The 136413-nt window shown below is 32.8% G+C and overlaps 1 protein-coding gene across 1 annotated transcript; it reads right to left on the reverse strand.

The window, feature by feature from the left end:
* Positions 1–1322: 1322 nt before the first annotated feature.
* LOC134714634 (protein mono-ADP-ribosyltransferase PARP14-like) lies at positions 1323–111788 on the reverse strand. The gene is made up of 8 exons (XM_063576035.1): positions 111449–111788; positions 94074–94162; positions 84201–84274; positions 71869–72075; positions 70646–70865; positions 22499–22686; positions 5095–5275; positions 1323–4501 (listed from the first exon to the last, which is right to left on the reverse strand). Exons 1-8 carry the CDS (start codon positions 111772–111774, stop codon positions 4209–4211), a joined length of 1578 nt encoding a protein of 525 aa, XP_063432105.1. The 5' UTR covers positions 111775–111788; the 3' UTR covers positions 1323–4208.
* Between the last annotated feature and the right edge of the window lie 24625 nt (positions 111789–136413).

Raw genomic sequence — 136413 nt, forward strand, 5'->3', positions numbered from 1 at the left:
TATTGTAACGTGTACACAGGGTAAGCGTGTATGTTTCTATTTAGAATGAGTCCGTTACCAGTTTGATACTGGATCCAAAATTGCTCTATTTACAAAACATATACCAAATATTATCTTACTTCCTATACATTTCTAGGAATATGATTGGTTAAAAGCGTCCGCGTGGAAACCGTGTCTATTCAATATTAGGTTAGTTAGGAGGCGGGGCTTATTCCATGCACGGTTAGTAGTGGAGTTACGTCCCTTTATATTCAATATAAGGTAATAAGGAGGCTGGGCTTATTTTATACACGGTTAGTAGCGGTGTTACGTCCCTTTAGAAAAACAAAACAGTACTGAAAAAAATCTTAAAGGTTTCAACAGACGAAAAAAGTGATGATAAAGTGAAATAAATTCAGAAAACACATTTAAATATAACAAGTTGTCATTGTTGGCATCCTGTTAATGCTTACAGTATTGAAAACTTTCTCACTAGTCTAAATTTTACACGTTCAGATAGTCGGTAAGATAAATTCGTTACATAGTGTGCTAGTGACGTAATACGGTATATATGTGGTCAGTATACCGTATTAGGTCACTAGCACACTATGTAACTAAAAATCTTTATTGAAATATTAACGTCAATGAACCAAAATATGTACAACTGCTCTTTGCAATCTTTAATAAACTATCTATAAACTATTCTACTCAAAATATATACACTGGTACAAATTTGTACTGTTACAAATTTGTTCTGGGTCAGCAACAAACTTGTCCTACAATAATACCCTACAAGTTTACACACTTGTCCTTGTTCTCTTGGTACAATTATTTACTTTACAAGGTGGTCACACAGACTCACACTTGTCCTGTACGGTACAATACGGTTCAACTTGTAAACGTACAAGTCCGTATTTCTAACAGACACCAACCTGTTCTTTATTACACTTAGTAATAATAATTCTCAATTACAATCAACATTCATTAACAGAAATTATTAATAAAACAATTGTAACAATATAGCTATCCAATGTTCATTAACAAGCCATTCAATTTAAACATAGAATTATTTCAATCTTGAATAATTTTGAATTCTGAAACCCAACCAAATAGGGTTGACCATGCATCACTGATTTACTTTAATTTGACTTTCATGCTTTCATTAATATTTCAAATGAACTTACAAACACCCATCATCCATCCTCCTCCTCAATAAGGTTATTATTCATCATACATTTCTAATCAATTTTCTAGAAATCAAAATTATTCCAGATTAAAATAATCCTTGTTCAAAAATATTTCCAGGCTTTTTTCATGAATAACAAGAAATATATATTTTCTTAAAATAAATTTTAGGATAGATTTATTTAACCTAAATATCATTAATATAGATACATTTATTGCTACAAAAAAAGGGTGACAAAAACAGGGCAAACATACCCAGGGGAACATGTAAATTGGGGAATCAGACTTCTGCTAACTCAGTTCAGCAACTTTGGTTGCAGATGAGGCAAAATATTCCCAACAAGATGAACATGTTTAAAAAGTTCCCAGTAGATGAGACCACAATTAGTTTCAACAACTTTAGCTACAAATTAGAGAAAAAAATAGAAAAACACTAATTTCAAACATTCATAAAACCGTAATATTGAAATTATGGTTTGCTATTAGAAGTCAGTTTGGTTCAAGTTTGTTAAATTAAGCATTGCTGATGTATTAGTGGCTTGCAAATCAATCATTCAACTAACGGGGAATCTGTATTCATACAACAGTTACACATGTATGATTGATTATGTAAATCAAGAATTTGTATAGTAACAGTATTTATCAAATTAAAAATGTAAGAAAATGGGTCATTAAATTTTATTCTCGATATGATCATGTATATTTAATGTATTCCAAAGTATCTTTTACTTGTATCATATACCGATTATTCACATCATTTACTTGTATTTGTTTTTACTATGTCTTATTCGTAAAATATCAATAGTATGACTATGCCATATGTCAATCACTTATATATTGTAAAAATGTATGTATGTATTTATGCACTGTAGCTTGAACACCAAAAAGATCAATAAAAAAAAAAAAGAAAATGGGTCAAAGTGGTGAACATGATTTAAACACCTTAAATGACCCTTGTTTTTACAAAATTAAATCAGACAGGGACAAATACACAAACCCCAAAACATAATCCCTCCTCCTATATATTGTAGGGGTACCAATCCAATTAATTTTTTGGCTTTATTGGACCTTTTTATTATCTTTTTTATCAATCTCCAAAATAAGTACATATATGAGTTCTTTTTTTTAGGATTTTTGTAGGAATGGTTACATGAAACAATGGTTTCAGCACAGAAATAGTTTGGTCAGAAATTAATGACAATGGCTTATACATGTACAAAGCTTGGAGGCAGAAGTTTGTGTGGTACAAAAATACCTTTTAAGGACTTTTAACCATTTCTAATATAAATAAAGTTAATATAAAATGAAATAATATGCTCCCTCTCTCTATCAAACAATTACATACATATATTAACAGAAGTTATCACAGATATATGAAATCATTAAAATTATCAATTCTATAACTATAATTTAAAGGATTTATTTTTATGAAAATCAGAAATACTTTTTCTACTAAGCAACTACTCAAACAACACAAAGATAGATATGATTCTAATGCAATTTGGATGTAACAATTTTTTTCATTGGCTAACAGTTGCCGTCAAATCCATAGTTGACCAGGCGTAACTAAGGAGAGACCAGCCATTTTGAATTGATGAATCAACAAATGTTCGATTACTACTATATAATCAAAAATAAAACAACACCTACCTCGAATTTGCCGTTTTAATGTAATTTTATCCAAATTTGAAGCGTACAGGTAACGAAACAACCTCCAGTTTGTATGTTTTCGTTTGTATGACGTCACGTTTAGCCATGACGTCTTTGTGTCAAAATTATTCATAACGTTTCGCGGATTTTTTTTTATTTGACAAATTTAGACATTTTTTCAAGTTTTATCGTATTTTTTTCTTTTTTGTTTTTTAATGCATTAGAATCGGAATAACAGTACTGTAGTTGAAGAGTTGCCAACGTCAATTATCGCCAGTAAAACTGCATTTGCGACCGTCAAATCTACAATTGACGGTGGCAACTCTTCAACTACAGTACTGTTATTCCTTAATTATAAATCTTTAATAAAACATAAAGTTCACCTTCATCATTTGTGTCATCAAGGCTGTTAATCCATAGATTGTAAAATAGGGGCGGACAATGAATTATATGTATATACACTGCAAGGTTGACTTTAAGAATACAAATATAAATAATAGATAGACAAAGTATCTTTGGTTAGGGTCAAACATTATTTTATGTGTTTTTGGTTTCTGAACTGTTTGTTTTGATCACTTTTATATTTCTAATTTTCAAAACTGCAATGATTTTAAAAGATTGACATCCTGAATGTATTGAATTAACCTTCTAAATAGTAAATTTCAATTATGTGTGTAATCTCCCCAAAAACTACACAGGCAAGGACCATGTTTCAAAAAATAAAATAAAAGGTGCAAAAAGACATAATAAAGGTAAGATTCTGAGAAAAGTTAGTTAAATTCTTTTAAGTTGTAATGGGGGAGCTGTGGATATACATTTGTATATAAAATAGATGGCTTCCAGATAAAAAAAATCACTTACTAAGGGAGCCACAAAAAAATTTGTAGCAAAACAAATAATGTGCACAATAACACTATTTAATGAAGATTCTGAAGATGATTCATCAAACTAAGTTTTAAGAAGGAAACAAGTGAAAACAAATGTGTACTGAAGTGTGCAGATATAACAAAGCATAAGTCATGTGGTTTTACGATGAAGTAAACCCAACAATCATTGGGATGAAGAAAGGAAAACAGAATTGGAGAACATATTACGAAGTTCTGTCAAGACAAGTGCAGATACCAAATTGGTATTGAGGACTAATGAACTGAGACAAACTAACAGCTGAATTGACTCCTCATCACAACCACCAGGAAGTAGGGGTAATAAAAAAGGAATACTTTGAAAGATATATCAATGTAAAATTATGAATATTGTACTTACAAAATATATTTTTTTTATAAATCAGCAATTGGTTAATAATTAATGTAAGCAAATACTAAAGGAAAATACACATACATGTACATTGATTGTTATTAGCATTATATCTGTATTCATGTCAATTATATTGTAAACTAATACTTAAATTTAATCCAATACTGTGGATAGGCTTGTGTGTCATTAAATATGACATATTCTACAACTGGGGTATATTTAGCATCTGTTGCAGAGTCATAGTTTAACATAGTTCCATCTGGTCGTACAGGTAGTACACTCATTCCTTTTTTGCCTTTACAAGACACACCTGTTAACACGTTACAAAGGTAAATATTATGGTCACCAGTGCCAGAAACTTTAGCCAGCCAGTTTCTAGCTGAATATGAGGCATCTGCTGAGAAATATACTCCATCGCCCCAATATGCATCCCCTGGAAGAAAATAATGTTCTTTTGAGACAAAATGTATTTTTTTATTTTAATTATATTTGCATCTCAACATTTGTTGAACTACATCAGGTTGTTGAAAAATATGAAATGTCATCTATGTTGTATGAGGCAGACTTTATACAGGAGCTAATAAAAAAGGAATGAAATTTCTTGTTCTGTTATATAGATGATGGTATCACACTTACATGTCAAAGTTTTGATGCTGCGCAGATTGCATTTATATATATATATATATATATCTTAATTATTAAATACCACAAATACAGTTAGTTTTGCTTCATTTTTTAATAAACACATAGAAATTTAAAATATCTATAATTTAGGACAAAAGAGTTGACTCCAATGAAACAATGTAAAACATTGAATTGCTCCTGCATATGGAGTATATTTTTTCCATTTGATACCTAATTCCAATAATTGCCTTTTCTATGAAAGTTTCCTTAATAGATGACTGCTGTTAACAAGGAAACAAGGGTTAAAAGTTTTAATTTTCTCGGTAATTATGATGCATTATTGTAACTGTAAAAAGTATGGATATTCTATGTTACAGACAACAATGGATTTATCGTACTTACTGCTATTGTCTGAGCAATAACTCCTGTTAAATCCATACATGTTGATACTAAGTATAGCACTATCTGATGTACCATGCCATAATTCTTGTTCATTTTTTGTTCCTTGTGGGTTGTGTTTTTCTATCAAAGCCTTCTTAGCTGCATACATGTGGTACAAACTTAAATTCTGAATTCTATTAATCTGTAATGTTTCAAATGATTAATGTTTAGAACAATGCATGATGTTTATAATAAATACAAAAGCAAAACATAAACTGGAGAATAATCTTCACACATATTTAATTCTTTTTAAAGGATTCAAAGTTTTAAAACTGTCATCGTTGTGAATACAATTTCTGAATACTGTGGATACATTATTTTTTTTGTATACCAATGTTGTGGATTTCATGGGTACAGGTAAACCACATATTAAAATGTTCTAATAATTAACAAATTTTCTTTATGCTTTGTATGTAGACATTGGCAAAACATATCCACAAAAATCCAAGTTTTCCTCAATACACCAAAATATATATCCGCGGACATAAATCAATCCGCAGTAATTTACTTATGTGATTATTTTATCATACATGCAAGAAACCTCTTGAAGACTATTTGACATTTTAGGCTTAAGATAAACATAAAGTCTTGAATGTTTTTAAGAATTACCAATTAAAGTAATTGACAATTTGTAGCTGGTGACAAGTTTTATTCTAGACATGAATTAATGAGTATTTTAATGAAGGGTATCCACTATCTTATTATTGACATTTTTATGCATGATAACAGAGCAATTTAAAACACCAAGTTTGCAGAAGAGATAAAAAAGGAATAGCGCTTAAAATCTTGTTCAGAATTTTGATCTAGGTACCAAAAAGTAAAAACATATAAATAATCTAAAATCAAGGGATACAATTTAAGAAAGTATATAAGATAATAATTTTTTTGGATCCATTTAGAGAGATACCCAGATCGATTTACGTGGAGATCAAAATCCATTTTAACAATCACGTTTATATATTTTTTTTCTCTCTGAAAGCCTTATAGAAAACATATATGATATAAACATTGGCAATAGCTACAGATCAGACCATTCACAAATTAATTTAAAAAAAAATATATTAGCACAGTTGAGCAATAAGCAGTGCTTGTTTATGGCAGGGAAACCTTACACAATATTATTGATGATTTTGATATTGAATTAAGGAATGACAGTACTGTAGTTAAAGAGTTGCCACCGTCAATTGTAGATTTGACGGTCGCAAATGCAGTTTTACTGGCGACGCGGAGCGGAGACAGTAAAACGGAGATTTGCGACCGTCAAATCGAAATTGACGGTGGCAACCCTTCAACTACAGTACTGTTATTTCGATTATTATGCATTACAAAAAGAAAAAAAAATACGATAAAACTTGAAAAAATGTCTAAATTTGTCAAAAAAAAAAAAATCCGCGAAACTTCATGAATAATTTTGGCACAAAGACGTCATGGCTAAACGTGACGTCATACAAACGAAAACTTACAAACTGGAGGTTATTTCGTTACCTGTACGCTTCAAATTCGGATAAAATTAAATTAAAACGGCAAATTCGAGGTAGGTGTTGTTTTATTTTCGATTATATAGTAGTAATCGAACATTTGTTGATACAACAATTCAAAATGGCGGGTCCATCCTTAGTTACGCCTGGTCAACTGTGGATTTGACGGCAACTGTTAGCCAATGAAAAAAATTGTTACATACAAATAACATTAGAATTTACAATCAGTGACCAATTACCTGTTGAAAACTTCCTCAATGAGGTCAGAGGTAAGACAATTTTAAAGTGGACATACATTAAAAGGGAAAGGGTAAAACAGGAAAACAAACTTACAGAAGAAAAACAAAAACTGGAACAAAATACAAAAACTGAGGACAATTTAAATGTAATAGAGATTCAAAAATGTCATCATAGAATTTTTGCGTGAAAACAAGCCAGTTAACGGTCAATATATTTTGTCTAGAACCAAGCGGACTGAAGGAGAAAAGAGAGACCAACTTATTATATTTGAAAACTAGAAACAATAGAAATAAAACTATTAAAAAATACTATGAGAAGTTTTACAGAAGACAAGGGTGTATTTTGTCATTTTACAAATTATAACCTCTATACAAATTTGGTACATGTTATAACCTTTACATAATCACAACTTGTACACGACATATATATCTCGTAGCTAGTGCTCCTTTAACAAAATTAGGCTTGTTTTTTCTTTTCATCATTAAACTAAGAAATTGTAATATATAAAAACAAAGGGTGGTGTTTTCAAATTGCCACTTAGACAACTATCCAAGACAAAAGGGAACAGACATGAACAAAATTATCACCGCATGGACTTAATACATACTTTAGTCAATCATTTTTCGAACATAAAATCTTAATATAAAAATCAACGACAATTAGGTACGTATATCAAAACTGGAATATATTTTTAACGTTAATGTTTTGCCGCAGACAAATATAAGTCCACCATTTTGTAATACATTGTTGTTTATTGTCTTCATACCAGGTAAATATATATAATTCTAACATGACGTCCTTCAAACGCTTTGAGAAGACACCCGTAGAAAAAAATGAATATATTGCATTGGCTGTTCCGATCGTACTCCCACGTCGTATGTTTTTTTTTATGAATGAAGTACACGACGTCATAGAATGATGACGTAATGATTTAAGCATTTTACGGGAAAATACACCCTTCTTCATCACAACAAGGAAACGTTAACAAAGGATGATAAAATGTGGTATAAGCTTATTTTTTATACATAGAAGACATATAAGTAATTTATAATTAAAATTCATCAAAATCTAACTAAATACGTTATTGTAAATGGTTTGAGCATGTCGCGTATTCGGTTTGCTCTGTTCTTTTACGCCAATCTATAAGTGCGTTTAATTTATGGGAACGGCAAATATTTGCCTCAACCTAAAGCGCTTCGATTCAAACGAATTGCCGTATTTATCCTATTAGAATCGAAATAATTCATGGGGGCTTGAATATATCTAGATTTTACCATGGGTTATCGCTCAGGGTAAAATATTTGTCATAAAGGGCCAACCCGTGGTAAAATCACGATATATTCAAGCCCCTGAATTATTTCTTAAATATTTATCAACAAACAATCTAATTTTTTTATCTTGGAAAAGAGTTTTATATTAGGTAGATAGTTATCAAAGGTACCAGGATTATAATTTAGTACGCCATACGCGCGTTTCGTCTACATAAGACTCATCAGTGACGCTCATTTCAAAATATTTATTAAGCCAAACAAGTGTGTTGAAGAGCATTTGGGATCCAAAGCGTTCCATTACCTTAGAGTCAAGATGCCTGTCGTTAATAACAAGTATGTTTTCTGTCCTCTCGAATGATGTTCACGTCAGTAGCAAGATCGCATTTTTATAGTCAATACAGTTGGTGTTTTTTAACATACCCAGCATGAATTTTCTTTGTAATTATATGTGAATGAGTTTTTTTATTTTCACGAAATATGAGATATTTACAAGAAGGATCAAGAAAAAAAACAAGTCAGGAATATGACAGTTCTTGTACATTCGTTTTGATGCGTTTTGTAATATGATTTTACCATGTGATTAGGTAGCAATATACAGTTAGTAAAAAAACTTAAAATTGACACTCATAATTTTTTAACACCCTCTCTCCCCTCCTGTCTAACAAAGAAGGCTGTATATGTGTGTTATGCATGTATATACTTATAGAAAGAGAATCTTCCATAGATTTGATTTCTTATGGTCATCAGGGTAAAATATAATTCCTTTTGGGTGTAACCATGGTAACAATTTGCATTTCTTAGATACAAAATATAGCAAAAAAGGGGAGTGAACATGTCACAAAAGTCTCCAAAATTTGGTCTCAAGGAAAATTTCAATCAATTACAGTGATACCTTTCCCGAATCCATAGGTTTATATCTATCATGTGGTCCCAAAAAAATTCATATGCATTTCTGCTCGTTTTTTCATAAATTTGAATTGAAAAGATCGAGCGGAAAATCTTTGTTGATAAACACTACCATAATTTATGGACCTATACGGATAGGAAAATACGGACTATCAATCATATAAATGGCATGTAAAACAGGTTAAAAACAATCTAAGTGTTCATATAAACCCACTAAGAAGGCTATATTATTCTTCAATTGTCCCAAAATCAATTTAATTGAACAAAAACTTTCACATTTAAAAAATTCACAGGTGCCATAATGCGAAACTAAACATCTAACTGTGTATTGCTACCTTATGGACTTTCCGAATTGATTTTCCTTTAAGTTCAATATTTTTGTGTCTTTACTTTTTACCCGTACTTTCTGTAAAATAAAACAATAAGAAAGTTTAAGTGTCCTCATACCCAGTAAGTATAATTTATGAAAGTATATATGCAATGGATCCAACAATTATGGTGTTCTGATTGGTTTAACGCCGTCATGTGGTGATCCCCTATGTATCCGTGTGGGGTAAGTAAATACCATAAGGGTTCATGACGTCACGTATTTTGTAAATAGTGACGTCATCTATTGAAATTGTTGTTATACGTTGTTTGTTATCCTACAAAACACGACAAGAAAAGTCCTACATTCGTTTAATTCCTTATACGTTTCACTAATGACCCCCTACGGATCATAGAGAGTGAGAAAAATACATAAGGCCTCATCCGCAATGGAGTTTGCTATTAAACCCCTATTCAGTTTGCTATTAAACATTTATTGATCCAGCGATCATAGTATCGAACCATAATAATGTACTTATAATAGTATGTTTACACAGTTTTGCATAGATTAGTGCAAAAGTTGTCTGTATCGATGAATCGTTTAATGAAAAGAATTTATACATCATTATAAAGTCAAAATGCAGAAATCGATGGAAAAATAAAGGTTGGCAGGTAGGTGAAACTTACATAAATGAAAAGATAAATGAAAAATGAACAGATTGACGCCCGATTTATATCATTCCAAGGCCGTCAGTTGGCACCAGAAGCGATGAAGCAGCGCGTCTTTTTTGGGTGGGCAAATATCCACTTTGTGATATGGGACGAGCTCTGACGTCCCACGGCTCCAGCTTGTCTGTAAAAACAGCCGTTGAACGTCACAGTAATCTCGGACTACTAAGACAATCAAGTTAAGGATATCACACAAGAATTTTTATGGTCGCCATCATGAGCTGATCGGCCAGTATGATAAAAGTGTGTCAGAAAGCATATCTGATATTCTTCCTCAGTCATAATTACCTTCCATCATTACCGAACTGAACAATGAAATAACACGACCGGTGCCGTATACGGTGCAGAAAAAGCTTAACCTTCCGGAGAACCTGATGTCACTCCCAGTTTAAGTGGAGTTTGTGTTGTTTATTAATTATGATTGATAACTGTTGACGAAATGTCCTTTGGTTTTGTGCGTCTTTGTTTACTGCTTGGTTTTGATTGTGATTGTCTTTCTATCCTGGAACAAATTAGTTATTACGTCCCTGTAACAAATAAGATGGTTTTTTCCTAGTTTAAGACAGTTCTATCCATACAAGTGTTTTGACAGTTTCGGAGAGATGTTTCCAGATCAGTTATGACAGTTCCTTCAAAATCAGTTCTTAGGAGGTCTAATCAGATCAGTTTTGGGCAGCTTTAATCAGATCAGTTCTGGAAAGTTCTTTCCAGATCAGTTCTGTCGTATCAGTTCTATCGAGAACAGTTTTAGACAATTTTATACACATCAGTTTTGGACAGTTCTAATCAGATCATATTTGGACAATTTTATTAAGATCAGTTTTGGACAGTTCTAATCAGATCAATTTTTGCCAGTTCATTCCAGATCAGTTCTGAACAGTTATAATGAGATTATTGTTAGCCAGTTCTAATCAGATCAGTTTAAAACAGTTGTATCCAGATCAGTTTTGGACAGTTCTTTCCGGATTAGTTCGGTACAGTTCGATTCAGATCAGTTTTGGACAGTTTTATCAAGATCAGTTTTGGACAGTTCTTTACATTGGTTCTGTACAGTTCGATTCAGATCAGTTCTGGACAGTTTTATCAAGATCAGTTATGGACAGTTCTTTGAAGATTAGTTCTGGACAGTTTTATCCAGATCAGTTTTGGACAGTTCTTTCAAGATCATTTTTGGACAGTTTATCCAAATTTTGTGTGGACAGTTATAATCAGATCCGATTGGGACAAGTTTATCCAGATCAGTTTTGGACAGTTAAATCCAGATCAGTTTTGGACAATTTAATCCAGACCATTTTTGAACATTTCTTTCCGCATAATTTTTGAGAGTGCTATCTATATCAATTTTGGACAGTTCTCTCCAGATCAGTTTTGCACAATTCTTATCATTTTAGTTCTGAACAAATGTAATCAAATCAGTTTTTGACAGTTGTATCCAGATAAGTGCTGGACAGTTCTAATCAGATCAATGTTTTGATAGTTCTACAACAAAATAAATTCAGATAGCTATTTCATAACTGGTGTCATGGCATTATATCAGGATTTGTTAAAGATTTTAGGACTACTATGTTTATTTAACTATTTATTTCTACATATGTATTACTGAAAAATTATCACACCAGAGTTTTCGTTATCACAAACTTATCAAAACATTTACTAAATTTTATCATCGGTACAATTAAGGACATCATTCGTTAAAAGAACTCAACATGTAGACATCTTATACGTCCAGATATTTCATATCCAATCTTTTGTGGTAATATTCTTTACAAGCTAGAAAAATGTCAGTATGCACTTCAAAAGGTAGCAAAACCTTTAAACAGACTTATCAAGAAGAGATATAGTTACGATACTATTATCAGGCGATAAAAGGTTGCATATTTTGACTTCGATATTGATTCATTTATAGGGTCTTTGCATCGGAATTAAACATATCTAATCTAAAACCAGTTGCTGGTATGACACGGGTTATTCTCTTCACATAAATTGTATGATGGTATCATACTAAATCCCTAACGGGAGGGATTGTGCTTAATATTTATATGACGAAAACATAATATTTTAATCAGTTTAATTGAGGTCTGCAGCTGGCATGTCAGTTACTGCTAGTAGTACTTTGTTAATTTATGTATAATTGTCATTTTATTTAGTATCTTTTGTAACCTGTTCTGGCATAGGGCTCGGACTTCTCTTAAACTGAGTTTTACTATGCGTATTGTTGTGCGTTCTGTTTTTTTTATATTGGCTAGAGGTATAAGGGGGGGATTGAGATAAACCCCGCCGAACTTTCACGGTTGTCCCATGTCAAGAGCCTCTGGCCATTGATGATGGTTTTCTTTAGAAAACAATCCAAACTTTTCTGATCAGTTTAATTAATCAATTTCCCACCCTCAGTAGCAATATAAAAACTTCATTCACCTGAATATATGATATATTTTCCTATCTTATCCGAAATACAATAGATTGCAGCTGCTACCCCATTATTCAACGAACGTCAATAGTGTCTCAACAAAATGCTCTTGAACCAGGGTAACGTCAAAGAACGTCTCGTTCTTTAAAAAAAAAAGATTATTGGAAGATACGAAGACCTTGTCTATAAATATACCGTATCAACTTCACAAATGATAAATGATAATCCTGAAGTATAGATTCTAGATACTCTTTATCATCTTCATTACGTGTTAAAGGGTTCCTTTATTTGTCTTTGTAAATTATTACTTTTACTGTTTAGTCTATTTTTGGTTATATTCGTTTGACGTTTATCATGTCTTAAGCAACTCTTCATTGTGTTTTTGTGCTTTGGCAATTTGTGTATTCTTGGCTTTCGATTTTGGTTATGTGCTTTGATTACATGTTTTGATAGATTTCTTTGTTTAAATAGTTGTTTTTTATAGTTATCAAGATTATGACACAATGTGAGAATTAAGAATGCAAATTTGGAATATGTTAAACAGACAAAACCCCGACCTGATAATAACCTATGGCTACTAATGGGTCTTCAACACAGCGGTAAAATCCCGCAACCAAAGATAGGCCTCACAAAGGACCACTAGCATTTACTTACATGCCAGCTCCAGACCTCAATCAGCTGATTGAAAGATAATTTCTTCATCATTGGAAAATCAGGCACAATCTCTCCCTTTAGGGGTGTAGTATCATATAACTCAGAGTAGCATGGTAGATATGTTTAATGACTTCACATAAGAGTACAACATGCTATTACAGATACATCTAATAAAAAGTCTTACAATGTCTTAAGTCTTTGTTTTTGGAATCATAAATTGTCTCCTTTAAACAATTTTAAAACTGTTCATCAATCATTATAATTCACTATTAATGTTATTGTATTTTTTCTTAACCATGTCTATTTTTTTTAAAGATAAAACAACTATTCTACTGAGTTTTGAATATAATAAATGACTAGATCTACTGATAAGAATGTATTAATAATATGACAACAATATTTCAGAATTTCACTAATTTGACATTTGATATCTTAGATTTTTCACTTGTTCCTAGAATTCACTTGATCTTATAAATTTTTCACTTGATATCTTAGATTTCACTTTCTTCACAACCTTATTGACATTTCTATATATTTAATCATATTTTATATGCACATATTTTTTGCTATTTTGCTTTCACTTATATTTCACACATTTTCTACACATAAATTTCCTTTCCTTCCAAATTTACACTAATTGAATTACTTACATAGTCATTATATTTGATCGACACTTTAACGTAACGGATCTTCCTGATCGTGTGCTTACAGATGGTCCAACGGATTTCCTTTCCATCCTTATTTTGAACGGGTTTGTTTATTTCTGTTGCTGGTTTGAAATTTTCAATGATAGGATCATGTCGGATCTCTTGTTGAGGTGTATTTACATACAAATGTTGTTCAACTTCAATTTCTGGTTGAAATGTTGCTTTTGTTGTGTTAAGATGTTTATGGTTTTATAAATATTTTGATATGAGCGTCACTGACGAGTCTTATGTAGACGAAACGCGCGTCTGGCGTACGAAATTATAATCCTGGTACCTTTGATAACTATTTTTCTTAGGCGAGTATCTCCAAGATTTTCAAATATATAGGATCTAGGTGTTTCATGTTTACGGCCAACCTTTCCTGGTGTTATCTGATTGTTGTGTTGAACCATAAATAAAGGCAACAGTAGTATACCGCTGTTCAAACTCATAAATCCATGGACAAAAAACAAAATCGTTATAACAAACTGAAACCGAAGGAAACGCATTAAATACAAGAGGAGAACAACGACACAACACTAAAATGTAACACACACAGAAACGGACCAAGCATCAGATAAATTCCCACGAGAATAACAAATATAACATCAAAACCAAATACATGAATTTGGGATAGACAAGTACCGTGACACGTCTTATCGCAATGTGAATTTACACTCAAAAGTAAGGAAAACGAACGACGCAACGTTAAAATGTAACACACACAGAAACGAACAATAATATAACAATGGCCATACAGGACATTTTTAAAAAAGGATAAAAATGGTGGGTTGAACCTGGTTTTGTGGCATGCCAAACCTCGCACTTTGATGGCGATGTTAAATATAACATGGAAATGACAACATAATATTACAGGAAAACAATAAAAATAAATAGGAGAACGTAACATTGAAATGACAATATAATATTACAGGACTTCAATACAAATAAATAGGAAAACGTAGTAGTCAAAGAAACACATGATTAATAGATAACAAAAAGCATCAGGTTTTAAATTTAATACGCCAAAAACGCGCCTTGTCCACACAAGACTCACCAGTGACGCCCAGATATAAAAGATCGAAAGTGAAAAAAGTACAAAGTTGTACAGTACTGAAGATCAAAAGTTGAAATAGGTTGTGTCAACTACGGCTATGTTTTTAATGGGATAAGGTCATCCTTATTATTTAGAACAATTAATGATATTGCAAACAGTAAATTTTATCAAACGAATATAAAAGATACTAGAACACACCCGTGATATCGCGGGTCCGTGACTGAATTAAAATACATTACTATGCGTTTGCCTTATTTTGGTATTGGTATTGTCATCTGAAAAAGTCATGCGGATTATAAGATGCACAGTTTTCTCTACTTTCAAAATCTTTCTGTTTGAACCCGTCGACCTGGAACCTATCAACTTTTGGTAATATTAATAATTTGGAAAACAAAAGTGCCTGGAATGGAGTATCTTTTACTCAACAGTATACAGCAAAATTCTAAATACACCGTTTGGTGGTGCACCTGTCAGATGCGGAACGTACAGATAAGGTAATAGGTAACAGGTGAATATACTATTGGTATCGGTGTCGGATTCGATCCGGAACTTATTAATTATTGGCAATATTAATTACGTGGAAAACAAAGGGGCCTGAAGGGATGTAATTTTTAATCAACACCATTGTACTATATTAGTTATATGTTAAGTTGAATTCTTTGATTCATCGTTTGTACGTGATGACGGCTGACAAATTGGACCTCGTAATTTTAGTTTAATAGATACATAATGAAACTAAAGTATTAACTAATTACAGAAACAATCGATTGCTAGCCATTTTGAATAATAATCAACTGTGTTTCATGGATTAATTGTAACATTTCTTTACGTAAACTTGTTGTCATTATAAGCTTTAATCCTTTGTACAATAGGTTATCGATGCAGGTAACTTCATTTCTAAACTACCAATACATTTTGAGATCTACTGGTAACTCTTCTTTTTTTCAGTGGCCATCCTTCATCGTTTATTTTCTTCATTTGTTGCCAAATTTCACCACTCTCTGTTTGTTTCTTAAACAGTTCATATTTCTCAGGTGATATTGGAAGATGAGCATTTAACTGAATTTCATGAATTTCTATATCTGGTACCAGTTTTTCTACTGTTTCCTGTAAGTAATTCTTGACAATGTATCTAAGACATACATAGATTTTCCAGGCTTATATCTTACGACTATCTCATACTTCTGAAGCTGTAGTACAAATCTTTGTAATCTTGGTGTTGCCTCATTTAGTTGGCTTTACAATTATTTTGATCTGAGCGTCACTGATGAGTCTCATGTAGACGAAACGCGCGTCTGTCGTATTAAATTATAATCCTGGTACCTTTGATAGCTATTAGTGGTTTACTAAACATGTATTCCAGTGGCTTATGGTCACTTTCTACTGCTACTTGTCTACCGTATACATAATAGTGGAAATTTTGACACCCAAAAACATAAGCCAAAGTCTCTTTCTCAATTTGAGCATATCTTTGTTGAGTAGGTGCTCTTGATGCATAGCCAATAGGTTTGTCATTTTGGAGTAACACAGCACCTTAGCATTTGGAGCTTGAAATAAAGTTCAATGTGAGTGGCTGTTTTTGGATCATGGTATGATATAATAGTAGCCATGTCTTTGAGTTTATTAAAACACGTGTCTTGTTCTTTTTCCCCAACACCATTCATTCTTTCTCCTAAAAGTACTCTTAGTGGAGCACTGACATCTGACATGATTGACAAAAGTTTATCGATTGCTAGCCATTTTGAATAATAATCAACTGTTAGTAAATCATGTTCTCCTTTGTATTGAAACAAATCAACTGCTAGTTTATATGAAGGTCTAACTGGAAGCTTTGGCGTTATCAAAGGTTCCTTGTTGTTAGTTTTCTTGCTGTTTATTGCGCATTTTTCTACAATGTCTTGTATATCGGACATCATTCCAGGCCAATACATGAACTCTCTGGCTCTGATTTTGCATTTAACGATTCCCATATGTGTGTCATGGATTAAATGTAGTTGTAACATTTTTTTACGTAAACTTGTTGGTATTATAAGCTTTAATCCTTTGTACAATATGTTATCAATGCAGGTAATTTCCTTTCTAAACTGTCAATACATTTTGAGATCTTCTAGTAACTCTTCTTTTTTTCAGTAGTCATCCTTCTTCATTTATTTTCTTCATTTGTTGCCAAATCTCACCACTCTCTGTTTGTTTCTTAAACAGTTCATATTTCTCAGGTGATATTGGAAGATGAGCATTTAACTGAATTTCATGGATTTCTATATCTGGTACCAGTTTTTCTACTGTTTCCTGTAAATAATTTTTGACAATGTATCTAACACATACATAGATTTTGCAGGCTTATATCTTACGACAATCTCATACTTCTGAAGCTGTAGTACAAATCTTTGTAAGCTTGGTGTTGCCCCATTTAGTTGGCTTTACAACTATTTTGATATGATGGTCACTGATGAGTCTCATGTAGACGAAACGCGTGTCTGTCGTATTAAATTATAAACCTGGTACCTTTGATAACTATTAGTGGTGTACTTAACATGCGTTCCAGTGGCTTATGGTCACTTTCTACTTTCTACCGTATAAATAATGGTGGAACTTTTGACATCCAAAAATAATAGCCAAAGTCTCTTTCTCAATTTGAGCATATCTTTGTTGAGTTGGAGTAGGTGCTCTCGATGCATAGCCAATAGGCTTGTCATTTTGGAGTAACACAGCACCTTAGCCTTTTGGGCTTGAAATAACGTTCAATGCCAGTGGCTGTTTTGAATCATGGTATGATAGAATAGTATCCATGTCGTCAGTTTATTAAAACTAGTGTCTTGTTCTTTTTCACAACACCATTCATTATTTTTTCTAAAAGTACTCTAAATGGAGCACTGACATCTGATATTATTGACAAAAGTTTACTGAGATAAGTAATAAAACCAAGAAATGTTTGTAGTTCTTTCTTTTATCTGTTTGTTTTCTTCATATTTTAACTGCACATACCTTTGCAGGGTCTGGTTTCAACCCATTTTTACTGATAATGTGTCCAACATATTCAACTTCATTTTTTTTTTCTCTCGGAAATAACATTTTGATTTACTTAGTTTCAAATTGCATTGTCTAGCTCGATCTAAAACTTTTTTCAGTCTTTCATAATTTTCGTGGATCCCCAAATCAGTATATCATCAACGATTGTTGACATTTGGGTCTTCCCTAATATTCATTGTTTGTAATAGTCTTTGAGAAAGCTCATAAGTTCTTGCTATATCTAAGGCTTTCTCTAATGTAAATTCTGACCCTTCATTAATTAATTTTTCTCTATTTTTAGATGATTTTTTCCAAAAATTATCCTATCTGTGACCATTCTATCGGGATTTGCATACTGACAATCTTTTACCAAACTTTTAGATATTTTACAAATTCTTCGCAAGTTACATTTGTTTTTTGAAGTCTACATTGGAATTTATAACTTGAGAAAAACTTGGTTGGATCTGAGTTTAACATAAGCTTCAAAGTTTTCATAATATTTATCAATTTTTCTGGTCTTCAGCTGACATATCCCAAGTACTGTACACATTCCTGCTCTTTTCGCCAACCCATATCATAAGATAAGCGCATCTCTCGTCTCCCGGTTTCTTTTTTAACGGATATTATAACATAAATTCGCAATGCGTTTTAAATGCTTTCCAGGTCCCTGAGAGGTCCCCACTGTCCCAGTTCATACCGTTTATACCGTCAGCCATTTCACCTCGATGCGTTCGAAATTATTTTTTTCCTCAAATGTTTTTTTTTCTATTTATTATTCGATTTATTTTTCCTTATTTGGTTTCTATTTCTTTATTCGATTTGCATTTCTTCATTCGTATTCTATTTCCTTATTCGATTTTCATTTCCTTATTCAGTTACTTCTTCCCTATTCGATTTTCATTTCCTTATTTGATTTCTATTTCCTTATTCGGTTTTCATTACCATATTCGGTATCTATTTTTGTATTCAATTTTCATTTCATTATTCAATTTTCATTTCATTATTCAATTTTCATTGCCTTATTCAATTTTCATTTCCTTATTCAATTTTCATTTCCTTTTTCGGTTTCTTTTTCAATATTCAGTGTCTATTTCCTTATTCAGTTTCTTTTCCTTATTCAGTTTTCATTTCCTAATTCGGTTTTTATTTCCTTATTCAGTTTTCATATCTTTTTCTGTTTCTTTTTCCTTATTCGGTTTACATTTTTCTTTTTCAATTTTCATTTCCTTATTCAATTCCATTTCCTTATTCAATTTTCAATTCCTTATTCAGTTTCTTTTTCCTTATTCGGTTTCTATTTCCTTATTCGATTTTAATTCCCTTATTCGGTTTCTTTTTCCTGATTCGGTTTCCTTTTCCTTCACATCCTAGACAGGTGTTTAACAATCAAGAGCTTGTATCGCTCACCTGACTCTACTTGGGTTTTGAAATCATACAAAAAAAACAACAAATTGGCTACAAATTAACAACACTTGACCAGCACCTGATTAGGAAAGGAGCATTCATGCTATATTTGGTCTTATTCAATTCAGTGGTTCTCTAGAAGAAGTCATTGTTATACATTTCCAATAGAATCCTGTGTTAAACTAAGTCCCCCGCTGGTGGCCATCTTGGATGACGGATCGGCTATAAAGTAACAAACTTCGACAGCACCTCACAAGGAGCATCCATGCTATGTTTGGTTTCATTCCATTAAGTGGTTCTTTAATATAAGTCATTTGTATGCATTTCTCGTAGGGTCCTTTGTTAAACCAATTAACCCCACTGGCGGCCATCTTGGATGTTGGATCGGTGACAAAGTAACAACACTTGGTCAGCATCTCATAAGGAACAGTAATGCTGTATTTGGTTTCATTCCATTCAGTGGTTCTCTACAGAAGACATGTGTATCCATTTCCCGTAGGGTCCTATGTTAAACTAAGTCCCCATCTTTGATGATGGATCGGCTACAAAGTAACAACTCTTGGTCAGCACCTCATAAGGAACATTCATACTATGTTTGGTTTCATTCCATTCAGTGGTTCTCTAAAATAAGTCCTTTGTATGCATTTCCCGTAGGGTCCAATGTTAAAATAAGTCCCCCGCTGGCGGCCATCTTGGACGATTGATTGGCTACAAAGTAACAACGATTGGTCAACACCTCACAAGCAACATGCATGGTCTGGTTGGTTTCATTCCATGCACTGGTTTTCTAAAAGAAGTCATGTGTATGCATTTTTCATAGGGCATTCATACTATGTTTGGTTTCATTCCATTCAGTGGTTCTCTAAAATAAGTCCTTTGTATGCATTTCCCGTAGGGTCCAATGTTAAAATAAGTCCCCCGCTGGCGGCCATCTTGGACGATTGATTGGCTACAAAGTAACAACGATTGGTCAACACCTCACAAGCAACATGCATGGTCTGGTTGGTTTCATTCCATGCACTGGTTTTCTAAAAGAAGTCATGTGTATGCATTTTTCATAGGGTTCTATGTTACACTAAGTCCCCTTCCTGCGGCCATCTTGGATGATGAATCAGCTACAAAGTAGCAACACTTGGTCAGCACCACATAAGGAACATTCATGCCATGTTTGGTTTCATTCCATTCGGTGGTTCTCTATAAGAAGTTCAAAATGTAAAAAGTTTACGCCGACGACGACGGACGACAGACGCCAATGAGAAAAACTAACTTGGCCCATGGGGCCAAGTGAGCTAAAAATAAATTAACAAATACACTGTGTTATGTATAATCTATAATTTAAAAAATCAAATTTACTTTTATAGCATTTTAATATAAACATTGATGCCTAATGAATGGGTACTTTGATTTGTAAGTTGTTGGGAAAATGTGAGAACAATTTTATACATGAATCTCATTTGATGTGACTGTCATACAAGTGAGAGGTTTAGCTAGCTATAAAACCAGGTTCAATCCACCATTTTCTACATTTGAAAATGCCTGTACCAAGTCAGGAATATGACAGTTGTTATCCATTCGTTTGATGTGTTTGGACTTTTGATTTTGCCTTTTGATTTTCCTTTTTGAATTTTCCTCGGAGTTCAGTATTTTTGTGTTTTTACTTTTCACGTATAGGAGATACATATGAAAAGGAATAAAATTGAGAAAGGGAATGGTGAATGTGTCAAAGCGACAACAACCCGACCCTAGAGCAGACAACAGCCGAAGGTTACCAATGGGTCTTCAATATAGCGAGAATTCCCGCAACCGTAGGTGTCCTTCAGCCGGCCCCTAATAAATATGTATACTTATACAGTAATAATGGACGTCATACTCCGAATTATATACAACAAACTAAAATTTAAAACATACAAGACTCACAAAGGCAAGAGGCTCCTGACTTGGGACAGGCCCAAAATTGCGGCGGGGTTAAACATGTTTATGAGATCTCAACCCTCCCCCTATAGCTCTAGCCAAATGTAGAAAAGTAAACGCATAACAATACGCACATTGAAATTCAGTTTAAGAGAAGTCCGAGTCCGATGTCAAAAGATGAAACAAAAGAAAATAAATAAAATGACTATAATACATAAATAACACCAGACTGCTAGCAGTTAACTGACATGCCAGCTCCAGACTGAATGAAACTGATTGAAAGATTATGTCTTCAGCATATGAATATCAAGCACAATCCCTCCCGTTAGGGGTTAAGTATCATACTATCATAAAATATATGAGAAGAACATAACCCGTGTCATGCCAACAACTGTTTTTTTTAGAAATAAATGTGTTTAATTCCGATGCAAAGACCCTATAAGTGAATCAATATTAAAGCCAAAATATGCAATCTTTAAAGACCTGACAACAGTGTCGTAACTATATCACTTTTTAATAAGTCTATTTAAAAGTTTTGTTAGTTTCAGAGATGAATACTGACATTTTTGTGCTTTATAAAGAATATTTCCATAACAAATAGGATGTGAAATACCTGATCGTATAAGATGTCTGCATGTTGAGTTATATTTACGAATTATCTCCTTATACCGGTGATAAAATTTAGTATGTAACTAAGACGTTGTTACATACACGAGCGAATCGTACAAGTTGAGATATATAAACAAATGATGGTGACAAGGGAACGTCACCATCTAAAAATGGATAATTAACAATAGGAAATGAAAAATCATTTCTTTTATCATAATTTTTTGTATTAAGCTGCCCGGTAATGATATAGATATCAAGATCGAGGATAGGACAATGGTCATTGTTAGTATTCGCTTTATTTTAGGTAAGTTCAACAGGATAAATTTCTTTAGTATAGTATCCATATATACAAGTCCATGAGAGAGAGATGAATGTGAAAATAAATTAAATGGAATAACATAATCACACAAAATATAACAAATTTCGGGAAGTTTTTGTTTGTACTCCAGTGTAAGTCTAATATTTGGGAATGAAATAATGGATTCAAGAAGTTAATTAAGGAATGACTTTTTGGTAAGATCTAACACCAGAGTACACAATCGGAAGTTTAAAGGTAAAAGAAGGTGGCTTTGGCTATAACAATTCACCAGAAAATGTTTTGAAATAGTTATTAATCGCAATGAATGAATTTTGATGAGTAATTAATCTGACAATTGCAATTTTATTTGGATTTAAACAACGTGTATACATATTATTACCTTAGTGACTCTGAATGTCCGTTTATTGAACTGGCTAACCCACTCTGGTCTCCCATTAAATACAGAAGTCAAAAACTTTTGTTCAACAGATTTATATTCTGGTGATGTGTTAGGAAGTGTTACCAGCTTGACATTTTCTGATCCTTGTTCATCCCATTCTGGTGGAGGCTCAAAATTGCCTCCATCTCCTGAAGAAAGGTATTATAACTACATTAATGTTATCATTGATATTAATGATTAAATTCATGTAAAAAGCAACTTGCAAAAAATACTATTTAGTACTTATCACAATTTTATCTGTATAAACATATCCCACAGGAAATGTTGAAGAATCATCACTTACAATGCAATATTCAATACTATTTCAATTGTCTAAAGATATATGTGCTCCTTGATCAAAATTGATTTTTGTATCCCGTTCGAAATGTAGCTGAAATAAATCATTGTCTTCAATTTAATAAAATCCCACAAAGAAATGTAAGATTGAGAATCTTTTCAGTTACCATGTAATTTAAATGTAATTTAAAACAAAACTTTCATAGACACATAACTCAAGCAAAAAGTATTGTTCAGCGCTCATTTTTAAACCCAACCAAGATAAATTTCATAAAAATCATTCAGGTCATTTGGAACAGTGCTTTTATTAAGACAATTTTTAGAGAAACAGTTTAACCCCGCAACCTTATTTATGTATGTGCCTGTCCCAAGTCAGGAGCCTGAAATTCAGTGGTTGTCGTTTGTTTATGTGTTGTATATTTGTTTTTCGTTAATTTTTTTTACATAAATAAGGCCGTTAGTTTTCTTGCTTGAATTGTTTTACATTTTATATCGGGACCTTTTAAAGCTGACTATATGCGGCATGGGCTTTGCTCATTGTTGAAGGCCGTACGGCGACCTACAATTGTTAATGTTTGTGTCATTTTGGTCTTTTGTGAATAGTTGGCAATCATACCACATCTTCTTTTTTATAGTTTAAACATATTGTATTTGTTACATTTCAGCGAATGGATTAGACACAAGTAAATCATACTCCATAATTCAATATAAATTACAATAATAGTAAACTATAATTGGAAATGCATATAAAGCTAACAGTTTATAGAATATAATACTTGCTATCATTGCCGTAAAAAGAAGAGAGAGAGAGAGAGAGAGAGAGAGAGAGAGAGAGAGAGAGAGAGAGAGAGAGAGAGAGAGAGTTTGAAAAGTTAAAAATATAATTATGTGATGATGATTTTAGTTATGATGATGTCCCGTACCAGTAACAATGGCGCTCTTTCGAGGCACAAGAAATCTGTTCGACCTTTTTCTGATATTTTGAACACAATTGAAAATTCAATTTCATTTTGTTTTTCCGAAAGCTCCACGTTTCCACACATTTATAGTTTGTTTCAAAACTAGTAAGTTTTCGGATAGCCAGTAAAGATAATTGAATAAGGTTTTTTTCTACAAGATGAGATATTTCTATTCCAATTAAAGGGCACACGAGAGATTTAGAGCAAAGTAATGTATTACAATGATTTTTATAATTGTTACAATAATGTTGACAGTTTTCTCAGTTCCAAACATTTATTAACATAAATTGCAACATTTTAATACCTCTAAGTTTTCATGAATAAAACGCCAATTAAATTTGGCACTTGTGCTGAACTTTTCAACATTTTTACAACCTATTAAAATATTATCATATTCTTTTCTTAACAGTTATAAAGGGGACATTGACATTTAAAATGTTTTTCGTCTTTAACTTTATCTAAGGTGCATGCATTTTTTACATAGTCTGTGTGATTTATCTATATAGGTTTTAGCATATCTATCTGTCTCTACTTCTTTTAGGGTGAGTGACCTTATTCTGATCTTGCACAGTGCTTGTCTATCTTTAAATTCTGTACCAAAAAAATGTTACAATGATTTTTACACATTTAGTTCGTTCTTATGTTGTACTGTTATGGTAGCAATACACAGTTAGAAGTTTAGTTTCGCATTATGGCCCCTGTGAATTTTTTAAATATGAAAGTTTTTGTACAATAAAATTGATTTTTAGGTAATTGAAGAATAATATAGCCTTCTTAGTGGGTTTATATGAACATTTAGATTGATTTTAACATGTTTTATAGGCCATTTCAATGATTGACAGTCCGTATTTTCCTATCCGTACCGTTCATAGGTCCATAAATTATTGTAGTGTTTATCAACAAAGATTTTGCGCTCGATCTTTTCAATTCAATTTTATGGAAAAACGAGCAGGAAGACATATGATTTTTTTTGGACCACTTGATAGATATAAACCTATGGATTCAGGAAAGGTATCACTGTAATTCATTGAAATTTTCCTTTAGACCAAATTTTGGAGACTTTTGTGACATGTTCACCCCCCTTTTTTGCTATATTTTGTATCTAAGAAATGCAGATTGTTGCCATGGTTACACCCAAAAGGGATTATATTTCACCCTTATGACCATTAGAAATCAAATCTATGGAAGATTCTCTTTCTACAAGTATATACATGCATAACACACATATAAAGCCTTCTTTGTTAGACAGGAGGGGAAAGGGGTGTTTAAAAATTATGAGTGTCAATTTTAAGTTTTTTTCCTAACTGTGTATTGCTACCTTATGGCATTTGACCAAGCAAATAATTGCCTTTTTTTCAGACAAACATACCACAAAACTATTGATATTTAGGTTATAGATACAATTCTAAGGAAGAAACAACCTTTAGTATGACAATGTATGTTAGTTTTGTTGTTTATTGTCCTTAGCAACCAATATAGACATTTTGACACATAGACTTGGTTCCGTAATTAATTGATACTTTATTGGCTACCCCTTGGAAAAGAAGATTGCGCGTTATGTAGAAACCTTAGAAGGGAACGCTTTATATTTTTTCATGTGACTTAATCAAATTTATTATTTTAGCAAGTATAAAGTCACAATTTAGCATGAATTCAGCCCAATTTTTTCCCCGCTGTTATAAATAAATTCAGTATTGACTAAATTTTAACCAAGGCCTTGGTATGGTAATACACAACAAAATTGACATTCTAGAGCTTTAAAATAGCTTTAACTTGTAAAAGTTGTCTACTGTTAAGGTTAATTTAGGTTTTTAAACAAGGAAAGCCAGGCTTAGAAGGTATAGTTTTAGAAAATTGACTAAAAAAGGAGAAAATGCACTTTGACATGGCATGTTTCATAAAATCACTTTTTTGTTGCATTTCAGTGTCAACTGCTAACCTTCATAAAATATTTATTTCTGAACCGATTTTCAAAACTAGCAGGCGAAAATGCTCGTTTTAACTAGTAGAAAACAGAAATCCATTTAAAGTGGAATTGGGAAAAAAAATGTTAATCCTTAAGGTAGCAATACACAGTTAGAAGTTTGGTTTCGCATTATGGCCCCTGTGAATTTTTTAAATATGAAAGTTTTTGTACAATAAAATTGATTTTTAGGTAATTGAAGAATAATATAGCCTTCTTAGTGGGTTTATATGAACATTTAGATTGATTTTAACATGTTTTATAGGCCATTTCAATGATTGACAGTCCGTATTTTCCTATCCGTACCGTTCATAGGTCCATAAATTATTGTAGTGTTTATCAACAAAGATTTTGCGCTCGATCTTTTCAATTCAATTTTATGGAAAAACGAGCAGGAAGACATATGATTTTTTTTGGACCACTTGATAGATATAAACCTATGGATTCAGGAAAGGTATCACTGTAATTCATTGAAATTTTCCTTTAGACCAAATTTTGGAGACTTTTGTGACATGTTCACCCCCCTTTTTTGCTATATTTTGTATCTAAGAAATGCAGATTGTTGCCATGGTTACACCCAAAAGGGATTATATTTCACCCTTATGACCATTAGAAATCAAATCTATGGAAGATTCTCTTTCTACAAGTATATACATGCATAACACACATATAAAGCCTTCTTTGTTAGACAGGAGGGGAAAGGGGTGTTTAAAAATTATGAGTGTCAATTTTAAGTTTTTTTCCTAACTGTGTATTGCTACCTTATGGCATTTGACCAAGCAAATAATTGCCTTTTTTTCAGACAAACATACCACAAAACTATTGATATTTAGGTTATAGATACAATTCTAAGGAAGAAACAACCTTTAGTATGACAATGTATGTTAGTTTTGTTGTTTATTGTCCTTAGCAACCAATATAGACATTTTGACACATAGACTTGGTTCCGTAATTAATTGATACTTTATTGGCTACCCCTTGGAAAAGAAGATTGCGCGTTATGTAGAAACCTTAGAAGGGAACGCTTTATATTTTTTCATGCGACTTAATCAAATTTATTATTTTAGCAAGTATAAAGTCACAATTTAGCATGAATTAAGCCCAATTTTTTCCCCGCTGTTATAAATAAATTCAGTATTGACTAAATTTTAACCAAGGCCTTGGTATGGTAATACACAACAAAATTGACATTCTAGAGCTTTAAAATAGCTTTAACTTGTAAAAGTTGTCTACTGTTAAGGTTAATTTAGGTTTTTAAACAAGGAAAGCCAGGCTTAGAAGGTATAGTTTTAGAAAATTGACTAAAAAAGGAGAAAATGCACTTTGACATGGCATGTTTCATAAAATCACTTTTTTGTTGCATTTCAGTGTCAACTGCTAACCTTCATAAAATATTTATTTCTGAACCGATTTTCAAAACTAGCAGGCGAAAATGCTCGTTTTAACTAGTAGAAAACAGAAATCCATTTAAAGTGGAATTGGGAAAAAAAATGTTAATCCTTAAGGCATTTGACCAAGCAAATAATTGCCTTTTTTTCAGACAAACATACCACAAAACTATTGATATTTAGGTTATAGATACAATTCTAAGGAAGAAACAACCTTTAGTATGACAATGTATGTTAGTTTTGTTGTTTATTGTCCTTAGCAACCAATATAGACATTTTGACACATAGACTTGGTTCCGTAATTAATTGATACTTTATTGGCTACCCCTTGGAAAAGAAGATTGCGCGTTATGTAGAAACCTTAGAAGGGAACGCTTTATATTTTTTCATGCGACTTAATCAAATTTATTATTTTAGCAAGTATAAAGTCACAATTTAGCATGAATTAAGCCCAATTTTTTCCCCGCTGTTATAAATAAATTCAGTATTGACTAAATTTTAACCAAGGCCTTGGTATGGTAATACACAACAAAATTGACATTCTAGAGCTTTAAAATAGCTTTAACTTGTAAAAGTTGTCTACTGTTAAGGTTAATTTAGGTTTTTAAACAAGGAAAGCCAGGCTTAGAAGGTATAGTTTTAGAAAATTGACTAAAAAAGGAGAAAATGCACTTTGACATGGCATGTTTCATAAAATCACTTTTTTGTTGCATTTCAGTGTCAACTGCTACAAAATAAAATATAAAATATTTATTTCTGAACCGATTTTCAAAACTAGCAGGCGAAAATGCTCGTTTTAACTAGTAGAAAACAGAAATCCATTTAAAGTGGAATTGGGAAAAAAAATGTTAATCCTTAAGGTAGCAATACACAGTTAGAAGTTTGGTTTCGCATTATGGCCCCTGTGAATTTTTTAAATATGAAAGTTTTTGTACAATAAAATTGATTTTTAGGTAATTGAAGAATAATATAGCCTTCTTAGTGGGTTTATATGAACATTTAGATTGATTTTAACATGTTTTATAGGCCATTTCAATGATTGACAGTCCGTATTTTCCTATCCGTACCGTTCATAGGTCCATAAATTATTGTAGTGTTTATCAACAAAGATTTTGCGCTCGATCTTTTCAATTCAATTTTATGGAAAAACGAGCAGGAAGACATATGATTTTTTTTGGACCACTTGATAGATATAAACCTATGGATTCAGGAAAGGTATCACTGTAATTCATTGAAATTTTCCTTTAGACCAAATTTTGGAGACTTTTGTGACATGTTCACCCCCCTTTTTTGCTATATTTTGTATCTAAGAAATGCAGATTGTTGCCATGGTTACACCCAAAAGGGATTATATTTCACCCTTATGACCATTAGAAATCAAATCTATGGAAGATTCTCTTTCTACAAGTATATACATGCATAACACACATATAAAGCCTTCTTTGTTAGACAGGAGGGGAAAGGGGTGTTTAAAAATTATGAGTGTCAATTTTAAGTTTTTTTCCTAACTGTGTATTGCTACCTTATGGCATTTGACCAAGCAAATAATTGCCTTTTTTTCAGACAAACATACCACAAAACTATTGATATTTAGGTTATAGATACAATTCTAAGGAAGAAACAACCTTTAGTATGACAATGTATGTTAGTTTTGTTGTTTATTGTCCTTAGCAACCAATATAGACATAGGCCATTTCAATGATTGACAGTCCGTATTTTCCTATCCGTACCGTTCATAGGTCCATAAATTATTGTAGTGTTTATCAACAAAGATTTTGCGCTCGATCTTTTCAATTCAATTTTATGGAAAAACGAGCAGGAAGACATATGATTTTTTTGGACCACTTGATAGATATAAACCTATGGATTCAGGAAAGGTATCACTGTAATTCATTGAAATTTTCCTTTAGACCAAATTTTGGAGACTTTTGTGACATGTTCACCCCCCTTTTTTGCTATATTTTGTATCTAAGAAATGCAGATTGTTGCCATGGTTACACCCAAAAGGGATTATATTTCACCCTTATGACCATTAGAAATCAAATCTATGGAAGATTCTCTTTCTACAAGTATATACATGCATAACACACATATAAAGCCTTCTTTGTTAGACAGGAGGGGAAAGGGGTGTTTAAAAATTATGAGTGTCAATTTTAAGTTTTTTTCCTAACTGTGTATTGCTACCTTATGGCATTTGACCAAGCAAATAATTGCCTTTTTTTCAGACAAACATACCACAAAACTATTGATATTTAGGTTATAGATATAATTCTAAGGAAGAAACAACCTTTAGTATGACAATGTATGTTAGTTTTGTTGTTTATTGTCCTTAGCAACCAATATAGACATTTTGACACATAGACTTGGTTCCGTAATTAATTGATACTTTATTGGCTACCCCTTGGAAAAGAAGATTGCGCGTTATGTAGAAACCTTAGAAGGGAACGCTTTATATTTTTTCATGCGACTTAATCAAATTTATTATTTTAGCAAGTATAAAGTCACAATTTAGCATGAATTAAGCCCAATTTTTTCCCCGCTGTTATAAATAAATTCAGTATTGACTAAATTTTAACCAAGGCCTTGGTATGGTAATACACAACAAAATTGACATTCTAGAGCTTTAAAATAGCTTTAACTTGTAAAAGTTGTCTACTGTTAAGGTTAATTTAGGTTTTTAAACAAGGAAAGCCAGGCTTAGAAGGTATAGTTTTAGAAAATTGACTAAAAAAGGAGAAAATGCACTTTGACATGGCATGTTTCATAAAATCACTTTTTTGTTGCATTTCAGTGTCAACTGCTACAAAATAAAATATAAAATATTTATTTCTGAACCGATTTTCAAAACTAGCAGGCGAAAATGCTCGTTTTAACTAGTAGAAAACAGAAATCCATTTAAAGTGGAATTGGGAAAAAAAATGTTAATCCTTAAGGTAGCAATACACAGTTAGAAGTTTGGTTTCGCATTATGGCCCCTGTGAATTTTTTAAATATGAAAGTTTTTGTACAATAAAATTGATTTTTAGGTAATTGAAGAATAATATAGCCTTCTTAGTGGGTTTATATGAACATTTAGATTGATTTTAACATGTTTTATAGGCCATTTCAATGATTGACAGTCCGTATTTTCCTATCCGTACCGTTCATAGGTCCATAAATTATTGTAGTGTTTATCAACAAAGATTTTGCGCTCGATCTTTTCAATTCAATTTTATGGAAAAACGAGCAGGAAGACATATGATTTTTTTTGGACCACTTGATAGATATAAACCTATGGATTCAGGAAAGGTATCACTGTAATTCATTGAAATTTTCCTTTAGACCAAATTTTGGAGACTTTTGTGACATGTTCACCCCCCTTTTTTGCTATATTTTGTATCTAAGAAATGCAGATTGTTGCCATGGTTACACCCAAAAGGGATTATATTTCACCCTTATGACCATTAGAAATCAAATCTATGGAAGATTCTCTTTCTACAAGTATATACATGCATAACACACATATAAAGCCTTCTTTGTTAGACAGGAGGGGAAAGGGGTGTTTAAAAATTATGAGTGTCAATTTTAAGTTTTTTTCCTAACTGTGTATTGCTACCTTATGGCATTTGACCAAGCAAATAATTGCCTTTTTTTCAGACAAACATACCACAAAACTATTGATATTTAGGTTATAGATACAATTCTAAGGAAGAAACAACCTTTAGTATGACAATGTATGTTAGTTTTGTTGTTTATTGTCCTTAGCAACCAATATAGACATTTTGACACATAGACTTGGTTCCGTAATTAATTGATACTTTATTGGCTACCCCTTGGAAAAGAAGATTGCGCGTTATGTAGAAACCTTAGAAGGGAACGCTTTATATTTTTTCATGCGACTTAATCAAATTTATTATTTTAGCAAGTATAAAGTCACAATTTAGCATGAATTAAGCCCAATTTTTTCCCCGCTGTTATAAATAAATTCAGTATTGACTAAATTTTAACCAAGGCCTTGGTATGGTAATACACAACAAAATTGACATTCTAGAGCTTTAAAATAGCTTTAACTTGTAAAAGTTGTCTACTGTTAAGGTTAATTTAGGTTTTTAAACAAGGAAAGCCAGGCTTAGAAGGTATAGTTTTAGAAAATTGACTAAAAAAGGAGAAAATGCACTTTGACATGGCATGTTTCATAAAATCACTTTTTTGTTGCATTTCAGTGTCAACTGCTAACCTTCATAAAATATTTATTTCTGAACCGATTTTCAAAACTAGCAGGCGAAAATGCTCGTTTTAACTAGTAGAAAACAGAAATCCATTTAAAGTGGAATTGGGAAAAAAAATGTTAATCCTTAAGGTAGCAATACACAGTTAGAAGTTTGGTTTCGCATTATGGCCCCTGTGAATTTTTTAAATATGAAAGTTTTTGTACAATAAAATTGATTTTTAGGTAATTGAAGAATAATATAGCCTTCTTAGTGGGTTTATATGAACATTTAGATTGATTTTAACATGTTTTATAGGCCATTTCAATGATTGACAGTCCGTATTTTCCTATCCGTACCGTTCATAGGTCCATAAATTATTGTAGTGTTTATCAACAAAGATTTTGCGCTCGATCTTTTCAATTCAATTTTATGGAAAAACGAGCAGGAAGACATATGATTTTTTTTGGACCACTTGATAGATATAAACCTATGGATTCAGGAAAGGTATCACTGTAATTCATTGAAATTTTCCTTTAGACCAAATTTTGGAGACTTTTGTGACATGTTCACCCCCCTTTTTTGCTATATTTTGTATCTAAGAAATGCAGATTGTTGCCATGGTTACACCCAAAAGGGATTATATTTCACCCTTATGACCATTAGAAATCAAATCTATGGAAGATTCTCTTTCTACAAGTATATACATGCATAACACACATATAAAGCCTTCTTTGTTAGACAGGAGGGGAAAGGGGTGTTTAAAAATTATGAGTGTCAATTTTAAGTTTTTTTCCTAACTGTGTATTGCTACCTTATGGCATTTGACCAAGCAAATAATTGCCTTTTTTTCAGACAAACATACCACAAAACTATTGATATTTAGGTTATAGATACAATTCTAAGGAAGAAACAACCTTTAGTATGACAATGTATGTTAGTTTTGTTGTTTATTGTCCTTAGCAACCAATATAGACATTTTGACACATAGACTTGGTTCCGTAATTAATTGATACTTTATTGGCTACCCCTTGGAAAAGAAGATTGCGCGTTATGTAGAAACCTTAGAAGGGAACGCTTTATATTTTTTCATGCGACTTAATCAAATTTATTATTTTAGCAAGTATAAAGTCACAATTTAGCATGAATTAAGCCCAATTTTTTCCCCGCTGTTATAAATAAATTCAGTATTGACTAAATTTTAACCAAGGCCTTGGTATGGTAATACACAACAAAATTGACATTCTAGAGCTTTAAAATAGCTTTAACTTGTAAAAGTTGTCTACTGTTAAGGTTAATTTAGGTTTTTAAACAAGGAAAGCCAGGCTTAGAAGGTATAGTTTTAGAAAATTGACTAAAAAAGGAGAAAATGCACTTTGACATGGCATGTTTCATAAAATCACTTTTTTGTTGCATTTCAGTGTCAACTGCTAACCTTCATAAAATATTTATTTCTGAACCGATTTTCAAAACTAGCAGGCGAAAATGCTCGTTTTAACTAGTAGAAAACAGAAATCCATTTAAAGTGGAATTGGGAAAAAAAATGTTAATCCTTAAGGTAGCAATACACAGTTAGAAGTTTGGTTTCGCATTATGGCCCCTGTGAATTTTTTAAATATGAAAGTTTTTGTACAATAAAATTGATTTTTAGGTAATTGAAGAATAATATAGCCTTCTTAGTGGGTTTATATGAACATTTAGATTGATTTTAACATGTTTTATAGGCCATTTCAATGATTGACAGTCCGTATTTTCCTATCCGTACCGTTCATAGGTCCATAAATTATTGTAGTGTTTATCAACAAAGATTTTGCGCTCGATCTTTTCAATTCAATTTTATGGAAAAACGAGCAGGAAGACATATGATTTTTTTTGGACCACTTGATAGATATAAACCTATGGATTCAGGAAAGGTATCACTGTAATTCATTGAAATTTTCCTTTAGACCAAATTTTGGAGACTTTTGTGACATGTTCACCCCCCTTTTTTGCTATATTTTGTATCTAAGAAATGCAGATTGTTGCCATGGTTACACCCAAAAGGGATTATATTTCACCCTTATGACCATTAGAAATCAAATCTATGGAAGATTCTCTTTCTACAAGTATATACATGCATAACACACATATAAAGCCTTCTTTGTTAGACAGGAGGGGAAAGGGGTGTTTAAAAATTATGAGTGTCAATTTTAAGTTTTTTTCCTAACTGTGTATTGCTACCTTATGGCATTTGACCAAGCAAATAATTGCCTTTTTTTCAGACAAACATACCACAAAACTATTGATATTTAGGTTATAGATACAATTCTAAGGAAGAAACAACCTTTAGTATGACAATGTATGTTAGTTTTGTTGTTTATTGTCCTTAGCAACCAATATAGACATTTTGACACATAGACTTGGTTCCGTAATTAATTGATACTTTATTGGCTACCCCTTGGAAAAGAAGATTGCGCGTTATGTAGAAACCTTAGAAGGGAACGCTTTATATTTTTTCATGCGACTTAATCAAATTTATTATTTTAGCAAGTATAAAGTCACAATTTAGCATGAATTAAGCCCAATTTTTTCCCCGCTGTTATAAATAAATTCAGTATTGACTAAATTTTAACCAAGGCCTTGGTATGGTAATACACAACAAAATTGACATTCTAGAGCTTTAAAATAGCTTTAACTTGTAAAAGTTGTCTACTGTTAAGGTTAATTTAGGTTTTTAAACAAGGAAAGCCAGGCTTAGAAGGTATAGTTTTAGAAAATTGACTAAAAAAGGAGAAAATGCACTTTGACATGGCATGTTTCATAAAATCACTTTTTTGTTGCATTTCAGTGTCAACTGCTAACCTTCATAAAATATTTATTTCTGAACCGATTTTCAAAACTAGCAGGCGAAAATGCTCGTTTTAACTAGTAGAAAACAGAAATCCATTTAAAGTGGAATTGGGAAAAAAAATGTTAATCCTTATGGCATTTGACCAAGCAAATAATTGCCTTTTTTTCAGACAAACATACCACAAAACTATTGATATTTAGGTTATAGATACAATTCTAAGGAAGAAACAACCTTTAGTATGACAATGTATGTTAGTTTTGTTGTTTATTGTCCTTAGCAACCAATATAGACATTTTGACACATAGACTTGGTTCCGTAATTAATTGATACTTTATTGGCTACCCCTTGGAAAAGAAGATTGCGCGTTATGTAGAAACCTTAGAAGGGAACGCTTTATAATTTTTCATGCGACTTAATCAAATTTATTATTTCAGCAAGTATAAAGTCACAATTTAGCATGAATTAAGCCCAATTTTTTCCCCGCTGTTATAAATAAATTCAGTATTGACTAAATTTTAACCAAGGCCTTGGTATGGTAATACACAACAAAATTGACATTCTAGAGCTTTAAAATAGCTTTAACTTGTAAAAGTTGTCTACTGTTAAGGTTAATTTAGGTTTTTAAACAAGGAAAGCCAGGCTTAGAAGGTATAGTTTTAGAAAATTGACTAAAAAAGGAGAAAATGCACTTTGACATGGCATGTTTCATAAAATCACTTTTTTGTTGCATTTCAGTGTCAACTGCTAACCTTCATAAAATATTTATTTCTGAACCGATTTTCAAAACTAGCAGGCGAAAATGCTCGTTTTAACTAGTAGAAAACAGAAATCCATTTAAAGTGGAATTGGGAAAAAAAATGTTAATCCTTAAGGCATTTGACCAAGCAAATAATTGCCTTTTTTTCAGACAAACATACCACAAAACTATTGATATTTAGGTTATAGATACAATTCTAAGGAAGAAACAACCTTTAGTATGACAATGTATGTTAGTTTTGTTGTTTATTGTCCTTAGCAACCAATATAGACATTTTGACACATAGACTTGGTTCCGTAATTAATTGATACTTTATTGGCTACCCCTTGGAAAAGAAGATTGCGCGTTATGTAGAAACCTTAGAAGGGAACGCTTTATATTTTTTCATGCGACTTAATCAAATTTATTATTTTAGCAAGTATAAAGTCACAATTTAGCATGAATTAAGCCCAATTTTTTCCCCGCTGTTATAAATAAATTCAGTATTGACTAAATTTTAACCAAGGCCTTGGTATGGTAATACACAACAAAATTGACATTCTAGAGCTTTAAAATAGCTTTAACTTGTAAAAGTTGTCTACTGTTAAGGTTAATTTAGGTTTTTAAACAAGGAAAGCCAGGCTTAGAAGGTATAGTTTTAGAAAATTGACTAAAAAAGGAGAAAATGCACTTTGACATGGCATGTTTCATAAAATCACTTTTTTGTTGCATTTCAGTGTCAACTGCTAACCTTCATAAAATATTTATTTCTGAACCGATTTTCAAAACTAGCAGGCGAAAATGCTCGTTTTAACTAGTAGAAAACAGAAATCCATTTAAAGTGGAATTGGGAAAAAAAATGTTAATCCTTAAGGTAGCAATACACAGTTAGAAGTTTGGTTTCGCATTATGGCCCCTGTGAATTTTTTAAATATGAAAGTTTTTGTACAATAAAATTGATTTTTAGGTAATTGAAGAATAATATAGCCTTCTTAGTGGGTTTATATGAACATTTAGATTGATTTTAACATGTTTTATAGGCCATTTCAATGATTGACAGTCCGTATTTTCCTATCCGTACCGTTCATAGGTCCATAAATTATTGTAGTGTTTATCAACAAAGATTTTGCGCTCGATCTTTTCAATTCAATTTTATGGAAAAACGAGCAGGAAGACATATGATTTTTTTTGGACCACTTGATAGATATAAACCTATGGATTCAGGAAAGGTATCACTGTAATTCATTGAAATTTTCCTTTAGACCAAATTTTGGAGACTTTTGTGACATGTTCACCCCCCTTTCTTGCTATATTTTGTATCTAAGAAATGCAGATTGTTGCCATGGTTACACCCAAAAGGGATTATATTTCACCCTTATGACCATTAGAAATCAAATCTATGGAAGATTCTCTTTCTACAAGTATATACATGCATAACACACATATAAAGCCTTCTTTGTTAGACAGGAGGGGAAAGGGGTGTTTAAAAATTATGAGTGTCAATTTTAAGTTTTTTTCCTAACTGTGTATTGCTACCTTATGGCATTTGACCAAGCAAATAATTGCCTTTTTTTCAGACAAACATACCACAAAACTATTGATATTTAGGTTATAGATACAATTCTAAGGAAGAAACAACCTTTAGTATGACAATGTATGTTAGTTTTGTTGTTTATTGTCCTTAGCAACCAATATAGACATTTTGACACATAGACTTGGTTCCGTAATTAATTGATACTTTATTGGCTACCCCTTGGAAAAGAAGATTGCGCGTTATGTAGAAACCTTAGAAGGGAACGCTTTATATTTTTTCATGCGACTTAATCAAATTTATTATTTTAGCAAGTATAAAGTCACAATTTAGCATGAATTAAGCCCAATTTTTTCCCCGCTGTTATAAATAAATTCAGTATTGACTAAATTTTAACCAAGGCCTTGGTATGGTAATACACAACAAAATTGACATTCTAGAGCTTTAAAATAGCTTTAACTTGTAAAAGTTGTCTACTGTTAAGGTTAATTTAGGTTTTTAAACAAGGAAAGCCAGGCTTAGAAGGTATAGTTTTAGAAAATTGACTAAAAAAGGAGAAAATGCACTTTGACATGGCATGTTTCATAAAATCACTTTTTTGTTGCATTTCAGTGTCAACTGCTAACCTTCATAAAATATTTATTTCTGAACCGATTTTCAAAACTAGCAGGCGAAAATGCTCGTTTTAACTAGTAGAAAACAGAAATCCATTTAAAGTGGAATTGGGAAAAAAAATGTTAATCCTTAAGGTAGCAATACACAGTTAGAAGTTTGGTTTCGCATTATGGCCCCTGTGAATTTTTTAAATATGAAAGTTTTTGTACAATAAAATTGATTTTTAGGTAATTGAAGAATAATATAGCCTTCTTAGTGGGTTTATATGAACATTTAGATTGATTTTAACATGTTTTATAGGCCATTTCAATGATTGACAGTCCGTATTTTCCTATCCGTACCGTTCATAGGTCCATAAATTATTGTAGTGTTTATCAACAAAGATTTTGCGCTCGATCTTTTCAATTCAATTTTATGGAAAAACGAGCAGGAAGACATATGATTTTTTTTGGACCACTTGATAGATATAAACCTATGGATTCAGGAAAGGTATCACTGTAATTCATTGAAATTTTCCTTTAGACCAAATTTTGGAGACTTTTGTGACATGTTCACCCCCCTTTTTTGCTATATTTTGTATCTAAGAAATGCAGATTGTTGCCATGGTTACACCCAAAAGGGATTATATTTCACCCTTATGACCATTAGAAATCAAATCTATGGAAGATTCTCTTTCTACAAGTATATACATGCATAACACACATATAAAGCCTTCTTTGTTAGACAGGAGGGGAAAGGGGTGTTTAAAAATTATGAGTGTCAATTTTAAGTTTTTTTCCTAACTGTGTATTGCTACCTTATGGCATTTGACCAAGCAAATAATTGCCTTTTTTTCAGACAAACATACCACAAAACTATTGATATTTAGGTTATAGATACAATTCTAAGGAAGAAACAACCTTTAGTATGACAATGTATGTTAGTTTTGTTGTTTATTGTCCTTAGCAACCAATATAGACATTTTGACACATAGACTTGGTTCCGTAATTAATTGATACTTTATTGGCTACCCCTTGGAAAAGAAGATTGCGCGTTATGTAGAAACCTTAGAAGGGAACGCTTTATATTTTTTCATGCGACTTAATCAAATTTATTATTTTAGCAAGTATAAAGTCACAATTTAGCATGAATTAAGCCCAATTTTTTCCCCGCTGTTATAAATAAATTCAGTATTGACTAAATTTTAACCAAGGCCTTGGTATGGTAATACACAACAAAATTGACATTCTAGAGCTTTAAAATAGCTTTAACTTGTAAAAGTTGTCTACTGTTAAGGTTAATTTAGGTTTTTAAACAAGGAAAGCCAGGCTTAGAAGGTATAGTTTTAGAAAATTGACTAAAAAAGGAGAAAATGCACTTTGACATGGCATGTTTCATAAAATCACTTTTTTGTTGCATTTCAGTGTCAACTGCTAACCTTCATAAAATATTTATTTCTGAACCGATTTTCAAAACTAGCAGGCGAAAATGCTCGTTTTAACTAGTAGAAAACAGAAATCCATTTAAAGTGGAATTGGGAAAAAAAATGTTAATCCTTAAGGTAGCAATACACAGTTAGAAGTTTGGTTTCGCATTATGGCCCCTGTGAATTTTTTAAATATGAAAGTTTTTGTACAATAAAATTGATTTTTAGGTAATTGAAGAATAATATAGCCTTCTTAGTGGGTTTATATGAACATTTAGATTGATTTTAACATGTTTTATAGGCCATTTCAATGATTGACAGTCCGTATTTTCCTATCCGTACCGTTCATAGGTCCATAAATTATTGTAGTGTTTATCAACAAAGATTTTGCGCTCGATCTTTTCAATTCAATTTTATGGAAAAACGAGCAGGAAGACATATGATTTTTTTTGGACCACTTGATAGATATAAACCTATGGATTCAGGAAAGGTATCACTGTAATTCATTGAAATTTTCCTTTAGACCAAATTTTGGAGACTTTTGTGACATGTTCACCCCCCTTTTTTGCTATATTTTGTATCTAAGAAATGCAGATTGTTGCCATGGTTACACCCAAAAGGGATTATATTTCACCCTTATGACCATTAGAAATCAAATCTATGGAAGATTCTCTTTCTACAAGTATATACATGCATAACACACATATAAAGCCTTCTTTGTTAGACAGGAGGGGAAAGGGGTGTTTAAAAATTATGAGTGTCAATTTTAAGTTTTTTTCCTAACTGTGTATTGCTACCTTATGGCATTTGACCAAGCAAATAATTGCCTTTTTTTCAGACAAACATACCACAAAACTATTGATATTTAGGTTATAGATACAATTCTAAGGAAGAAACAACCTTTAGTATGACAATGTATGTTAGTTTTGTTGTTTATTGTCCTTAGCAACCAATATAGACATTTTGACACATAGACTTGGTTCCGTAATTAATTGATACTTTATTGGCTACCCCTTGGAAAAGAAGATTGCGCGTTATGTAGAAACCTTAGAAGGGAACGCTTTATATTTTTTCATGCGACTTAATCAAATTTATTATTTTAGCAAGTATAAAGTCACAATTTAGCATGAATTAAGCCCAATTTTTTCCCCGCTGTTATAAATAAATTCAGTATTGACTAAATTTTAACCAAGGCCTTGGTATGGTAATACACAACAAAATTGACATTCTAGAGCTTTAAAATAGCTTTAACTTGTAAAAGTTGTCTACTGTTAAGGTTAATTTAGGTTTTTAAACAAGGAAAGCCAGGCTTAGAAGGTATAGTTTTAGAAAATTGACTAAAAAAGGAGAAAATGCACTTTGACATGGCATGTTTCATAAAATCACTTTTTTGTTGCATTTCAGTGTCAACTGCTAACCTTCATAAAATATTTATTTCTGAACCGATTTTCAAAACTAGCAGGCGAAAATGCTCGTTTTAACTAGTAGAAAACAGAAATCCATTTAAAGTGGAATTGGGAAAAAAAATGTTAATCCTTAAGGTAGCAATACACAGTTAGAAGTTTGGTTTCGCATTATGGCCCCTGTGAATTTTTTAAATATGAAAGTTTTTGTACAATAAAATTGATTTTTAGGTAATTGAAGAATAATATAGCCTTCTTAGTGGGTTTATATGAACATTTAGATTGATTTTAACATGTTTTATAGGCCATTTCAATGATTGACAGTCCGTATTTTCCTATCCGTACCGTTCATAGGTCCATAAATTATTGTAGTGTTTATCAACAAAGATTTTGCGCTCGATCTTTTCAATTCAATTTTATGGAAAAACGAGCAGGAAGACATATGATTTTTTTTGGACCACTTGATAGATATAAACCTATGGATTCAGGAAAGGTATCACTGTAATTCATTGAAATTTTCCTTTAGACCAAATTTTGGAGACTTTTGTGACATGTTCACCCCCCTTTTTTGCTATATTTTGTATCTAAGAAATGCAGATTGTTGCCATGGTTACACCCAAAAGGGATTATATTTCACCCTTATGACCATTAGAAATCAAATCTATGGAAGATTCTCTTTCTACAAGTATATACATGCATAACACACATATAAAGCCTTCTTTGTTAGACAGGAGGGGAAAGGGGTGTTTAAAAATTATGAGTGTCAATTTTAAGTTTTTTTCCTAACTGTGTATTGCTACCTTATGGCATTTGACCAAGCAAATAATTGCCTTTTTTTCAGACAAACATACCACAAAACTATTGATATTCAGGTTATAGATACAATTCTAAGGAAGAAACAACCTTTAGTATGACAATGTATGTTAGTTTTGTTGTTTATTGTCCTTAGCAACCAATATAGACATTTTGACACATAGACTTGGTTCCGTAATTAATTGATACTTTATTGGCTACCCCTTGGAAAAGAAGATTGCGCGTTATGTAGAAACCTTAGAAGGGAACTCTTTATATTTTTTCATGCGACTTAATCAAATTTATTATTTTAGCAAGTATAAAGTCACAATTTAGCATGAATTAAGCCCAATTTTTTCCCCGCTGTTATAAATAAATTCAGTATTGACTAAATTTTAACCAAGGCCTTGGTATGGTAATACACAACAAAATTGACATTCTAGAGCTTTAAAATAGCTTTAACTTGTAAAAGTTGTCTACTGTTAAGGTTAATTTAGGTTTTTAAACAAGGAAAGCCAGGCTTAGAAGGTATAGTTTTAGAAAATTGACTAAAAAAGGAGAAAATGCACTTTGACATGGCATGTTTCATAAAATCACTTTTTTGTTGCATTTCAGTGTCAACTGCTAACCTTCATAAAATATTTATTTCTGAACCGATTTTCAAAACTAGCAGGCGAAAATGCTCGTTTTAACTAGTAGAAAACAGAAATCCATTTAAAGTGGAATTGGGAAAAAAAATGTTAATCCTTAATTATGGCATTTGACCAAGCAAATAATTGCCTTTTTTTCAGACAAACATACCACAAAACTATTGATATTTAGGTTATAGATACAATTCTAAGGAAGAAACAACCTTTAGTATGACAATGTATGTTAGTTTTGTTGTTTATTGTCCTTAGCAACCAATATAGACATTTTGACACATAGACTTGGTTCCGTAATTAATTGATACTTTATTGGCTACCCCTTGGAAAAGAAGATTGCGCGTTATGTAGAAACCTTAGACAGTCAAAGATATAACTCTATAGGGTTATTACAGAAAATAACTTGCGCTTGTTATTACAGATACTTTCATGAGTTGTCTACTCTTTATTCCTTAAATTTTCTAAATCTGTAATAACATATGTTTGTTATTTGTAAAATTATTTCATTTATAGTGGGCTCTAGGGAACTCTTGAGACTTTGCGCAGAAACTAAATGCATAGCCTTGATAACTATTTTTTTAATTAAATTAATTCATTTTTGATTAACCATGGTAAATCAATGAGACGAGGCTATTAAAGAATAAACTTAGCTGTGATAACAAGGCTAGGTTATTAAAGGAATGTAACTTATTATATAAGACACTTGGGAATTACTGAGAAACTTGCGCAGAACCTCATTACATGCTCTGGTCATTATTTCTTACAATAAATTAAAATACATTGTAATTAAGCATGATGTATGTCTGAGCAAATGCTTTGAAGTGATATACAGAAGCTATGATAACACCCTTTAGTTATTACAGGCATATTTTTTCTGTAATAACATATAGGTGTACTATGCAAAATTGGCAAACTATGAACTGTTATATCTTTCAATAGTTAAGTATACATATAGACAAAAGTAATATCAATAGAACTTTTATACATTTTAACTAAACTAATGATGTATATTGTCCCTTTTAAACATGTAACATACATATGTTATCACTATTCTTTGAATTTTTAGTTCACAATAACAAATGTATGTTATTTTTCTGTAATAACCCTATACAGTTATATCCCTGACTGTTAGAAGGGAACGCTTTATATTTTTTCATGCGACTTAATCAAATTTATTATTTTAGCAAGTATAAAGTCACAATTTAGCATGAATTAAGCCCAATTTTTTCCCCGCTGTTATAAATAAATTCAGTATTGACTAAATTTTAACCAAGGCCTTGGTATGGTAATACACAACAAAATTGACATTCTAGAGCTTTAAAATAGCTTTAACTTGTAAAAGTTGTCTACTGTTAAGGTTAATTTAGGTTTTTAAACAAGGAAAGCCAGGCTTAGAAGGTATAGTTTTAGAAAATTGACTAAAAAAGGAGAAAATGCACTTTGACATGGCATGTTTCATAAAATCACTTTTTTGTTGCATTTCAGTGTCAACTGCTAACCTTCATAAAATATTTATTTCTGAACCGATTTTCAAAACTAGCAGGCGAAAATGCTCGTTTTAACTAGTAGAAAACAGAAATCCATTTAAAGTGGAATTGGGAAAAAAAATGTTAATCCTTAAGGCATTTGACCAAGCAAATAATTGCCTTTTTTTCAGACAAACATACCACAAAACTATTGATATTTAGGTTATAGATACAATTCTAAGGAAGAAACAACCTTTAGTATGACAATGTATGTTAGTTTTGTTGTTTATTGTCCTTAGCAACCAATATAGACATTTTGACACATAGACTTGGTTCCGTAATTAATTGATACTTTATTGGCTACCCCTTGGAAAAGAAGATTGCGCGTTATGTAGAAACCTTAGAAGGGAACGCTTTATATTTTTTCATGCGACTTAATCAAATTTATTATTTTAGCAAGTATAAAGTCACAATTTAGCATGAATTAAGCCCAATTTTTTCCCCGCTGTTATAAATAAATTCACTATTGACTAAATTTTAACCAAGGCCTTGGTATGGTAATACACAACAAAATTGACATTCTAGAGCTTTAAAATAGCTTTAACTTGTAAAAGTTGTCTACTGTTAAGGTTAATTTAGGTTTTTAAACAAGGAAAGCCAGGCTTAGAAGGTATAGTTTTAGAAAATTGACTAAAAAAGGAGAAAATGCACTTTGACATGGCATGTTTCATAAAATCACTTTTTTGTTGCATTTCAGTGTCAACTGCTAACCTTCATAAAATATTTATTTCTGAACCGATTTTCAAAACTAGCAGGCGAAAATGCTCGTTTTAACTAGTAGAAAACAGAAATCCATTTAAAGTGGAATTGGGAAAAAAAATGTTAATCCTTTTTTTTCAGACAAACATACCACAAAACTATTGATATTTAGGTTATAGATACAATTCTAAGGAAGAAACAACCTTTAGTATGACAATGTATGTTAGTTTTGTTGTTTATTGTCCTTAGCAACCAATATAGACATTTTGACACATAGACTTGGTTCCGTAATTAATTGATACTTTATTGGCTACCCCTTGGAAAAGAAGATTGCGCGTTATGTAGAAACCTTAGAAGGGAACGCTTTATATTTTTTCATGTGACTTAATCAAATTTATTATTTTAGCAAGTATAAAGTCACAATTTAGCATGAATTAAGCCCAATTTTTTCCCCGCTGTTATAAATAAATTCAGTATTGACTAAATTTTAACCAAGGCCTTGGTATGGTAATACACAACAAAATTGACATTCTAGAGCTTTAAAATAGCTTTAACTTGTAAAAGTTGTCTACTGTTAAGGTTAATTTAGGTTTTTAAACAAGGAAAGCCAGGCTTAGAAGGTATAGTTTTAGAAAATTGACTAAAAAAGGAGAAAATGCACTTTGACATGGCATGTTTCATAAAATCACTTTTTTGTTGCATTTCAGTGTCAACTGCTAACCTTCATAAAATATTTATTTCTGAACCGATTTTCAAAACTAGCAGGCGAAAATGCTCGTTTTAACTAGTAGAAAACAGAAATCCATTTAAAGTGGAATTGGGAAAAAAAATGTTAATCCTTAAGGCATTTGACCAAGCAAATAATTGCCTTTTTTTCAGACAAACATACCACAAAACTATTGATATTTAGGTTATAGATACAATTCTAAGGAAGAAACAACCTTTAGTATGACAATGTATGTTAGTTTTGTTGTTTATTGTCCTTAGCAACCAATATAGACATTTTGACACATAGACTTGGTTCCGTAATTAATTGATACTTTATTGGCTACCCCTTGGAAAAGAAGATTGCGCGTTATGTAGAAACCTTAGAAGGGAACGCTTTATATTTTTTCATGCGACTTAATCAAATTTATTATTTTAGCAAGTATAAAGTCACAATTTAGCATGAATTAAGCCCAATTTTTTCCCCGCTGTTATAAATAAATTCAGTATTGACTTAATTTTAACCAAGGCCTTGGTATGGTAATACACAACAAAATTGACATTCTAGAGCTTTAAAATAGCTTTAACTTGTAAAAGTTGTCTACTGTTAAGGTTAATTTAGGTTTTTAAACAAGGAAAGCCAGGCTTAGAAGGTATAGTTTTAGAAAATTGACTAAAAAAGGAGAAAATGCACTTTGACATGGCATGTTTCATAAAATCACTTTTTTGTTGCATTTCAGTGTCAACAACTAACCTTCATAAAATATTTGTTTCTGAACCGATTTTCAAAACTAGCAGGCGAAAATGCTCGTTTTAACTAGTAGAAAACAGAAATCCATTTAAAGTGGAATTGGGAAAAAAAATGTTAATCCTTAAGGTAGCAATACACAGTTAGAAGTTTAGTTTCGCATTATGGCCCCTGTGAATTTTTTAAATATGAAAGTTTTTGTACAATAAAATTGATTTTTAGGTAATTGAAGAATAATATAGCCTTCTTAGTGGGTTTATATGAACATTTAGATTGATTTTAACATGTTTTATAGGCCATTTCAATGATTGACAGTCCGTATTTTCCTATCCGTACCGTTCATAGGTCCATAAATTATTGTAGTGTTTATCAACAAAGATTTTGCGCTCGATCTTTTCAATTCAATTTTATGGAAAAACGAGCAGGAAGACATATGATTTTTTTTGGACCACTTGATAGATATAAACCTATGGATTCAGGAAAGGTATCACTGTAATTCATTGAAATTTTCCTTTAGACCAAATTTTGGAGACTTTTGTGACATGTTCACCCCCCTTTTTTGCTATATTTTGTATCTAAGAAATGCAGATTGTTGCCATGGTTACACCCAAAAGGGATTATATTTCACCCTTATGACCATTAGAAATCAAATCTATGGAAGATTCTCTTTCTACAAGTATATACATGCATAACACACATATAAAGCCTTCTTTGTTAGACAGGAGGGGAAAGGGGGTGTTTAAAAATTATGAGTGTCAATTTTAAGTTTTTTTCCTAACTGTGTATTGCTACCTTATGGCATTTGACCAAGCAAATAATTGCCTTTTTTTCAGACAAACATACCACAAAACTATTGATATTTAGGTTATAGATACAATTCTAAGGAAGAAACAACCTTTAGTATGACAATGTATGTTAGTTTTGTTGTTTATTGTCCTTAGCAACCAATATAGACATTTTGACACATAGACTTGGTTCCGTAATTAATTGATACTTTATTGGCTACCCCTTGGAAAAGAAGATTGCGCGTTATGTAGAAACCTTAGAAGGGAACGCTTTATATTTTTTCATGCGACTTAATCAAATTTATTATTTTAGCAAGTATAAAGTCACAATTTAGCATGAATTAAGCCCAATTTTTTCCCCGCTGTTATAAATAAATTCAGTATTGACTAAATTTTAACCAAGGCCTTGGTATGGTAATACACAACAAAATTGACATTATAGAGCTTTAAAATAGCTTTAACTTGTAAAAGTTGTCTACTGTTAAGGTTAATTTAGGTTTTTAAACAAGGAAAGCCAGGCTTAGAAGGTATAGTTTTAGAAAATTGACTAAAAAAGGAGAAAATGCACTTTGACATGGCATGTTTCATAAAATCACTTTTTTGTTGCATTTCAGTGTCAACTGCTAACCTTCATAAAATATTTATTTCTGAACCGATTTTCAAAACTAGCAGGCGAAAATGCTCGTTTTAACTAGTAGAAAACAGAAATCCATTTAAAGTGGAATTGGGAAAAAAAATGTTAATCCTTAAGGCATTTGACCAAGCAAATAATTGCCTTTTTTTCAGACAAACATACCACAAAACTATTGATATTTAGGTTATAGATACAATTCTAAGGAAGAAACAACCTTTAGTATGACAATGTATGTTAGTTTTGTTGTTTATTGTCCTTAGCAACCAATATAGACATTTGGACACATAGACTTGGTTCCGTAATTAATTGATACTTTATTGGCTACCCCTTGGAAAAGAAGATTGCGCGTTATGTAGAAACCTTAGAAGGGAACGCTTTATATTTTTTCATGCGACTTAATCAAATTTATTATTTTAGCAAGTATAAAGTCACAATTTAGCATGAATTAAGCCCAATTTTTTCCCCGCTGTTATAAATAAATTCAGTATTGACTAAATTTTAACCAAGGCCTTGGTATGGTAATACACAACAAAATTGACATTCTAGAGCTTTAAAATAGCTTTAACTTGTAAAAGTTGTCTACTGTTAAGGTTAATTTAGGTTTTTAAACAAGGAAAGCCAGGCTTAGAAGGTATAGTTTTAGAAAATTGACTAAAAAAGGAGAAAATGCACTTTGACATGGCATGTTTCATAAAATCACTTTTTTGTTGCATTTCAGTGTCAACTGCTAACCTTCATAAAATATTTATTTCTGAACCGATTTTCAAAACTAGCAGGCGAAAATGCTCGTTTTAACTAGTAGAAAACAGAAATCCATTTAAAGTGGAATTGGGAAAAAAAATGTTAATCCTTAAGGTAGCAATACACAGTTAGAAGTTTAGTTTCGCATTATGGCCCCTGTGAATTTTTTAAATATGAAAGTTTTTCTACAATAAAATTGATTTTTAGGTAATTGAAGAATAATATAGCCTTCTTAGTGGGTTTATATGAACATTTAGATTGATTTTAACATGTTTTATAGGCCATTTCAATGATTGACAGTCCGTATTTTCCTATCCGTACCGTTCATAGGTCCATAAATTATTGTAGTGTTTATCAACAAAGATTTTGCGCTCGATCTTTTCAATTCAATTTTATGGAAAAACGAGCAGGAAGACATATGATTTTTTTTGGACCACTTGATAGATATAAACCTATGGATTCAGGAAAGGTATCACTGTAATTCATTGAAATTTTCCTTTAGACCAAATTTTGGAGACTTTTGTGACATGTTCACCCCCCTTTTTTGCTATATTTTGTATCTAAGAAATGCAGATTGTTGCCATGGTTACACCCAAAAGGGATTATATTTCACCCTTATGACCATTAGAAATCAAATCTATGGAAGATTCTCTTTCTACAAGTATATACATGCATAACATACATATAAAGCCTTCTTTGTTAGACAGGAGGGGAAAGGGGGTGTTTAAAAATTATGAGTGTCAATTTTAAGTTTTTTTCCTAACTGTGTATTGCTACCTTATGGCATTTGACAAAGCAAATAATTGCCTTTTTTTCAGACAAACATACCACAAAACTATTGATATTTAGGTTATAGATACAATTCTAAGGAAGAAACAACCTTTAGTATGACAATGTATGTTAGTTTTGTTGTTTATTGTCCTTAGCAACCAATATAGACATTTTGACACATAGACTTGGTTCCGTAATTAATTGATACTTTATTGGCTACCCCTTGGAAAAGAAGATTGCGCGTTATGTAGAAACCTTAGAAGGGAACGCTTTATATTTTTTCATGCGACTTAATCAAATTTATTATTTTAGCAAGTATAAAGTCACAATTTAGCATGAATTAAGCCCAATTTTTTCCCCGCTGTTATAAATAAATTCACTATTGACTAAATTTTAACCAAGGCCTTGGTATGGTAATACACAACAAAATTGACATTCTAGAGCTTTAAAATAGCTTTAACTTGTAAAAGTTGTCTACTGTTAAGGTTAATTTAGGTTTTTAAACAAGGAAAGCCAGGCTTAGAAGGTATAGTTTTAGAAAATTGACTAAAAAAGGAGAAAATGCACTTTGACATGGCATGTTTCATAAAATCACTTTTTTGTTGCATTTCAGTGTCAACTGCTAACCTTCATAAAATATTTATTTCTGAACCGATTTTCAAAACTAGCAGGCGAAAATGCTCGTTTTAACTAGTAGAAAACAGAAATCCATTTAAAGTGGAATTGGGAAAAAAAATGTTAATCCTTAAGGCATTTGACCAAGCAAATAATTGCCTTTTTTTCAGACAAACATACCACAAAACTATTGATATTTAGGTTATAGATACAATTCTAAGGAAGAAACAACCTTTAGTATGACAATGTATGTTAGTTTTGTTGTTTATTGTCCTTAGCAACCAATATAGACATTTTGACACATAGACTTGGTTCCGTAATTAATTGATACTTTATTGGCTACCCCTTGGAAAAGAAGATTGCGCGTTATGTAGAAACCTTAGAAGGGAACGCTTTATATTTTTTCATGCGACTTAATCAAATTTATTATTTTAGCAAGTATAAAGTCACAATTTAGCATGAATTAAGCCCAATTTTTTCCCCGCTGTTATAAATAAATTCAGTATTGACTAAATTTTAACCAAGGCCTTGGTATGGTAATACACAACAAAATTGACATTCTAGAGCTTTAAAATAGCTTTAACTTGTAAAAGTTGTCTACTGTTAAGGTTAATTTAGGTTTTTAAACAAGGAAAGCCAGGCTTAGAAGGTATAGTTTTAGAAAATTGACTAAAAAAGGAGAAAATGCACTTTGACATGGCATGTTTCATAAAATCACTTTTTTGTTGCATTTCAGTGTCAACTGCTAACCTTCATAAAATATTTATTTCTGAACCGATTTTCAAAACTAGCAGGCGAAAATGCTCGTTTTAACTAGTAGAAAACAGAAATCCATTTAAAGTGGAATTGGGAAAAAAAATGTTAATCCTTAAGGCATTTGACAAAGCAAATAATTGCCTTTTTTTCAGACAAACATACCACAAAACTATTGATATTTAGGTTATAGATACAATTCTAAGGAAGAAACAACCTTTAGTATGACAATGTATGTTAGTTTTGTTGTTTATTGTCCTTAGCAACCAATATAGACATTTTGACACATAGACTTGGTTCCGTAATTAATTGATACTTTATTGGCTACCCCTTGGAAAAGAAGATTGCGCGTTATGTAGAAACCTTAGAAGGGAACGCTTTATATTTTTTCATGCGACTTAATCAAATTTATTATTTTAGCAAGTATAAAGTCACAATTTAGCATGAATTAAGCCCAATTTTTTCCCCGCTGTTATAAATAAATTCAGTATTGACTAAATTTTAACCAAGGCCTAGGTATGGTAATACACAACAAAATTGACATTCTAGAGCTTTAAAATAGCTTTAACTTGTAAAAGTTGTCTACTGTTAAGGTTAATTTAGGTTTTTAAACAAGGAAAGCCAGGCTTAGAAGGTATAGTTTTAGAAAATTGACTAAAAAAGGAGAAAATGCACTTTGACATGGCATGTTTCATAAAATCACTTTTTTGTTGCATTTCAGTGTCAACTGCTAACCTTCATAAAATATTTATTTCTGAACCGATTTTCAAAACTAGCAGGCGAAAATGCTCGTTTTAACTGGTAGAAAACAGAAATCCATTTAAAGTGGAATTGGGAAAAAAAATGTTAATCCTTAAGGCATTTGACAAAGCAAATAATTGCCTTTTTTTCAGACAAACATACCACAAAACTATTGATATTTAGGTTATAGATACAATTCTAAGGAAGAAACAACCTTTAGTATGACAATGTATGTTAGTTTTGTTGTTTATTGTCCTTAGCAACCAATATAGACATTTTGACACATAGACTTGGTTCCGTAATTAATTGATACTTTATTGGCTACCCCTTGGAAAAGAAGATTGCGCGTTATGTAGAAACCTTAGAAGGGAACGCTTTATATTTTTTCATGCGACTTAATCAAATTTATTATTTTAGCAAGTATAAAGTCACAATTTAGCATGAATTAAGCCCAATTTTTTCCCCGCTGTTATAAATAAATTCAGTATTGACTAAATTTTAACCAAGGCCTTGGTATGGTAATACACAACAAAATTGACATTCTAGAGCTTTAAAATAGCTTTAACTTGTAAAAGTTGTCTACTGTTAAGGTTAATTTAGGTTTTTAAACAAGGAAAGCCAGGCTTAGAAGGTATAGTTTTAGAAAATTGACTAAAAAAGGAGAAAATGCACTTTGACATGGCATGTTTCATAAAATCACTTTTTTGTTGCATTTCAGTGTCAACTGCTAACCTTCATAAAATATTTATTTCTGAACCGATTTTCAAAACTAGCAGGCGAAAATGCTCGTTTTAACTAGTAGAAAACAGAAATCCATTTAAAGTGGAATTGGGAAAAAAAATGTTAATCCTTAAGGCATTTGACAAAGCAAATAATTGCCTTTTTTTCAGACAAACATACCACAAAACTATTGATATTTAGGTTATAGATACAATTCTAAGGAAGAAACAACCTTTAGTATAACAATGTATGTTAGTTTTGTTGTTTATTGTCCTTAGCAACCAATATAGACATTTTGACACATAGACTTGGTTCCGTAATTAATTGATACTTTATTGGCTACCCCTTGGAAAAGAAGATTGCTCGTTATGTAGAAACCTTAGAAGGGAACGCTTTATATTTTTTCATGCGACTTAATCAAATTTATTATTTTAGCAAGTATAAAGTCACAATTTAGCATGAATTAAGCCCAATTTTTTCCCCGCTGTTATAAATAAATTCAGTATTGACTAAATTTTAACCAAGGCCTTGGTATGGTAATACACAACAAAATTGACATTCTAGAGCTTTAAAATAGCTTTAACTTGTAAAAGTTGTCTACTGTTAAGGTTAATTTAGGTTTTTAAACAAGGAAAGCCAGGCTTAGAAGGTATAGTTTTAGAAAATTGACTAAAAAAGGAGAAAATGCACTTTGACATGGCATGTTTCATAAAATCACTTTTTTGTTGCATTTCAGTGTCAACTGCTAACCTTCATAAAATATTTATTTCTGAACCGATTTTCAAAACTAGCAGGCGAAAATGCTCGTTTTAACTAGTAGAAAACAGAAATCCATTTAAAGTGGAATTGGGAAAAAAAATGTTAATCCTTAAGGCATTTGACAAAGCAAATAATTGCCTTTTTTTCAGACAAACATACCACAAAACTATTGATATTTAGGTTATAGATACAATTCTAAGGAAGAAACAACCTTTAGTATGACAATGTATGTTAGTTTTGTTGTTTATTGTCCTTAGCAACCAATATAGACATTTTGACACATAGACTTGGTTCCGTAATTAATTGATACTTTATTGGCTACCCCTTGGAAAAGAAGATTGCTCGTTATGTAGAAACCTTAGAAGGGAACGCTTTATATTTTTTCATGCGACTTAATCAAATTTATTATTTTAGCAAGTATAAAGTCACAATTTAGCATGAATTAAGCCCAATTTTTTCCCCGCTGTTATAAATAAATTCAGTATTGACTAAATTTTAACCAAGGCCTTGGTATGGTAATACACAACAAAATTGACATTCTAGAGCTTTAAAATAGCTTTAACTTGTAAAAGTTGTCTACTGTTAAGGTTAATTTAGGTTTTTAAACAAGGAAAGCCAGGCTTAGAAGGTATAGTTTTAGAAAATTGACTAAAAAAGGAGAAAATGCACTTTGACATGGCATGTTTCATAAAATCACTTTTTTGTTGCATTTCAGTGTCAACTGCTAACCTTCATAAAATATTTATTTCTGAACCGATTTTCAAAACTAGCAGGCGAAAATGCTCGTTTTAACTAGTAGAAAACAGAAATCCATTTAAAGTGGAATTGGGAAAAAAAATGTTAATCCTTATGGCATTTGACAAAGCAAATAATTGCCTTTTTTTCAGACAAACATACCACAAAACTATTGATATTTAGGTTATAGATACAATTCTAAGGAAGAAACAACCTTTAGTATAACAATGTATGTTAGTTTTGTTGTTTATTGTCCTTAGCAACCAATATAGACATTTTGACACATAGACTTGGTTCCGTAATTAATTGATACTTTATTGGCTACCCCTTGGAAAAGAAGATTGCTCGTTATGTAGAAACCTTAGAAGGGAACGCTTTATATTTTTTCATGCGACTTAATCAAATTTATTATTTTAGCAAGTATAAAGTCACAATTTAGCATGAATTAAGCCCAATTTTTTCCCCGCTGTTATAAATAAATTCAGTATTGACTAAATTTTAACCAAGGCCTTGGTATGGTAATACACAACAAAATTGACATTCTAGAGCTTTAAAATAGCTTTAACTTGTAAAAGTTGTCTACTGTTAAGGTTAATTTAGGTTTTTAAACAAGGAAAGCCAGGCTTAGAAGGTATAGTTTTAGAAAATTGACTAAAAAAGGAGAAAATGCACTTTGACATGGCATGTTTCATAAAATCACTTTTTTGTTGCATTTCAGTGTCAACTGCTAACCTTCATAAAATATTTATTTCTGAACCGATTTTCAAAACTAGCAGGCGAAAATGCTCGTTTTAACTAGTAGAAAACAGAAATCCATTTAAAGTGGAATTGGGAAAAAAAATGTTAATCCTTAATTAAGGTAGCAATACACAGTTAGAAGTTTAGTTTCGCATTATGGCCCCTGTGAATTTTTTAAATATGAAAGTTTTTGTACAATAAAATTGATTTTTAGGTAATTGAAGAATAATATAGCCTTCTTAGTGGGTTTATATGAACATTTAGATTGATTTTAACATGTTTTATAGGCCATTTCAATGATTGACAGTCCGTATTTTCCTATCCGTACCGTTCATAGGTCCATAAATTATTGTAGTGTTTATCAACAAAGATTTTGCGCTCGATCTTTTCAATTCAATTTTATGGAAAAACGAGCAGGAAGACATATGATTTTTTTTGGACCACTTGATAGATATAAACCTATGGATTCAGGAAAGGTATCACTGTAATTCATTGAAATTTTCCTTTAGACCAAATTTTGGAGACTTTTGTGACATGTTCACCCCCCTTTTTTGCTATATTTTGTATCTAAGAAATGCAGATTGTTGCCATGGTTACACCCAAAAGGGATTATATTTCACCCTTATGACCATTAGAAATCAAATCTATGGAAGATTCTCTTTCTACAAGTATATACATGCATAACACACATATAAAGCCTTCTTTGTTAGACAGGAGGGGAAAGGGGGTGTTTAAAAATTATGAGTGTCAATTTTAAGTTTTTTTCCTAACTGTGTATTGCTACCTTATGGCATTTGACAAAGCAAATAATTGCCTTTTTTTCAGACAAACATACCACAAAACTATTGATATTTAGGTTATAGATACAATTCTAAGGAAGAAACAACCTTTATTATGACAATGTATGTTAGTTTTGTTGTTTATTGTCCTTAGCAACCAATATAGACATTTTGACACATAGACTTGGTTCCGTAATTAATTGATACTTTATTGGCTACCCCTTGGAAAAGAAGATTGCTCGTTATGTAGAAACCTTAGAAGGGAACGCTTTATATTTTTTCATGCGACTTAATCAAATTTATTATTTTAGCAAGTATAAAGTCACAATTTAGCATGAATTAAGCCCAATTTTTTCCCCGCTGTTATAAATAAATTCAGTATTGACTAAATTTTAACCAAGGCCTTGGTATGGTAATACACAACAAAATTGACATTCTAGAGCTTTAAAATAGCTTTAACTTGTAAAAGTTGTCTACTGTTAAGGTTAATTTAGGTTTTTAAACAAGGAAAGCCAGGCTTAGAAGGTATAGTTTTAGAAAATTGACTAAAAAAGGAGAAAATGCACTTTGACATGGCATGTTTCATAAAATCACTTTTTTGTTGCATTTCAGTGTCAACTGCTAACCTTCATAAAATATTTATTTCTGAACCGATTTTCAAAACTAGCAGGCGAAAATGCTCGTTTTAACTAGTAGAAAACAGAAATCCATTTAAAGTGGAATTGGGAAAAAAAATGTTAATCCTTAAGGTAGCAATACACAGTTAGAAGTTTAGTTTCGCATTATGGCCCCTGTGAATTTTTTAAATATGAAAGTTTTTGTACAATAAAATTGATTTTTAGGTAATTGAAGAATAATATAGCCTTCTTAGTGGGTTTATATGAACATTTAGATTGATTTTAACATGTTTTATAGGCCATTTCAATGATTGACAGTCCGTATTTTCCTATCCGTACCGTTCATAGGTCCATAAATTATTGTAGTGTTTATCAACAAAGATTTTGCGCTCGATCTTTTCAATTCAATTTTATGGAAAAACGAGCAGGAAGACATATGATTTTTTTTGGACCACTTGATAGATATAAACCTATGGATTCAGGAAAGGTATCACTGTAATTCATTGAAATTTTCCTTTAGACCAAATTTTGGAGACTTTTGTGACATGTTCACCCCCCTTTTTTGCTATATTTTGTATCTAAGAAATGCAGATTGTTGCCATGGTTACACCCAAAAGGGATTATATTTCACCCTTATGACCATTAGAAATCAAATCTATGGAAGATTCTCTTTCTACAAGTATATACATGCATAACACACATATAAAGCCTTCTTTGTTAGACAGGAGGGGAAAGGGGGTGTTTAAAAATTATGAGTGTCAATTTTAAGTTTTTTTCCTAACTGTGTATTGCTACCTTATGGCATTTGACAAAGCAAATAATTGCCTTTTTTTCAGACAAACATACCACAAAACTATTGATATTTAGGTTATAGATACAATTCTAAGGAAGAAACAACCTTTAGTATGACAATGTATGTTAGTTTTGTTGTTTATTGTCCTTAGCAACCAATATATACATTTTGACACATAGACTTGGTTCCGTAATTAATTGATACTTTATTGGCTACCCCTTGGAAAAGAAGATTGCTCGTTATGTAGAAACCTTAGAAGGGAACGCTTTATATTTTTTCATGCGACTTAATCAAATTTATTATTTTAGCAAGTATAAAGTCACAATTTAGCATGAATTAAGCCCAATTTTTTCCCCGCTGTTATAAATAAATTCAGTATTGACTAAATTTTAACCAAGGCCTTGGTATGGTAATACACAACAAAATTGACATTCTAGAGCTTTAAAATAGCTTTAACTTGTAAAAGTTGTCTACTGTTAAGGTTAATTTAGGTTTTTAAACAAGGAAAGCCAGGCTTAGAAGGTATAGTTTTAGAAAATTGACTAAAAAAGGAGAAAATGCACTTTGACATGGCATGTTTCATAAAATCACTTTTTTGTTGCATTTCAGTGTCAACTGCTAACCTTCATAAAATATTTATTTCTGAACCTATTTTCAAAACTAGCAGGCGAAAATGCTCGTTTTAACTAGTAGAAAACAGAAATCCATTTAAAGTGGAATTGGGAAAAAAAATGTTAATCCTTAAGGCATTTGACAAAGCAAATAATTGCCTTTTTTTCAGACAAACATACCACAAAACTATTGATATTTAGGTTATAGATACAATTCTAAGGAAGAAACAACCTTTAGTATGACAATGTATGTTAGTTTTGTTGTTTATTGTCCTTAGCAACCAATATAGACATTTTGACACATAGACTTGGTTCCGTAATTAATTGATACTTTATTGGCTACCCCTTGGAAAAGAAGATTGCACGTTATGTAGAAACCTTAGAAGGGAACGCTTTATATTTTTTCATGCGACTTAATCAAATTTATTATTTTAGCAAGTATAAAGTCACAATTTAGCATGAATTAAGCCCAATTTTTTCCCCGCTGTTATAAATAAATTCAGTATTGACTAAATTTTAACCAAGGCCTTGGTATGGTAATACACAACAAAATTGACATTCTAGAGCTTTAAAATAGCTTTAACTTGTAAAAGTTGTCTACTGTTAAGGTTAATTTAGGTTTTTAAACAAGGAAAGCCAGGCTTAGAAGGTATAGTTTTAGAAAATTGACTAAAAAAGGAGAAAATGCACTTTGACATGGCATGTTTCATAAAATCACTTTTTTGTTGCATTTCAGTGTCAACTGCTAACCTTCATAAAATATTTATTTCTGAACCGATTTTCAAAACTAGCAGGCGAAAATGCTCGTTTTAACTAGTAGAAAACAGAAATCCATTTAAAGTGGAATTGGGAAAAAAAATGTTAATCCTTAAGGTAGCAATACACAGTTAGAAGTTTAGTTTCGCATTATGGCCCCTGTGAATTTTTTAAATATGAAAGTTTTTGTACAATAAAATTGATTTTTAGGTAATTGAAGAATAATATAGCCTTCTTAGTGGGTTTATATGAACATTTAGATTGATTTTAACATGTTTTATAGGCCATTTCAATGATTGACAGTCCGTATTTTCCTATCCGTACCGTTCATAGGTCCATAAATTATTGTAGTGTTTATCAACAAAGATTTTGCGCTCGATCTTTTCAATTCAATTTTATGGAAAAACGAGCAGGAAGACATATGATTTTTTTTGGACCACTTGATAGATATAAACCTATGGATTCAGGAAAGGTATCACTGTAATTCATTGAAAATTTTCCTTTAGACCAAATTTTGGAGACTTTTGTGACATGTTCACCCCCCCCCCTTTTTTGCTATATTTTGTATCTAAGAAATGCAGATTGTTGCCATGGTTACACCCAAAAGGGATTATATTTCACCCTTATGACCATTAGAAATCAAATCTATGGAAGATTCTCTTTCTACAAGTATATACATGCATAACACACATATAAAGCCTTCTTTGTTAGACAGGAGGGGAAAGGGGGTGTTTAAAAATTATGAGTGTCAATTTTAAGTTTTTTTCCTAACTGTGTATTGCTACCTTCTGGCATTTGACAAAGCAAATAATTGCCTTTTTTTCAGACAAACATACCACAAAACTATTGATATTTAGGTTATAGATACAATTCTAAGGAAGAAACAACCTTTAGTATGACAATGTATGTTAGTTTTGTTGTTTATTGTCCTTAGCAACCAATATAGACATTTTGACACATAGACTTGGTTCCGTAATTAATTGATACTTTATTGGCTACCCCTTGGAAAAGAAGATTGCACATTATGTAGAAACCTTAGAAGGGAACGCTTTATATTTTTTCATGCGACTTAATCAAATTTATTATTTTAGCAAGTATAAAGTCACAATTTAGCATGAATTAAGCCCAATTTTTTCCCCGCTGTTATAAATAAATTCAGTATTGACTAAATTTTAACCAAGGCCTTGGTATGGTAATACACAACAAAATTGACATTCTAGAGCTTTAAAATAGCTTTAACTTGTAAAAGCTGTCTACTGTTAAGGTTAATTTAGGTTTTTAAACAAGGAAAGCCAGGCTTAGAAGGTATAGTTTTAGAAAATTGACTAAAAAAGGAGAAAATGCACTTTGACATGGCATGTTTCATAAAATCACTTTTTTGTTGCATTTCAGTGTCAACTGCTAACCTTCATAAAATATTTATTTCTGAACCGATTTTCAAAACTAGCAGGCGAAAATGCTCGTTTTAACTAGTAGAAAACAGAAATCCATTTAAAGTGGAATTGGGAAAAAAAATGTTAATCCTTAAGGCATTTGACAAAGCAAATAATTGCCTTTTTTTCAGACAAACATACCACAAAACTATTGATATTTAGGTTATAGATACAATTCTAAGGAAGAAACAACCTTTAGTATGACAATGTATGTTAGTTTTGTTGTTTATTGTCCTTAGCAACCAATATAGACATTTTGACACATAGACTTGGTTCCGTAATTAATTGATACTTTATTGGCTACCCCTTGGAAAAGAAGATTGCACGTTATGTAGAAACCTTAGAAGGGAACGCTTTATATTTTTTCATGCGACTTAATCAAATTTATTATTTTAGCAAGTATAAAGTCACAATTTAGCATGAATTAAGCCCAATTTTTTCCCCGCTGTTATAAATAAATTCAGTATTGACTAAATTTTAACCAAGGCCTTGGTATGGTAATACACAACAAAATTGACATTCTAGAGCTTTAAAATAGCTTTAACTTGTAAAAGTTGTCTACTGTTAAGGTTAATTTAGGTTTTTAAACAAGGAAAGCCAGGCTTAGAAGGTATAGTTTTAGAAAATTGACTAAAAAAGGAGAAAATGCACTTTGACATGGCATGTTTCATAAAATCACTTTTTTGTTGCATTTCAGTGTCAACTGCTAACCTTCATAAAATATTTATTTCTGAACCGATTTTCAAAACTAGCAGGCGAAAATGCTCGTTTTAACTAGTAGAAAACAGAAATCCATTTAAAGTGGAATTGGGAAAAAAAATGTTAATCCTTAAGGTAGCAATACACAGTTAGAAGTTTAGTTTCGCATTATGGCCCCTGTGAATTTTTTAAATATGAAAGTTTTTCTACAATAAAATTGATTTTTAGGTAATTGAAGAATAATATAGCCTTCTTAGTGGGTTTATATGAACATTTAGATTGATTTTAACATGTTTTATAGGCCATTTCAATGATTGACAGTCCGTATTTTCCTATCCGTACCGTTCATAGGTCCATAAATTATTGTAGTGTTTATCAACAAAGATTTTGCGCTCGATCTTTTCAATTCAATTTTATGGAAAAACGAGCAGGAAGACATATGATTTTTTTGGACCACTTGATAGATATAAACCTATGGATTCAGGAAAGGTATCACTGTAATTCATTGAAATTTTCCTTTAGACCAAATTTTGGAGACTTTTGTGACATGTTCACCCCCCCCCCCCCTTTTTTGCTATATTTTGTATCTAAGAAATGCAGATTGTTGCCATGGTTACACCCAAAAGGGATTATATTTCACCCTTATGACCATTAGAAATCAAATCTATGGAAGATTCTCTTTCTACAAGTATATACATGCATAACACACATATAAAGCCTTCTTTGTTAGACAGGAGGGGAAAGGGGGTGTTTAAAAATTATGAGTGTCAATTTTAAGTTTTTTTCCTAACTGTGTATTGCTACCTATACCACTGTCACATGTTAGGGGGGGATCCTGCTAACATGTTTAACCCCACCACATTATTTATGTATGTGCCTGTCCCAAGTCAGGAGCCTGTAATTCAGTGGTTGTCGTTTGTGTATGTGTTACATATTTGTTTTTCGTTCGTTTTTTACATAAATAAGGCCGTTAGTTTTCGCGTTTGAATTGTTTTACAGTGTCTTATCGCGTATGTAGCTGACTATATGCGGCATGGGCTTTGATCATTGTTGAAGGCCGTACGGTGACCTATAGTTGTTAATGTTTGTGTCATTTTGGTCTTTTGTGGATAATTGTCTCATTGGCAATCATACCACATCTTCTTTTTTATATTAATTGAAAAATAAGTCAAGAGTTTACCTGTCTACCTGATTTAAAAGTATTTTCTCTGAATTATTTCCAATGATTATGAAAACGTGTACATAATTTATTCTTAAGTATAGTGTGTATTTTGAACAAACAAAGAAGTAAACATGGACATCCTCAATATCTGACCCACAATGACAGAAGCAAGGATCATTTATAATGTTCAGCTCTAAAAAGGTCATTGTTTAAGAATGATGGGGAGCATCGTAATTGCGTCCAGATAATATTCAATTTCCTTAGTCCGTAAAAATAACGTTTCATTTTTACTTTAAGAGCTTGTCTCACGGAAAACCATGCTAAATTTGAAAAATCGTCCAGGAGGTTGGATAAAACTTTTCCAGCTTCTGAAGTTTTTTCATATCTTAGGTTCAATGGAAACTAGAAAATATATCTGAGACTTCTCTGAATTGTGGCTATTTTTAGTAACGAGCTAATTTGCATAATTGAACAAAATTAGCCAAAAATTCCTTCAAATATATTTTTATTTGAAAGTACTTTAAATGTCAACAAATTAGTTCTATTGAGTTTCTAAAAAATCATATTGTGGAAATATTTTATATAAGTCATTTACTAGCCAAGTTCAAGTCGCTGGTTTTCGAAAAGGCGAACACAGAAATACATGAAATAAATTTCTTTCTACAAATTTTTATTAGATTAAAAATACAAAATATCCACCAATGGCAAATTAGTAAAAATATCCCTATTTTCTTCTTTAAAACCACACCTCAAGCCTTTTCCCACCTTTCTGGAAAATATAGAAGACTATCGTTTTAATTTTTTCTTATTAAAATTTAGAAATAGAGTCGACGCTGCGAATTATTGGATCAAGTTTATTCCATTCACGCATTGTAGAGGAAAAAACGAATCAGAAGTAAGTTAAAGTTTGCAAAATGGAACAATAGTATCGTGGGCATTTCGCAACGGATAGTTGGTTGTACTTTGTACACATGAAGGTACAAGATTACATAGGTACTCATGTCAATGATATTGGTTAATGTTATAAAACACCTGTAATTTTCTTTTCCTTCTTATTTAAAAAAAGAGTTTTCCAGCCAAAGTCAGAATGTTTGTTTCTGGATCCTTATTGTGAATGTGTTTATAATTTATACTTGTATTTACCATAATAAAAATATTGTTTACACTAAAGTCAGAATATACAGTTTCAGTTTTAGTAGATATTGGTTGAGTAGTTGCTATTCTTGCGGCCTTTAATAGCAAATTTTCTCATTGGTGTGATTAGCCTTTTTCCGTGTCATATTCAAACAAGAAGCTCCCAATAGCCTGAATCGCTCACCTCTTTTTCAGAGGAGAAGATTTTTAAATGTTAGCAAACTTGATGAACAAATTGTGAAAAATGCATTTAAAGGGCAATAACTCCTTAAGGGGTCAATTGACAATTTTGATCATACTTACTTCTTTGTATATCATACTTTACTGAACATTATTGCTGTTTACAGTTCATATCTATCTATAATAATATTAAAATTATAACATTAAACTTTCCTCAAAATTTCGTTAAAACTACCAATTCAGTGGCATCAACCCCAAAATGGGTTGTTCGATGCGTCTGAAAATTTGAGGGCTGATAGATCTTGACCAATTGACCTATTTTACTCAGTCAGATTTGTTCTAAAAGCTTCAGGGTTTTTTTTAGATATACGCCAAAAACTGCTGACCCCTCTATTCTAATAAGTCATCTAAATTTGAAAAATCGTCCAGGAGGTTGGTTAAAACTTTTCCAGCTTCTGAAGTTTTTTCATATCTTAGGTTCAATGGAAACTAGAAAATATATCTGAGACTTCTCTGAATTGTGTCTATTTTTAGTAACGAGCTTATTTGCATAATTGGACAAAATTAGCCAAAAATTCCTTCAAATATATTTTTACTTGAAAGTACTTTAAATGTCAACAAATTAGTTCTATTGAGTTTCTAAAAAATCATATTGTGGAAATATTTTATATAAGTCATTTACTAGCCAAGTTCAAGTCGCTGGTTTTCGAAAAGGCGAACACAGAAATACATGAAATAAATTTCTTTCTACAAATTTTTATTAGATTAAAAATACAAAATATCCACCAATGGCAAATTAGTAAAAATATCCCTATTTTCTTCTTTAAAACCACACCTCAAGCCTTTTCCCACCTTTTTGGAAAATATAGAAGACTATCGTTTTAATTTTTTCTTATTAAAATTTAGAAATAGAGTCGACGCTGCGAATTATTGGATCAAGTTTATTCCATTCACGCATTGTAGAGGAAAAAACGAATCAGAAGTAAGTTAAAGTTTGCAAAATGGAACAATAGTATCGTGGGCATTTCGCAACGGATAGTTGGTTGTACTTTGTACACATGAAGGTACAAGATTACATAGGTACTCATGTCAATGATATTGGTTAATGTTATAAAACACCTGTAATTTTCTTTTCCTTCTTATTTAAAAAAAGAGTTTTCCAGCCAAAGTCAGAATGCTTGTTTCTGGATCCTTATTGTGAATGTGTTTATAATTTATACTTGTATTTACCATAATAAAAATATTGTTTACACTAAAGTCAGAATATACAGTTTCAGTTTTAGTAGATATTGGTTGAGTAGTTGCTATTCTTGCGGCCTTTAATAGCAAATTTTCTCATTGGTGTGAGTAGCCTTTTCCGTGTCATATTCAAACAAGAAGCTCTAAATAGCCTTAATCGCTCACCTCTTTTTCAGAGGAGAAGATTTTTAAATGTTAGCAAACTTGATGAACAAATTGTGAAAAAAATGCATTTAAAGGGCAATAACTCCTTAAGGGGTCAATTGACAATTTTGATCATACTTACTTCTTTGTATATCATACTTTACTGAACATTATTGCTGTTTACAGTTCATATCTATCTATAATAATATTAAAATTATAACATTAAACTTTCCTCAAAATTTCGTTAAAACTACCAATTCAGTGGCATCAACCCCAAAATGGGTTGTTCGATGCGTCTGAAAATTTGAGGGCTGATAGATCTTGACCAATTGACCTATTTTACTCAGTCAGATTTGTTCTAAAAGCTTCAGGTTTTTTTTTTTTTAGATATACGCCAAAAACTGCTGACCCCTATATTCTAATTTTAGTCAATACAATGCACAAATATCGCGTACTAGCATCATTAAATATAACTTGTATTTGATGATATTACAAAACATATTTAAAGGTTGAGGATGATGCGGCCACTTTCATTTTTGACAAAAAAAATATCTGAAAAGTGACGTGTTTGGCATATTTGATAGATTTTTCATATCTAAGCTTGAATCAGAGCGTTTTTAATGACTAAATCAGTTTAAATCTTTCACATAAACTGATCGAATCAATTGAAATAGACACTTAAGTGTTTAAAAAGTATCCAAACACTTTCGTTAGATGAAGCTGAAATTTGAGGCCAAAATCGGCCCTTATCGGACCTACTTCTGTACAGTCACGACAAACAATAACCCCATGACAAATGGGTTGATCACAGCTAAACTCGATGCACCGGTCACAGATGGTTGAACAGCCTTGCAGACTTCAACTTCAACATCTTGTACCGACCAGGAAAAAAAATGGAGACGCAGATGGACTCAGACGAATTCTAGATGCACAAAGTGTAGATTCCGATTGTTGATAAGTCATACCGATAGAGTCCGAACAAGCCATCTGCAACTCACAATTTCAGAATACATTCATCGAGAGTTTAGCTGTTAACCCAGATTATTTAGTGCAATTTGAAGTTTATAAAGATGAATACATAGATGAAGGTAAACAAGCTGACGCAATGGATTCAAAGAGATATGTTAGAGAAGGAAGGAAACCTACAACAGCAGAGACAGGATCATCACTACTCTTGCGACATATTTATTTTTGAAGATGGCGTATTATACAGAGACGTGCTGATTAGTGATCAAAGAAATTCCCAGGTGGTATTACCATTACATACATGCACATACATGTATAAAGATCGTCCTTAAGACACTGCATGATGCTATGGGCCATCCAGGCAAGTATAGAAAACTATCACTACTGCGTGATAGATTCTCCTGGCCAGGAATGGACAAGGTAGTTGATAATTGGAAAGGACAGTGCAGTAGATGTTTGAAAAGGAAAAGACCAGCTATAGCAGTCAAGTTGCACCCTTAGTAGGCATTACTACCAGATTTCCACTAGAGCTAGTGTGCATTGATTTTCTACAATTTAAGCGTTCTAAAGGAGGATACGAAGATGAACTTACTATTATGGAACACTTTACTAGATACGCACATGATATACCAACGCGAAATCAAACAGCTAGAACTACAGCCCACTCTTTGATAATTACGTCGTTTCCTATAGAATTCTGCTACGTTTCCACTCTGACAGAGGAGCGAATTTTGAAAGAAAAGTGAACAAAGGATTATGTACCTTGACTGGGATAAAGAACAACGCCGTATTATTAAATGGGAAGTTGTATGCCAGAGAGGTTTAATCGCATCTGATGGGGATGCTTGGTACACTTGATCCAAAGAAGAAGTCTAACTGGAAAACTTACGTAGCAGCCATGGTTCACGCCTATAACTGCAATCGTCACGAGTCAACAGGAGTAGCACCATACTTCCTCATGTTTTGTCGACAGCCACGTTTACTGATTGACTTAGCTTTTTTACTTCACAAAGACACCGAGAATCAGATGTCAGCAACAAAGTATATCAAAGGTCTTCGTGATAGACTTGCCTCTGCCTATCAACTGGCAACAGAAGCATCTAAGAAATCACAAGCAACTCCTAAGGAAACATACGATCTTCGAGTAAGAGTAGCCTCTATACAGACGAGTGTTGGTAAAGATCGTATACTTCGATGGCAGACACAATTTGACTGATAAAGGGGAAGATGTACCATATGTTGTTTTGGATCAGCCAAATGAAGACATTCATGTATTTACCGTTATTCGTGAAGATGAAGAGGGAAAAAAGAAACCTAATTCTTCCTGTCGGCTACATCAGAGACCAGGAACCAGTAGATATACAACCTACCAAACAGAGACCAACTCAACGCCAACGTTCTAGTAAGCAATAGAAACTACCAGTGGTGTGTACAACCAAGGAGGATTCAGCTGATGATACAGCATCAACTATTTCAGAGAACTCCGAGGTTGAATTTGTGTTGACAGTGAAAGGCGAATCATCTCTTGCTGGGTACTCCGATGCTAACACAGCTAACATTGATGTTATATATTTCAAATCAGGTTTTGTATTTTTTTAAAATAAAGAATGGTGTACATGTACATGTATGGTATTCAGATAATAATGCCTTATGATGGTTGTCAAATATTTATTATTAAAAAAAATATTCTGATGAGATGTTCATCTTTTGATTAGTAAAGATTGAAGTGACTGAACTTCCGCAGATGCTGAGAGTATTTCTTCAGAAGATACTATGATGGATACTAACAAATTATCACTAATAGAACTCAGACTCGGGACAGTTCGAGACGAGTATAGATGCTGCATTGCTGGACAAACTAGTATTCCTGGGCGGCGAGAGAGAGCTGATTGCATCTCGTCTTTGGCCCAGACGCCATTATTTAAAGCAACTGGATAAGAGAGAGATGCAGCAAGGACCAGATCGTACATTATCAACCACCACCAGCTGGAAATAACAGGACGACATTTTACAGCTTTGAGGAGTTGTGATAAAGTGGTATTTTAGGGTATATGTATTTTATATTTTCTACACTGGTTAGAGGTATAGGGGGAGGGTTGAGATCTCACAAACATGTTTAACCCCGCCGCATTTTTGCGCCTGTCCCAAGTCAGGAGCCTCTGGCCTTTGTTAGTCTTGTATTATTTAAATTTTAGTTTCTTGTGTACAATTTGGAAATTAGTATGGCGTTCATTATCACTGAACTAGTGTATGTTTGTTTGGGGGCCAGCTGAAGGACGCCTCCGGGTGCGGGAATTTCTCGCTACATTGAAGACCTGTTGGTGACCTTCTGCTGTTGTGTTTTTTTATTTTGGTCGGGTTGTTGTCTCTTTGACACATTCCCCATTTCCATTCTCAATTTTATATATAAGTTTAACTATTTCTATATTTTATGTAAGTTAAATAATAGAAAACTTTAAAGAACTTTAAATTGTGCTCTAAAGATTAAAAATGGTACATTATAAAACTCAGCTAAATTATTGAATCTTATAGAATAATGTTTTATAATAATTTCAGATATTAAGTAAAGACATAAATTGATAAAGATAATAATTATCTTATTTTGTAATCAGATGTATTCATGAGACAATATTTATTTTTATTATTCACAGTGCTTATATAGCGCTTATCTAAATAAACATAATGGAGAGTTGTCTCATTGGCACTCACACCACATCTTCCTATATCTATATAATACTTTTTAAATTGTTACATGGATGGAGAGTTGTCTCATTGGCACTCACACCACATCTTCCTATATCTATGTACTCTAAGCGCTTTCCAATGCATAAAAAAAACAATGAAACAAGTACATATAAACAAATTTAAAAATAAAATAAAAAAAGAAACCGTAAAAAATAAAAATACGACTAAATATATGAAAATTAAAGCTTATTGATAATTCATCAAAAATGATTTTAAAAAATATAAGCTAATTTTGAAAAAAAAAGTATTAAAAGCAAATCAACAGGAGTGCTTCAAATTAAAAAAATGGACTTATAGCTTTATGTTTAAAAGTAAAAAGAGTAAAGGAAATAAAAAGGAAAAAGTAGGTATGATAAATGTCTTAAAAATTAAATAAATTAAAAAGTGTAAAGGTAATAAAAATGCAATAAAAAGTTAGTATGATACATAAAAATATAAAGAGATCGAATAAAAGTCTTAAACTGTTCGAGTATTAATTATGTGGAAAAGCCTGTCTGAATAAATAAGTTTTTTAGGTTTTTCTTGAAAGCATTCACAGATTCAGTGTTTCGCAATTCTTTCGGCAAGTCATTCCATAAAACGGCGACCGCTCTATCAAACCGTCTCTCTCCGTATGTTTTTGTTCTTACTATTGGTTTGACTAGAAGCATGTTGTTTTCTGACCGAAGAGTTTTTGTTGGCTTGTAAATGTTAACTAGATCTTGAAGGTACACGGGTGCTTCTTGTTTCAGAGCTTTAAACACATAAAGCAACACTTTGTATTTGCATCGATATGCTACTGGTAGCCAATGAAGAGATTTTAAAATTGGACTAACAATAGGATTTGGAGATCACTATTTCCGTCTTAATGAAATAATATAGTATTCCTTTATTATTCAAATGCTTGTAAAAGTAAACATCTTTCTTGTTCATAATTATTAACATAATGTTTTAAATAAATAAAATTGAGAATGGAAATTGGGAATGTGTCAAAGAGAGAATAACCCAACCATAGAACAGACAACAGCGAAAGGTCACCAACAGGTCTTCAATGCAGTTAAGCGTTTATATAGTAACTTAATTATATTATATCCATTAATATAATGTATTATTATAACAGGGTATTTATTTTGGATTACAATATATAACGAAATAAAGAATCTGTAATCCTTTAAATTGTTTTGGTGTATTTACTGCCACGAAACAAGACGAAGAGAAGATGACACAGAAATAATCCCTCGGGAACACCAGCTGAAACATTACAAAAGGAAGAAGACGAGTTATGCAATACTACTCTCTGTTTTCTGTCGTGTAGATAGTCTTGAAACCAATTCAATAAGTTTCCGTCAAAGACTATAAGCTTTCATTTTACATATCAGGCCAATATGCCAAACTTTGGCGATAGCTTTAGAAACGTCACTGAATACAAGGAGATTAACATGCAATTATATATTTCTAATAGTTGTTGGACACTTGATTTTTTAGGGAGAACTCCTGATTGATACTCATAACTTAATTTATTAGCATGTAAATGATTGTACAAGTGCTTAAACAAAACTCTTTTCGAAACTTTTCCTACACAACTAATATAGGATATTAGTCTATAATTTGATGGCACAGATGAATCTCCCTTTTTGAAAATAGGTATTATATTTTCTATCTTCCAGCTAGTTTTGGTATATGCCCTCTCTTAAGGATTCATTGAATATAATATTCAGCGGACCTGCTACCTTTTCTTTAAACAGCTTTATAATCTAAATATATGACTGATCACATCAGAGCCAGATGCTATGTTTGTATCTACTATCTGAATAATATCTATTATTTCTTTTATATTTATTTGGATTTCTGAAAACTTTGAAATCATACTAAAATATTTGTTCAGCAATCTCTACATTTCTTCTCATCTTCATATACAGTACCATTCAGTTTATTATCATTTATGATATGTTTAGTCCTTAACGGGCAGGTTTGAAATTCACTTTTACAAATTCACCCTTTAAGTGCGAAAGATAAAAATTATAATATTTGGGCGCGTGAGTTTAAATCTTGAGCGCACAACGTTTTTAATCTTGTGCACACAACTCTTGTAGACCCTGTCCTAAGTCAGGAATCTGATGTCAGGAATCTGATGTACAGTAGTTGTCGTTTGTTTATGTAATATATACGTGTTTCTCGTTTCTCGTTTTGTTTATATAGATTAGACCGTTGGTTTTCCCGTTTGAATGGTTTTACACTAGTAATTTTTGGGCCCTTTATAGCTTGTTGTTCGGTGTGAGCCAAGGCTCCGTGTTGAAGGCCGTACTTTAACCTATAATGGTTTAATTTTTAAATTGTTATTTGGATGGAGAGTTGTCTCATTGGCACTCACACCACATCTTCCTATATCTATTGTCCGCACAAATTTAATAAACGTGAACGTACGACTTCATAAACTGTTAACAGAACTGTCAGTTATTGAATATGTCTATTATAAACTTGCTTGCATTTGCAGTTAATCAAACAAGAATGGGCCTGATTTTTTACGTATATTATTTTGGGAATAAATCATTATAATATACATAATTTCTGACGTTGTAGCTATCTCGAATATTTAAGGACCATGCCATGGGCCGTGTCAACGAAGCTGTCCTAGGACTAAGACATGTCTTAGGATGGTCTTAGGGCACGTCTTAGTCCTAAGTCGGGTTAACGGAAGTCTCCTAAAATAAGATATGTCCTAGATTTGGTCCTAAAATTAGGATATACAATTAGGTGTCTTAGGATAGTCCTAAAGGTTACATTGTCCTAAAACGTAATAAAAACAGCAAATATGGCATAAACTCAATACTAAAAAACTAATACAATATTAAACTATCATTTAATTTAGATAAAATTAATAAAAAAAAAAATGTTTATTAATGTTTGTTAAAGATTTAATTGTATTATATTAAACTATTTCGTGTTGCCTTTTTTGAAGCCTTAACAATACTATTATCATAAGCAACATATTTTAAATAATTCAAATATGGGGAAAAGTTTACTTCTTTGTTTTACCTAATCCTGATTCGATACATGTAATACATGTAATGAAATTGAGTGGACCTTAGGACAAAACTAGTTTATGTTCTAAAATTGCAGCACGAATATCACAAAGTTTTGTGACCATTTACGTTTGTGTCCTTATTAAATGTATTAGATCTTTTATCATATTTAATAAGGTATTTATTAGTATTCCGTAAGAACTTTAACTTTTATTTTGCGTTAAGGTTTATGTACCCTTCTGTAGCCATTTTTGTACGAATTTTTCAAACCTCAATTGTATCAAAACTAAAGATATAATGAATAACAGAGATAGGCCATTTAGTACATATTCCAAGGGGAAACTTGATGCAAAGCATTATTTTTTACTGTTTCATTGCATTTGATAGAAAAAGAGGACTTTGTGGCAAAGAAATCAAGATTTTTGCATTAAGTTTCCCCTTGGAATCTGTACAAAATGGTCTATCTCTATTATTCATTATATCTGTAGTTTTGATACAATTGAAGTTTGAAAAGTTCGTACAAAAATGGCTACAGAAGGGTACATAAACCTTTACTGTTTTCTACAAATCTCTACATATATTTTCAATTAAATAAATGTGTTAGGATGGTCCTAGGACCCTCGAAGTTAGGACTGTCCTAAGACAGCTTTGTTTTACATCCTAAGACATGTCTCAGACACGTCCTAAGACCATCCTAAATAATGTCCTAAGACCTACATTTTATCTTAGGACATATCCTAGGATACTTTCATTGACACGGCCATGTGAGCCATTATGATCAATAAGCGCCAGTCGTCCACCTATACAAAATTCAAAGACTTTGCATGAAGGCCTAAAAGAGAATATCATAGTCTATGATGCTGAAATACGAGATAAATATTAAAGTTTAGCGACTGATACATTTGTTATGTCGGCTTGATAAGAACTGAAATTCAGAAATCAATGGGGGATTTATTTTTGCGATTACTTGGTAGCTGAAAAGGTATCCATGATATCCGGATTTACCTAACCATACGTTGCTTCTTCAAATATGAGTCAGTCTAGTGCAATTGAACCATGAAAGATTTAAACTTGTGCTCATAAAATTAAAGATTGTGCCTTCAAGATTTAAAGTTGTGCACACATCTGTAAAGTCGCTCGCACACATTTTCTAAATATCATCTTTGGCACATAGGGGGTTCGATCCGTATATATTTATAGTATTTAAGGATCATTTTTCTTATTGTTTTATTAAATTGGCACAATTTGTTTAACATGCATGTGAGTACAATGTTTAACTATGATTAATATAATATAAAAACATGCTCAAACTTATGTAAAAAAAGGAAAGTGACCACAATATTGTGCCTGACATCTTTTAAAACAAGTTAATTAAGTAATTTCCTTTTTCCCACATGAAAATTGATATGAGGTTTTTGTAAAACAGACCTTGATGATTTTTCTTCCTTCTCAAAACATCTACTTTATTTGTTCTGTCTCTCTTCAAGTATTCTGTCATATCTTTCAGCACAATAACATATTCTTCTCCCTGATCGTCTTTGAATTCAACCTCTGTCCGCCCAGATTCTCCTATGTAAGCAGTTTCCAGATACATATTTATCAAATCGGGATATTCTATGAGTACTGGGACGCCCCTATCATTAAAATCCTATAAGGAATTAAATGTAAAACATGAAATAATTTACGTTAAAGAATTGAGCAATTATAACACCCCTGCTGGAAAAAAACCTAACATTTTTCTAAAGAAAAAAACCGACAAAATATTAATACCAGAGATTATTTAGAAGTAATAAAATCCAACAAAATGTGGATCAAAAATGACGAGGGTGTACTATCTCTACAATATTTTATTGTATTAACCAATTGATGACATAAACTACACTATTAATTGTGTATTTTATTCAATTCTATGTGTCTTAGACCTATTTATTAATACAGGTCTAATACAGAACAAGAAACCGGGTAAACTGTATTTTGAAAGGCATTTTTTGGCCTCTTTGCCCTGCCGCATTCTATACCTGTTTTTAAATCTAACCAGGACTATGATAGCTCCTTAGAAGCAAAAACATAAATCCTCAATATCAAACTAAACAATATTCAGTAGCAGTACATCAAAATTTTAAGAGAATTGGTTGACATTTCAGGTTATTTATATACTTGCAAAGAAACAACACAAAATGCCATTCTTTAATCTATCAAGAACAATTACTCCTGGACAGCAAAACTGAAAAAACATTAATATTGAACTTGTAATGACCACTATTTTGTCATTAGCAACACTGTATAAGTAATTGCATGAAACTGATTGAAACCCCTCCTATGTTCCAAAATTAATTTATCAGACATAAGTTAAAGTAATGGAATTCATCTATATAAATAATCCCACTATAAGCATCAATCATCATGTTTTTCTAAGGCTGTTTTTGTTTTGAAATGCATCAAATCATTTCTTGCCATTGAATTTAAAAAAATATAAACTGAGCAATTATTAGCCATTATTATTAATGAAACTATATTAGATATATATATGAAGATGTGGTATGATTGCCACTGACACAACTCTCTATCCAAGTAACAATTTTTAAACGTATTTCCATTAAAGGTTAAGGTAAGCTTTTTTTTTTTAAGATCTTGCTTTTTCTATTCCATACCTTATAATACCACTGAACTTGTTCTTTCCATATTAGAGCTTCCTCTTTACAGAATCTAGTATGAGCAAACTTCCTCAGAGCATCATAAACCTCCAGCCTAGCATTTAATACCTCATCTTCGATTCCTTCAAGTATGATCTCACAGTTAACTTGGTCTATTGTCATCTTAATTGGAAAATTACCTTCGATAGATTTCAGAAAACCTTTCTAATAAATAAAGAATGACTTTTAAAATTATCAATAATTTTACAGGAAAACAGTAGTGTGTGATTCTAAAGGTTTTTATTGATATAGTAATCAAAAGTTATCATCGATCATTTATATCAAATTGTTCAAATGCTCCCTAATGCCAATATATCTGCTATATCGGACTACGACATAATAACATTAAACGAACGAAAAATATTTGCGGTCTTATTGAATCATCCTACATCCACATCTTTATAATATGTGTATAAATGTGTATTGGTTGTTATGGTTACAAACAAGCAGAATCATGTTGTAGCAATACATGTTTCACACAGAAGAAACCGTGAGGTCGATTTAGACGTTTGGCAGGAAAGTAAGTGGTGGTTGTGTCAAAGTCCAGGCGGATGTTTGAGAGGGATTCTTGTGTTCAGTACTGGGAACATTTAGAGAGCACTCCTATCCAGTAAATAGTGTATCCGCCATGGAGTATATAAGTGGGTGAGATTACTATTTGTGTTCTTTCGATATTCTTTAGAAGACCAGCACACAAGAGTAAGCACCTTTCATAGCTGTAAGTGATATTGTCGAAGACAACTTGTACAGGGGATAACTTGAAACTATTAGTTCATTAGTTTAAATCTCGGTCTATTTCTGAAATTTATTCTTACATACTTTTGATTTTTTAACCCTGTATGCTAACATTGCCTATGTAAATTTTAAAATTGGTTGTATGCACATTGAACGACAATTTTATGTGACGTTTAAAAATTTCTGACGTCAGACACTCAAAATTTTATTTAATGTTTATTTAACGCATCAATGTAAATATAACGGAATTAAATAAGACTGTCATTAAAGTGAGAGGGTAAGCGCTATAGAACCAGGTTTAATCCACCATTTTCTACATTTGAAAATGCCTGTACCAAGTCAGGAATATGACAGTTTTTGTCCATTACGACATTCGTTTTTGATGCGTTTTGTTATTTGATTTTGCCATGTGATTATGTACTTTCCGAATTGATTTTCCTCTAAGTTCAGTATTTTTGTGATTTTACTTTTTGTACTGAGTACAAGTTGGTCTACATAGCAATTTGGTAGAGCAGATTGTACATGTACCAGCACCTACTGTCTGGTAGAGACAAAAGTCAATGAAACCACATATTTACAGAAACAAAAGACAGTAGTTTTTTTATTCCATATTCCGAGAGAAATGTATGTAATGGCGATTATTTACCAAAACCAATTATACATCAAACAATTTTTTTTACCAAAATTATGCACGTAAAAGCTCGCGACGTTTTGCACGGTGAATATCCTTTTTTCGCAGGTGAATATGGTTGTTCATTCAAAATCCCATTCATATAGAATAACCTACTAAAATTTTATTAATATGGAATAATATACAATAACTATTACTGTCTTTTGGTGGTGTAAATATGCGGTTTTATTGACTTTTGAAAAAATGATTTGAACATCAGTTTTTTCAAAAGTCAATTAAACCCCATATTTACCGAAACAAAAGACAGTAATTGTTTTATTCCATATTCATTCTGAGAGAAGAACATGTATCTAATGAATAACATATATATACCTAAACAAATTTTACATGAAACATTTAACCAAAACGTTGCATGTAAAAGCGGGTGACGTTTAGCGCTGTGAATATAAACACTTTCTCATGTGAATATGCTTTTTTGTTCAAAATCCAATTCATATAGAGAAACCTACTAATATGATACCAATATGGAATAATACTGTAATATTGTACCTTACACATATTCTAAACAATTTTATTAGGTGAAACGTAATCACTTCAACTTGACATGGAATTATTCAGTTAATTCGCATTCAATTGCAAGGAAGGACGAATAACCCTAAAATGTACACCAGTAGTGAATTACCCTAGTGAATAACCCTATTATTCCCCGGTGAATAACCATTTGAGTTTGTTTATTTGTACTTGAGTTACCTCCCATGAAAATGACGTCAAAGACGTAAATAAACACAAGAGTGCACACGCTGAAATGTCTCGCCTTTTTTACTCATCGTTGATATTATGTTGATAGTCCTAAGTATATAGCTTTATTAAAAACTGTCACATAAACCTAACATTAACCAAGATAACTAAACAAAGACCACTTAACCATGAAATGAGGTCAAGGTCAGATGAGACCTGCCAGTCTTACAGTCCATCCATACACTGAATATACTAGCCCTATTGCTTATAGTATCGGAGATATGGACTTGACCACCAAAACTTAACCTTGTTCACTGATCCATGGAATGAGGTCGAGGTCAAGTGAAAACTGTCTGACAGGCATGAGGACCTTGCAAGGTACGCACATACCAAATATAATTATCCTATTACTTATAATAAGAGAGAATTCAACGTTACAAAAAATCTGAACTTTTTTTTCAAGTGGTCACTGAATCATGAAAATAAGGTCAAGGACATTTGACATGTGACTGACGGAAACTTCGTAACATGAGGCTTAATATGCAAAGTATGAAGCATCAAGGTCTTCTACCTTCTAAAATATAAAGCTTTTCATAAGCAAAAGTTGCAGGCTCGACAAAAATGGCAGAGTTCATGTTACACTGGAAGCCAATCGAGAGACGAGGACATATGGCATTGGACATAAATAGAGCTGAGAGTGCCAGCAGCCGATGATATTGCTAAATATAAGGCAGGCATTTCCTGTGAAATGGGGACAAAGTCTGTATGATTTTTTTTTTAATCAAACATGTTAAAAAGAGAAACGGAAATACCGTAACGTTTCCGATTTTGGTTCTGTTGCTAGGGATTTGGTAGCACTCCACAGTTAGAAAATGAAATTAAAAATGAGCCACAAAATGTTTTATCATCTCCTATTCCTGGATTTCTAATACATTAACCTAACTGTTTGTGTTGTACATGTGCATATGTAATCAGTATCTTCCATAGATTTAATTTTCAAAAGTTAAAAGGGTGAAAATAAATTCCTTTTATGTGTATCCATGGCAACATTCTGCATTTATTTCCCATAAAATATTGCAAAAAGGGGGGGGGGGGGGGGGGGTGAACATGTCACATTTCCCCCAAAAATTTTGATCAAACTAGAATTTCAATGCCTTTGAGTGATACCTTTTCAGAAACTGTTTCCCTAAATCTTCCTAATGATCAAATAAAAAATGGGTGTCTTTCGCCTCATTTTTTCGTAAAATCCAATCACAAAGTTTGTGCGATAAAAAGTTGGAAAAAAAATTACAATTGCCGGACCAATGTATGGTAGGGACATGCAAATACGGACTGTCATACAGAAAACAGCCTATATTACATACATAACATAACCTTGATGTTCATTTAAACCCAATACAAAGGCTATTTTAATACTCAGCTATCCAAAAAAGAATTTTATTGCACACTAGCTCTCATATTTGAAAAATTCACAGGGGCCAAAATGCGAAACTACACACCTAACTGTGGAGTGCTACCTTTAGTTGTGACGTCATGACGTCATATTCAAATTCAAACAAAGAAACGCTGTTATTAGGTAACGTCTTTTTTTATAACAAATAATTTTTAAAAATGAATTTTTGAGTTCCTTTCTTAGACTGATAAATATGTACATTTTATTCAAAGTTTCATGCAAATAAGACCGCAAACGGAAGTAGATTTCTGCGCAGATCCGGAAATGCAAAAACGCGACATTCCGGATCCGACATTTTTTTGAACGATTTTGAGTTCATTAGTACAATAAAAAAAAATCGATTTTCCCGATTTTTTTTTTAATTTATTATTTTTGAATTTTCTACTGTTATATGAGGCAGGCATGACATAAGCTGTAAATGGGGACGAAGTCTGTATGAATTATTTTTTTTATAACTTTAATATTTGTAAGAAAAAAGAAACGGAAATACCGTAACGTTTCCAATTTTGGTTCTGTTGTTTAAGAAATAATTCTTTCATGCCATGCTCTATGCTCATTTTAACATGGGTAGGCATTATATTTGTTAATATCTTAATACCGAGCGTTAGCGAGTTATTAAATGTTTACAAATATAATGCCTACCCATGTTAAAATGAGCATAGAGCATGGCATGATAGAATTATTTTGATTCTAATAGGAATATTTTGAACTTTTGTACTTCGAAGCGGACCTATAGTAGACCCTCGAAATGTCGCCATTTTGATTTGGTGAACAAAAACGTTATAGAAAAATCAACAGTTTATCAATAAAAAAAAGAACAAAAACATTTAAGCTTACTTTTAGAATGTTTTTATTTAATTTCCTAGCGAGCAACAACCTTAAAAAATGTCCATTTTGATCTCTGGCGTTGTTCAAAATTCATCTGACGTTGCAATTTCAATTGTGACGTCAATCACGTGCAGCCCATGTTCTATTCGAATTAGAACATGGCTTTGTATCCAAAGCTAAAGAAGAACGTCATATTAGAATAAGGATTTTAGTTGTGACGTTACAACTTCCAAGCCTGGACTGAACTCAACAATCAATCCGTCACCGGTTTTCACCAGATCTCATTCACTGTTGTATTGTAACGGTTACTGGTATAAGGTAGATAACTCGGACTCCTTTTACTAAAGATTCCCCGGGAAAGATATGTTAAACGCAGGACTTCGGGAAAGTTCGGAGAGCCGACAACCTTGCTCCGGAAGTTGGTGACGTTATTTAAATTATGACGTCATTAGCAATAATTGTGACCCCTAAGAATAGAAAAATATCCAAAACTGCCAATCCTCAAAGGTTATTAAACATCGGGCTGTTAATTTTGGATATTCACCTCTTCAACGTGCCATAATTGTTAGTCCATCAGCTGGTAGGGCAAAATTTCAATTCTGTGTTACACCCCAGGGTACCGCAATGTTTTGGTATAAATTCAAAGAGTAGTATATGTAGAATATTTAAGGAGGTGTTAGACTTTTGAAAAAGTGTCCAAAAAGGGTTAAAAGGGGACTTATTTAAGGGTATATCAAAAATTTTGTTTTGCACATATTTACAGAAAAATGTAAAAAAAAAACCAATTACTCAGTACTATTCTTTTTATTAAATGGAACAAATCATATCTTATTAAAACACAGGCTAGTTTTTTTATTAATTTTTAAATCGTAGAGAACCAAGAAAAAAGGGGGAGGGTAATTTCCAAAATTCATGATTTTGAATGAAAAGAAGCATAGAACGTACCAAATTTCTTTATAAAATGGTATATTTTTTACATTGAAACATAGAGCATTAAGTAACTAAAGGCTGTTGAAGAAAAAAAACAATTAAAAGAAAGAAACAAAAACGTAGAATCAACGAGACACAGACACAAACATAAGCACGATTCAGTCACAAATTAATACATCACATTCATGAAATAACTCATATATTAAAACACTCGAAATTGTCAGGGTTTCTAGATTTTTTAATTTTTTTTAACAACCGAATCACCACATTTTAAGATCACGCAGAAAGTCAATCCATATAACTATCATCAGCTTGGTCATATGCATCTATCGAATTATCATTATCAATTTTTTCATCATATTCGTCGTCATCGTTAGCCATATCAACGATTTGATAATCCTTATATCTACAAGCTTTCGGGCATTGACATACAGCTATCTGTTCAGGATAAACCTTGTTGAACACATGAACATCTTTTGTTGGCACAACCAGCTTTACATGAACAGCACATCAGAATTATTAAAGCATCTAACGCTGGTGGTTGGTCTAGCCAATTGATACTAATCAAATCATTCTAAACAAACCAACCATAGTTGTTTGGCAATAGACCAGTGTTGTATTTAAGAGCAGATTTCCAAATCTTCGTTTGAAAGTTGGCATGTTTAATGTGCTTTAACATTGCATCTTTTGTTGGGGGCAGTAGATGACAATGGATCTTCTTTTTTTTGTTGCATTTCAAAACGTTCTGATCTTTATTCATCAATATTTTTAAGTTCGTAGCCATATATAAAACACGAAAACCTCTCAAGTGTTTGACAACTCTTCGTCAACTTCTTGAAATGATTCACCACGAAGGAATAGACCTTCTGAAAACTCCACATAACGTGTCAAAAAGCCGAATACTTTGCTTTTTTTTCCTTTACCAGACAAAACACTTACTGAATCACAACCTGTATTGCCGTGAAATCCTGGCAGTTTTCTACAAACATTTTTACGAAATTTCGCTCACATTGATTGCACATTTAATAATCTGCATTTGAAAGATGTACCTGTCAGACTAACAATGTTAGAATTGATATGCAACTTTTGAAATAGTAAGCCAATCCTTCCACATCAGTGTCAGAAGGTTTTTTAACAATGGAGTCGTAACTTTTATGAGCTGCATGTTTGATGTGTTAAGAAATATTTGGTTATCGGCTTCTTCCTGTTTGATTATAAGCTAAAATCATTTTACTGATGAGTCTTATGTAGACGAAACGCGCGTCTGGCGTACTGAATTATAATCCTGGTACCTTTGATAACTATTTACACCACTGGGTCGATGCCTCTGCTAGTGGACGTTTCGTCCCCGAGGGTATCACCAGCCCAGTAGTCAGCACTTCGGTGAATAGCAATTAATGGTCATTTTTATAAATTTTCTGTTTACAAAACTTTGAATTTTTCGAAAAACTGAGGATTTTCTTATCCCAGTCATAGATTACCTTAGCCGTATTTGGCACAACTTATTTGGAATTTTGGATCCTCCTATTCTCTTCAACTTTCTATTTGTTTGGGTTATAACTATTTTGATATGAGCGTCACTGATGAGTCTTATGTAGACGAAACGCGCGTCTGGCGTACTAAATTATAATCCTGGTACCTTTGATAACTATCTACGCTATTTCATTTTTAACATATATTTTGTGGCACATACTTCCATGTGATAAAAATAAATCAATGCATTCAAGTGTAAATCAATAAGATTGTTAACTATTCCAAAGCAACAAATTTAACAAGAGCAACTTTGTTTCCCCAACTTACAAACATTTCTTCCCTTCCTAAGAACACGATTGTGATGGTCTAGAACTTATCGCAATGATTTGCCCTCCCAAGGACCTGCCGTTTTAATTTCTTTATGGATATTGTGGGATATTAATCAGTGACAAAATCCATGCGGGACCTCTTTTCGAAACTAGAAGGGTGGTTTAGAAAATAACAATTGCCAAATCGAAAAAAGTGCTTGGTATCCTAGTAATGAATTGAATAACTGCCATGTCATCAAATATCCACATGGTTTCCTAAGGAATGACCATTTTCTAAAAGACCATCCAGGACAGATTTTAATTTTTCATTACATGTGTACCATCAAATTTTGCAAGAGCCATTGGAAGAGATCCTAATTCAAACTGGAGAACCTATCGCATAACCAACTATCTTGCCTGGGCTATGACAAGCAGGCGACATTTTTTCATCTGCTCTCAATGTTTTGCTGTTCTTGTCAGCCATTAACTGTTTGCCTTTTATTTCCCTTTTTAAAAATGTAAGTAATGATTTTCTTTTGATTGCTTTGAAAATATTGGTTGACTTTTAAATAAGCCGTTCAGTGTTGAAAATTTCTGAAGCAAATTTTCCCTTTTCTTACGCGTTTAGAAGGTCGCACATTAATTCCGAAGAAGCAACAGAACCCGAGAACAAGCCATATAACTGCTCAGATGTTTCAAATGGATTTGGCCAGCTTTGCAGTGTCTGAAACAATTTCATAACATCAGTTTTGTCTCGCTTCATTCAAGTTTTTCTACGTTCTTTTTGTGCGGATGTTTCAGGGTTAACTATTCCTACCAGATCTCGACATTGTAAGGATATTGAAGCTCTTTCCACTGCTGGTGGACGTTTCGTCCCCGAGGGTATCACCAGCCCAGTAGTCAACATTCTTTGTTGACATGAATATCAATAATGTGGTAATTTTTATAAATTTCCTGGTTATAAAACTTTGAATTGTTCGAAAAACTAAGGATTTTCTTATACCAGACATAGATTACCTTAGCACTTTGGCACAACTTTTTGGAATTTTGGAATCTCAATGCTCTTCAACTTTGTACTTGTTTGGCTTTATAAATATTTTGATATGAGCGTCACTGATGAGTCTTATGTAGACGAAACGCGCGTCTGGCGTAATAAATTATAATCTTGGTACCTTTGATAACTTTTTCATGTACATTTAACAACCAACGTTTAACATAATCTTTAAACTGAAACCAACGAAGCCATTTTTTTGTATCTCTTAGAAACCTAAGAACGTAAAAAGTATGGCCAGTTCCCATAACTGACTATTTGACGTTCGTTTAAAGCGATGTTTGTCGATTGAATGACTTAACAAACTTAAGTCAATCACTACATAGCTAAAACACAAAATGTTATCAAGCACACTTTTATTGAGTTCAATAGAGTGCACTTTTTCTGAGCGCAAAAAAAATCACCTTAATTTGTACTTTTTCATAAATATTTCGTTACACATTCACTTTATAAAATAATTTGTCTCACAAAAACATCATAAATCGACAATTAAATGTTTGTTTTCAGTTGCAAATTGATAATGCTTATGTGTGAATACATTGTTAATGTTGTATACTGAATAAAACACGGTAAATTGATGATTTCCGGTATTTCACGAGTATTTGCTTTATTAAATATTTCATATTTTATACGATAAATAAATACTACAAATGATTAAAATATTGTATAATGATTAATTCCAAAGTATAATTAACTAAAACGGGTAATTGTATAACGAATTTCTTTATTAAAGGGTAAAAGATGCCTTGATTTTAACCCAATAAATCAGATTGTTTGTAATGTAAAAAAAAAACATTTTTTTAAAACAAAAAATCTTCAGAGTTACATTAAATATGATAGTTTTGTATCTGTTTTAGGTGTTTCTGAAAATATCATTCGGGCGTGAGGCAATTTATTGAATGACGTCATTGTAAGGTATGAACATTTGACGTAACAAACATTAACTTTTCATATTTTTTGGCACACTAAATGCAATTAAGAAATAATATCTTCATGTCATGCTCTATGCTCATTTTAACATGGGTAGGCATTATATTTGTCAATATTTTACACTGAGCGTTAGCGAGGTGTAAAATGTGGTCAAATGTAATGCCTACCCATGTTAAAAGACACGAAGGAATTATTTCGATTCTAACATGACAAATATAATATATGTATAGGTCGAAGCGTACGAAAATACCGTAAGACTGTTTGACTGTTCCCGAGGAGTTTGTATATAATTACATTTCATATTTAATAAGTTTAAAAACCACGACCAGGGTAAATATATGTTGTTTGATAAAAATATATAATAAAAGTTTATGCTTGCTGCTTAAATGTAAATATTTAAAAGGATAACGGTGGAAATAACGTTTATATAAAAAGTCCGTGCGCATGTGTCAAACATATTTGATGTGCTCATTAGAACACGGCTTTGTTAACAAAGCGTTATAAGGACGTCATATTAGAACTATAAATTAAAAAGGTACAAAACACACAAAAGAAGACAATAATAAACAAAATATTTTTAAAACATCAGCACGCAAAATGTAAGGTAATCCAGGTGCTTCAAATATGATCAGATATGTAATTGGCCGTTTCAGAATTTAAAGCATCATGGGTAAGTAAATTCTGAAGAATCATTTGTTGTATGAAAGTGATCATCTTCGCTAGCCAAGGGTTACGATCCACTCCCGCTCTCTTCACCCTTGGCGGATTGAGATAACATTTTGGAGACACAAGGTAAGGATTTTTATTGGTTGCAGTCAAAACTCACTGCATCCAATCAAAATGCGCCTATAACATGCATGATCACGTGTAAATGTAGAAAGTGTTTGTCAACAATTGCCACGTGTCTTTTGTGCAACAAGCCTTTACATCCCTAAACATACGACTATATTTAGTGAAAACTTGAATGTTTTTAATCAACAAATAGAAGTTCCTGTGTATGTTTCATGCAATGCATGAATGTTGACGTATGCTTCTATTTCCGGCTTTACCAAGTGTGTAGAATCTAGACGCTACCGTGTTTTTACCTCAAAATTGAAGAGTTCAAGTGCTACCATTGGTCAAGACTAATGTATTCAGAATTGGCGTGATTTTTATCTTCCGATAGATGGCGCAACATTGTTATCACAAATGTTGGCTTAATCCGCCAAGGGTGAAGAGAGCGGGAGTGGATCGTAACCCTTGGCTAGCGAAGATGGAAAGTGATATGAAATTGTCTTAATTCAATTCTGAGTAATACGAATGTTCGAACAAATCCGCATTTAGTAAGATTTTATTTCTCATTTTAATCGTTCTTGTCCAGTAATACAAGCCTTGAACGAATTTCAATGTGAAAATAAATTCTGAAAAGTGAATTTGTCTCTATTTCTTGATAATTATCATATTTGGGTATCGTTTCTAAACAATTCAGCTTCGCAATTCTTGTCAGTTTACTGTCCTCAATAAGTTCTATCGTATATTGAACACTCGCTATTTATCATATTTTGGTAATTTACCGTAAAAATAAGTTTGTTAAAAAAATATGGTCCAGTATATTATAATATTTTTTTTATATATTTGAAAACACGCACACATGCATATATATATAAAAATAATCGCCATGATGAATCTTTTGTTTATATTAATTATTAATTATCTTCATTATATTGTAGGCTAGAAACTTTGGGTTCCTTGGTAGAAGAAAAGCAACGACTACCGTCATTTTTTACACCACTTTTTGACACATGCATTCCAAACCGGGTAGATTACATATCAGAAAGCTATTTAAAACGGTGTCATTTACAAGAATTAGTTGCCCCATTCCGTGTTGCAGATAATGGCAGTTGCCTTTTCAACTCTGTTTCCTTAGCTCTTTGTGGGTCTCAAGATATGGCTATTGAACTTCGCGTTCGAACTCTTATAGAAATGGTATTAAGAAAGAACATTATAACTGCTCTACCAATTGCAAATAAGGTCATATGGGTTTCACCAAATTACATAACATCAGTTATGGACTGTGCTAGTGAGCGTGGGTGGTCGTCTATTTGGACAATATTTACCCTTGCCGAGGCTATAGGTAAACCAGTTAAATCCGTGTATCCACCTTTAAATGGTGTACAAGACTTTTGCTTTAGGTTCCTTAATATCACTGCAATTCCACGTAATTGCAAAGATGAAGATGACTTAATAACTGTAATGTGGACACGGTCATCGCTTCATGATCCTTTCAATTTTTTTTCCCTTAAACCATTTCGCACCTTTGATCAAAGACATAATAGTGCCAACCGAAGCTATACCACCCTCACTGAACTCTTTTGAAGAGTTTCCGTTACTTCAAGCTACACCAGTGCTAAATAACTCTTCCAATTCATCATAAGGTCACCGGTAGAGGTTAATTCGGTAATGCCACAGAAAAATCATGAATCTGAACCAACTATTTGTATAGACACATCTACCGTCGTCGAAATGTCAGACTCTCTTCCAAATTCTAACGCCTTGACTAATAGACAAAATCTAACTGCAACTCGGGTATTTTCATCTGCTATGAATGCTGAATTATCAACAGTAGACATTATTTAAAAAAATTTAACATATCTATCTAAGTTCGATTTCAAATTCTACCAAAATTTAATTCTTATATAAGCAGCATGTAACGAATATATACATACATCCTGTGTGCAAATGCGATGACTATAAAGGGTCCTGAGTGCACTTTGTATGTCCTGAGTGCACTCAGGAGGTCCTGAGCGGTGTTTAGACGTACCCTTGCTACTTGTCATTTTTGTTTATACCCTTTCAATTTATTTATGGCATGCCTCAAATAGCAAGTAGGGGAATGAAACTACACTGTAAAAAAATTGGGTAATGAATTTTAAAGTAAAGCAGTGATTTGATCTAACTAAAAAAGGTTAAAAATTCGAATTTTGAAAGCTGTCAAAAAATACAAGACCCCCTTAATGTCCAGTTTTAGTTAGATCTGATAAAGTTTTCCATAATTTTGATATAATTTGTCCAAAATGTAGTACACCTCACTGATAAAATATTATTCAGAGCGCACTAGGGATTTTTAAAATGTCCATTTATTATCTTAAAAAAAGAATAAATGTAATCTCGGGCCTAAGAGTAAGTATACATTGGGCTTGCATCAAATGAGAACAATCGGTCACATTCACTTACCTCACCGTCTGTAATATCTCTAAGCACTGAATCATGGCATTTCTGTCTGATCCTTTTCGCAGTCATCATGTCATCTGTAAGAAAATATGATTCAATTACATTGCTATAATGCAATTTGTTATTGAAATTCTTTTTTTTTTAAAGAGGTACAAGTAGTTTGCTTAACGTTATAGGAAACTTCAAACTAAAGTTTTTTTTATAACTAAATGGTTAGTTTTTATTATAAAAGTTTATATGTGCATACAGTTTTTTCTCAAAAAAAATCTTTAATTTGTCCAAATTGAGATGATATTTACTTATTTTTAATTGTTTGCTTTCAGTAAATAGTTCGCCGAGATGTTTTTCGTATGCAGTTAACTTAACGTGACCATTCTTGTAAAAATCCAGTGATCGCAATACGCATGAATCTGTGATTGAAATAAACTATTATACAATTAAAGCCTTTGTATGAGGTCGATATATCCTAAAAGTTTATTGACCTCATACATAGGCTATATTCTATACCATTTCTATCAAAATCGTCGTTTAATTTTGTTGGAATTTTTGTATATCCTATTGTCTCCTAGACAATTAATAACAACATATTAGTTATTATAACATATACTTTTTTTTTTTTTTTTTTTTTTTTTTTACATCTGATGTATTTGAAAACAAAATTTCTTCAAAAGCTCGATCATAGATATTTTTAAACAATATCATGAAATTCATTACATGACGTCATAAAATATGCCGGTCTTTAGATATTATAAAAATAACCGTGCAATAGGCTTCTTGCTATCCGCCGTATTCTATTCATGATTATTCGTTGTTTGTTGACTAAAGGGCTGAGAAAGATATATATATATAAGAGGAACATTCAAATTCAAAGTTCGAAAATAGGAAATAGGATAATTGTCAACGCCTTGGCTAAAAATGAAAAAAAAACACAAACAGACAATAAGTCCCATGTCAGGAGCCTCTGGCCTTTGTTAGTCTTGTATGATTTTAAATTTTAGTTTCTTGTGTATAATTCGGAGTTTAGTATGACGTCCATTATCACTGTACTATTATGCATATTTTTAGGGGCCAGCTGAAGGACACCTACGGGTGCGGGAATTCTCGCTACATTGAAGACCCATTGGTTGCCTTCGGCTGTTGTCTGCTCTATGGTCGGGTGGTTGTGGCTTTGACATATTCACCATTTCCTTTATCAATTTTAATAATACTACAGGAGACTCAACATACAACAAGAGGCTCTCAAGAGCCTGAATCACTCTTTGTTTGGTTAAATCTCTCATCAATGAGTATTTTGGCTTTTCAATTTATTTAAATGTTCTTTGAATCGTCCTATTTTCTTCAAAAGCAAAATCATTTTCTCCTATGTTCTATTTTAGCCATAGGAGCCATGTTTCTTGACATACAAGGAAATAAAATATACAATTTATACTAGATACTCTGAAACTCATTTAGCCTAAGTTTGGCTGAAATTGATACAGCAGTTTCAAAGGAGAAGATTTTTGAAAGTAAGTCAACATGATTAACAAATTGTGAAAAAAAGTCTTTAAAGGGCAATAACTCCTTAAGGGGTCAATTGACAATTTTGGTCAAATTGATTTATATGTAGATCTTACTTTGCTTAACATTTTTGCTATTAACGGTTTATCTGTATCTATAATAATATTCGAGATAATAACCAAAAACTGCAAAATTTCTTTAAAATCATCAATTCAGGGGCATTATACCTGAAAAAACAGTTACCCAATTCGGCTGAAAATTTCAGGACAGGTAGACCTTGACCTAATAAATACTTAAACTTCTTGTCTTATTTGCTCTAAATGATGGAGTTTTTGAGATATAAGCCAAAAACTGCATTTTACCCTGTGTTCTATTTTTAGCCATGACGGCCATGTTTTTTGACGAAATAGAAAATAAAACACAAACTTTATTTGATACACCCTACTGATCATATTAAGTAGATTTAGAGGAGAAGATTTTTTAAAGTTAGCAAATATGATGAACAAATTGTGAAAAATTGTCATTAAAGGACAATAACCCCTTAAGGGGTCAATTGACAATTTTGGTCATATTAACTTATTTGTAGATCTTACTTTGCTGATAATTTTTGCTGTTTACAGTTTATCTTTATCTTTAATAATATTCAAGATAAAAAACAGCAAAAATTCCTTAAAATTAACAATTCAGGGGCAGCAACGGGTTGTCCGATTCATCTGAAAATTTCAGGGCAGATAAATTTTGACCTGATGAACAATTTTACCCCATGTCAGATTTGCTCTAAATGCTTTGGTTTTTGAGTTATAAGCCCAAAACTGCATTTGACCCCTATGTTCTATTTTTAGCAATGGCGACCATGTTTGATGATAGATCAAAACTTCGGATACAATTTATAAACTAGATACCCTAAGGAACATTCAGTTAAAGTTTGGAAGTATTTGGCCTAGTAGTTTCAGAGGAGAAAATTCTTGAAATAGTTTACGACGACAGACGACGACGACGACGACGACAGACAACGACGACGACGACAGACGACGGACGACGACGGACGCCAAGTATGACATTAGCTCACTTGGCCCTTCATGCAAGGTGAGCGTAAAAAATGGGTGTAATCTCTGGTGATCCGGAAGGACTGAGGTGACAATCGGTAAACTACGGCTTCAATGCACGACAATTTATTAGCAGCAATATTTTCACATCAGACCAAGAAAATTTATTATTACGATTATATGTAATAAGCACTGGTGGTAAGCGGATGGTCGTAACTCAAAGTTACGGTTAGCCAAAAATGGGAGACAACTCTGGAGGTAAGTTTTTCTTTTCCAATGTTCGTGCAGTAAAAGACTAATTTGAGCTACGCCGCTTGTCCCATACATACTATTAGTCAGAGTGTTGATGTTGAAATAAAATTTGGTACATAATATCATTCGAATTTTCGTTAAATATGCATTTAAAAATTCAAGTATGATGGCCGTAACTTAAACACAAAAATGTTGAGGATGGTCGTAAGGTAAATCTGTGATGGTCGTAACTCTTTAATATTAAATAGGTCCGGATAAGACAAGCCAAGAGTTTGAAAATATCTTTTATTATATGAATATACTTTATGATATATTTGTAATTTTTTTTTTTTTTACAAACAACGTATAATAAAGCAATTTCGGTCCGTGTAACACTTATCAATTCCAAAATGTTTTCCAATTTAGTTTTTGGGAATTTTGATCAAAGTCATCAAAGTTTTGAAATATCAAAATTCAAAAATGTTTCATTATATTATAAAAAATGGTGAAAAGAGGAGTACCTATAAAGTGCGAAACGGAGAAAACTGAAACAAATCATTCTTATTTAGGATAAAAAGCACGAAATGTGACAAATCATTTTACATCTATTGAAAAAAAAACCCATTTGTAACTGAAATTTAAAAAACATTCTACATTATAAATCGATTCTACAAATCGATAGAGCATAAGTTAGGATCATTATAAGCTGAAAATGATAATAGATTATGGAGTTCGTTATGAAAACTAGACCATTTATTTATTTGTTGAATATAAAAATCAAATTGTTAACTACTGATGGGTGTCGTAAACATCAACCCAACAATGTTAGATCTGTAAATTTGCTTTCGCAAATTTTTGGTTCTTCCCTCGCCGGGATTCGAACCCATGCTACTGTGATATCGTGACACCAAATCGCCTGCACTGCAGCCGTCCTGCTAGACCACACGACCACCTGGGCTCTCAAAAAAGAGCTTTCGGTGGGCATTTGTTACCTTTCCACGTCAGTTTTAATCTAGCGGCGTACTACAGTACATGATATATAAGGCATGCAGATGTTATTGTTACAGATCTGCTAAATTATCTATAGTAAAGGATCCTACAAATTAATGTAAGATACAGTCACAGAAAATAATTATATTCATAAGTACGTCTGAGTCAGTGACAACCCTACAACAGATGTATCCATCGGATCGCCATCAATGATGGTGATACATGGCTGTGTACATAATGTATATACAACTCGTCTAAACATCAACCCAACAATGTTAGATCTGTAAATTTGCTTTCGCAAATTTTTGGTTCTTCCCTCGCCGGGATTCGAACCCATGCTACTGTGATATCGTGACACCATATCGCCTGCACTGCAGCCGTCCCGCTAGACCACACGACCACCTGGGCTCGCAAAAAAAGAGCTTTCGGTGGGCATGTGTTACCTTTCCATGTCAGTTTTAATCTAGCGACGTACTACAGTACATGATATATACACTATAATTACTATATAAAACGGTCACTGGTATATTAACGCTTTAACCCCAATCCCGCCTGTCGGCGCGATTGCGACAACCATTCTTTGATGGCCCATATGACCCTCCATACTGACCTTTTTTGAACTGCCCCACCTGAAATTTCATGATCGCAGGGACTTTAACCAAGGAATAAATGGTCCTTAAACTCTTCTCAGACATCTGTGAATGAAAATATGGCACTTTGAAAGCCGTTTTTAAAGAGTTCAAAACCGGAAAACGTGAAAAGTAGCCAAAATCAGGTGGGGGTGGGCATCTTTTGATGGCCACTACGTAACTAGTAGTCATTGCAGGTATAAACAATTATCGTAAATGCATGCATAGGTGGTATATGAACACAAAGAGGTATATTATGGCCCATAGGAAACTAGTCTGTAAAATGTAGATTACCGTTTTGTCAAAATCCGTAAAAACAGACATTGAGGCAGACCTGACTTGACAATAAAAATTACCCAGCAAGACACTTAAGTCCCATATACTCCTAGTTGGCATGAATGGACTGCAGTAACTATAGGGTAAGACTTGAATGACAGTTTGGTCAATGTTCACCTGTCAAGGTCGTTTTGAAATCGAAAAATAAAGTAACCCAGTAAACTATATGAATTTATAGTAAATTATAGCAAATTTATACAATTTATTCATAGTATATATGTATGTATAGTATACAGAAATATTTCCAGTGGCCGCCGTGGATAGAAAACTATTAGAATTGAGAAAATATATTAATAGCAAATACACTTTATCTATAGTATACTATGTATGATCATAGTATACAGAAAAACGCAAAAAATAATTGTTCTGTCCAAAGTACTTATGCAAATTATGTTTAATTTTAAAACAGGCCTAAAGGACAGCGGAAGTCTTTTATATTTCTTAAAAAGTCAGTCCGATGACGGAAACAATATATGGACGCCTAAATTTTCGTTTTCCTTCCAAAATAACCCAAACTGAAATACTTTAAGCAAGATGGATAAATACTAGAACAGACGCGCGAAATCGCGGGCATCTAGAGCGTGGTTGAAAGTATGTAACGTGTTGTAGGATGAATATTTGTGACAAAATAATGACTGGAGAATTTCAGGAAAGGTAATTAAAGTTATGGGTTCTTGGGAACAGGACAATTGTTTTTCAACCCCTTTTTCCCAAAATTTCCATTTTTTTGTTTTCTATAAATTTCAATATGAACATACATTTAGTATGTTTTGAACATACATTACTATTAATAAAGTGTGTTTGCTATTGACTATTAATTCTCAGTTAACTAATCAACCAACGGCGGTCATTGATATATTATATAGATCCTCTCTATTTAATAAACTTAGTGGCCCGATAATTTCTTCTAAACGATTTTATGACTGAAGAATTTCAGAAAAGGTATCAAAAGTTATAGGTACTTTGGAACATGTCAATTGTTTTTCTTTAGGACATGACAATTGTTTTTCTTTGGGACATGACAATTGTTTTTCTTGACCGGCTTCAAATTGTTTTCCTCCAAATTTTTTTTTTTCTATTGATTCCTATAATGTTAACGTTTACATTTAATACTACAAATAAAGTGTATTTGCTTTTTTACTATTAACTGTCAATTTACTAATCGATCCACGGCGGTCATTGACATATCATTTAGACCCTCTTTATTTAATAAACTGAGTGACCGCCATGGATAGTCAACTTGAAAATGATAGCAGATAGCAAATACACGGTTACTAATAGTCTTTTTTATGTACTTTAAAGTACAGAAAAAAACGCAAACCGGGAGTCTAGTTTGACTTTAAATTTCGTCCAATGAAGGAAAAAAATCCGGACGCAGTTTTTTCCGTTTTTCTTCCAAAACAACACAAACTGAATAATCATAAGCATGGATGACAAATGCGACAATATATGGTATCTATTGGACACAGAGGCATGATGATTAATTTATTGTGGAAGGAAGAGAAGCGACACTCAAAATGAAGTCTTCTCGTTTAATAGCATAGAAGATGCACAATGCATACACTTCGATTGGGACAGTCTGCTATGCCAATCTGATAAACGTTTACGTTTACTTTGAAGGTCTCCTTGTACCCAGTTCAAAGTGCTCTTACAATGTTATAGCTCTACTAGCATATAATAAACCGTCCGCTCTGTCGATTTGCTGACTTTTCGATATAAGAACAATGACAGCTCAATGACAATTAATCTATAACATTAAATAACTAACTGGTGGTGTTTAACGACCCTGACTGGCAGCTGGTAAACTCTCGCTCGTTCGCTTAGGGTTCGAAGGCGTTGGGTGAGCAATTAAATGTTTTTTGTGTTGTTGTCAAGTTGGAACAAGGCGGCCATTTTGATTTTTGCGGGATTTATTTTTTTTTTACAATTGTTGTTGGTTGTTTTGCAGTCTACTTCCGTCACAACGGTTGCTTTCAGTGCAAGGTTGGTCAGCTACCGCTAACCATGATGATGAAGCATTATTAGGACCCCAGTTGTAAGACAATGAATTGGCTGTACATTATCTATTCGGCATAACTCTACCTCATACATAATTGGTTTTGGAGTGTATGCTGACGCGGGTATTTACATAGACAACAATATAGACTGTACGGCGTTAGATTGGTTTCGAAAGAAGCAAGATGTTGATGCATCTATCAGTAAATCAACATCGTAGATAGCGGGTAAAGTGGAGCTGACCCAGTAAGTCCTTTCAGTTGCAAAGACTGAGACGTGACTCCATGTTGGATTGGAAATCGACGACCGTAACTGGCTTTACATCCCTTGCACGGTCGGTATTGATTGAAAGAAGTTGGAAGTTTTAACGACATTGACTGGTTTTAGATTCAGCACATGCACGGTGTATTGGAAGTACTTTTCTCATACACTTATATACCCGTGGTCGACGAATACTTTATTTCCTGGTTAACGGAGTGTTCCCTAAATGCCCTAAATGTAATCTTACTGAACACGAAAATCTCCTTCCTTATTTATGAATGTGACCAACCGAATTAATATATTTACCGAGTTTGTAGTAACATGAGCAATACGACGGGTGCCACTTGTGGAACAGGATCTGCCTACCCTTCTGGAGCACCTGAAATCACCCTAAGTTTTTGGCGGGGTGCGTCTTGCTCAGTCTTCAGTTTTCTATATATGTTGTTTCTGTGTACTTTTCTACTTGTCTGTATTTCTTTTTCATTTTTAGCAATGGCGTTGTAAGTTCATTTTCGATTTATGAGTGAAGACAATAAATTTCCTTTCGACAATATTTCTAATCTTCTTTACCTAGAGACATTTAGATGTTTGTCAAGGAGAATAAGATAGGAAATTTAGTATCGGGTAACAACATAGAGGTTCTGGAAAACTGACTACATACTACATACGAAATTTAGTTGCATCGAACAAATCTTATATGGAGGTCTTCTCTATGATTTGTCTCCATGTTTCGGTGCATTGAGCCACAGTCGTGACTTTGGATCTGACCATGATATATGGAAAAGAAATCCTTTTCCAGTTTTAAAACAAAATATTTTAAGTCATTTTTTACTATTTATGAAATCAAAAGCACATGTCTTATAAGACTTAAAAAACTTCAGTTTTTAATGTGTTTTCATAATACAGTAGATGTGTTTGAGTTAAAAAAAAAAAGTATCAGCTAAAGACCGATTTTAATGCAAATCTATTCTTTTTTTTATTTATAAAAAGCCTCTACCCCTTGAGATGCAAAATCTGACATCCCGAGCGACACGTAATATTTGGACGAAAAAGTAGTTGTAAACCGATTAATTTTAAGTAAGAAGCTGGTATTTGGTTAAATTCCATGATATGATGATTCAAATCCATATAAATGATACAGTTGGAGTTCGTCTAAAGTAGTTTTTTTATCCAGAAATTTGTATATGTAGCCTCAAAATCTGCAACACGGAAAACTAGGGAGAGGTGTTTTAGAAAACAGAGCACTGAAATCGACTGCGTCTGCTTGCAAGAAATAGATTATGCTGTAGTTCCTTCCGTGCAAACATTATATGGTACTAGGAATTCTAAAAAAAGAAATTTTGATACTTGAACTTACTTTGATAGTTTTTCTTCGCCTCGAAATTGCCATCCCGTGTCAAACAAAGCCGAAACCCTGCATGTGGCATTCTACACCAGGATGTTATGTGTGTCAATTGGTTGTTAAAAATGTTAATTGCACACTAAATAGTTTAAATGATGATGAAATACCATCAACATTTTGAGTCGCTTTTCTTGTTACGGATCAATATGAAAAACGAATAAATCTATACATAATTGTAAGCGTCAATTTTGTTCCTTTAATTACAATTTAGGTCTTTCCATTTTTCCGTGGAAAGACCTATTGTATTTGTTCTGATTATTATTATTATTTTCTTCCGCCAAATTTTGTTCTCGCAGATTATTTTTGTTTCGCAATATGTCACTAAGATATTTCTTATATAATGTCATACAGTTTATGCGCTTTATTTTTCACCTGTTCTAAGCCGAAAAATTTTCTATTTAAGATTTATCTCCCTGAACACTGTTTTCCTTGTGACTACATCTACTCCGTATTAACCGCAAAAGAAAGCGACAATTTTTTTTTATAAAATTGATTGTTATATCCTTCGCATGATTTGTCTTATTTTGAACGAAGCGATTTGAACACTCCATATGAGAGTTATGGCCCCTTATGCATTTGATATAAATGATGTGTATTTCTATCTTGTATACCATAAGTAATTGAGACCTAGGACCTTTTGATTTGAGGTCCTCGGTCCACGAATAAGAAAATAAGGTCACGGTCAGAGGTCAAGGTCATATTTCAAATTTTTGATTTTGGCTTATTTTCAAAAAACTGTATAAGATATCGACAACATATTTTTACTAAAATGTTTTTGCAACAAGTCGTAACACATAAGTTTTGGTCGAATGGGTATGCTTACATTAAATTGTAGTTTTCTCCCTTTGAAACCCTTGGTTTATGACCTTGAAATTGAGTTCAAGGTCATAAGTAAAATTGGCCTTCAACGGTTTCGACCTTTGCTTTTACCTCATATATATACTTGATAAAGCCATTGGACTTTTTTCCATTACGTTGCAAGCCAATTGACAAAGGAAAAGCCAACCGGAAGTGACCTGGTGTAAACTTGAAGTTGCTATTTTTTGTACTTATTTATTGCATAAGTATATTTAACAATATATTTTTGGAATCAGTATTAAGTATCAAATAAAACCGGAAGTGATATATTTAAAACCGAAAGTAACAATGTATCTCCCTTATTTAGAAAAAATGTATAGCAACCATATATTTTTTGGAACCATTATACAATAAGCTATCAATTGACGCTGGGTATGATATTTCAAACTGAATTTTCATATTTTATATCAAAATTGATCTGTACGGATGTTCTTACAATTAACAATGCACACTTTGCTAATTGGATTGCAACTATATATCCTTCCGAACTGAAGTTAAAGAAACAAAAATCATCTTAAAAAGTGTATTTTTTTTTTTTTACAAAATCTCAGCATGCTTAAATGTATCATAATATTATATTAAATCTTTGATTACTCTCTGATGTAATGTATGGTCAACTACTAGTACATACCTTTTTCAATAGAGTCTTTCTTGTTTTGTTCAACATTGGTTTTCTTCTTCTCTGTTTGAACCAACTGGGATCCATAATTAGATGTTTCTCTGTAAAAGAGCCACACTAAGTCTTGAGAATGAATAAATATTTGGAATTTTTCCTGTACTTGACTGGTTATAGATTCTCAAACAGCTTTATAATCATTTTCATAACAGCATGGACAACCACAATACTTATGTTGGTAATAATACTGTTCATTTATATTTTATTGTTTATCATAGGCAATCAATAGCATTGATTTTTACGCTCACTGAGTCTGTCTGAGGCCTTCCAATGTTAATTAGTTTAATAAAAGAGTTCATGCAGGTGCACGAGAAGAAAAAAAGACAGTTAAAGTATTCAACATTTAAATCAACACACAAGGATTATTTCTATGCTAGTTATTCCTTTTATTTGATTTAGGCGTTTGGAACCTTTGGCGACCCCCTAGTTTAAATGTGTTCCTATAATAAAATGAAAATTGAGAATTGAAATGGGGAATGTGTCAAAGAGACAACAACCCGACCATATAAAAAAACAATAATAACAGCATGTGAGCCATTCAGTTTTAAACATGTATACGTTTATGTCAGTAGATTATGTTTATTTATACAATATAATTTAGTGCAGTGGAACATATGTTAGACAAGTCTTTAATTTTTAATAAACAATTCATAAATAAAATTGAGAATGAAAATGGGGAATGTGTAAAAAAAGAACAAACCGACTAGAGAGCAAAAACAACTAAAGAGCAAAAACAACTAAAGTCCAATAAGTCTTCAACACAGCGAGAAAATCCCAAACCCCCGAAGGCGTGATTCAGCTGGCCCCTAAACAAAAATGTTTACTAGTTCAGTGATAATAAAGACCATACTACACTTAAAAAATGTAAATGAATTAAAATAAAAAATCTTTCAAGCCTAACAAAGGCTAGAGGCTCCTGACTTGGGGTAGGAGCCAAAAAGCGGACGGGTTAAAAAAAATGTGAGATATTAACCCTCCCCCTATGTTAGCAATACACAATAGAAGTTTAGTTTCGCATTATAGCCATGGTGACATTTTTAAATATAAAAGTTTTTGTACAATGAACTTGATTTTTAGATAGTTGATGATTACTATAGCCTTCGAAGTTTATATGAACATTTAAATTGTTTAAGCAAGTTTTATAGGCCATTTTTCTGTATGACAATCCAAATTTTCCTATCCGTAGGTCCAGGAATTATTGTAGTGTTCATACACAAAGATTTGACGCTCGATCTATTCAATTCAATTATATGGAAAAACGAGCAGAAATGCATATGATTTTTTTTTGGACTTCTTGATAAATAAATGTCTATGGTGTCAGGAAAGTATTCCCCCTAATTGATTCAAATTTTCCTTTGGATCAAATTTTAGAGACTTTTGTGACATTTTTACCCTTCAGTTGTATCAAATAAATGCAGATTGTTGCCATGATTACACCAAAAATTTATCTTATTTCACCTTTTTATGCTCTTTTCAGAAATATACACATACCTAACACAAATAATAAGCCCTATTTATCAGAAAGGAAGGAAAAGAGAGTGGTTAAAAACTATGAGAGTCAATTTTTAAGTTGTTTTCCTAACTGTGTATTGCTACCTATACCTCTAGCCTATTAAGAAAAAAACACGCAGCAATACGTACAGTAAAACTCAGTTGACAAAAAGTCAGAGTCTGATGTTAGAATAGGTAACAAAAGAACCTAAATTAAGCTTAAATCAATTCATATATTCTACAGGGAAACTTAGTTTTTCCGAAGAATATCTTGATTAAGAAGTTTTATGAATACCTGTACATTACTACCTATTCTCAATCTAACCAATTTATATAAAAAAGGTATGTATGTTCAGGGGTTGTCTTCTGTTTGTGTGCTTCATAAGTGTTTCTCCTTTCTCGTTTTTATATAGATTAGACAGTTGGTTTTCCCGTTTGATTTTACACTAGTATTTTGGAGGTCCTTTATAGCTTGCTGTTCAGTGTGAGCCAAGGCTCCGTGTTGAAAGCCGTACATTGACTTATAATGGTTCACTTTTTATAAATTGTTACTTAGATAGAGAGTTGTCTCATTAGCACTTATACCACAGCTTCCTATATCTATGTAGATATAACAAGATACCAGAATTAAAATGATGTACGTCAGACGCGAGTTAAGTCGACAAAAAAGCATAAATGACGCTGTAATGAAACTAGAGGCTCTCAAGAACCTGTGTCGCTCACCTTACTCTTCTTGGGTTTTTTAAATCATATAAAAAAAGATAACAATCATAACAGATCTAGAAACTTAAATAATGATTGAGGCCAAATTTGGTTTAATATTGCATTCCATTCTGTGGTTCTCTAAAACATGACATTTGTAAGTATTTCTCATAGGGTCCTATATCCACTGCTGGCGGCCATCTTGGATAATGGATCGGCTACAAAGTAACAACACGTGGTCAGCATCTAATAAGGAACATTCATGCAACTATGTATTGGCTTCCAAAGCTACACAAAACCCCTTACAAATATAGATTTATTTCGTCTTCAAGCCATTGTTCAACTACTAAATTGTCTATTCTTCTTACCAGCACACTTGGTACAATTAAAAACCTTATAATAAATTGTTCAAATAAGGCCTTCGAAAATAGTGGAATAAATTACTTTTGGAGTGTCAAGAACTCGTTGGAAGTACTTGATAAATTGCAAGCTCATATATTGGTGATTTTGAATCTGTTCAAAGTTTTGATTTTTCTACCCTGTATACCACATTGCCTCACATTCTCACACCTAATTAAATGGGCATTCAAAAAATCAGAATGTGAATATATATGTTCAAACACTTTTAGGTCATTTTTTAGTAGCAATAAACAAAAAAACGATGTTAATTGGACAACATTTGTTAGTATATATGCCCTTGATTTTTTACTAGATAACATTTTTGTTCGCTTTGGGGATTCCGTATATCGTCAGATTATCGGAATTCCAATGGGGACTAACAGTGCACCACTTATTGCGGACCTCTTTTTGTATTGTTATGAGTTACAATTTATGACAAAAATAAGCAAAGACCCATCAAAACAACATCTGATAAACAAATTTAACCCTTTCAGTGCCAGGAAAAAATCCGCAACTTTAATAATACTTTTAGATATTTGGATGATATTTTGGCTCTCAATAATGACGACTTCAGTATGTATATTAATGAAATTTATCCTGCTGAACTTACTTTAAATAAAGCTAATACTAATAATGACCACTGCCCTTTCCTCGATCTTGATATCTATATCACTAACGGAAAGCTGAATACTAAAATTTATGATAAAAGGGATGATTTTTCATTTCCTATCGTTAATTATCCTTTTTTAGATGGTGACGTTCCTATCTTAGAGTGGTATAATCAGACTTTTTAGGCACAAATAAGAAATACTAGCTGGTTTTACTTGTATTGATTCTAAACTCCATTTGCACATAAATCTCAACGTCATAAGTAGCATGACGTTACAATACATACATAGCGGTACCGCGAACGTCTAATGAACACAGTCCTGAACAGTTCCCTTGTCACCATCTTACGGTGTTTATATTTCTCAACTTGTACGATTTGCTCGTGTTTGTAACAATGTTTTAGATTTTAACGAGAGAAATTTATGTATTACTGAAAAATTATTACACCAGGGTTTTCGATATCACAAACTAGTCAAAACTTTTACTAAATTTTATCATCGGTATAAAGACGTCATTCGTAAATATAGCTCAACATGCAGACTTTTTATACGTTCAGGTATTTCACATCCAATTTTTATGGAAATATTCTTTATAAAGCACAAAGGTGTCAGTATTCACCTCAGAAACTTACAAAACCTTTAAATAGACTGATTAAGAAGGGATATAATTACGATACTGTTGTCAAGTCATTAAAGATTGCATATTTTGGCGTTAATATTGAGTCACTGATAAGGTCTTTGCGTCGGAACTATAGGCATTTATTCTAAAAACAGTTGTTGGCATGACACGGGTTATGTTCTTCTCATATATGTTATGATGGTATGATACTAAACCCCTAACGGGAAGGATTGTGCCTGATTTTCATATGATGAAATCATAATCTTTCAGTCAGTTTAATTGAAGTCTGGAGCTGGCATGTCAGTTAACTGCTAGTAGTCTGCTGTTATTTATGTATTATTGTCATTTTGTTTATTTTCTTTGGTAACATCTTTTGACATCAGACTCGGACTTCTCTTGAACTGAATTTTAATGTGCGTAGTGTTATGCGTTTATTTTTCTACATTGGTTAGAGTTATAGGGGGAGGGTTGAGATCTCCCAAACATGTTTAACCCCGCCGCATTTTTGCGCCTGTCCCAAGTCAGGAGCCTCTGGCCTTTGTTAGTCTTGTATTATTTTTATATTAGTTTCTTGTGTACAATTTGGAAATTAGTATGGCGTTCATTATCACTGAACTAGTATATATTTGTTTAGGGGCCAGCTGAAGGACGCCTCCGGGTGCGGGAATTTCTCGCTACATTGAAGACCTGTTGGTGACCTTTTGCTGTTGTTTTTTATTTGGTCGGGTTGTTGTCTCTTTGACACATTCCCCATTTCCATTCTCAATTTTATTTATGCTATGTTTCATTTCATTCCATTCTGTGGTCATTTGTATGCATTTCCCTAAGGGTCCCAAGTTAAGTTAAACTAAGTCCTCCGCTGACGGCCATCTTGGATGATGGATCGGCTATAAAATAACAACACTTGGTCAGCACCTCATAAGGAACTGTCATGCTATGTTTGGTTTCATTACATTCAGTGGTTCTGTAAAAGGAGTCATTTGTATGCATTTCCCATAAGGTCCTATGTTAAACTAAGTCCCCAGCTGGCGGCCATCTTGGATGATGGATCGGCTACAAAGTAACACCACTTGGTCAGCATATCACAAGGAAAATATATGTGGTTCTCTAGAAGAAGTTCAAAATGTAAAAAGTTAAACGACGACGGACGACGGACACGAAGTGATGAGAATAGCTCACTGGTTCTTCGGGCCAGGCGAGATAAAAAGTTATTAGAGAGCCAAATAAATCAAAAAGTTAAGGAATCTATTTCTTGAGTAGACAATCCTTAGCTTTTCGAAAATGATCTACTGTAACATATTTGTACAATGATGAATGAATTAAGACGTGTAGGATAGTTGGTCAACACAGTAAATACAATTTTCAAAACCGAACCATTTTACAAGTATGTAGATGCTAGTCCAGTCGAAATGTGAAACAATTGCTCAGATTGTGGTAAAAGCATCAAACTTTGCAAAGTGTTAGTTGAGGTCATAACTAACATTTATAGCTATGAACCCAATTCAGAAAATTAAAATGGCGGCTCTGGCATTTTGAAATCATGTCCGAAAAGTCAATAAAAATAATTAGAAAAAATATGAAAAATATGTTACTTAACTAATTTTGACAAACTTTCGTATTTCTTATGACAAAGAATATAAACTGAGGACTATTGACGTATTTAGTGGCCATCTTGAATGGTGGCCATTATTTGCAATATATTATTATTCGCTATCCTAAACTGTTTTTTTAATTAATGCTAAGTTTTATATGCATTTACACCTAGTTTTGCTAATCATTTATTTATGAATGTTGCTTTTAATATAAGATTTATTCCTCAAGTGCTCAAATAAGATATGCATATGTTAACAAATAAATGTATTTAAAGAAATACGTTAATTCTTTTAATTGCAGTATAGTATGTAGGGATTAGGTACCATACAAAAAACCGCGTATATACAATATGAGCACTGTATTTTGAACAGGAAAAATACGTAGGTATCAAAATCACTAGAGCTGAAAAAATCTAATAAATAAATAGACTGGAAAGAATTCCGTAACGGGAAGAGAGGACACGTGATGATTTACAATGCCAAGCACATACAAAAAGAGCAGACCTGGTAATCATTTTTTTTCGATGAAGGCTATGCAATGGGAGAATCACAAGGCAAAAAGTACTAATCCTGTCAAAGCAAATCTTAATATATATATAGTCAGGAAAAACAAAATGAGTCACGGATTGAAAACAAACCAGTAGAATAACCAGCCACAGTTTGTGATGAATAAACAAGAACGATGATTGCAGATATGTCTTTCTTTCTTTGTGATGAGGCATCTGACTATCATTATAAAGCATCAACAATTGTGATCGACAATAGAGTATGTGACTGTCACTTGAACTACTAACAATGGTTCTTTTAGCCAGACTCAGTGCTGAAGATTAATATTTCAGGAGCCGATCTCATGCTAAATGTTTGTTAAAACTGTACGACAAGGCAACTAGACAGAATTCGAGACACAGAAAGAAAGTCAAGAATCTGTTAACCATTGCAATGGGGCTTGCCAAAGTAATAGAAAACAGTGACGGCTCACAGTCTGGAACAGATATTGTTTTAATATTTGAAATTGATGATACGGAAAAATGGTACAGTAAACGTCCTTAGTAAATATTAGTTGTCATGAAAGCAATGATTAATACAACAGTTTTGAAAAACTGAATACTAGCTACCATAGATGATATGCAAGCACACATGAAAGGTTACGTCTTTCTCTGGATTCTCAATGAATATGTTGAGGAAGTTCTGAAACAGGCCATGTCTTTTACAAAATGTTTAAGTCGTGATGAGGAAGGCCTCTTCATAGTCATAGCTACTAGAATAGTTTGAAGAGTTAGGCTTGCTACTATAGAAAAGTTTACAGGGACATTCATTGTAGGCTTTCAAAATGAATCCGTTCCACAATCTTTAAAACATTTTACTCTCTATCGGAGATAGATAAGTTATCTGATAAGTTGCAGTTGTATCCTTCCGATGACGAGTTGCACAATTGAACTATTATAGCTGAGAAATGGTGTTGTCTTCCACCTATCGATATTACTGGATTGTGTTTCGATGTTTGGCCATCCTGTACCATTCATACTATGGAAACGTATGAACTGATTCGTGTTAAAAGCTGTTGTTGAGTATCCCTGCAGTAAAGCTTTTCTAAGTATCAAGCATATATAGTTTGCCTGCTATGGCTATGGTGATACTCTTTAATTATGAGGTCTGTTTCAGAGCTTATAGAATACCTTTGTTGAAAATCAAGAGAACTAATTTATCTTGCTTGTATGCTTGCAGATATCCTTGGTTAGCTACATTCCTATTTACCACTAGCAGTTAGATACGTTGTATCAGTCCGTCCTTCCATGATAACTACAAGTTGTTCCAGGCGTTTATTGTACAATTTAGCGTGATCTGCAAGCTTGGAGATTGGTAAAATACCTCTGCCAGACCGTGTGCCGTCACTCTAATTTATTATTTTGGAAAGATCAACTCCAAGGATAAAAGATTCTTCGCTTTCTTTCTGTGTTTTTTATTCTGCCTATTTGCTATGTTGTCAAGTTTTATCAATCATCAAGCAGGATACTGGTGATTTGACATCTCCAGCTCTTACTTTGGCTAAGGAAATATGTCTTGTAGTACAGGTGCACAGTCATGTCCCATTTTTGTCGATTTTTAAATTTCGAAGTATTATGGTGATCTTCAGGTACAGCACCACAGAAAAAATACATTGCAGTCATTGTTTGTGTTGATTCAATATCACTTAATAGTGTCTATTTACTTCTTGTTTTCTTTCAACTGGCAATTTTATCTTCAACATCTGAAGTATGTTTTCCCTTTTACTGATGAAATATTTTGAGGTCTGAAAATTTGTTTGACAAGATTTGCGACGTCTGGAGTGCTTCTGCAGTTCCATAACCCTCATTCAGCTGTTTCCAATTGAGCGAAAGGAAAACCAATTCAAGACCCAACATCGTTGTATGCCTGCATCCAAAAGAGTGATTGCCAGCTCAAACGTCTATGTCTGATCTGTTTGGATCTGCTTGACATTGCATGCAATCCCTCACATGTCCTATCTTGCCGTTTCACACATTCCTTCTAGTCTAAACGCCCATTTTGTTCTTCTGATATCTAGCTCCAGTGTTTTAGAAATCTACAATGTTGATCTTTTCCAACAACAACGTTCGGTCATGAATTGTATCATATATACGTAATTTCTGTTTTAAAAAGTTACTTACGCAAACGTGTAAGTAACAGTTAGAAATTTTTATACTGATATCTTTATTTGGTAAACATGCGCATGCCTTATCTGACCATTTTATAAATATTCAATGCATATTAGTAAAAAAAAGAGTGTGAATGCAAACAGTGAATAAATATACTAATATGCAGTCAACTTTAGCATTTGGTAGTTCATTGATAACATTCTGGCGTATCATAAACAAACAACTTGTTACGTCTCATTTCATTGGCTGAAAGATTTAAATACAACAACAATGTAGTCAGTGTGCACGTGAATTGACACAGGTGACCGACATTGGAATTTACTATGTTACTACGAACGTAAAAACAATGATTTGTATAGTTTACAACCTTTGGTCAAATGAATTAAATAAATGTTTTGTTAACTTCAAATAGTGGGGTCGAAATATTATACTGATATTTTGTTTTAAGTAATATTCTAAGTTCTCTGTGCATGCAGCAACTCAATTATCTTGTACCCGGCATGATAAGAAATATAAGGATAAAATAGAATACATGTGCCGCTTTTATACGGATGAATATATAAACCACTTTTAATTTCTTTCATACTGACGATAGGTTATAATCCTAACAATGTCGTAGTCACTTATTTTCATGCTATAAAACATACACACATTACAAAAATGTAGCTATGTAAGCGTACAATAAACGGAGGAAATTGTCCCCCAAAGATAGAAACAAAATAACTTTAATCGTATCATTGGTGCACCTGAATGAATTCAGTGAAGGCAGGTTGTTATAATAAATTGAAATGTTACATCGGCGAAGATTATTTATTTCTTTTGCATGTGTGGAACTAAATAATAAATTAATACTTGTTAGAAATCGTAGTTTATTAGGAACAATTCTTGTTCGAATTCGGGGCCTTTTGTAGCTGACTATGCGGTATGGGAGTGCCCATTATTGAAAGCCGTACGGTGACCTATAGTTGTTAATTTCTGTGTCATTTTAATCTCTTATGGAGAGTTGTCTCATTTGCAATCATACCACATCTTCTTTTTTTAAATATTAAAGTCATAAGAAACGAGTGACCGGTGAAAAATAATGTTCTTCCAATGCATACAAACATCATAAACTTAGTCTTCTGTGCTCGAATTTATCATTTTTTTCGTGTAAATTTCGTATAATCGTCAATTTTTTTTTCAATCGGTCAGTGTTGTGAAAATATGGCAGGTAATTAAGGTTCGTGTTTTGAAGCCGAAGTTTAACGATTGTCACCAGTTTGTCAACAATTGACGAAAAATAAACAAAAAAGCATGGAATTTGAGCACGTGTTTGACATGTTAATTCAGATAATAGTTTATTTTAAGGACATCCATGCGTATTGTGGTCAGCGGATTTTTACGAGATGGGTCACACTGAGGTCACCTTGCATACGGAAAATATGTCGGGGGAATTGCTTGCTTTTTTTGATTTGAGGTTTCTTATGACTTTAATGTACTGTTTTCGATTTTAAATGGATGAACATTTATCTTTCAAGTTTATACTGTAACAATAGAGCTGCATAACATTGTTGAACTATCCGCTAAAGTATATGTGGTATGTATTCGTATATAAAATGAAATACAAAACGAAACGTGTATGATAAACTGATAAACAAAATAAATGCATGTGCAAGAAGAAACTCACCTTTTTATCAATACATTTAATGAATAAACACTTTTTAAAGAAAACCTGATTGTTTCTATTAAAATGTACATATTTACAAATATGAATATACAATTTACGTTCGTTTTTCAACCGAGAATAGCAAAACATCACGAAGTATTTCGTTGGAGTTTATAAACTACTTTTAATTCCCCCGTGCCATGGTTTGCCATCTCCGTTTTTTCTTAACAAAGCATGGTTGGTATTGTCCACTTGACTTCTATATATTTGCAGAAAAAAATTCTTAAAAATTAATAATTTTTTCCTTGATGTATGTTAATATATGATTTATACGAACTCTGACTTTTAATTTCATAATTTTTGGTCAATAATTAAAAAAGTTTCCCATTAGGTCTCTATGTTAATTTTATTTTTTGATCTTTTATTTTATTAATCTATAGAGATCAAACGGCCTCCGTTTTGAAACGGCCTCTTCCGCAAATTTCGACTTTCAGAGTGGGTCCATAGCTTAAAATGTTGTCCATGGCATATACTACCACTATTCCAAATTTCATGCTTTTTCCACAATCTGAGCAATTTTGTCAAAAAATCTGCACAAATCGACTGGACTATAACTTTGAATATTTGCAAAACTTACATGATAAAGTATTTCTATTTTAATTTCAACATTTGCATTATCAAAATTACAAAAAAGCGAGACATATCTCTGACTGAACAGTTTATCTAAGTAATTGTTTTTTAATATATTATATTATAATATATCCATAAAACTAAAAGAAAGATAAATTATTTAAATATTTAAATATTAAACGGTCAAAAATACTTGTGTTTTAAATCTCTAAAAAATGTAATTATAATTTACAATTATCATAACAAAATTTAATAACTATCATAATCTTAATTATTTTATACTGTTTTAGTATGGATTTATAAGTCTTTGGTTAGATTTCGTATAGTTGGCGTGTGTGTTTATTGATATTATATATATTCATAATAACATGAACGTTTGTTTATTATAAAATTTCAATTCTATTTTTTTGTTTTTTTGTTTTAATATTAATGAACCATGAAGGAAGTTACATGGCTAAACAATCTCAATGGAAATGAGATGTGTCATTGCTAATACAACTGCATACCTAATACCATTAACTTATCTTAAGTAGTTCCCTTTAAACAAACTTAACACAAACTAATACATGCAAACTAAGCAACAGTCAATAAACCATAACTGAGGGGGCGGGGTCAATTAAATAACCTCCATGGTAACTGCATACCATATATTATTGGACCTACCACTAGTGGTTCCCTATAAACCAACATAATCACAAACTAATACATGCATGAAAAGCATGCAAAAATTTCAAAGTCAATAGACCATGACTGAGGGTGCGGGCCAAATATTCTCCATGGAAATGAGATATGACAATGCTTGTGCAACTGCATACCAATTATCATTAACTGATGCTGAGTTCACACGTAATTCGAATTCGTCCTAACGTCAATTCTAATTCGAATTGGAATGCGCATCAAATTCGCTATACTGTCATAACGACGTTAACTTTTAATTCGGATTAACAAAAACGCGTATTTCTAATGCGAATTGGTAAATTCGAATTAGCCAATTTAAATCAATTCGAATCAAAAATGAAGAGTGTGTGAACGCGATTAGCGAAATCAACCCCCCCCCCCCATAAAAATCAAATGGTAGCTCCCTAATATCAAACAAATCCATTAAAAACTAAGCAAAAGTTTCAAAGTCAATATAACATAATAACTGAGGGAGCGGGGCCAAATAATATCGACATTAATGAGATGTAGCCATATTATTACAACTGCATACCAAATATCTTTGACTTACAAATGTACAGCTAATGGATAACCATAAACTAGACCTGATCACAAATTAAGGCATTGTTGACGCCGCCGCCGTCGCCGTCGTCAGAAACAGCATAGTATTACCTACGTTTCGCTTTTTGGCTTCGTCAAGCGGAACAAAACCTTACTAAAAGGTCCGAGACCACAATTGTCGTCCCTTGATTTTCGTTTTTCTCGTCCCTTGATTTTCGTTGTTCACGAATATAGTCCCTAGTGTTAACAGTGGGTTACTTGCCAATAATTTTTATACCCCTTCCAAATTTATTTCTCCATGTTTAATGCCTATAGTCCCTAGTGTTAACAGTGGGTTACTTGCCAATAATTTTTATACCCCTTCCAAATTTATTTCTCCATGTTTAATGCCTCAAATTGTAAGTAGGGGGGTGAAATTACACTGTAAAAAAATTTGGGTCCAGAATTTTACAGGAAAGTAGTGATTTGGTCCAGCTGAAAAAGGTTAACATTTAGCACTTCGGAAGCTGTCAAAAGATTTCAAGACACCCTAAACACAAAATTGTCCATATTTTGAGTTTGAGGCGATGAAGTTTTCTATAATTTTGATATAATATTTCCCAAAAGTAGTACAACACACTGTAAAAATTTCATTGGGAAAGCGCAGGTGGGATTTTTTTAATTTTCATTTATGTTCTAAAAGAAATGCACTACGAATTAATTGTGTTCTCGGACCAAAATGGTATGAAATAATTAACGTAGAGATTTTTTTTTATAAGATGCAAGGATTTATCCAGATTATGTTACATTTACAAATGAATAATTAAAAATACAAAAGCTGAGTATCTTGTCATTCTTAATTATTATCGCTATTTTTGTGCATTTTTCCTTTGATGTTTTTTGTGATAATTTTTCATATCATGCTACTCGCTTGAGATGGAAAATTATAGCTAGAATCTAAGCAGGCACGTGGCGTTGCTAACGAAATTGACATGAAATTGACAACGTCGTCATAATTACATATTACTTAAAAAAATCATCTCAACCCGATTGCCTTTCTAATTTCGCCGTTTTGAGCGGCGGAGGATATTTGAGCGCATTGATAGGACATTTGAGCGAAAAAAAATAGGACGCTAGAGCACCAAAGTAAACCCATTTGAGCGCCAGAATTCTAACCCATTTTAGCGAAAATTAAAATTGTCAAAGGTTTTTTTTTGCGAAATATTTTTAACCTTTTTTTATTAAATAAATAATATATAATAAGTTAAGAAATGGTAGACTCAAGACAGTACAATTTAAAAAAAAAATGTAAAACATGTCCATTAAAATACAGCACTTAAATTAAATAGACTTAAGACAGCACAACATAAAACAATATAAAACTTTTCAAATAAGATACAGCACTAAAAGTCTTAAAGGTTAAATCAAAATTATATGTTAAAAGTCTGTTCTAGCCTAGAATTTATAACCTAGAGAACGTACGTAATGGGCTCTAGATATACCCCCTGTACAATACTGTTTATAGAATTTCATTAGGAACTGTCTATCCTATATCGGAATCCATGATAAATTAAACTTTTTTTCCTTTGTTTGTTTCAACAACTTATATTTCCATAATGAAAATATAAACAATTTGAACATTAAACCAATACAAGGAATTGTATATATAAATTTAAATATACAATTCCTTGACCAATATAATTACATAAGATGTATGTTTCATTATAATACGTTATTCTGATTGGCTAATTGCACATCAAATGTTATTCCGTAAGCAGTTGCATGAGACATTAATATTTCATTCATGATGACACGAGGTCCCACAATAAAGTGCACAGGTGAATTTAAAAATTTAACTTCATGAAAATCGTGTTTTTATAATCCTAGCTAAAAAATGTAATTATAAGTATTGAATGCTTCTTTTTGTAACTTTATAGGGTTGTAAAAGCGTTGACCGTGCGTACATTTTTAGAATGAAGCGCTTCCGCGCTTCATACAAAATGTACTTCGGTCAACGCTTTTACACCCCAATAAATTTACAAAAAGAAGCATTCAATTCTTAAATTAACTGTTCATGGTAAATATAGTAAGGTGGGCATTATATAACCATGCAGGTAAACTTTTGCTAAATGGGCTATCGAAAATACAGGTGAGCGGATTAATATGGCGCTTAAATGGGCTCTAATGTTGGCACTCAAATGTCCCCTAGTAGTTTAAATATTTTCGCTCAAATTTCCTGCGCCCCGTTTTAAGATGATCAATGATAATCTACAATTATACTTCCTGTAAGAATGTCCTTCTATAGTAAACGCATTACCAATTTCACGTGCAAATATAATGATGCAATAATTTGTAAGGGTTCCACGTAACCCAGTGTCTCGCCTACTTTTGCTGTAACTCCCAGGCTAAACAAAAATGAGGAAAACCATAAATAAAAATATTCCTCTTGATACTATCTTTTGATTTTAAGAAGTTTCTGTCCAAGTTTGGTAAAAATTTCAGGATAGTTTATGAATCGAATAAATGTTTTGAAAACTTTAACTGCAGAGTGAATGTGTTGTTTCCTGGCAGAAAACCTAAGTCCATTTAAAAGTATAATACGGAAAAAATGGATTTAATTTTTTTTTAATTTACTTCTGGATACTATCTTATGATCATAAACAAGCTTCTGTCCAAGTTTGGTACAAACCTAGCATAGTTAAAGAAAGTTATTAAATTTTTGATAACTTAAACCACAGAGTGAATGTAATGTTTCCCCCCAGAAAAACTAAGTCCATTTATTATAAGTAAAAAACAGAAAAAATCGAATTTCATTTTTGCAAACTTTACTTCTGGATACTATCTTATGATCATAAACAAGCTTCTGTCCAAGTTTAGTAGAAATCCAGTACAGTTTAAGAAAGATATTAAATTTTCAAAAACTTTAACCACAGAGTGAATGTAATGTTTCCCCGTAGAAAAACTAAGTCCATTTATAAATAAAATACAGAAAAAATGGAATTTTATTTTTGCAAACTTTACTTCTGGATACTATCTTATGATCATAAACAAGCTTCTGCCCAAGTTTGGTAGAAATCCAGTACAGTTTAAGAAAGATATTAAATTTTCAAAAACTTTAACCACAGAGTGAATGTAATGTTTCCCCGTAGAAAAACTAAGTCCATTTATAAATAAAATACAGAAAAAATGGAATTTTATTTTTGCAAACTTTACTTCTGGATACTATCTTATGATCATAAACAAGCTTCTGCCCAAGTTTGGTAGAAATCCAGTACAGTTTAAGAAAGATATTAAATTTTCAAAAACTTTAACCACAGAGTGAATGTAATGTTTCCCCGTAGAAAAACTAAGTCCATTTATAAATAAAATACAGAAAAAATGGAATTTTATTTTTGCAAACTTTACTTCTGGATACTATCTTATGATCATAAACAAGCTTCTGCCCAAGTTTGGTAGAAATCCAGTACAGTTTAAGAAAGATATTAAATTTTCAAAAACTTTAACCACAGAGTGAATGTAATGTTTCCCCGCAGAAAAACTAAGTTCATTTATAAATTAAAAACAGAAAAAATGGAATTTTATTTCTACAAAATTTACTTCTGGATACTATCTTATGATCATAAACAAGCTTCTGTCCAAGTTTGGTAGTTATTTAATTTTCAAAAACTTTAACCACAGAGTGAATATTTGTGGACACCGCCGACGACGACACCGACGACGACGGAATGTAGGATCGCTTAGTCTCGCTTTTTCGACTAAAGTCGAAGGCTCGACAAAAATGCGTGATATTTAAAGATAATATTTATTAATAAATTACAAGTAAAGCTAAGTTAATGAGAATATTTATCATTTAATTGTAAAATTAAATAAAAGAAAAATATACGTAAATGAAACAAATTAAAGAAAGTTTAACTTGTTCATAGAACAATTTCCTATAAATATAAATGACGTAAAGTGTTTAATCTTTTAAGCATATTTGATAACGTTGTCTCAAAAATGTCCCCTAGCTAATTGATAAATGTGTCAGCTTCGAAGGCATAAAGATAATTGTATATACTTTTAAAATTAATAGACTTGAACAATTATAAGATTGAGTTATTCTGCCTTTAACCGACAAAATCCATTGTTTATTAAAAGAGATCAGAGAAAGCTATTGTAATGAGTAACAACATATTACGTGTCAAATTAAGTCCAGTCTGCTATATAAAGTCGTGCAAATCTATTTGGTTCACTAGACTGTGAACCAGAATAAAATGTAGTTAGCAGACTGGATTGTCTTTTAAAGGTGAGTAAAACTGTTAAATTTGTTTAATAGTTTATCTTATAAATTTTAACAGAAAAGAGTTTAAAGAATTAAAAGATGTTTTCCAGTAAAGTAATTTTAATCACATTCACAAGTAAAATCGTGATATAGTTTAAATAAATGATAGGCAAAGTTTGAAATAAAATTTAGGTAAATGATTTGTATAAACTATTCTTAACATATAAAAAAGGAATTAACTTATTCGTATAGATAACTTTTGAAAATACAATTCTTAATTTGATATTTGTTTGAATATTAAAAGTAAACGAAATAAGGGGAGATAACAGATTACACGACTGTTCATTTATGGCGCGTATACTATTGTCGGGTTTTGTATTATTGTTCGATTGATATCGCGAAATATTTAATGTATAACTATGATGGAAAAGTTATGTAATCTTTATTGTAACTATTGTAAATGTATGACTAGACTGTGAACCAGAATAAAATGTAGTTAGCAGACTGGATTGTCTTTTAAAGGTCCCGTTGTCATGCCGAGTCCAAGCTAGTTCCCAAACAATGTAACATCTATGTGAGCAGTTCCCCGCAAAAAGAATCGATAAAACCATGAAAGAAAGACTACAACACGAATCACAAAGTCGTGACCAAGTTCCCGCATAATACAAAGGCAGAGCTTATTTGCTTTGACAGACAAGTGGGTTGGATTTATTAGCCTGATATATATAATTAATAAACTATTACAATTGAACAATAAGGGGGAAATAGTAGATCTCATTTAAACTATTCTGACATTTTAAGAGATTTAAAAATACTTCTGTTAAAACGTTTTTGATCTTTGTTTTTACTTCTGCTAACTGCTGTTGAAACCAAGATTGAATGAATATTCTACAGATAAATAGTTATGATCACGTCACTGTATTTTTTTGTAAGTTATTGAGTACTATGGAAAATGTTAATGAGAATGAAATGAAAGGGGTATGGAGTAAACCTTGTTTACAAAAACCCAAAACAATATCGGGCAAAGCTATGACTCGGTGCCTTTTTTGTACTTCTTCATCTTGCTGTCAACATGAGTTCATGTCTTCAAAAATGAGCAAGATATAGGTACCCCACAGCAAGTTTAAGACAACCTCTAGCACTAGCTGAAGCAGAATTCTAACAGTCAGTATAATAATGTTAATAATGTTGTGTTTATCATTGACTATGGAAAATAGTAGACAGTGGGAGAGACAGTAGTGCACTCCAGTTCGGGTCGTGCACTATTGTCTCTCACCATGGCTACTATTTCCATAGTCAAAGTTTAACACGACATTATTATAGGTCTAGTATATATAATTGAAAGTGTCGGCGAAAATATATTACATGAAATTTTGATGAAATTTTGTACAAACAATCTTTCATGTGGAACACTTTTTTATGTTTCATTTTAAAACATTCTGCTTTGAAGGATAAATATATTATAGTGGTGAGCTAGGGCGTGTCAAATTGCTTGTTGCACATAATTAATATACACTGGTGGTATAACTCACGTCTTTTCTATGTTGAATGAATCTGTGAACACATGATTTTTACTGACATTTGCTCTCAGGTGAATCATCTTGCAATTGCTACAGAAGTACTGGCAACAATCGAGGCAGAAATACTGGCCACCATACTTGGTTAAACACATCTCACAGTCTTTTCTTTCTGTTTCGAGCGCCTCTACTAGCTTGTGACTTTTGCTGACATTGGCTCTCCTATGTGATATTCTGCAAGTTTGACAAAAATATTGCTCGCATTCTATACAAAAAAAATCTCCACGAGCCCCTAAACAAAGACAGACATTTCCAGCTTTAGATGCGATTGCCTGCGCCATTACTTTCAAGTAAGTTTAACTTCCTGGTACCTGTAGTCATAATCCGTTTTAGCTATTAATAAACTTTATGTCTTCAAAAATGAACTATATGCACAAATGACAATTATGATTTTAATAACATCACTGGATGCGAACTGTAAAATTTGTTTTAGAATTCTCCCTCAAGTTAGAATCATAAATAAATTATCCATAAGGTAGCTATGCCAGGGGAACAAAATCAAGTCCAATGCTTATATATATGTGTTTCCTTTTAAAAAATCAATATATGATGACCTTTGTAAGAGTACTCACATTCCGCCGTGTATTTATTCTGGGTAACTGTTTTTTACTAGAGAATATTTGATGTAAATAGTGTGAAAGTGTCGATCTTGATATCGGTATTTAGTTTATATTAGACAGGTTTAGGGAAAACGGTACTATTTATTTTGTCCTATGCGACAATACTAAAATTGAGAAAGGAAATGGTGAATATGTCAAAGCGACAACCACCCGACCATAGAGCAGACAACAGCCGAAGGCAACCAATGGGTCTCCAATGTAGCGAGAATTCCCGCACCCGTAGGTGTCCTTCAGCTGGCCCCTAAAAATATGCATAATAGTACAGTGATAATGGACGTCATACTAAACTCCGAATTATACACAAGAAACTAAAATTTAAAATCATACAAGACTAACAAAGGCCAGAGGCTCCTGACTTGGGACAGGCGCAAAATTGCGGCGGGGTTAAACATGTTTATGAGATCTCAACCCTCCCCCTATACCTCTAGCCAACGTAGAAAAGTAAAAGAATAACAATACGAACATTAAAATTCAGTTCAAGAGAAGTCCGAGTCCGATGTCAAAAGATGTAACAAAAGAAAATAAATAAAATGACAATAATACATAAATAACAACAGACTACTAGCAGTTAACTGACATGCCAGCTCCAGACCTCAATTAAACTGATTGAAAGATTATGTCTTCATCATATGAATATCAGGTACAATCCCTCCCGTTAGGGGTTTAGTATCATACTATCATAAAATATATGAGAAGAACATAACCCGTGTCATGCCAACAACTGTTTTTTTTTTAGAAATAAATGTGTTTAGTTTCGATGCAAAGACCCTATCAGTGAATCAATGTTAAAGCCAAAATATGCAATCTTTAATCACCTGACAACAGTATCGTAACTATATCCCCTTTTAATAAGTCTATTTAAAGGTTTTGTTAGTTTCTGAGGAGAATACTGGCATTTTTGTGCTTTATAAAGAATATTTCCATAAAAAATTGGATGTGAAATACCTGAACGTATAAGATGTCTGCATGTTGAGTTATATTTACGAATTATTTCCTTATACCGGTGATAAAATTTAGTAAATGTTTTGACCAGTTCATAAATTTTTGTATTAAGCTTCCCGTTTATGATATAGATATCAAGATCGAGGAATGGGCAGTGGTCATTGTTATCATTAGCTTTATTTATTTAAGTTCTACAGGATAAATTTCTTTAGTATACATACTGAAGTCGTCATTATTGAGAGCCAATATATCATCCAAATATCTAAAAGTATTGTTAAATTTTGAACTATGTCCAGTGCACGATGTTTTGTCAATATTGTCAACATTGCAATGCCAACTTTATAGAGTCGTTATTGTGTTTACATTGTATCCTATCAATATGTTCTATACCTTTCTGTACATCGTTCACATCGCATACATCGCAATGTTAACAATATCGTGTCAACATCGTGTTTATATTGTATATATATAGAGTATATACCTTTCTGTTAACATGGTTCACATCGCATTCATCGCAATGTTAACAATATTGTGTCAACATCGTGTTTATATTGTGTATGTAGAGTCTATACCTTTCTGTTTACATCGTTCACATCGTATACATCGCGATGTTAACAATATCGTGTCAACATCGTGTTTATATTGTGTATGTATAGTCAATACCTTTCTGTTTACATCGTTCACATCGTATACATCGCGATGTTGACAATATTGTGTCAACATCGTGTTTATTTTGTATATATAGAGTCTATACCTTTATGTTTACATCGTTCACATCGTTTACATCGCAATGTTGACAAAATCGTGTCAATATTGTGTTTATATTGTATATTTATATATATATACATGTATAAAAAGTCTCTACCTTTCTGTTTACATCGTTCACATCGTATACATCGCAATATTGACAATATTGTGTCAACATCGTGTTCATATTGTGTATATAGAGTCTATACCTTTCTGTTTACATCGTTCACATCGTATACAATGGATGTTGACAATATTGTGTCAACATCGTGATTATATTGTATATACCTTCATGTTTACATCGTGTTGTTTGTGCTGTATTTAGACCCTTCTACAACGAAATTTGTTTTACATGCACACGTATAAAAATTGCTACTGTTAAATAAAGTATAAATTCTGGTAAGAGTTAAAATTTGAGCTCCGATGAAATTAAGAGTAAGATTGCAGTTTCTGTTTTCTATGGGTGCACCTTTTTTTCTTTAGATGTATATTCTTTTGTTGCATTTATCTTTTATTACGGTATGTGTACCTTTTTTTGCAAATACTGATTAATGATAGTTAAGTTGAAAATAACTGATTGTATCATGTGTGCCAATTTAAGCACTCTCTGCTTTATCATATTGGCCATTTTTTTCTCTCACAAGAACCAAATAATCAAGAGCTACATGTATTCAATTTGAGTACCTTTGTATTAAAAGAACTGGTTAACCTTTTCAGTCATGGTCGAAATCCGACAATCTCACTGTATCACTGTCTACAGCCAAGTGATCACATTAAGTAACCTGAACACGAACCTACATCTCAATTATTATAACTTGTTTTTAGTGTTTTTTTCCATTGTTTTCTTGAAATTTGCACAACTTTCAGTGGCAAATATTACATAAACATCATCACAAAATGTTTGTCTATATGAGTGGAATATTCTTTCACCAGACGGACCATTAATGTGTTGGTTACTATTTAGCATGTAATTCTACATAAATACGTGTGTGTGTGTTAAATATTTCTACTGATGTAAACTTTTTAAGCCAAATGTATAATACGTGCTACATTGGTATACCTTCGTTTGTGGTACGTATTATCGTATATCGTTGTCCGTCTGTCCGTCCGTCGTCATCACGTCAGACGTTTTCGGACATCAACTAAATATTGCTTTCAGCAGTTTTCATAAAACTTTGGTGAATCGGTCATATCTATTTATGTAAGCTCCCTTTAAAATTTTATAGCTTTTTCGATTTTACGTTTCCGAGATATGGGGTTTTATTCATTAAAAAAGGGGGGATTTTCCAGTTTTTGTACGATAACTCTAAAATGCTTCAACCAATTATCATACAACTTTGATGAATTATTTATATCTGTTGATGTAAATTCCGTTTAGATTTTTATAAATTTCTAATATGACATTGAGAAGTAATGAATCTCTCTGAAATTGTACCACAAGGTTTCATATCACAAATGAAAGGCTGAAATTGAGTTTAGGGTGTATGTAATTGCTCAAAACCTTCAGGAATTAGGGGCCAAAAACAAGCATTTTGCTAGTTTTACTATTTGACAATAACTTTAAGTGTGTGGATCTATCTAAAAATGAACTACAAGGTTCCATACCACAAAGGAAATGCTGGGATTGAGTTTTGGGGTAATTATTCTAAGAGGGGTGGAAAAGGGGGAGGGTGTCATATTTTGCACAATAGTTTTTAGACCTTCGACCACATATATTTTGTGTCAGAAACCTATATTATCTCAAAAATTTGATGATCACAATCCAAACTCAGACAGGATCAGAATATTGTGTCCAAACGTGTCCCAACTGTTCATGATTCAACATCTACGGGCGTATCAGGCTGCTCTCAGCGAAGCTTTTTATTGTTGTTGTAGTTAATCAATAGTACCAAAATATAGAACTAGGCATATCGTTTGATATTCCCAGATTATTTGACGTCTATAGCGGCCTTAGGTTTAACTTGCTGGTCCTACAGTGCGTTAACGACAGTTTGAAGAAGTACAACGAAATATAATTTATTTTTGCGCCAATATTGTTTTTATTGTAAAAATAATGTTTTTATTGTCAAAATTATGAGCAACATGTACAATTTAATACGGTGCTTTATTTTATTAACGTTTAATATTTTAATAAACATGATTACTAGATACGAATCACTCATTTCCATGCTCTAAACATAATTTACGTCCAGTGGCAAGTTTAATGCAATATTCAGAATTACAACATATTAATTTTGACCCTGTTTTGTATTAACCCGACAGGCTGAGTAGAAATTATTTATACATGTAGAATAGAAGACTATAGTTATGACGTTTCCTCCATGTGATATGAAAATAATGAAAGTCGAAACTCATTGTTCTTATTTACAATACTCTGATGAACCAAGAAGGTTATCATATAACCTCCTTGGATGAACAGAAAACTACAGATTCCAGAAGCTGTACGCTAACATGCTGTTACTCTTGACCTATTAATATCCCTCTTCCCCTCCCCCCCCCCCCCCCCCCAAAAAAAAATAATACCATGAACCCTACATACAGCATCGCGACAATACGCTCCAAAAAAAGTATATGTCACATACTTTGTTTTCAAGAAAATGGTTCTAGAGGGTACTTAATAATATTGAATATGCTATGAATTTCAAACGTTCTTACTGATTATGAGTTTTGAGTAGATACGTTCTTTTTTTATCATAAAGGTCTGGATAGAGGGTCATTCATTTATTAATATTAAGTTTGTGTTACCAGTATTTTTATTCTTTATATTTTAGCACCTCATCATTCTCTAATCTTTTCTTCTTTTTTTTTGACTTTTATTTTGCAGTATTTATCCATTATTCTGTATTCCGTAAACCCCAATACAATCAGACCCTTCCTTATGGACACGTATTTTTAATTTAATTATAACAGTTGTAAAAACATGATAATTCATGTTCATTATCATTTTCCTGCTTTAGTTGAACTTTCCTTTGGGCGACTCGCTATCTTATAAATCAGCAACTTTTACGACGCACTCGAAAACGGCGACGTCATAATACTGTAGTACCTCAGGGTCATTGGTGGTGCTCCACATTGGAGGCAGATCCGGAAGACGAGAGAGCCTCGTTTCGGATCTGCCGGCAGTCGTAAACTAGAGCCAGAAGAACCTAAAAGCTGATCTAGCCGATTCCAGAGATATATACCAGAAAGACGTAGTTTTGCTTGCAAGTAACCACGGTAAGTTTGAAGAACTTTTTTGTTGCTGGGCCTTTTTATATTAAGTTGGGGAACCAAGAATTCACATGGGACATATAACGTGACGGTACCCAAATTGCACCTATTTTGACAGTTTTTTCACCTACGTTTTTTTATGATCAGGAAAAAAATGTCCATACTGTGTTTATTTTGTAGCCCTATCCTTCTTTGTCATATAGGTACACCAATTTAATTTTTAGTCCATATTGAGTCATTAAAAAATGGGTTTGAATCAACCTCCAAACTATCCATGATTCTGTAATAAGGAGTACCCAAATTGCATCCATGCTTAAATTTACATCATCAAAAGTCTTATAGCAGAGCTTTTGTTTAGTTTCTTCAAATATTTTGAACAATTGGATATTTGTCCATGCTTACTTTTCATATTTTACGAAATGGATACTTATAATATATTGTATTTGCCAATTTTAAAAAGATGACGTTTTGATGACGTCGCATGGTGACGTTTTCGTACATTTTGTTTTTTTCAGTAAACAGTCCATCTGTTGATAAATACTGTGAACGTTTTGTGTATAACTAAATATGTTTACCTATGTTGAAAGACGGGCATAGTATCAAATCATAAAAATACAACTTGTTTAGTCTCTAGGAAATCTTGTAAGATTTTTTATTGCTATTTTTTCTAAATAGGTGCAATTTGGGTACTCGGTGCAATTTGGGTACCCTTACGTTATGTAGCACCAATTGGAGATCAGATGCTTTTGGGAATAGACTTCTTAAGGAAGCAGGGCATATCGCTTGACTTGCATATGAATCAATTGTCCATTCACGGGGAGGTCATCCAAATGTCATGGGGTCAGGTCAGTTCATTGCCCCAAACAACTGAGGTACGGGCGGGAAAGAATCATACAGTCCCAGCCAATTCAGTTCAAAGAGTCATGGGAGTGTTGGCCAAACCCATGGGTCGAGAATACATCATTGAGGCAAAGGCTGAGGGCTGTTTGCTCATACCCAGAACCTTACATGATGTAGGTCAAGATCCGGTGTTGTGTCTGATAAACCTCACCGATAGTCCCCTGGTGATCTCAAAAGGGGATCTACTAGCCCAAGCTCAGGAAGTCGACATGGGGGAACCCCCGGGCCCTAAAGTGTGCAAGATGGGGGTTGCTGGAGATGTTAAGGAAAAATTGTTGCCCCAACACCTACAAGAGATGTTCACTAGGTCCTGTGAGGATTTGTCTAAGGGGGAGGAGGAGACCTTGTGTTCCCTGTTACAGGAATTTCAGGATGTCTTTGCTAGCAGTGACTTAGACCTGGGCCATTTCACGGCCTTGGAACATGGCATTGACACCGGGAATCACCCCCCCCCCCCCATTAAACAGCGAATGCGGCGCACCCCCTTAGGTTTTGCACAAGAAGAGGAGGCTCATTTGGAAAAAATGTTACAATCTAGGGTAATTCAGCCATCCGTATCGGAGTGGGCTTCTGCCCCGTCCTCATACGGAAAAGGGATGGTAGCGTTAGGTGGTGCGTGGACTATAGGAGGGTCAATGGGGCCTGTTCCCGCCAAATCTTTGCACTCCCCTTAGTAGAAGAGTGCCTAGACACCCTAGCAGGAAATGTGTGGTACTCCAAGTTGGATGCCAATTCGGTGTATTGGCAAGTCAAAATAAAAGAGGAGGACCGGCCAAAAACGGCTTTTATCACCAAATATGGGCTGTTTGAGTTTGCACGCATGACTTTCGGGCTATGCAATGCCCCAGCCACATACGCCCGGGTCATAAGCCTTGTACTCCGGGGGTTAACATGGCGGGTAGTGTTGGCTTTTTTGGATGACATATTAGTCTTGGGAAGGGATTTTGGGGACCACTTGGCAAACCTGAGGGTGGTATTTGAAAGGTTTAAGACGTACGGGCTCAAACTAAAACCCAGGAAGTGCGATTTATTTAGGAAAAAGGTAGAATTTTAAGGGAGTGTGGTAGGTCCCGAAGGGATGGAAATTGGGCCGGGATATGTAAAAGATGTAAAAAACTGGCCAAAACCCCGGAACTCAAAGGAAGTAGAACGGTTTTTGGGATTCGCAAACTATCACAGGGCCTTTATAAAAGACTATACTAATATAGCCTTACCCCTTCAAGCCTTAACCGGAAAACGCCCCTATTTCTGGGGAAACGAGCAACAACAGTCTTTCGATAGACTCAGGGAAGCCATGGTGTCAGCCCCTGTTCTGTCATTACCCATTGCCACTGATCCTTTTATCTTAGACACGGATGCTTCCGACAAGGCTATTGGGGCAGAATTATTGGGGGGACAGGAACGGGCCACGTCCTATGCTAGCTTTACCCTAACCCCAGAACAACAGAAATATTGTACTACCCGAAAGGAGCTGTTAGCCATTGTCAGGTTCACCAGGCTATTCAGACATTACTTGCTTGGGCGGAGGTTTACGGTTCGAACAGATCATAGTAGCCTCACTTGGTTAACGAATTTCAAGGAACCCCAGGGACAATTAGCCCGGTGGCTGGAAGAAATCAGTCAGTTTGATATGGAAATCAAACACCGGCCAGGGGCTAAACATCCTAATGCAGACGCTTTGTCTCGCTTGCCTCAATATGGACCGTATCCCGAGTTTCAAGTAGACAAGGTTCTAGCAAATTTGCCCTGTGGGGGATGTACCTACTGTGCCCGAGCTCAACAAAATTGGGGACAGTTCACAGAAAATGTTGATGATACCATACCCTTGGCAAAGAGACCCTATGGTAGTACACAACCCAAAGACACACGAGAACCAGTGGTGCAAATATCCCGGGTGTCTGTGTCAAAGAGGGGGGACGAATTAGCCATATGGTCAGAGGGGGAGGGTGACATCTGGGTGCAGGAAGTAGGAGGGGACCTAGGGGTTAACTTGGGATACAGTCAGGAAGAGTTAAAAGAAAACCAAAGTAAGGACCCAGACTTAAAATGGGTGGTTCAATGGAGGAAAACAAAAGGGGAACCCTCTGAGGAGGAAATCTTCCTTAGCGGTCCCGCCCCCAAGTACTACTGGTTAAATCGGGAATTATTTGTCCTTAGTGGGGATAATATACTGTACAGGAAGGGGGTGAAAGGAGAGGCAGATAGGGTGGTCATTCCCCAAGTATCAAGGAAGGAACTCATGGATTTGTGTCACGATATTCCTGCAGCGGGCCACCAAGGGGGGGACCGAACCTACCAAAGGATCAAGCCAAGGTATTATTGGAGAGGGATGAAGAAAGAGATTGAACAGTATGTATATATGTCAATTGGACATGCTTTGATACTATTTATGCGCTTGAATTTTTATTTGATAACATTTTTGTTATTTTTAGAGATTCCGTACATCGTCAAGTTATTGGAATTCCAATGGGGACTAACTGTGAACCAATTATTGCGGACCTGTTTTGTATTGTTATGAGTTACAATTTATGACTTAAATTAGCAAAGACCCATCTAAACAATATTTGGTACAAAAATTCAACAATACTTTTAGATATTTGGATGATATATTGGCTCTCAATAATAACGACTTCCGTATGTATACTAAAGAAATTTATCCTGTAGAACTTACTTTAATTAAAGCTAATGATAACAATGACCACTGCCCTTTCCTCGATCTTGATATCTATATCATTAACGGGAAGATTAATACAAAAATTGTTGATAAGAGAGATGATTTTTCATATCCTATTGTAAATTATCCATTTGTAGATGGTGACGTTCCCTTGTCATCATCTTATGGTGTTTATATATCTCAACTTGTACGATTCTCTCGTGTATGTAACAACGTATTAGATTTTAGCGAGAGAAATTTATGTATTACTAAAAAAAATTCACCAGGGTTTTCGATATCACAAACTGGTCAAAACATTTACTAAATTTTATCATCAGTATAAGGAAATAATTCGTAAATATAACTCAACATGCAGACATCTTATACGTTCGGGTATTTCACATCCAATTTTTTATGGAAGTATTCTAAATAAAGAACAAAAATGTCAGTATTCTCCTCAGAAACTAACAAAACCTTTAAATAGACTTATTAAAAAGGGATATAGTTACGATTCTGTTGTCAGGTCATTAAAGATTGCATATTTTTGCTTTAATATTGATTCACTGATAGAGTCTTAGAATCGGAACTAAACACATCTATTTCTAAAAAACAGTTGTTGGCATGACACGGGTTATGTTCTTCTCATATATTTTTATGATAGTATGATTCTTAACCCCTAACGGGAGGGATTGTGCCTGATGTTCATATGATGAAATCATAATCTTTCAGTCAGTTTAATTGTAGTCTGGAGCTGGCATGTCAGTTAACTGCTAGTAGTCTGTTGTTATTTATGTATTATTGTCATTTTATTTATGTTCTTTTGTTACATCTTTTGACATCGGACTCGGACTTCTCTTGAACTGAATTATAATGTGTATGTATGTATATAAGAATATGTTGAGGTAACCTAAGGTCACAACTTCATGGTCATTGTACCAGCTGCATGTTACCACAGATAAACTTTGCAAAATAAAGGCAACAGTAGTATACCGCTGTTCAAAACTCATAAATCCATGGACAAAAAACAAAATCGGGGTAACAAACCAAAACCGAGCGAAACGCATTAAATATAAGAGGAGAACAACGACACAACACCGAAACGCAACACACACAGAAACAGACCAATCATCAGACAAAACACCACGAGAATAACAAATGTAACATGAAAACCAAATACATGAATTTGAGATAGACAAGTACTGTGCCACGTCTTATCTCAATATCTCAAAAATAAGAGAAAATACAAACGACTCAACGTTAAAATGCAACACAAAGAGAAACGAACAATATTATAACAATGACCATCTTCCTGACTTGGCACAGGACACTTTTAAAGGGGAATACAAGTGGTGGGTTGAACCTGGTTTTAAGGCATGCCAAACCTCGCACTTTAATGGCAAAGTTAAATATAACATTGAAATGAAAACATAATATTACAGGACTACAATACAAATAAATAGGAGAACATATTAGACACAGAAAAACATGATTAATAGATAACAAAAAGCATCAGGTTTGAAATTCAATACGCCAAAAACGCGCCTTGTCCACACAAGACTCACCAGTGACGCCCAGATATAAAAGATCGAAAGTGAAAAAAGTACAAAGTTGTACAGCACTGAAGATCAAAAGTTGAAAAGGTTTCGCAAAATACGGCATTGTTTTTATGCCCGGGATAAGAAAATGCTAATTTTCTACAAACCTCAGGTTACCACAATTGAATGTTCATAACTCCCTTCGTCAGCTTAGTCAGTCCAGATTACATCTATGTTCTTTTTTTTAACGGACAGGCTACCTCAGGTCATCTGTAAATTACTGTACATGACCAGGTTACCTCAGGTCATCTGTAAATTACTGTACATGACAAGGTTACCTCAGGTCATCTGTAAATTACTATACATGACCAGGTTACCTCAGGGAACCACTGTACTACTGTGCATGGTAAGGTTACCTCAGGGAACCATGGTACTACTGTGCATGATCGGGTAACTTCAAGGAACCACTGTTCTACTGTGCATGGTCTGGTTACCTCAGGGATCCATTGCACTACTGTGCATGGTCAGGTTACCTCAGGTCATCTGTAAATTACTATACATGACCAGGTTACCTCAGGTCATCTGTAAATTACTGTACATGACAAGGTTACCTCAGGTCATCTGTAAATTACTATACATGACCAGGTTACCTCAGGGAACCACTGTACTACTGTGCATGGTAAGGTTACCTCAGGGAACCATGGTACTACTGTGCATGATCGGGTAACTTCAAGGAACCACTGTTCTACTGTGCATGGTCTGGTTACCTCAGGGATCCATTGCACTACTGTGCATGGTCAGGTTACCTCAGGGAACTATTGTACTACTGTGCATTGTCAGGTTTCTTCGGGGAACCATTGCACTACTGTACATGGTAATGTTACCTCAGGGAACCACTGTACTACTGTGGATGGACAGGTTACCTCAGGGAACCACTGTACTACTGTGTATGGTAAGGTTACCTCAGGGAACCATTGTACTACTGTGCATTGTCATGTTACCTCAGGGAACCACTGTACAACTGGCCATGGTCAGATAACCTCAGGAAAACATTGTACTACTGTGCAGGGAACCTTTGTACTCTTGTGCATAGTCAAGTCTCCTCAGGGAATCATTGTACTACTGTGCATGGTCATGGTCCCTCAGGGAATCATTGTACCGCTGTGTGTTTTAAGGTTACCTCAGGGAACCATTGAACTACTGTGCATGGTCAGGTTACCTCAGGGAACCATTGTACTACTGTGCATGGTCAGGTTACCTCAGGGAACCAGTGTACTACTGTGCATGGTCAGGTTACCTCAGGGAACCACTGTAAAACTGGGCATGGTCAGGTAACCCCAGGGAACCATTATACTAATCTGCAGGGAACCATTGTACTGTGTATGATCAGGTTTCTTAAGTGAACCATTGTACTACTGTGCATGATAGGTAACCTCAGGGAAACATTGTACTACTGTGCATGGTCATGTTACACCAGGTAACCACTATACAACGGGGCATTGTCAGGTAACCTCAGGGAACCATTGTACTATTGTGCATGTTCAAGTCTCCTCAGGGAAACGTTGTTCTACTATACATGGTCATTTTACCTCAGGGAACCATTGTACTGTTGTGTATTGTTAGTTTACCTCAAGGAATCATTGTACTACTGTGCATGTTCAGGTTACCTCAGGGAACCATTGTACTACTGTGCATGTCAGGTTTCTTTAGGGAACCATTGTACTACTGTACATGGTAAGTAATTAGGGAATCATTGGACTACCGTGCATGGTCAGGTTACTTCAGAGAACCATTGCACTACTGTGCATGATCAGGTTACTTCAGGGAACCATTGAACTACTGTACATGGTCATGTTACCTCAGGGAACCATTGTACTACTGTGCATGGTCAGGTTACTGATAGAACCATTGTGCTTCTGTGCATGGTCAGGTTACCTCAGGGAACCATTGTGCTTCTTTGCATTGTCAGGTTTCCCCAGGGAACCATTGCACTACTGTACATGGTCAGGTTACCTCAGGGAACCATGGTACTACTGTGCATTGTCATGTTACCTCAGGTGACCATTGTACTACTGTGCATGGTCAGGTTTTCCAAGGGAATCATTGTCCTACTGTACATGGTCAGGTTTCTGCAGGGAACCATTGTACTTCTGTACATTACCAGGTTACCTCAGGGAACCATTACACTACTGTGCATTGTCAGGTTACCTGAGGGAACCATTGTACTACTGTGCATTGTCAGGTTTCCTCAGGGAACCATTGCACTACTGTACATGGTCATGTTACCTCAGGGAACCACTGTACTACTGTGCATGGTCAGGTTACCTCAGGGAACCATTGTAACACTGTGCGTTGTCATGTTACCTCAGGGAACCATTGTACTACTGTGCATGGTCAGGTTTCCCCAGGGAACCTTGGTACTACTGTACATGGTCAGATTACTTCAGGGAACCATTGTACTTCTGTGCATGGTCAGGTTACCTCAGGGAACAATTGCACTACTGTGCCTGGTCAGATTACTTCAGGAACAATTGTACTACTGTGCATGGTAGGTTTCCTCCGGGAACCATTGTACTAATGTGCATGGTCAGGTTACCTCAGGGAACCACTGTACAACTGTGCATGGTCACGTTACCTCAGGGAACCATTGTACTCTTGTGCATGGTCAGGTTACCTCAGGGAACCACTGTACAACTGTGCATGGTCAGATTATTTATAAAGATAGACAAGAATGAGATTTACAGATAATTTAGTAGACTGAATTTTTTTCTGAACTCATTTTTTTCTGTTTGTTTATAGGTTTATGGTGAATGGAAACATAAATATAGACTTTTAAAAAATCTTGCATCTTTTGGGGATATCATTCCAGGAAAGTGGAAGGCTATCATGTTTACTTGAAGTGGTGAGGTCTAGTAAAAATAGCAAACAGAAAGTAGAAAAAAATGAGTAGACTTCAGGATTGCGTAACGTTTTATTCTTCGTGGCAAGACCCCCTTTTTTCAATTAAATCACAATTTCACTTTGGTACATCCATGATATGAACATGAATTTTTTTATAAGATCAGCTGTTTTGCATGTAAGCCTATAGAGCAGTCAATAACAAGACTGCAACCTTATGTTAATTTGATTTGAATCGATTATATTTGTTGTTATTTTTTGGGTTACCTGAGGTAATCCTGTTATGAAAGAATACTTCGTAGATACTTTGCTGGTATATGCATTTATGCTGTAATTACACAATTTCTTAATTTAAAATGAAGAACTTCATAGATGTGTATTGTTTATGCGATTATATGTAAATGTAACACGAGTTCACTTGAGTTAAATGGGTTGTGTTTGGTGTTATAATTGCGGTTACCTGAGGTAACCCTGTCATGAATGAATACTTCGTAGATACTTTGCTAGTCTTTACATTAATTGTACTAAACAAACTTATTTATTTTGAATGTAGGACTTCATTGAAGTTATATTGTTTATGGGATATTTATGTAAAGTTGATCTCAAATAACTTCAGTTAAGTGGGTTATATTTGCAATTATTTTTGGGGTTACCTCAGGTACCCCTGTTATGAAAGAATGCTTATTAGATAGTTTGCTAGTGTAAACATTTATGTTGTAATCAAACAATTTCTTTATTTTACATGTAGGACTTCACAGATGTAAATTGCTTACGCGATATTTAGAAAATGCGATCTGTCTTAACTCGATTTAAATGGATTATACTTGTAGCTATTTTATGGGTTACCTGAGGTAACCCTGTCATGACAGAATACTTAGAAGATACTTTGTTAGTATATGTATTTATGGTGTAAAAAAACAACTTCTTCATTTTCAATATAGGAATTCATTGAAGTTATATTGTTTATGTGATGTAAATGTAAAGGTGATTTGAATTAACTTGAGTTAAATTGGTTGTAATTGCTGTTATTGCTTGGGTTACCTCAGGTAACCCTGTTATGAAAAAAATATTAGTAGATTCTATGCTTGTGTATACATTTGTATTTCAATCACACAATTTCTGAATTTAAAAATGTAGGACTTCATAGATTTGTATTTTTTTATTTGATGCTATTGTTATGGTTACCCGAGGTTATCCTGCCATGTAAGAATACTTTGTAGATAGTTTTCCAGAATATACATTGAAGTTGAAATAACGATTTACTTTTTTTTATAAATTTGAACTTCATAGATGTGTATTGTTTATATGATATTTAGGAAAGGCAACTTAAGTTAACTTTATTTGAATTGATTATATTTACTGTTATTTTTGGGGTTACCTGAGGTAACCCTGTTATGAAAGAATACTTCGTAGATACTTTGCTGGTATATGCATTAATGTTGTAATTACACAATTTCTTAATTTAAAATGTAGGACTTCATAGATTTGTATTGTTTATGCGATGTATAGATATATGCTACCTGAGTAAACTTGAGTTAAAAGGGTTGTATTGTTGTTATTATTAGGTTACCTGAGGTAACCATGTCTCTCAGGTAACCCTGTAATGAATGAATTCTTCTTAGATACTTTGCTAGTCTTTACATTAATTGTAATAAACAAACTTCTTTATTTCAAATGAAGGACTTCATGAAAGTTGTATTGCTTATGTGATGCACATGTAAAGGTGAACTCAGTTAACTTCAGTTAAGTGGGTTATATTTGTAATTATGTCTAGGGTTACCTCAGGTACCCATGTTATGAAGAATGCTTTTGAGATAGTTTGCTAGTGTAAACATTTATGTTGTAATCGGACAATTTCTTTATTTTAAATGCAGGACTTCATAGATGTGTATTGTTTATGTGATATTTCTGAAAGGCGACTAAAGTTAACATAATACTTATTTCTATTTCATGGGTTACCTGAGGTAACCCTGTCATGACAGAATATTTAGTAGATACTTTGCTAGTATATGCATTTATGGTGTAATAAACCAACTTCTTCTTTTTAAATGTAGGAATTCATTAAAAAAATATTCTTTATGGGATGTATATGTAAAGGTGATTTGAATTAACTTGAGTTAAATAGGTTGTATTGTTGTTATTGTATTAGTTACCTCAGGTAACCCTGCTATGAAAGAATTCTTAGTAGATACTTTGCTAGTGTATAGCTTTGCATTGTAACTCCACAATTCTTTAATTTGAAATGTAGGACTTCATAGATTTGTATTGTTTATGTGATGTATATATATTAAAAGGTGACCTCAGTGAACTTGAGTTAGATGGGTTATCTTTGTTGTTATTATTATGGTTACCTGAGGTAACCCTGTAATGAATGAATCCTTCGTAGAAACGTTGCTAGTGTTTACATTAATTGTAATAAACAAACTTCTTTATTTTAAATGTAGGACTTCATGAAAGTTGTATTGTTTATGTGATGCACATGTAAAGGTGACCTCAGTTTACTTCAGTTAAGTGGGTTATATTTGTAATTGTGTCTGGGGTTACCTCAGGTACCCATGTTATGAAGAATGCTTTTGAGATAGTTTGCTAGTGTAAACATTTATGTTGTAATCGGACAATTTCTTTATTTGAAATATAGGACTTCATAGATGTGTATTGTTTATGTGATATTTCTGAAAGGCGACTTAAGTTTACTTTATATAAATGGATAATACTTATTTCTATTTCATGGGTTACCTGAGGTAACCTGTCATGGCAGTAACCTGTCATGGCAGAATATTTAGTAGATACTTTGCTAGTATATCCATTTATGGTGTAATAAATCAACTTCTCCATTTTTAATGTAGGAATTCATTAAAAAAAAAAGTTATATTGTTTATGTGATGTACATGTATATGTAAAGGTGATCTGAATTAACTTGAGTTAAATAGGTTGTTTTTGTTGTATTTGTATTGGTTACCTCAGGTAACCCTGCTAGGAAAGAATTCTTAGTATATACTTTGTTAGTGTATACATTTATATTTTAATTACACAATTTCTTAATTTAAAAATGTAGGACTTCATAGATTTGTATGGTTTATGTGATGCATATATATTTAAAGGTGATACCTGAGTTTACTTGAGTTATATGGGTTGTATTTGTTGTTATTGTTATGGTTACCTGAGGTAACCCTGTAATGAAAGAATTCTTTGTAGATACTTTGCTAATGTTTACATTAATTGTAATAAACAAACTTCTTTATTTCAAATGTAGGACTTCATGAAAGTTGTAATGTTTATGTGATGTATATATATAAAGGTGACCTCAGTTAACTTGAGTTAGATGGGTCATCTTTGTTATTATTGTTATGGTTACCTGAGGTAACCCTGTTATGAATGAATCCTTCGTAGAAACGTTGCTAGTGTTTACATTAATTGTAATAAACAAACTTCTTTATTTTAAATGTAGGACTTCATGAAAGTTGTATTGTTTATGTGATGCACATGTAAAGGTGACCTCAGTTTACTTCAGTTAAGTGGGTTATATTTGTAATTGTGTCTGGGGTTACCTCAGGTACCCATGTTATGAAGAATGCTTTTGAGATAGTTTGCTAGTGTAAACATTTATGTTGTAATCGGACAATTTCTTTATTTGAAATATAGGACTTCATAGATGTGTATTGTTTATGTGATATTTCTGAAAGGCGACTTAAGTTTACTTCATATAAATGGATAATACTTATTTCTATTTCATGGGTTACCTGAGGTAACCTGTCATGGCAGAATATTTAGTAGATACTTTGCTAGTATATCCATTTATGGTGTAATAAATCAACTTCTCCATTTTTAATGTAGGAATTCATTAAAAAAAAAAGTTATATTGTTTATGTGATGTACATGTATATGTAAAGGTGATCTGAATTAACTTGAGTTAAATAGGTTGTTTTTGTTGTATTTGTATTGGTTACCTCAGGTAACCCTGCTAGGAAAGAATTCTTAGTATATACTTTGTAAGTGTATACATTTATATTTTAATTACACAATTTCTTAATTTAAAAATGTAGGACTTCATAGATTTGTATGGTTTATGTGATGCATATATATTTAAAGGTGATACCTGAGTTTACTTGAGTTATATGGGTTGTATTTGTTGTTATTGTTATGGTTACCTGAGGTAACCCTGTAATGAAAGAATTCTTTGTAGATACTTTGCTAATGTTTACATTAATTGTAATAAACAAACTTCTTTATTTCAAATGTAGGACTTCATGAAAGTTGTAATGTTTATGTGATGTATATATATAAAGGTGACCTCAGTTAACTTGAGTTAGATGGGTCATCTTTGTTATTATTGTTATGGTTACCTGAGGTAACCCTGTTATGAATGAATCCTTCGTAGAAACGTTGCTAGTGTTTACATTAATTGTAATAAACAAACTTCTTTATTTTAAATGTAGGACTTCATGAAAGTTGTATTGTTTATGTGATGCACATGTAAAGGTGACCTCAGTTTACTTCAGTTAAGTGGGTTATATTTGTAATTGTGTCTGGGGTTACCTCAGGTACCCATGTTATGAAGAATGCTTTTGAGATAGTTTGCTAGTGTAAACATTTATGTTGTAATCGGACAATTTCTTTATTTGAAATATAGGACTTCATAGATGTGTATTGTTTATGTGATATTTCTGAAAGGCGACTTAAGTTTACTTCATATAAATGGATAATACTTATTTCTATTTCATGGGTTACCTGAGGTAACCTGTCATGGCAGAATATTTAGTAGATACTTTGCTAGTATATGCATTTATGGTGTAATAAACCAACCTCTTAATTTTTAATGTAGGAATTCTTTGAAGTTATATCTTTTATGTGATATATATGTAAAGGTGGTCTGAATTAACTTGAGTTAAATAGGTTGTATTTGCTGTATTGTTTATGTGATATATCGGAAAAGCGACTTTAGTTAACTTGATATCAATGGATAATACTTGTTGCTATTTTATGGGTTTCCTGAGGTAACCCTGTCATAACAAAATACTTAGTAGATACTTTGCTAGTATATGCATTTATGCTGTAATAAACCACTTTCTTCTTTTGTTATGTAGGAATTCATTGAAATTTTTTTGTTTATGTGATGTATATGTAAAAGTGATCTGAATTAACTTGAGTTAAATAGGTTGTATTTACTGTTATTGTTTGCGTTACCGCAGGTTACCCTGTTATGAAAGATTTTTTAGTACATACTTTGCTAGTGTATACATTTATATTTTAATTACACAATTTCTTAATTTAGAATGTAGGACTTCATAGATTTGTATTGTTTATGTGATGTATATATAAAGTTACCCCAGTTGACTTGAGTTTAATGGTTGCATTTGTTGTTATAATTGGGGTTACCTCAGGTAACCCTGTCATGAATGAATACTTCAGATCATTAATTGAACTTTTATAAAAAAAAAAAAAAAAAAAAGTTTATTATTTTACAAGCCATCCCCACCCTACACGTACATACGAAATGAACGATCGGTGAATACAAATAATAAAATCATTTGGGAAGTTTGTTGACATCTTTGGTATTTGGTCACATTAAAATTTGGTATTAAGATCTATCTTAATAAGAACTATATTTTCGTGCGTATTTAATCAATGACGCATTGCCACGATTACCTCAGGGCACCGATTACCTCAGGGCATACAGCAGCGGACCTAACTGCCACCTGCGTTCCAAATCGGAAGTCACGGTTTGTTTATGTATTGCCTTAGTCTCGATAACCCAGACGCATATTTAAATATAGCGTCTGGGGTGATTAACCGGACTGGTCAGATATTTATAGGGGGCGTAACAAATAGTTAAATATAGAACATATCTATAAATAGCACTTCCGGTATCACCATTCTATTTAAAAACAATGATTACAAACAGTAAACAGTGTAACGTTACATGTATAAAAGTTATGTGATTATCAAAACTGACATTTTGTAGTTTACCCTATTTTTTCCCAACTTGCAGATGGGCAAACTTAAAAGAACGATCGAAAACTGTAATCAATAGCGGTGGTCTTTTTTCCTGAATTTTGTGACACATGTAAACAAAAAATAAAAAAAATAAAAAATATAAGAATTAAGACAGAATTTTTTTTCGTGGGAAAAATTTGGTTGATTATATAAAGAAACAATGTAGCATGACTGTAGAGTGCCCTCATTATAACAAGGTCTGGATCAGCCACTGTTTGTGTATAGGGGGAATCATGCTCCGATATGCGCTAAGAGAGCCCAGGGATCCGTATAGGTGGACCGTTGTACATAAAGCCATACAATATATCATAATTTTCTGGCGAGTTATAGTTTCTCCGACATGTATCCCGAACGGCCTATAATCTAGGACCTCATCTTTATATTTATTGTCATTTTTTCAGTCCTGAACATTTGATACCAATATTTACCACAAGACGATAACCAAGCAACCCAAAATCAATCTTTTTTGTATATTATAATACACCACGTTTAATATTCTCTTATCTTCATACTATAAAATGTCATTTTTCTATATTTTTGTATTATAGCATACACTAGATGTTCTATGAAATATTTTCCACTTGACGTTATAAGCAACCAACAATCGGTATATTAATCTATATGGTATCCACATTAGTCCGTATTCTTTATTTTCCCCCTTTTTTCTTAGTGTTGTCTCGTTATTCTTATTTCTGTAAATCCTTGTTATAATTTATGCTTTTCTTTTTATATAATCTTTCAGATATCTGACGCACTTACCTAACTAGAAAAGCACACATCAAGTTACGTTTATGGAAAGAAAAAAACAACTCATACAAATACTAAGATTTCAATGTAAAAAATCCTCCATAACAACTTATTACTGGCAGATCAGTGAGATCATACAATGAGCCAACTTTTTATTTACAAGTTAACTGATCTTAAAATTGCAAACGACAGAATAGTCTGAATGTTTCACAATAATCTATATCGGCTTATCCTTTTGGGAAGAAAACATTTAGGGACCAATCTTCACACAATACCACTTTGTCAGTCTCCGTGTCCATGAAGAAATACATAAGTTAACCAGTCATTCATGAAACCCAATTTAATACTCTTTGAATACATGTTTGAATCAATCACATGGAAAAGATGGAATGGGATTTCTCCCATACTGCATAACTTGTTAAAAAAAAACCTGAAAAGTGTATTCTCTCTTGAACCTTTATATAAAATAAGTAGATTGGTATGATTGCTGATGAGGCAACAACCTAGCAAAGTTCAAATGACATGGATGTTCGCAAATATAATCACTGCTGGGCCTTCAATATTAAGAAAACTCCATACCATATAAATAACTGAGAAGGGCCAGACATTTAATGAGATACAATTCAAACGTGAAAACTGTAAAATTTCTTATATGATTTTTGATTTGTTTAATTTTTCCGACATATCTGACAACAATGTGATTCTTGATTTTTGTTTTATTTACTTAATGAATGTCTGTGTGCCTTTTTTCGCTTTATGGTTGCTGTCAGAATAATGTTTATACTGTGATTATAATGATTGCTGGCAACTTCAGTAATTCAAATCTTTGAATCTTTTTTTCTTATAAAATTGGAGCTGTTTATGATACAATGAAAATTCAAGTATTATACATTTTTTTTTAATTCTTCACATTTTAAACATAATATCTGTGTCCAGAAATCTTCATTGGTTTGTCTACAAAAGAAAGTAAATGTTAAAATCATATTAATTTTTGGTCACCAGTATAGCATATATGAAAAACAAAATGTTTGGAAAAACATCATTATATAAATATACATTTTAAAATGTCTTGGTGCAAGCTGAGGCCCCTCATGGGGGGGTCCTAGTAATCACATAATCACCATTTTTTTGCCAATATAATCACATAATCATTAAATATTTGCTTATCTTTAGTAATCAAATAATCATAAACTAAAAATACAGTCCTAGGTAATCAAATAATCATGAAATATTTGGCTTAATAATCAAATAATCATTAAAAAACGGCCAAGTAATCACATAATCAAAAACCCCATGAGGGCCCTCCAAGCTGAATCTTGCTACGACATGCAAGATTATCTCGCTGTGTTGATGACACAACCCATTGGTGGCATTGGGTTGTTTCCTGTTCTTTTGTCGGGTTGATGTCTCTTTGACACATTCCCTGTCTGTATTCACTATCAAAATCATGCATGGACTTTTATTATTGTTGAAGGCTATACCGTTGCCTATAAGTGCTCACATCCACCTTGTTTGAACTTGGGGTGGATAACTGTTTCATTGGTATTCATACCACATCTTCTTATTTGTATAATGTTGACCTTTTGGTACTTTTATTCTCAACTTTTGTTTAAGTCAACAGTATGTCTTCTTAATTATGTTGATCTCTACTTTTGGTAAGAGATCAGTCACCGGTTGTTGCCTCATTGAGACCTCCTTTCATTGATGCTGGGTCTATTGTTTTGCATAAAATCAAATTTTCAATGTTTTCCTTATGCCATGGTTTTATTTTAAGGTTTAGAAATCCAATTGGTATATATTCACCGACAACATTGCATGTATTCTTTTATGATTTTTTTTTAGTGTGGAAAAATGCCTTTTAAAAGTGCAAAAAAAGTATTGTCCAGTTGACCAGTCCAGACTTTGTTTACTAACAGTATATTTAAATTACTTTTTATAACAACGTGTCCCACTTCTTAGCCCCTTCTTAAATGTTTGTATAAGCTAAATGCATTTGTTTAAAAAAAATCGAGCAGAAATCATTTACACCGTTTGGTGTATGTTCAAATTGGCATCTTCTAGATATACTTTGTTTGGTTTTCTTCTGCTAATGGTTTTGGATTGCGTTCCGTCTTTTAAATGTGTACAACATTGTGCACCATTCCTCCCCCCCTTTTTTTTACACATATCAAAATGCAAACTCCATCATACAATGCAGACAGATACCACAAACTTATCCTGGACGAAGTTCATATTTCATAGCACTTTCAATAAAGTATTTATAAAGTTAAAGATAATACAAATCAACCACAAAATGTATTTATAGCGTACACACGACTGTTCGAGTGGTCCCAGTCAATACAAAAATTGCCATTTATTATTATATTATTAACTTGCTGGCGTAGCACGGACATACATGAAAGAATATAACTACTCGGTGTTTCAGGTTGTATTAAAATTTATGTAACAGTTTGTGTTGTTGTATCATTAATATATCTTACCAAAGTTTGATGTGCTGTTATTTTCCTTTGCGGTGATGGAAGCCATGCTGTCTGGTGTTTTCCACGACTTGTATGTCGTCACAGAAAAATATAAATAGCTTTGAACAACAATCGGTACACTCGGGCTTTTCAATAGTATTATCGTAATATAATTTCTTCCGAAACTTCTTGGTTATTCGTCTTGGACATAATCTTTAAATGCAAGCTAAAAAATCCGATACTATTCCGAATGTCATAAATTACCATTTTTATATCACTTGTCATCCAGACGCTCTACTTTAAAAAATTAAGCGGCTGGATGATCGAGACTAGTATTGCCTATGCGTGGTCTCACTAATTAGAGACAAAAGAATTGTAGAGACAAAAAGCGTCAAGACGCGACAAAAAGAATAATATTAGCAACAAGAAACTATTTAGCGACAAGAAAACATTTTTTTATTTATATTACTTATTCGAAATAAATATTAAAAAAATATGCAAAGAAAACAATTTCAACGACAGGAAAGTTAATTTTGATAGGGAAAAAAATGAAACTTGTAATCTAATTCAGTTGCTACATTTATTTACATTGATATTTTATAAGGTATCACAGGAAAAATTACCTCTACCCTGTCGTTTATGGTATTACTTTTACTTGTGTTTTAGAACAATAATATATTTTGTCTTTTTATTTGTTTTTAAACTATTTTTGTACAATATATAATTAACTTGCAAAATGCATTATTTGTGCATAATTGTCAGAAAATACATACACAAATTGTGAAATACAAATAAGAACTGAAATCAAACAAGAGGAAAACATAATTAAAATGTGAATATTTTTCATCATTTTACTAGTATTTAGTGTATTGTCTCATTTAACGATATTTATCATGTTTATGCATATAGATTGAAGATTAAAGGAAACTGATGACACTCTTGAGTTTTCAACAGATGTTCACTATTCGTGTACAATAATTGTATATTCTGGTGCGTGTAATTGATGAAGGTGTTAATGGATGTTATTGTAGCAATTAAACAAAGGACACACACCTAGTTAATCTCATTTGATGCTCTTAATTGTGTATTACCTTAGAGTGAAGCCACAGCTAATGTTGGTCCTATCAGGAAAAAATAATTGTATAGTTAGGAAGGAAATAATATTTCATGTTTTTGTTTATTAAATCCTTCAAAAGGAAGGTGACAAATCTTTGTTTTTATTTTCATTTTATAGCGTTCACATTTCCTTTGCTCTTACACATGTTTAATTTCTTCATCTATCCATATGATAATAAAAAGTACACAATCTCTTCCTCAATTTTTTTTTTATTTCTTCATCTTTCAATATAATCCTTAAAAAAATATTTTGATGTATGTGATAACAAAATGTATTCTTGTCGCTAAATAGCTTCTTGTTACTTTTTGTCACTATATTTTTTTTCTTCTTGTCGCTTCTTGACGGTTTTTGTCGCTAATTAGTGAGACCCCACATGCGTGTAGTTTTCCTGATTTCAAGGGGTATCAGATTGAGTGATTCCCCGTTTCATTGATTAATTTGAAACTCATGGATTCTTTCTATGTCTGTCTGCATATGGAGGCTATTGTTGTTGCATAATTTTAAATCATATGCATAATTTAAATTAAAATAAATTTTTCATCGTAAAAAATAACCTATAACACCCCTTCAGCAGAAATGGAATCTTCCTTATGTATGTATGTATGTACGAAGATCCCTCCGTGAACACCTCCTCGATTGCTGCGAGGGTACAGTGGAATCCGTGTACACTCCCTATCAGGATTAATGGAGATGTGTCCACTAACTTATATACAACCCACCACCAGGACAATCTCCAATCCAACTTCAGCGGGAGTGTTAGGAGACACAGGAAGTCTGTTATTATGGTGGAGGAAGCCGAAGAACTCGGAGAGAACCACCGGGCCACTCGGTGGAAACAGACAAACCAGAGAGATATCAGAAGATTGATCTCCAGGTCGAAGTAGGGGACAACTTTGACCAACCGAGGCCCCCAAAGTACCCATTCTAGTTTAAACTCCGGTCTGGGTACCAGAGATGTGTGTGAGAGGGTGAAAATTACCCTTCTGATGAACTGATTTTTTAGCACCCCGAGTGAGAATCGAACTCGGGACCTTTAGCACTGTAGCCATCGGTCTTAACCACTAGACCACGACTCGCACAATTATCGTTTGGAGCTGT

The sequence above is a fragment of the Mytilus trossulus genome, chromosome 4, assembly GCF_036588685.1.
Source record: "Mytilus trossulus isolate FHL-02 chromosome 4, PNRI_Mtr1.1.1.hap1, whole genome shotgun sequence".
Lineage (NCBI taxonomy): Eukaryota > Metazoa > Mollusca > Bivalvia > Mytilida > Mytilidae > Mytilus > Mytilus trossulus.

Bases quoted from the DNA above. Each gene is read 5' to 3' on its own strand.
- LOC134714634 (XM_063576035.1), bottom strand. From the start codon at position 111,774: ATGGCGCAGGCAATCGCATCTAAAGCTGGAAATGTCTGTCTTTGTTTA. The intron at 22,687-70,645 runs GTCTGTTTTACA...ACCTTTCTTCAG, and splicing joins AAGGAAGAAAAATCATCAAG to GAGATGGAGGCAATTTTGAG. The intron at 4,502-5,094 runs GTAAGTACGATA...ATTTTCTTCCAG, and splicing joins TTATTGCTCAGACAATAGCA to GGGATGCATATTGGGGCGAT.